The 144,179-nt window shown below is 43.5% G+C and overlaps 1 protein-coding gene across 1 annotated transcript; it reads left to right on the top strand.

Moving 5' to 3' along the window:
* Window positions 1-68,322: 68,322 nt before the first annotated feature.
* LOC126427976 (uncharacterized) lies at window positions 68,323-104,853 on the top strand. Its single transcript, XM_050089862.1, has 5 exons — window positions 68,323-68,437; window positions 77,827-77,953; window positions 92,739-92,894; window positions 97,544-97,695; window positions 104,661-104,853. Exons 1-5 carry the CDS (start codon window positions 68,343-68,345, stop codon window positions 104,851-104,853), a joined length of 723 nt encoding a protein of 240 aa, XP_049945819.1. The 5' UTR covers window positions 68,323-68,342.
* The last annotated feature ends 39,326 nt before the right edge of the window (window positions 104,854-144,179 follow it).

The following is a 144,179-nucleotide window of genomic DNA, read 5'->3' on the forward strand; positions in this document are numbered from 1 at the left end:
CTAAGCAAAGAAGGGAAAGCAGGAACGTGGAGGGACTGTATAGTGGGTGTATAAAAGCGCGATATTCTTGAGCAGAATATTATGGAAATGGAAGAGAATGTAGATGAAGACGAAATAGGAGATATGATACTGACTGAAGAGTTTGATAGAGCACTGTAAGACCAAAGTCGAAGCAGGGCCCTGGGAGTAGGCAACATTCCATTAGAACTACTGACAGCCTCGGGTGAGCCAGTCCTGACAAAACTCCACCATCTGGTGAGCAAGATGTATGAGACAGGCGAAATAACCTCAGACTTCAAGAAGAATGTAATAATTCCAATCCCAAAGAAAGGAGGTATTGACAGATGTGAAAATTACCGAACTATCAGTTTAATAAGCCACGGCTGCAGAATACTAACACGAATTCTTTGCAGACGAATGGAAAAACTGGTAGAAAAAATGGTTCAAATGGCTCTGAGCACTATGGGACTTAACATCTGTGGTCATCAGTCTCCTAGAACTTAGAACTACTTAAACCTAACTAACCTAAGGACATCACACACATCCACGCCCGAGGCCGGATTCGATCCTGCAACCGTAGCAGACCCGCGGTTCCGGAAAACTGGTAGAAACCGACCTCGGGAACATCAGTGTAGATTCAGTAGAAATGTTGGAATATGTGAGGCAATACTGACCCTACGACTTACATTAGAAAATAGATTAAGGAAAGGCAAACCTACGTTTCTAGCATTTGTAGACTTAGAGAAAGTTTTTAACAATGTTGACTGGAATACTCTCTTGCAAATTCTGAGGGTGGCAGGAGTAAAATACAGGGAGCGAAAGGCTATTTACAATTTGTCCAGAAACCAGATGGCAGTTATAAGAGTCGAGGGGCATGAAAGGGAAGCAATGGTTGGGAAAGGATTGCCCAATGTTATTCAACCTGTATATTGAGCAAGCAGTAACAGAAACAAAATTAAAATTCGGAGTACGAATTAAAATCCATGGAGAAGAAATAAAAACTTTGACGTCTGCAGATGACATTGTAATTCTGTCAGAGCCAGAAAAGGACCTGGAAGGGCAGCTGAACAGAATGGACAGTGTCTTGAAAGGAGGATAAAGTAGTAAAAGAGTTTTGCTATTTTGAGAGCAGAATAACTGATGATGGCCGAACTAGAGAGGATATAAAATGTAGACTGGCAATGGCAAAGAGAGCGTGTCTGAAGAACAGAAATTTGTTAATATCGAGTATAGATTTAAGTGTCAGGAAGTCATTTCTGAAAGTATTTGTGTGGAGTGTAGCCATGTATGGAAGTGAAACATGGACGATTAGTAGTTTAGACAAGAAGAGAATAGAAACTTTCGAAATGTGGTGCTACAGAAGAATTCTGAAGAATAGATAGGTAGATCACATAACTAATGAGGAGGTATTGAATAGAATTGGGGAGAAGAGGAGTTTGTGGCATAACTTGACTAGAAGAAGGGATGGGTTGGTAGGACATGTTTTGTGGCATTTAGGGATCACCAATTTATTATTGGAGGGGAGTGTGAAGGGTAAAAATCGTAGAGGGAGACCAAGAGATGAATACACTAAGCAGATTGAGAAGGATGTAGGCTGCTGTAGGTACTGGGAGATGAAGAAGGTTGCACAGGATAGAGTAGCATAGAGAGCAGCATCAAACCAGTCTCTGGACTGAAGACCACAACAATAACAACAATGTGATAGATACAGATAAATTATGTGCCACCTTTTAACGGATTGTTAATCGCGCTCTGGAGAAGTATGTGCCGAGTATATGGTTTAGTAACACAATTCAGAATCAATGCGCAAAAGATAATTGGCTAAAGTTTTTCGGATCTGGGTATCTCTAGAAAGATTGACGTGCGAAGCATATTACACCTACAACCGTCATAACTTAGCAAAAGATATTCCCCAGCAGCCGAGAAAGTTCTGTTCCTAAGTAAAGTCTTGAGCGTGTTGAAGTCTTGTATTCAGTCAAGCATTGACCAGCCTGGTGTGGGAAAAGAAGCCTGAAGTTTCAAATTTTGAGTTAATAAGTTGTTCGTATACGAGGATCGTACGAACATATTGTTGTCTGACCATCACAAGGTCTCCCGTATTGAGGACATAATAATAGGCATCTGTGACACAGAAGAGCAACTGAAATAGTTGGAAGTGGGTTAATCGCCAGGTCCTGATGGAATACCAATTTGGTTTTGCAAAGATTACTGTACGGCATTGGTCCTTACTTAGCTTACATTAATCGCAAAACTCTATTGCCCAATGCAAAGATACAATCGACTGGAAAAAACCTCAGGTGCCCCTGTATATATAGGGGGTAAAAGAACGGAGAGCCGCGCGGAGTGGCCGCGCGGTTTGAGGCGCCATGTCACGGACTGCGAGGTCCCTCCTGGCGGAGATTCGAATCCTCCCTCGGGCATGGGTGAGTGTGTTGTTCTTAGCATAAATTCGTTTAACTAGTGTGAAATTCTAGGGACCGATGACCTAAGCAGTGTGGTCCCTTCGGAATTCACTCACATTTGAACATTTGATAGAACGGACACGCAAAATTAAAGAGCAATACCATTAACAGCGGTTCCCTGCAAAACTTTTGGAAGTTTTCTGATTTCGAACGCAACAAATTCCCTTGAGAAGGAAAAGTATCCGTGGATAGATCAGAATTGTTTTAAAAATTATCTCTACATCTATACTGGAACAGGAAAGGGAGGTAATGACAGTGGCACGTAAAGTGCCCTCCGCCACACACCGTTGGGTGGCTTGCGGAGTATCAATGTAGATGTAGATGTAGGTAGATGTACCTACATCTACATACATACTCCACAATCCACGATATGGTGCGTGGTGGGGGGTACCTCGTACCACACCTAGCATATTCTTTCCGTGTTCCACTCCCAAACAGAACAAGGGAAAAATGACTGCCTATATGCCTTTGCACGAGCCCTAATCTCGCTTATCTTATCTTTGTGGTCTTTCCGCGAAATATAAGGTCGCGGCAGTAAAATTGTACTGCAGTCAGCCTCAAATGCTGGTTATCTAAATTTCCCCAGTAGCGATTCACGAAAAGAACGCCTCCTTTCCTCCAGAGACTCCCACCCGAGTTCCTGAAGCAATTCCGTAACACTCGCGCGAGGATCAAACCTACCAGTATCAAATTTAGCAGCCCGCCTCTGAATTGTTTCTATGTCATTCTTCAATCCGGACTGATACCAAACACTCGAGCAGTACTCAAGAAAACGTCGTATTAGTGTGTTGTAAGCGGTCTCCTTTACAGATGAACCACATCTTCCCAAACTTCTACTAATGAACCGAAGACAACTATCCGCCTTCCCCACAACTGCCATTACATGCTTGTCCCATTTCATATCGCTCCACCATGGGACCCCCAAATATTTAATCGACGTGACTGTGTCAAGCGCTACACTACTAATGGAGTACTCAAACATTACGGGACTCTTTTTCCTATTCATCTGCATTAATTTACATTTATCTACATTCAGAGTTAGCTGCCGTTCTTTACACCAACCACAAACCCTGTCCAAGTCATCTTGTATCCTCCTACAGTCACTCAACGACGACACCTTCCCGTACACCACAGCATCATCAGCAAACAGCCGCACATTGCTATCCACCCTACCCAATAGATCAATTATGTGGATAGAAAACAACAGCGGACCTACCACACTTCCCTGGGGCACTCCAGATGACACCCTCACCTCTGATGAACACTCACCATCGAGGACAACGTACTGGGTTCTATTACTTAAGAAGTCTCGTCAGAAACTCAGCTTTCCCTTTCTCTGCGAACCATGGGTGAAGGGTAACAGACAGATTCCATATCCGTAGACTACCGAAAAGCGTTTGACATTGTCCCCCACTGCAGATTAGTAACAAAGATACAATTCAAACATTCAGAACTGCATCGCAGATATGTGAGGTGTTACTAGACTTCTTAACTGTAGAACCCAATGTATTGTTCTCGACGGCGAATGTTCGACAGGATTATCATCAGGATTGCCCCAAGGACTACTATTATTCTCTATACAGGGTGTTACAAAAAGGCACGGCCAAACTTTCAGGAAACATTCCTCACACACAAAGAAAGAAAATATGTTATGTGGACATGTGTCCGGAAACGCTTACTTTCCATGTTAGAGCTCATTTTATTACTTCTCTTCAAATCACATTAATCATGGAATGGAAACACACAGCAACAGAACGTACCAGCGTGACATCAAACACTTTGTTACAGGAAGTGTTCAAAATGTCCTCCGTTAGCGAGGATACGTGCATCCACCCTCCGTCGCACGGAATCCCTGATGCGCTGATGCAGCCCTGGAGAATGGCGTATTGTATCACAGCCGTCCACAATACGAGCACGAAGAGTCTCTACATTTGGTACCGGAGCTTTCAAATGCCCCCATAAATGAAAGTCAAGAGGGTTGAGGTCAGGAAAGCGCAGAGGCCATGGAATTCGTCCGCCTCTACCAACCCATCGGTCACCGAATCTGTTGTTGAGAAGCGTACGAACACTTCGACTGAAACGTGCAGGAGCTCCATCGTGCATGAACCACATGTTGTGTCGTACTTGCAATGGCACATGTTCTAGCAGCACAGGTAGCGTATCCCGTTTGAAATGATGATAACGTGCTGCATTGAGCGTAGGTAGTAGATCATGGGGCCCAATCAAGACATCACCAACAATGCCTGCCAAAACGTTCACAGAAAATCTGTGTTGATGACGTGATTCCACAGTTGTGTGCGGATTCTCGTCAGCACACACATGATGATTGTGAAAATTTACAATTTCATAACGTTGGAATGAAGCCTCATCCGTAAAGAGAACATTTGCACTGAAATGAGGATTGACACATTGTTGGATGAACCATTCTCAGAAGTGTACCCGTGGAGGCCAATCAGCTGCTGATAGTGCTTGCACACGCTGTACATGGTACGCAAACTACTGGTTCTCCCGTAGCACTCTCCATACAGTGACGTGGCCAACGTTACCTTGTACAGCAGCAACTTCTCTGACGCTGACATTAGGGTTATCGTCTACTGCCTCGTCCATTGCAGGTGTCCTCGTCGTTCTAGGTCTTCCCCGGTCGCGAGTCGTAGGCTGGAATGTTCCGTGCTCCCTAAGACACCGATCAATTGCTTCGAACGTCTTCCTGTCGGGACACCTTCGTTCTGGAAATCTGTCTCGATACAAACGTGCCGCGCCACGGTTATTGCCCCGTGCTAATCCATAGATCAAATGGGCATCTGCCAACTCCGCATTTGTAAACATTGCACTGACTGCAGAACCACGTTCGTGATGAACAGTAACCTGTTGATGCCACTTACTGATGTGCTTGATGCTAGTACTGTAGAGCAATGAGTCGCGTGTCAACACAAGCACCGAAGTCAACATTACCTTCCTTCAATTGGGCCAACTGGCGGTGAATCGAGGAAGTACAATACATACTGACGAAACTAAAATGAGCTCTAACATGGAAATTAAGCGTTTCCGGACACATGTCCACATAACATCGTTTCTTTATTTGTGTGTGAGGAATGTTTCCTGAAAGTTTGGCCATACCTCTTTGTAACACCCTGTATACATAAATGATTTGGTGGACATGGTGGGCAGGGATCTGCGGTTGTTTGCTTGTGGTTCCGTTCTGTACGGAAAGCTGTTGAGGTTGAATGATTGTAGAAAGATACAAGATGGCTTAGATAAAATTTCTAGTTTGTGTGATGAGTGGCAGCTAGCGCTAAATGTAGAAAAATGTAAGTTAATGCAGACGAATAGGAAAAACGACCCCATAAATTTCGAATATAGGATCAGTGTTGTGCTGTATGACACAATCACGTTGGTTACATATGTAGGCGTAGAGTTGCAAAACGATGGGAAATCGAACGAGCATTTGAGGACTGAAGTAGAGAAGAGGAATGGTCGGTCTCGGTTAATTGTGAGAATTTGAAGAAACTGTGGTTCATCTGTAAAGGAGAGCAGGAGACGCTGGTGCGACCCAATCTTGAGTACTGCTAGGTTGTTTGGGAGCGTCACCAGCTCGTATTAAAGGAAGACATCGAAGTGGTTCAGAGGCGGGCTGGTAGGTTTGTTAGTGGCAGGGTCGATGGACGAGCAAGTATTGCGGAGGTGCTTTAGAAACTCAAACGGGAATCCGTGGAGGGAAGAAGACTTTCTTCGCGAGAAGCAATACTGAGAAAAGTTAGAGAACAGGTATTTGAAGCTGATTGCAGAACGTTTCTACTGCCGGCAACGTGCGTTTCACTTAAGGTCCACGGAGATTAGAGATGTTACGACCAACGGCGGCATATACAGGATGAATCACCTAACGTTACCGCTGGATATATTTCGTAAACCACATCAAATACTGACGAATCGATTCCACAGACCGAACGTGAGGAGAGGGGCTAGTGTAATTGGTTAATACAAACCATAAAAAAATGCACGGAAGTATGTTTTTTAACACAAAGCTACGTTTTTTTTAAATGGAACCCCGTTAGTTTTGTTAGCACATCTGAACATATATAAAAATACGTAGTCAGTGCCGTTTGTTGCATTGTAAAGGGTTAATTAAATCCGGAGATATTGTAACCTAAAGTTGACGCTTGAGTACCACTTCTCCGCTGTTCGATCGTGTGTATCGGAGAGCACCGAATCACGTAGAGATCCAAAGGGAACGGTGATGGACCTTAGGTACAGAAGAGACTGGAACAGCACATTACGTCCTCATGCTAACACCTTTTTATTGGACTTTTTCACTGACGCACATGTACATTACCATGAGGGGTGAGGTACACGTACACACGTGGTTTCCGTTTTCAATTACGGAGTGGAATAGAGTGTGTCCCGACATGTCAGGCCAATAGATGTTCAATGTGGTGGCCATCATTTGCTGCACACAATTGAAATCTCTGGCGTAATGAATGTCGTACACGCCGCAGTACATCTGGTGTAATGTCGCCGCAGGCTGCCACAATACGTTGTTTGATATCCTCTGGGGTTGTAGGCACATGACGGTACACATTCTCCTTTAACGTACCCCACAGAAAGAAGTCTAGAGGTGTAAGATCAGGAGAACGGACTGGCCAATTTATGCGTCCTCCACGTCCTATGAAACGCCCGTCGAACGTGTACCTCACCCCTCATGGTAATGTACATGTGCGTCAGTGAAAAAGACCAATAAAAAGGTGTTACCATGTGGACGTAATGTGCTGTTCCAGGCTCTTCTGTACCCAAGGTCCATCACCGTTCCCTTTGGATCCCTACGTAATTCGGTGCTCTCCGATACACACGATCGAACAGCGGAGGAGTGGTACTCAAGCGTCAAATTTAGGTTACAATATCTCCGAATGTAATGAACATTTTACAATGCAAGAAACGGCACTGATTACGTATTTGTTTATATGTTCAGATGTGCTAACAAAACTAACGGGATTCCATTTTAAAAAACGTAGCTTTGTGTTAAAAAACATACTTCCGTGCATTTCTCTATTGTTTGTATTAAACAATTACACTAGCCCCTCTCCTCACGTTCGGCCTGTGGAATCGATTCGTCAGTACTTGATGTGGTTTACGAAATATATCCAGCGGTAACGTTAGGTGACTCACCCTGTAGATAGTCATTTTTTCCCTCGCGCTCTTTGGCAATGGACGGGAAATGAGTAGTAGTGGTACGGGGTAATCCTCGCGACGTACCATGTGGTGGCCTGGGGAGTACTTTTCAACACGAACGCATTTGTGCAAATGACCTTTGATATGCGTGATATCAATTGATCTAAACTGCGTCTGATTATCAGCAAATGAAACTCATAGCGACGGATGGTTATCAATAACGATCAGAATGGCTTTCCCGTGAAACAGTCACACACGATGGCTGTTACGTATCATATGCCATGTGAGAAAAAATGCATTTACTAAATTGATAGCAAATCCTGTTTCTTATTTCCTCAGAGAAGTTCATTTAGGCCCCACAATTTTTTCTTACATGGGGCGGATAGCACGACTTCTCTCTGTCTGCACATCGCAAGAATGTGAATTAATGAGCTGCATAACCTGTAATAAATCACTGTACCACCAAATGCCTTATCTTACTTCACAAATTAAATTTCTGTACCTTTTCCAAAAAGTACGCTTCACTGTGCTCGCAATGGTGCACGGCGTGACAGCGAAGGTTTTACCGAATCTGTCTTTCACTAAATGTTTGAGGTTGTTGTTGTTGCTGTTGTGGTCTTCAGTCCTGAGACTGGTTTGATGCAGCTCTCCATGCTACTCTATCCTGTGCAAGCTTCTTCATCTCCCAGTACCTACTGCAACCTACATCTCTCTGAATCTGCTTAGTGTATCCATCTCTTGATCTCCCTCTATGATTCTTACCCTCCACGTTGCCCTCCAATGCTAAATTTGCGATCCCTTGATGCCTCAGAACATGTCCTACCAACCGGCCCCTTCGTCTTGTCAAGTTGTGCCACAAACTCCTCTTCTCCCCAATTCTATTCAATACCTCCTTACTAATTATGTGATCTACCCATCTAATCTTCAGCATTCTTCTGTAGCACCACACGTGTGAGGATGGGCTTCATGAAATACACTCCTGGAAATGGAAAAAAGAACACATTGACACCGGTGTGTCAGACCCACCATACTTACTCCGGACACTGCGAGAGGGCTGTACAAGCAATGGTCACACGCACGGCACAGCGGACACACCAGGAACCGCGGTGTTGGCCGTCGAATGGCGCTAGCTGCGCAGCATTTGTGCACCGCCGCCGTCAGTGTCAGCCAGTTTGCCGTGGCATACGGAGCTCCATCGCAGTCTTTAACACTGGTAGCATGCCTTGACAGTGTGGACGTGAACCGTATGTGCAGTTGACGGACTTTGAGCGAGGGCGTATAGTGGGCATGCGGGAGGCCGGGTGGACGTACCGCCGAATTGCTCAACACGTGGGGCGTGAGGTCTCCACAGTACATCGATGTTGTCGCCAGTGGTCGGCGGAAGGTGCACGTGCCCGTCGACCTGGGACCGGACCGCAGCGTCGCACGGATGCACGCCAAGACCGTAGGATCCTACGCAGTGCCGTAGGGGACCGCACCGCCACTTCCCAGCAAATTAGGGACACTGTTGCTCCTGGGGTATCGGCGAGGACCATTCGCAACCGTCTCCATGAAGCTGGGCTACGGTCCCGCACACCGTTAGGCCGTCTTCCGCTCACGCCCCAACATCGTGCAGCCCGCCTCCAGTGGTGTCGCGACAGGCGTTAATGGAGGGACGAATGCAGACGTGTCGTCTTCAGCGATGAGAGTCGCTTCTGCCTTGGTGCCAATGATGGTCGTATGCGTGTTTGGCGCCGTGCAGGTGAGCGCCACAATCAGGACTGCATACGACCGAGGCACACAGGGCCAACACCCGGCATCATGGTGTGGGGAACGATCTCCTACACTGGCCGTACACCACTGGTGATCGTCGAGGGGACACTGAATAGTGCACGGTACATCCAAACCGTCATCGAACCCATCGTTCTACCATTCCTTGACCGGCAAGGGAACTTGCTGTTCCAACAGGACAATGCACGTCCGCATGTATCCCGTGCCACCCAACGTGCTCTAGAAGGTGTAAGTCAACTACCCTGGCCAGCAAGATCTCCGGATCTGTCCCCCATTGAACATGTTTGGGACTGGATGAAGCGTCGTCTCACGCGGTCTGCACGTCCAGCACGAACGCTGGTCCAACTGAGGCGCCAGGTGGAAATGGCATGGCAAGCCGTTCCACAGGACTACATCCAGCATCTCTTCGATCGTCTCCATGGGAGAATAGCAGCCTGCATTGCTGCGAAAGGTGGATATACACTGTACTAGTGCCGACATTGTGCATGCTCTGTTGCCTGTGTCTATGTGCCTGTGGTTCTGTCAGTGTGATCATGTGATGTATCTGACCCCAGGAATGTGTCAATAAAGTTTCCCCTTCCTGGGACAATGAATTCACGGTGTTCTTATTTCAATTTCCAGGAGTGTATTTATAAATGGTAGAAGGAAGGAATTCTGCATTTATACTGGATCCTTCAGTGAGATAGTAAACAAACTCGAACTAACACAAAATTTAACTTACTCTCAGCAGTGTCACGTACCGTAAATATTAGTTTTACACGAAATATTTAAATTGTTTACGCCTCCAGCATTAGGTGACAAATCGTAATAATTTGCTACGTTACACACCCAAAGACAACGCAGCTGTAGTCCCTCTCCTCCCCTTCAAGATAACACCAATGGAGTCAAAATTTCAGCTTGATACCTCATACGAAGCTGTTATCGATCATCAGAGTTAGTGCGGTCCTGATTCAAACGCTTTTCGAGTCGCAACTGGACTATCTTGATGCATAGCTTTCAGGACACCTTGAGGGAAAAGTCAGAATTGGGTTCCGAAATGAAAGCTGTTTCGAGGATCCATACTGGTTGTCATGGAGACGATACTCTCTTCGAGAGACCAGTTCTAAGGGACGTATGTGCCTGAATATTAGTGTATTTCCCCATGTTCTCAGACAAGTCCAAAAATTACACATCGGAAATACTACACGGTCCTGTCCCATGGATGTGACCATACCGTATGCTCCACATCTACATGCAAAAATCACCTGCGTGGTCTCAGGCGCCTTGCCACGTCTGTCGGAGGTTCGAGCCCTCGTTAGGGCATGGGTGTGTGTGTGTCGTCCTTAGTGTAAGTTAGTTTAAGTTAGATTCTAGTGTGTAAGACTAGGGACTGATGACCTCAGCAGTTTGGTCCCACGGGAACTTCACACCACCACCTGCAAGCCAGCAGGTAGCACAGCTAGCAGTGGAGGGTATATACGAGGGCTGTCCAGAAAGTAAGTTACGATTGATCGCGAAATGAAAATCACAGTGAAAATCAGAGATGTTTCATTTGTAACAGTTAGCTCCGCCTTTCAGCTACTTCTCTACGTAGTCGCCGTTCTGACTCACACATTCGTCGTAGCGTTGTACCAACTTTCCAGTACCCTCATCATAGAAGGCAGCCGCCAGTGCTTTCCGCCAATTCTCTATGCTGACCTAAAGCTCGTTGTCTGTGCCAAAATGTTGTTGTCTTCACAGCCAGCGGTTCGTTTGAGCAGAGATGAAACTCAGTGGGAGACAATTACGGGGTGTATTGTGGGTAACCAAACATTTCCAATTGAAACGATGCAGGAACATCTTCATTGCCCCTGCAGAATGAGGCTGAGAATTGTCTTGAAGAAGAAATCGCACGACAGTTGTGTAATGTTGGTTGCATAGCTTCAGGGGAATATTCTCACCAGCCCCTCGTACTTGGCGGGAGACACTATTTTCTATAACATCTTTACGCGCTCACTAAGAGCTCAGGAATGAGAAGAGCGACATAATTCTACCGAGAATCAAACTAGAGACACTGTCCAACACTTCTTTGCAAAGCTTTATCGGATTTTCAAACTCGTTTCCATTTCGCGACCGATCGTAACTTACTTTCTGGACAGCCCTCGCAAATCGTGTCGAGGGGTCACGAACAACAGTGCAGTCGTTTTCGTAATGCGGTAACAAAACGATTTATCTGAAGTCCAAAAAGGTGCCGTCATTGGCGTCCACGCCAAAGGTGGAAGCATTTGTGGAACGACTGTATGCAAATTATTTCATGTGCCATCATGGTTCATATATAATGTGTATGGTAAAATGGCGCTATCCAAAACCGAGGCCGAGACAACTGTCATGTACAACGCACCATAGATGATGGTGAACCACAGATCATAGATGACAGGCATGAACGATCGCTACAGAGATGTGTGTGGGCAAACAGACATGTAACTGTTGAACAGTTGACTGCCCAATTGATCCGAGGGCCCACCAGCAGTGTCTCCTCAATGACCGTTTAGCGAACAATGCTCCATCTGGGCCTCTGGAACAGGTGCATGCTTTATGTACCCATCTGTCTGTTGTTCATCAGCGACGAAGGCTGTAATTTGCTCGCCTGTTCTGCAATTTGGGTGTCCACTGAGGACAGGTGGACTTTTTAGGTAAAAATTAAATGAGCAGATGGCATTGCTGGCTGGGAGGCCCCATCCAGGAAAGTACAGCCACTGAGTGCGAGTCTTATTACAGTCGACACCACATTGGGCGACTCAGGTGCCAGTGATGAGGATGAAACGATGATGAGGACAACACAACACCTAGTCCCCAAGCTGAGAAAACCTCCAACCTGACCGGGAATCGAACCTGGGCCCACTGCACGAGAGGAAAGCACATAACCACCCAGCTAAGCAGGTGGACTGACTTTTCAGATGAATCACGTCTTATGCTCCATCGTCCTTCAAATGTCTGACAGCAAACCCTGCAAGAATCATCAGAAGGTTCCAGGCCGGAGGAGGCAGCCTTATGGCCTGGCATTCGCTGAGTGATCTGGTCATTCTGGATGGCACAGTGGATCACACAAGTATGAGTATGCATATATCCTTGGGGAACGTGTCAGTTCTAGTGTCGGAAGGCTCCGAAGTTGGATGCATGCCAGTATACCCATTAGGGGTCTCTGTGCTCCAGCGTGCACATGCTCTGCGACCCTTGTTTTGCAAGTGAGCCACTCTTGGTACCAATTCCACTACCAATTGCATTTCCCGTGATCACGTATTTAGGTGTGCATGCGGTGCTACCCCAGCCTTCTGCCTGCCCACCATGCACATCCTCTACATCAACTTCCTCCATGTTCTTCTTTTCCTCAAATACATCGGCACCCTTCTGCCCTGTACATCGTCTGCCAACTCAATCCCCCCCACCCCCTGGTGTCCTCCTTCCTATCCACTTCCAGCTCATTGTTGTGGCTTTACTGTTGTCCCCCCCTCTATCCATACCACCTCCTTTCTCACCACAACTTCCAGCACCTACCCCTCCCAGATGAAGAGCTTTGCCCTGATATCTACCACTCCTACAACTCTAAGCCCATCTTCGTACTCCTACTCCTCAAGGCTCCCTCCCCCCTCCCCTTCAATTCCTCTGAGCAGGTTTCCTCTTTCCTACATGCTCTCCCATTCCTGTGCCCCCCTTCAGTGTCTCTGCACTCCCTCCTGCCTTGTCTTCCCTTTTCATCTCCCACACCACCCATCCCCTGCCTCGTGGTGCGCCCACTAAACCATTCTCCTTTTCCTCCCACCCCCCCCCCCAGCCTCCCCACTGCTCTCATCTTTTTTCCCTCCTCTCTGGCCTCCCGTCCCTTGGCAGGTCCTATCAGTGGTTTTTATTCTTCCTGTGTGCTCCGTCGTTTACAGTGGTTTTTTAAGTGCTTTGTTCTGTGTGATTTTTATACTGTGGCCGATTTTTGTGTTTGATTCCAGTGTCTCTCTAACTGCTCCCCGAATTACACACTGTGTTATTTTAACTTTATGTCGACTTCTTAACTGTCCCCCAGTAAATGTCCCTGTATTAGTGTATATTTTAACTTATGTTATGTCCATTTACTGTTTTATTATGTCCCCCTTTTTTTTCCCTTTTTACGTGTGAGTTTCCCTTTATATTTATTGTAAAGCCACTCCGCTGAAAAGCCGTGGACTGTGCCGCTGCCAGCCCTCTCCTGCCCATACGGGGCAAGGGCATGAAATTATAATACCCACCCACTGTAGTTCCCATGTGCATCTCGGCTGTACTGCATTCCAGTTCCATGTGTCGACATACACACTGTCATTGTTTGGAGTGTTCCTGAGTTGTTGTTGTCTCATTGTGTTTATCACCTCAGTTCATGCTTGCTTGCCTCGTGTTGTATCCTGGTCAGTAGTAGTGTCTATCGCCCCCCAGTTGTTGGTCTGTCCTGTTTGTTTATTGTTAGCAATACCTCCTGCGGCACCCCCGCTTGGGAGCTTTGCATCTCCATTCTCTGCTACGCACCGCTCGACGGCTTGCTCAGGGCTATAACATTAATCCCTACATGTAGTTTCCTTTTCCTTCGCATGATTACATCTATCTGCAGGACACTGCAAACTGTCGGACAGCTTGCAGTATACATGCGCAGTTGAGTGCACCGTACTCCTCTGCCTGCCAAACTTCCCGTATTGAAATCAAATCTAGAATCTGTGCAACCATTACGTTCAGGCAGTTTGCGCCATGGATCCTCAATGGAGAAACCATGGCACTGGCAACAGCACGGCTCCACATCAATATCAGTTAATTCCAGAACCTCAGTGACTCTCTTCCCCCACATCCTCCAGCGATTCGCAGGTGATTACATTGAGGGGGGAAATAACATTGGGAAGCTGCTTGACACTGATGTTTTGGGATTTTATTGGGTGGGAGAATTGATTACAAATTAATTAAATTTTGACATCATTTCATTCATATTCCGAACAGTTTTCGTGAATGTTTTTGAAAAATTTAAGCCAAAAATAACAAAGATACACTGTGATGTCCACCGAAAGTTGTGAGCATACTTTGCCATTCCGATTTTTATCCAAACTAACGAAGATTTTTATTTTACATTAATAACATATACTACTGACCATTACAATTGCTACACGAAGAAGAAATGCAGATGATAAACGGGTATTCATTCGACAAATCTATTATACTAGGACTGACATATGATTACATTTTCATGCAGTTTGGGTACATAGATCCTGAGAAATCAGTACCCAGAACAACCACCTCTGGCTGTAATAACGGCCTTCATACGCCTGGGCATTCAGTCAAACAGAGCTTGGATGACGTGTACGGGTACAGCTGCCCATGCAGCTTCAACACGATACCACAGTTCATCAAGAGTAGTGACTGGCGTATTGTGACGAGCCAGTTGCTCGGCCACCATTGATCAGACGTTTTCAATTGGTGACAGATCTGGAGAATGTGCTGGCCAGGGCAGCAGTCGAACATTTTCTGTATCCAGAAAGGCCTGTACAGGACCTGCCACATTTGGTCGTGCATTATCCTGCTGAAATGTAGGGTTTCTCAGGGATCGAATGAAGAGTAGAACCACGGGTCGTAACACATCCGAAATGTAACGTCCACTGTTCAAAGTCCCGTCAGTGCGAACAAGAGGTGGCCCAGACGTGTAACCAATGGCACCCCATACCATCACGCCGGGTGATACACCAGTATGGCGATGACGAATACACGCTTCCAATGTGCGTTCACCGCGATGTCGCCAAACACGGATGCGACCATCATGATGCTGTAAACGGAACCTGAATTCACCTGAAAAAATGACGTTTTGCCATTCGTGCACCCACATTCGTCGTTGAGTACACCATCGCAAGCGCTCCTGTCTGTGATGCATCGTCAAGGGTGACCGCAGCCACGGTCTCCAAGCTGATAGTCCACTTTGCTGCAAACGTCGTCGAACTGTTCGTGCAGATGGTTGTTGTCTTGCAAACGTCCCCATCTGTTGACTCAGGGATCGAGACGAGGCTGCACGATCCGTTATAGCCATGCACATAAGATACGTGTCATTACTCCTCCTTACACGAGGCATAACAACAACGTTTCACCAGGCAACGCCGGTCAACTGCTGTTTGTGTATGGGAAATCGATTGGAAACTTTCCTCATGTCAGCACGTTGTGAGTGTCGCCACCGGCGCCAACCCTGTGTGAATACTCTGCAAATCTAATCATTTGCATATCACAGTATCTTCTTCCTGTCGGTTAAATTTCGCGTCTGTAGCACGTCATCTTCGTGGTGTAGCAATTGTAATGTCCAGTAGTGTATTTTCTGAGGTTATGAAACTCAATGCAGGTGAAAATAATGAAAATTAAAAATTCTGCAGACGTTGGAACAATTTATTTCTATTTTCACGATTTTTCCTCTAATTATGCAAAGAAAAATATCCTTAGAATCGTGATACAATCTCACAAGTTCGTTCTTATAATTCGTCATTTTATAAACAATCATACTATCAATTTCCATAATGATCGATTCTATACTTTGTGAGGTAGATTGCACACAAATGTGAAAAAAGTCATTTCGTGATCAACACGTTTGAAAAATAAATTCTCCGAAACTAGCACCATATAGTAATCCTTCTTCTTCCTCATACGCTTTGGTTTGGCTTGCAGCAGTGTTTTCCGAGCTTTCCGACATTCCTTCTATTCCAATGAACGAAGTCGATTCTGCCGGCTTACGCTCTCGTTATCCATTTGTTCGGCATAACTGAAGCTTTACGTGCCTACTACAATTCCTGCCTCGTTCATGGCCGTCACAAGGAATGAATATCCTTCAATGAATAAGCCCGTTGCTAAATACGATGCCAATTCAACAACTTTTGGCCCAGAGTGCAAGTGCTAAGGAGCCAATTGCTAAATAGTGTTGTTAAAACTTTCATACTCATTTTGTGTATGGCCGGCTAAACATCTCTCCAGTCATTCACCCCTTGATAAAGCTTCATATATTGTAAGAATGTGCACTCGGTTCTATGCTCATAAAATCTAAACAAATACGAATTTCGCTCTGAAATTTTGACTGTGTATTCTTGTGTACTTAATATAACGATTTATGCAATAAAAAATCGGATTTTTTTAAGCTCCTAACGTACTTTGCTCTCTTAATGTGACTGGGCAGTTTATATTCAATACAATCGCGTATAAACTTGTTAACTACAGATGCATTCACACTGCTAATGTATCGCAATCTTCTGATGAAACTCCTCTAGATCTGCGTGTGCTTTTGGACCTCATGAAACTCAACAGTTCTCGGACGTCAATTTGCTAACCCAACACATGTAAAATTTTAGATATTGGCTTGTAAAGATCAGGTTTTAGATGAATGAAAAAGGCAGAAAGGAAGTTGTCAAACAGTCGGCTATGGGAGTGTTTATTTTGGAACTGCCATTACAGTCTCAACCTCAGATATCTCGACTCCAGATGAGGAAAACCAATAAAGATTAATGTTAGGAATTTATTTTATTTTACTTTTTAATTTAATGTTAATGAAATTTGACAATATCATATTGTAGCGTGCGATCTATTTTGAAAAACAATTTCCTAATGAGAATTTTCGTAATTGCATTGGATGAATCTACAGCTGTTTACATTCCCATTCCACCAAAAACTATTCTAATTAAGAAAGTAAATTAATTTTATTCTAAACTTTGGGGCGGTTGTCACCCAGAACAGAGACAATCAATATTTGTCGTTTTCCTAGTACTGAAATACAAGGTGATTCACTAAGATCTGCCAATATTTTAATATGTTATTCTAAAAGTAAAACTTAAGCAAAATTAATATAAACATAGGTCCGCAAATGTTTAGTTACAGAGCTACGGCTAATGAAAGATTTTGGCTTAAAATGAGCTAATTCGCCAATATGAAGTCATCTCAAAACTGTACGAAGTTAAAGTAAAGGACGATATCTATTTATTTTGTTGTTATTGATCTGGTGAATCGAATAAAACATGTGCCAGACGTGTATCTGCAGAAGTTTACCAGAAGATCCAGAGAAGCAACAACGTAATTTCGTATTTTTTTTATTTATTAACTACTTGGCCCAATTTGTTTTTTAAATTCCAGGCAATTGCACGATTTTTCAACAGAAGTTGTATAGAATTTACTTTTGAAAGATGATGGTAATAACGTTAACTGAAACTGTTTAAATGTGTCACATAATTTGCTTTTATTAATTTCATAGCATAAGTGAATTCATGTTAAACTGGAGAAAACAAAGTGCAGTGTTAAGGAAGTTGTCGTGCGTACATACAATTTCACAATACATTCACAATAAATATTCAATGCATTTAGATGGACGTGCTTGAACAGATTTTGTTGCTCATTTCAGTTTGACAGAGTTGTTCTAATCTACAAACTACAGTAATTACTATGTGCTTTCACTTAAATACACTGTTGTTATTATGTTCTTTCACTGAACAGTACAGAAAACTAACTCCTTTCAAAGTTAGGAAACGAGTGAAACAACTCACTAACGGTTGCCAACAATGACGTAAACGTTTATAGATTCTTAATGGAAAGTAAACAAATTTGCTTGAATAACAATCTTTGCTTCTCTGGGTTTTCAGGAAAACTACTGCAGCTACACGCCTGGGAAATGTTTTATTAGATTCACCAGAATAATAACAACAAAATAAATGGATGTCTTGCTTTACTTTAACCTTGTAGAGTTTTGCGATGGCTTCATATTAGTGTAGTTGCTATATTATAGGCAAAATCTTTTATTAGCCGTGACTCCGTAACTAAACATTTGCGGACCTATTTTTACATGAACTTTTATATTTGGTTTTACTTGTAGAATAACATATTAAAATATTTACATATATTCGTGAATCACCCTGTACATTTCCGTTTCAGGCGCGTTAAAGTGACGTGTTGAGGCATCCCAAAAGGGACAGCGGAGATATACGAGTTACGCACTTCATGTTTGCATGGTGCAATCGATACTGGAGCGGCCAAGGTCGCTGGGCAAACAGGTGATGTGCTGTCTGTGCCTTGCAGTCCGATTTGTAAACACACTCGAGCAGCCTGTTGATAGTGAGCATTGATTTGTTGACAAAAAACCTCGGGTGAGATGGTAGATAAGAAGGCAATACGCCGCTCAGCTAACAGCTTCCACCTAACGGAGGCTCAGTCTAGGTCTGTCGCAGTTAAGACTGACTGGTTCCTGAAACAGGAATCGTACACAAAGCTGCGACGTGGCGTTTAGCCATAAACGCCGTTATGGGCTCTCTGTCGTGGAGCCTAAAGACAGTTTTCATTCTGACTTTGAACTCAGCCGTGACTGTTTCTTACTTTATTTCCAATCGATTTTCAAGTATTTTACGGTATCATTGTCAGGGATTTAGAAACGGTTATCAGAATGAAATACTCAGGCAAGTACACTGAAGAGCCAAAGAAGCTGGTACAACTGTCTAACATCGTGGAGGGCTGGCAGATGTGCCGCAACACGACGTGGCATGGACTCGACTAATGTCTGGAGTAGTGCTGGAGGCAACTGACACCATGAATCTCGCAGGGCTGTCCATAAATCCGTAAGAGTACGGGGGGGGGGGGGTGAAGATCTCTTTTGAACGGCACCTTCCAATGCATCGCAGACATGCTCAATAATATACATGTTTGCGGAGTTTGTTGGTGGCCCGCGGAAGTCTTGAAACTTCGAAGAGTGTTCCTGGAGCCACTCTGTAGCAATTCTGCATGTGTGGGGTATCGTACTGTCTTTCTGGAATCGCTCAAGTCCGTCGGAATGCACTATGGACAGGTGATATCAGACAGGATGCTTACGTACGTGTCACCTGGCAGAGTCGTATCTAGACCTATTAGAAGGCCCATATCACCAACTGCGCACGCCTCACACCATTACGGAACCTCCACTAGCTTCAACAGTCCCCTGCTGACATGAAGTGTCCATAGATTCATCAGGTTGCCTCCATACCCGAATACGTCCATCAGCCTGATGCAATTTCAAATGAGACTCGTCAGACCAGGTAATATGTTTCCAGTCGTCAACAGTCCAATCTCGGTCTTGACAGGTCCAGGCGAGGTGTAAGTCTTTGTGTCATGCAGTGCTCGGTACACGAGTGGGGCCTTTCGCTCCAAAAGCCGATATTGATAATGCTTCGTTGATGGCTCACACGCTAACACTTGTTGATTGCCCAGCATAGAAATCTGCAACAGTTTGCCGAAGGGGTGCACTTCTGTCGCGTTGCACGATTCTCTTCAGCCGTCGTTGGTCCCATTTTTGCAGGATCATTTTCCGGCCGCAGCGATGTCGGGAATTTGTTGTTTTAGCGGATTCCTGATATTCACGGTACACTCGTGAAATAGTCGTATGGAAAAATCCCGACATCATCGCTCGCGCGCCGACTATAACACCACGTTCAAACCCACTTAAATCTCGATAACTTCCCATTGTAGCAGCAGTAACCGATCTAACAACTGCGCCAGAGACTTGTTGTCTTATAGAGGCGTTGCGTCCGCAGGGCCGTACTCTGCCTGTTTACATATCTCTGCATTTCAGTATTCGTGTTTATACCAGTTTCTTTGGTGCTTCGACGTATTTCTGTGTATTTATTTATAGTCGTACAGGATCTGACACATGTAGAGTAAAACATTTTTGTTCCTTTACGAATGTAAAATAGTTAAACTGTCCAGCGGTACCTTTTCCTGTGTGACGGCCGTCGGCTGTTAGGTTTTCGGCGACCGCTGCTAATCACACCCGTCACAAAGGAAGTAATTAAATGACACTGCTCTCCTCTGCTATCGGTTGTTGAAGTGCAACAGGAAACGTAACAACGATTATCTGCTTTAATTTACTTCTCTGAAGTTAGTACACAAAAGGAATTACACAAAGAGTGATAACACCTCTGCAGAGTGGGAAACACCGGAAGGGACTGTGCAAATGGTGGACAAATTTAAATACCTGGGAGAATTTAGAGCAGGGAGGATTAGGAGCAAGGAGGAAATAACAGAGAGGATAAAGAAGATGAGGTCAGCCTTCTGAATTACGAGAGAGATATACAATAAAAAGAATATATCCACAGAGCCAAAGGTAAGCCACTACGAGGCAACGGTGAGGAATGCAGTATTATATGCTGCTGAGACTATGACGCTGGGAAGAAATGGGGCAAAACAACTAGAGAAAGAAGAGAGAATTATACTGAGAAAAATAATAGGTCCCAAAATGGGTGGATGCGAAGACCTAGGGAAGAACTGTACCGGAACATGAGAACAATATCCGGGGAAATCAGACTCATAAGGGCAAGGTTTGTTGGACATGTAGTTAGGATCAGTATGGACAGAATGACGAAGAGAGTGTCGGAAACAACAGGGAGGACAAGGGGAAAGACAGGAACCAAGTGGGTTGTTGAGCTTCAGAAGGACTGGCTGGAATTGGGGATCAAGGTTGAAGGAAAGCAAAATTGGAGGAAGAAAAATACACCGGCCAATATGCCGGAAATGAATGACATAGAAGAATACAAAATGGTTCAAATGGCTCTGAGCACTATGGGACTTAAATTCTGAGGTCATCAGTCCCCTAGAACTTAGAACTAATTAAACCTAACTAACCTAAGGACATCACAGACATCCATGCCCAAGGCAGAACCTGAGACCGGAGCCGTCGCTCGGTTCCAGACAGTAGCACCTAGAACCGCACGGCCACTCCAGCCGGCAGAAGAATACAGGAAAAGATTAAGAGTGTCATCACTGCAGCCGACAGGAGAAACGGACACTGAAGATCTCGGAAGAAAACCAGGAGAGAAGAAGTGAAAGACTGAAGAGGTTCTTGGAGAAGAAGAGGAAAATGCAGTCCACGAAGTGGCTACCCGTGGTTCTACAGAGGCCATAACAGAAGAAGATGAAGAAGAAGATAACACCAACTAATATCACTCATCTCTCAGAGAACGTAGTGAATCAAATTGTTTTGTGCACTGCGGAATCATGTGGCACATTTTTACACGAGTGGTATGTAAGATGATTCAAAAGATTCTCTAAAGGTAAACACTGCTCACAGCAGCTCATAACACGTCATGTAAACTACAGTATAAATGCAAATGGCAGCTAAATGAGTCCTTCCTGCTATCTGAGCGAGCGATGTGGCGCAGTGCTTAGCACACTCGACTTGCATTCGAGAGGAAGACGGTTCAAACCCGCGTCCGGCCATCCTGATTTAGGTTTCCCGTGATTTCCCTAAATCGCTTCAGTCAAATGGCGGGATGGTTCGTTTGAATGGGCACGGCAGATTTCCTTCCCCACACTTCCTTAATCCGATGTGACCGATGACCTCACTTTTTGGTCCCCTCCCTTAAATCAACCAACCAAACAACCGGCTAACTATGAGGCAGCAGAATGAAATATTCTTCTGTGATTTAATTTGGATTGTCGAGTACAGAACCTCTATTGATTGCAGAATTATGAAACACTTCCAGAACTGGTTTCCCGTGATTCCGTTACGCCTCTCGTTTGCCCAGTTGCAGAACTATGTGGTTTGTTCTATGAGATGTCTCGAAGCTGACCAACCCACCCAACACAATGGATAGATTTCTGAAGACGCATTCGTTACACATTCCATCATTGCTTGAGAGTCGTTCTATGGCAATAGTCAGCAGTTCCTGTCGGGGCAGACAATCAGTTTTATGGAAATCAACATTCAAACTACGCAAACCACTGCAAAGTACATGGCAGAGGGTATGTCCCACTGTACCAACTGCTAGTGTCTTTTCCCGTCCGTATGGACCACTTGCCCGTGAAAGGCAAAGGTCCCACGTTCGAGTCTCGATCCGGCACGCAGTTTTAATCTGCCAGGAAGTTTCATATCAGCGAACACTCCGCTGCAGAGTGAAAATCTCATTGTGTATATATTGTTGTTATTGATCTGGTGTATCTAATAAAACATGTCCCATAATTGTATCTTCAGTAGTTTACCAGAACATCAAGAGAAGCAAAGACGTAATTTCGTAAAATTTTTAATATATTAACTACTTAGCCCAATTTCCTACTTAAGTTCCAGACAATTGCACAAAGTTTTCAACAGAAGTCTTAGAGAATTTAATTTTGGGAAAATTATGGTAATAGTGTTAACTGAAACTGTATGAATGTGTCATATAATCTGCTTTTATTAATACCATAACACACGTGAATTCATGTTAGACCTGAAGAAGCAAAGCTCAGTGTTATGGAAGTTGTACAGTGTACATACAGTTTCACAATATGTTCACGATAAACGTTAAAAAATGTTTTTACGTAGTTCAATTCGTTTAGCTGCACGTGTGTGAATAGATTTTCTTGCTCGTCTCACGTTCACTGGGTTGTTCTTAATTTCCTCTATTGCACTTAAATACACTGTTCTTATTATGTTCTTTCACTGTAGCATACAGAATACTAACTCGTTTCAAGGTTAGGAAACGACTGAAACAACTCACTAACGGTTTCCAACAATGACATAAACGTTTCTACATTCTTAACGGAAAGTAAACGAATTTACTTGTATAATAATCTTTGCTTCTATGGATGTTCTGGAAAACTACTGCATATACGCTTATGAGACATGTTTTATTAGATTCACCAGATGAATAACAACAAAATAAATGGAAATCATGGTTTACTTTAACCTCGTGCAGTTTTGCGATATTAGCCGTAGCTCCGTAACTAAACATTTGCGGACCTTCGCGTATATGAACTTTTTTCTTTAGTTTTACTTGTAGAATAACATATTGAAATATTTGCATATCTTCGTGGATCACCCAGTTTATCACTGTACAACGCACAGTTCAAGAAATACAATGCGATGAACATTGAGATGCGTCGAAAACTTCAGCCTAATGCATGACACATTAACACATTTGTTGTTTAAATCCAAAAAAACTCTTACAGTTGAGTCAATTTCAGAAAATCACTGACACAGGGCATCGCTTTTGACAGCTTTCAACTTCGATGGGCGAACGGCTGTAGACGAAAATAGTAGTCAAGTATAAAGTTATGAACATACCTTGCCGGTCATAATTTTAAAGGTACTTTAATAAATAAATAGAAATGAAATTGGTCGTTATTATATTATAAGTCCAATTATTGTTTTCGTTTCTAATAGAAAATTGGCAAAATGTATACTCGGGCAATGCCCGGTTTGTCGGCTAGCTAATAAAAAAATTAACCAATAATCTCAAAAGAATTGTCGGTGAAGTCTGGGGAAACTGAAAACACTGCCTCAGACTGAAGTCGTGTCTGAGAGTTGCGTCTGTGTGAGTGTGTGTGAGTGCGTATGAGTGGCTATTGTTGACAAATGCCTTAATGGCCGAAAGCTTTAATTGCGAGAGTCGTTATGTTGTGCCACTCAGCATCTCCGCTATATGGTGAGTACCATCTTTACTTATAGAGTATATAGAGGGTCTATACAAGGGCGATGTACTTGAGGACAATATTATGGAAATGGAAGAGGATGTAGATGAAGATGAAATAGGAGATACGATACTGCGTGAAGAGTTTGACAGAGCACTGGAAGACCTGAGTCGAAACAAAGCCCCAGGAGTAGACAACATCCCATTAGAACTACTGACAGCCTTGGGAGAGCCAGTCCTGACAAATTTCTACCATCTGGTTAGCAAGATGTACGAGACAGGCGAAATACCCGCAGACTTCAAGAAGAATATAATAATTCCAATCCCAAAGAAAGCAGGCGTTGACAGATGTGAAAGTTATAGAACTATCAGTTTAATAAGTCACAGCTGCAAAATACTAACGCGAATTCTTTACAGACGAATGGAAAAACTGGTAGAAGCCGACATTGGGGATGATCAGTTTGGATTCCGTAGAAATAGCGGAACACGTGAGGCAATACTGACCCTACGACTTATCTTAGAAGCTAGATTAAGGAAAGGCAAACCTACGTTTCTAACATTTGTAGACTTAGAGAAAGCTTTTGACAATGTTGACTGGAATACTCTCTTTCAAATTCTGAAGGTGGCAGGGATAAAATACAGGGAGCGAAAGGCTATTTACAATTTATACAGAAACCAGATGGCAGTTATAAGAGTCGAGGGACATGAAAGGAAATCAGTGGTTGGGAAGGGAGTGAGACAGGGTTGTAGCCTCTCCCCGATGTTATTCAATCTGTATATTGAGCAAGCAGTGAAGGAAAGAAAAGAAACATTTGGAGTAGGTATTAAAATCCATGGAGAAGAAATAAAAACTTTGAGGTTCGCCGATGACATTGTAATTCTGTCAGAGACAGCAAAGGACTTGCATGAGCAGTTGAACGGAATGGACAGTGTCTTGAAAGGAGGATATAAGATGAACATCAACAAAAGCAAAACGGAATGTAGTCGAATTAAGTCGGATGATGTTGAGGGTATTAGATTAGGAAATGAGACACTTAAAGTAGTAAAGGTGTTTTGCTATTTGGGGAGCAAAATAACTGATGATGGTCGGAGAGGATTTAAAATGTAGACTGGCAATGGCAAGGAAAGCATTTCCGAAGAAGAGAAATTTGTTAACATCGAGTACAGATTTAAATGTTAGGAAGTCGTTTCTGGAAGTATTTGTATGGAGTGTAGCCATGTATGGAAGTGAAACATGGACGATAAATATTTTGGACAAGAAGAGAATAGAATCTTTCGAAATGTGATGCTACAGAAGAATGCTGAAGATTAGATGGGTAGATCACATAACTAATGAGGAAGTGCTCAATAGGATTGGGGAGAAGAGAAGTGTTTGGCACAGCTTGACTAGAAGAAGGGATCGGTTGGTAGGACATGTTCTGAGGCATCAAGGGATCACCAGTTTAGTATTGGAGGGCAATGTGTAGGGGTAAAAATCGGAGGGGGAGACCAAGGGATGAATACACTAAGCAGATTCAGAAGGATTTAGGTTGCAGTAGATACTGGGAGATGAAGAAGCTTGCACAGGATAGAGTAGCATGGAGAGCTGCATCAAACCAGTCTCAGAGCTGAAGACCACAACAACTACAACAACAACTTTATTTCTCATAGTATTGTTACTTTCCATTCCGGATGTTCCATTGTTTAATTGACTGGTTATTGCCTTTACTGCACAAACATACACACATACAGACACACAGAAAACTCAAACACAAACACACACACACACACACACACACACACACACACACACACACACACACACACACATGCACAAATACACACACTACACATGTACACAATGAGGGATACTCCACACTTTTCATACAATATCATCTTTCTGCCTTTATCAGAGCATCTGTGTCCTGTGGAAACCAGTTAAAATTGAAAAATCGCGATCTATTTTCGGAATGTTTCAGTGTTCGACGGACGTTCTGGCGGAAAGGTACCACTTGCGTTCCCATTGCGTATCTGTATGTCTTCGTGGGGTGAAAGTCTAATTTGCTGGCGAGAATTATAATTAACTTCTTCACATTGATATAAACTTTTAATGTAGGCAAACAACGTGCAGGTCTTCAGTTGAAAAGATGAGAGCGCAATATCAGATAGCTGCTGTTGGGAAATCCTGATATCTCAGTGGGAAATTATGGGCGGCCGCATGACATTAACAAACCTCACTGCATTATCTCGCCTCCCGCTTGCTGCGATAGCCTTAATGGCTGTTTGTGTTTAACAGGGCAATTAAAATTGTTTTGTGTAGCATTTGCAGCCAATCATGATTGGTCCGCCCGGTTAGCCGCGCAGTCTAACGCGCTGCTTCCCGAGCGGGAAGACGTGCCGGTCCCCGACACGAATCCGCCCGGCGGATTAGTGTCGAGGTCCGGTGTGCTGGCCAGCCTGTGGATGGTTTTTAAGGCGGTTTATCATCTGCCACGGAGAATGCGGGCAGGTTCCCGTTATTCCACCTCAGTTACATTATGTCGGCGATTGCTGCGCAAACACTGTCTCCACGTATGCGTACGCGACACTTACTCTACCACGCAAACGTCTGGTATGAGACGTTCCTGCGGGGGAAGGAGGGGGTCCACTGTGGGCCGAACCGCACAATAACCCTGGGTTCGGTGTGGGGCGGCAGTGGTGTGGGTGGACTGCTGTGGCCTGTTGTGGGCTTGTGAACCACTGAGGGCTACGGCGGGAACGAAGCCCTCCATCGTTTCTAGGTCCCCTGTTCGATACACAGTACGCGGTACACTATCATGGTTATGTCACATTAATGAAATGTCCAAATTTGAGCTCACACATGGGCAGGACTTAAAGGAATTACAGGCATTGGCTGCAAGTGGGCAGTTCATTGATATCAACGAGGAGTGAAAATTTGTGCTCTACCGGGAATCGAACCCGAGCGTCCTGCTTCCTAGTCAGATGCTCGAACCGCTATGCCGTCCGGACACAGTCGTCATTGCAACTCGACGGACTAACCTAGTGCGTCTCCCATCAGACCCAAATTGTCGACTTATCCACCCACTAATGATGAAGTGCTCCTTGCCCAAAATACTCATTACTCGCGGCATTTTGCCCCAGGATTCCCGTAGGAGTTCGAGCCTGTTGTGCATCTGAACTGAAGAGATGATTGGCCACCTCTCCTGGATTATATACGGGGTGTTCCGTAAGAGTCTGTATAAATTTAACAGGAGATACAGGATGCTCCACTGAAGAATTTCACGTAGGGAACCTGGGGTCGAAGAAGCCAACTTGAGGAGTTAATAGGAATAAAATCACATTACTGTGTACTTATTTATTAACATTAAGCAACTGTAAATATCATTATTGACGCAATAAACGTACCATTTGTACTGTACCTTACAAAACGTGCTGAAACTGACGGCCATCAATCTCAACGCAATCGCGATGTCGGTGAACGCACCCTGACAAATATCTCTGGTGTGCTTCGAATCACATTACAGACAGCTACAATTCTAGCAACTCTGTATCCACTGGGGTCTCATACGCAAGTGACTTAACATATCCCCATAGGAAATAGTCAAGGGATTCAGGGCAGGTGACGTCGCAGGCCATGGAATAGGACCCCTCTTCCAGTCCAGCGACCGGGAAATACTGTACGGATGCTACTCCATCGTATTGTACTGTGCGTCTCTGAATAGCTCTGACTAATAAGTGGACCTGTCGTTCGTTCTTAGAGCGTTCTGTTACGGCACAATTTAAATACAGTACAACAGAGCCACCTTATGGACAAGTAAAGTAAACAAAACCAACATCTTGAGGGTTGAATAACTGTTAGACGGTTTTTGTTCTACTGATTTTTATTTGTAGGAACTAGTTTTCGGGTTATTAGACCATCTTCTGATGACTACTGGCTACTGATTACAAGGAGCTTGTGTTCTTACGAACCAAACATTCTGGACTAACATACAACGCACATTCGACCTTTAGGTGTAGTATTGTCTTTGGAATTGACAAAATTGTTCTTTAATTTAATAAATCACATTTTATGGTTTGTCAGTACCATGTATGACAACAATTAGAATTATTTAGAATACACATTATTACAAAATTACATTTTTTTTGTTTTTTTGTGAACAGTGGCACTGGACATTAATTCTTGGTTGCACAACAGCGATGTTTTCTTTGAGGGTTACATTTTATTATTACAAAAATTGTGCATTAATGTATACCAAATATTACATTGTTACTGGCTATTGTTTACAAGGATCTTGTGTTCTTACGAACCAAACATTCTGGACTAAGATACAAAGCACATTCGATCTTTAGTCGTGGTATTGTCTTTGCAATTGACAAAACTGTTCTTTACTTTAATAAATCACATTTTATGGTTCGTCAGTACCATGTATGACAACAATTAGAATTATTTAGAATACACATTATTACAAAATTACATTTTTTTGTTTTTTTGTGAACAGTGGCACTGGACACTAATTCTTGGTTGTACAACAGCGATGTTTTCTTTGGGGGTTACATCTTATTGTTAGAAAAATTGTGCATTAATATGTACCAAATATTACATTGTTACAGTTGAGTTATAGTTAGGAATGTAAACTCATAAGGGATATTACATCATAATGGGGAGTGAATTTGTTTACTATTGGGACATTTTGTGGTTAGCAGCAGGTTTACTGTATTGTGTAAAGTTTAAGAGTAATGATGTGATCAGTTGCATTTGGTCATTTACAACCAGCTGGGCATTTGGGGCTAAGTGTTTGTCAATTTCAAGTGATTCTAGTCGGCTGAGTTTTCTGTCTTTCTTGGCTATATGTACCAGTTCTGTGTGTGTTAGATATTTGTGGCCTTGTTTGAGCACATGTTCAGCAAAGGTGGAGTCTGATTTATTTAATTTCCAGCTGCGCTCATGTTCCGTCAGCCTTGTAGATATGGCCTGGCTCGTTTGACCAATGTACAGTTGTTTTGTCTTTGCTGTTGAATAGGAGATTAGCTGTCGCTGTCGTGCAACCATGAATTAGTGTCCAGTGCAACTGTTCACAAAAAAAAAAAAAAAAAAAAAAAAAGAAATTGTAATTTTGTAATAATTTGTATTCTAAATTATTCTAATTGTTGTAATAAATGCTACTGACAAACCATAAAATGTGATTTATTGAGTTAAAGAACAGTTTTACAGAACAGATAGTCAAAAAGACCCGTTTGACAATTCCAAAGACAATACCACAACTAAAGATCGTATGTAAGTGTGTTGTATCTTAATCCAGAATGTTTGGTTCGTAAGAACACAAGCCCTTGTAAACAATAGCCAGTTGTTATCTGAAGATGGCCTAATACGCCGAAAACTAGTTCATACAAATAAAAATCAGGAGAACAAAATCCGCCTAAGTGTTATTCAACCTTCAATATAGGATTATTCTATCAAGAAGCGACGGAAGAATCCATAAATGAAGGCAACATCATCACTTCCTACTAATCAGGCTCGTCCTTCTTTCTTGCTGGCAGGAAATAAAGAGTGTACATGTAAATAAACATCAGAGTGTGTGTAAATCTGTACGACTATTAGTTGTAAATAAGCTGGAAAACAGTCATGCTAGACAAAGCGATACAGAAGTTTACTTCCGTATCTCCTTAAGTTGGATTCTCCGATCCTAGTCTCTCTACCTGAAATTGTAAAGTGGAGCATTCCAAATGTCCTGTTACATTTTTGCACCGTCTTACGCAAACGCCCCATATATATATATATATATATATATATATATATATATATATATATATATATATATATATATGTGTATGCTGTCTGTTCTCTCGAACATACATAGCGTCAAGTGTACTTTTGAAAACAGCCAATTATTCAGAGGTAGCTATCACCTTATTATCATGAGAACCAGAAACTACTGTAATTCCTGTGTGAATGTGAATACATGAGGCAAGGATTCGCGAATAAAGGCTTTGCTCATCATTACTAATGACCGATCGTTTTCTTGTCTTGTTCTGAATCAATAGAAATGAATTACTTTGGAAACTGGAGAGTTCTTGACAAATCGTGACGTTCGCTGATGACACCAGCATACTAACAAACGGCCCGGCCGTGTCTATACCAGGCACGTCCTGCAGAATAGTGAAACTGGCTCGCAACTGTCCCACGGGAAACAGAGTATAAGAATGTTATATATCTAAAACCAAATAAAAATGACTTACGTGTACCAAGTTTAGAGGTCAGTGGGTATACACTGGATGAGGTCTTGCGTGTGAACTTCCTGGCCACTCAGAAGACTAATCGAATGAGGTGAATCCGGATTGTGAATTAATAAGCAGAAAGTTCGGTACTGTCTCGTTTCCATTTAGAAATATTTATGACCGTGCTGAGACGCAGACAGGATTTTGCTAGCATATTTTTTTCCAGTTTCAGTATTTTCTTATGCACATACTTCTGGAATAATGCAGCTGAATTTGAAAAGGTGAACGTGGGAACGATATTAATAGTAATAGTAACCTGAGATTTTCGCAGATGCAGTTATATGTAATGAGGTACTGTCTGAAAGAAGCTATGGAAATATCCAGACAGGTAGATAAGATTTAGAAGTGGTGAAAGGTCTGGCAACTTGCTTTAAGTGTTCAGAAATGTAATGTTGTGAACTTCTCGAAAAGAAAAAAACCTAACCTCCTATGACTATAACACAAATAAATCACAGTTGTAATCGGCCAACTCGTGCGTATCCGTGGGTGTAACACTTTGTAGGGGTATCAAATGGAATGAGCAGATATGCCCAGTTGTCGGCAAAGTTCATTAGATGGATACTCGAGAAAAGCTGTCACTCTACAAAGAAGATTGCTTATAAATCGCTCGTGCGACTGATCGTAGAACATCGTCCAAGTGTGTAGGATCAGTACCAAATAGGACTAACGCCCGATAGTGAACGTATACAGAGAAGGGCGGCACGAATGCTAACAGGTTTGACTCACCAGCGGGAGAGTGTCACAGAGATACTGAAGAAAATTGAGTGTCCGGCTCTTGTAGATGGCCGCAAACTATCCCGAGAAATTCTGCTTCGAAAGAACCGAATTTAAATGATGCTCATAGGAATATAGTCAATCCCCTACGTATCGCTCACATCTACATCTACAATTATAATCTGCAAATCACATTTAAGTACCTGGCAGAGGGTTCATCGAACCATCTTCACAATTCTCTATTATTCCAATGTCGTATAGAGCGCGGAAAGAACGAACACCTATATCTTTACGAACGAGTTCTGATTTCCCTTGTTTTATCACGGTTATCGTTTCACCCTATGTAGGTCGGCGTCAATAAAACATTTTCGCATTCGGAAGAGAAAGCTGGTGATTGGAATTTCGTGAGAAGATTCCGCAGCAACTAAAAACGCCTTTGTTTTAATGACGTCCACGCCAAAGCCTGTACCAATTCAGTGACACTCTCTCCTCTATTTCGCGATAATACAAAACGTGCTGCCCTTCTTTGAACATTTTCGATGTTCTCCTTCAATACTATCTTGTAAGGATCCCACAGAGCGCAGCAGTACTCTAAAAGAGGACGGACAAGCGTAGTGTAGGCTGTCTCGCTAGTAGATCTATTACATTTTGTAAGTGTCCCGTCAACAAAAAGCAGTCTTTGGTCAGCCTTCCCCACAACATTTTCAGTGTGTTCCTTACAATTTAAGTTGTTCGTAATTGTAATTCCTAGGTATTTAGTTAATTTATCGCTTTTAGATATTACTGATTTTTCGTGTTACCAAAGTTTAACGAACTCCTTTTAGCACTCATATGGATGGCCTTCTTCATTATTTAAGGTCAATTGCCAATTTTCGCACCACAGAGGTATCTTTTCTAAATCGTTTCGCAATTTGTTTTGATCTTCAGATGATTTACTAGTCGATAAACGACAGCGTCATCTGTAAACGACCTAAGATGGCTGCTCAGATTGTCTCCCAAATCTTTTATACAGACAAGGACCAGCAAAGGGACTATAACACTACATTGGGGACCGCCATTCCGTCAATTACTACGAAATGTGACCTCTCTGAGAGAAAATCACGATCCAATCACATAACTGAGACGATATTCCGTAAGTACGCAGTTTCACTACAAGCCGCTTGTGTGGTACAGTATCAAAAGCCTTCCTGAAATGAAGAGATACTGAATCAATTTGAGATTCCTTGTCAATAGCACTCAGTACTTCATGCGAGTGAAGAGCTATTTGTGTTTCATATGAACGATGTTTTCTAAACCCATGTTGACTGCATGTCCTCTTCAGGCAATTCGTAATGTTCAACAACAATATATGTTCCAAAATCGAGCTGCATATCGAGGTTAATGTTATGAGCCTGTAATTTAGTGGAGTACTCCTACTACCTTCCTTGAATATTGGTGTGGCTTGTCCAACTTTCCAGTCTTTGGGTACGGATCTTTTGTCGAGCGAACGGCTGTATATGATTCTTAAGTATGGAGCTAATGCATCAACATGCTGCAGGAATCGTGAGGGTAAGAGTAGAATAATTACTTCACGCATAGACAATATATACTTTTAGACTTTCGCTTTTTCGGTAATGGGTCTTTTTTTGCTTTATCACACTAGATTATAAACGAGTTCATTCACTCAAAATTATATTTTTATTAAGACCTCTGCATGCACAGTGGAAGTGTCTGTGCTAAATGGGTCCACAAAGTTTTAGCGATAATTCAAGTCAATAATGACAGCCTGACACATAAATGCGTGTACAATCAAAAATGACGTCACACCACGCACAGTCGCTTACACAGCCCAGTACGCCAATGTCACTTGCATTTTGGAGAGGCGTAATTTCTTAGTAAGACCTCGTGAAGTATTTCGAAGGAACCGCAACTCACACGGACAAAAATTTCCCTTATTCTGCAAAACACCAGAAATAGTTAGCACTCCGCCAATTCTCGATCAAGGTAAGTACAGAATCGTCAATAGCATGTGCCAAGATTTTCGTTTAACGTCAACAATAACACGCCTCCACACTATACTACTTTGACTGTGCCGTCGGACGTTAATGATGTACGTGACCATTACTGTCCTATCTTTCTTCGTATTTACTGACAAAGTAACTTCTTGAAGTAGTATTTAATTCAAGACAGATTTCTATTGCACTGTGTATTAGTCCATTCTCTCGGGTTTTCCCACACAGACCTTTGCGATTCTGGCCACACTTATTCTACTACTCCATAATTACACAGCGTAGAAAGATATTGACTATTTCTGGGTCTAATGAAACATTTGAATATAGTGTCATATTTAATCAGAAGCAGAAATTAGAAATAAATAAAGAAATAAAGTAAAGGCTCTAAGCTGAGTAGAATTTGTCCTTACTGTTGAAATTCAAGAAATATTCGAAGTGCAGTACTCATTCAAAGCCAGCACGCTCTCTTTTATTAATATGAACGTAGCTTTTATGTGTATAAGACAAACAATATTTTGCATATATATATTTGGGTAGTTGAAGAAAATCCCTTGTTGAGTATAAACTAGTTGTCTCCTAAGTACTGAAAAAATATTTACGTAAGTGTGTGTCATCCAGCTAACTGCTCGGTATTCCTTGTTCTACGATAGACATTTCTCAAAATGAAAGGTCAGGCCATATTCACATGGTGTCTGTGATCTCTTCTGTTCATAGCTATTCTAAACATCAAGAAATTTCAAACAGATCAAATACTATTTTGCTTTTAACTCAGTATATCGTCTTCTGGAGTATCACAACTTGTGTCTCTAATTCTTGACAGAACTCTTGTCCGTACAAAGCTTGCACTGATACTACAGTTTTTCTTAAGTGATAATTCTTGCAACTATTGTTTACAAACATACAAATATATTGACAAGCAAATGGTTACAGTAGCAGCGTACCTAGCAAATTATTATTTCTCCAGAAAAATAGTCAGAATGTGGGAATTATATACACTTAAACATTTACTGTTAGACCTCCTCTTGTTGTGAGAAGCTAAATACTGGCTTCCTTAACTTATTAGCTTTTCTTCCTTTGCATCGTTAAAGCATTTTTCTTTCCTATTAGACTCTTACCTCCTGTAGACATTACTGGTCAGCCATTTATAAATTGCATTCAAAAGTATACTTGAACACAAGGGTAATATAGGCGAAAATTATATCAGTTACTGTTGAAAGTACTTCTTCATCTACTGATAGGAATATGATCCACTTTATCTTTTCATTATTTGGAAAAGCCATCATGGGGTATTCTCTCAATCTTATAAGGACCAGTATATAAGAGTTGCCACTCACTATTTATCTCGTGCACAAATGATGACTTCGGGAGCGTTCTTAAAAGAATATAATCCCCAATCCGTTATCTTTACACCTGTTGAAGCGTCCTATCGTAATAAAGTTTACGTAATTACGCCTGTTGTGTGAGTTTAACTAACACCTTCCTTACCTTCTCCTACCAGGTACAGTCTTCTCTGTATGACTGGAAGTGGGTTTATCTATGCAATCTTGTCTTTCAGTTTATTTATCAGACTAGCTGGAGTGAATTGTGTGTTATACAGAGAAAGATTGTCTACCACTTTCAGAGAATTCCAAATACTCGACTCATTTTGTCTGATGAACGTGTGCTTAAGCCCTAATGAACGTGCTTAATTCTCTAAAGACACGACCGCATTGATTTCCTTCTGGATGAAAAATTGAAACAACTTTAATGTCTTGTTCACGTAAAAATGTTTTCATACAGTAGTTTGACAAGTAAAGTTACACACATTGTCCAATAACAGAGAGGCAGGTTTCCCAAATATGTGGATGAAATGGTTTACTATTCTCTTGATAATGGGAAATACTGGTGCAGATCTTGTGGCATATAACTTAACATACTTGGTGCATATCGTATAAGGTTACGATATATTTAATTCCCCCTCTGTCAGAAGGGTGACATCCTGCAGTATCCACTCAGGCTGTTTTAAGTGGTTGTGTCGGTATGATGGGATGTGACTCTGCGTGACAGTATTTATTAGTTGGTTTTGATTTTCTCACACTGGCAAGTTAATCCTGCGTACATACATAGATGTGCGATAATGCCCCCCATGCACTATGCTTACACAAGATTAATGCATCTTCATACATGCTAGAAATGCACACACACTATGTGTAAGAATTAGGATTTAGTGTGCAGAATACGACATCATTCCGAAACACATAATGCTGTTTCAGTTCGACTAATGGATTTTCTGGTGTTTTGACCTTCTGCTAAGGAGTGTCTGTGTTCTGTAAAACTGACATGTTCGTGCACATATCTCAAGTAGTACTGGTGATAATTACAATCTGGCATTAACAGCGCTGGACAGTCAATTGTTTGTTAATAAAAAATGTGTGTGTGGAATCTTATGGGACTTAACTGCTAAGGTCATCACTCCCTAAGCTTACACACTACTTAAGCTAAATTATCCTAAGGACAAACACACACACCCATGCCCGAGAGAGGACTCGAACCTTCGCCGGGATCAGCCGCACAGTCCATGACTGCAGCGCCTGAGACCGCTCGGCTAATCCCGCGCGGCAAGTTGTTTGTTCAATTAGTACCATTTATTGTGAGAGGGCCTGTGGTAATCTTGACAGTGCATCTGCTACGGCCGGCCGCTGTGGGCGAGCGGTCCTAGGCGCTTCAGTCCGGAACCGCTCGACTGCTGAGGTCACAGGTTCGAATCCTGCATCAGGCATGGATGTGTGTGATGGCCTCAGGTTTGTTAGGTTTAAGTGGTTCTACGTTTTAGGGGACTGATGACCTCAGAAGTTAAGATCCATAGTGCTCAGAGCCATTTGAACCATCTGCTACAATGTTATGTCTTTTGGATGTGTAACTATACCCGAACTTGTATTTCTAAAGGAAAGAAAAGCAGCGCGCTAGGGGAGGGGGGGGGGGGGAGGGTAGTAACTCGCATGATATATGATGGTGATAACAGAATTCATGTTGTTGCCATAAATATAGCACCTGAATTTTCTGAACGCCCAAACCAGTGCTACTGTTTCTTATTCGGTAGTGGAATTTGAGATTCCGCATGCAGATAACGTGCAACTAGCGCAACTTATCACTCTTTCACTATTAATTTCTTCCTCAAGGATCTGAAATAAACAAGGTCTTAATCCAGAAACTGATACGTTAGTAACTAACAGAAGGGTCAGGTATTATGCCAGCAGAGGTAATAATGTGGCGAAGGAACTTAACCTGCCGGCCGCGGTGGTCTCGTGGTTCTAGGCGCTCAGTCCGGAACCGCGCGACTGCTGCGGTCGCAGGTTCGAATCCTGCCTCGGGCATGGATGTGTGTGGTGTCCTTAGGTTAGTTAGGTTTAAGTAGCTCTAAATTCTAGGGGACTGATGACCACAGATGTTAAGTCCCATAGTGCTCAGAGCCACTTGAACCATTTTTTTGAACTTAACCTGCTCCCTAACAAACATGTACTTTTGCAAATTAGGTGTCATTCCGGCTTCTGATAATTTGTGTAGTACCCTTCCCAGCAATCTTACATGTTCTTCCAATTAGCGAGTAGCTGTTAGCATATCATAAACTTACAGAGTAACTTGGCCCAGCAGTTCAGTTGCTAAGACAGTATGTAACGTGGTTATAAATATTATTGAACTCACATTTAAGGAAAATGGCAGTCCACACGGAACTGGTAGCATCTTCTACCGTAAATAAAGGCAGTGTATACTATGTGCTCGAAACAATCTGGACACCTGGCTGAAAATGACTTACAAGTTCCTGGCAGCCTCCATTGGTAATGCTGGAATTCTATACGGTGTCGGGCCACCCTTATCCTCGATGACAGCTTCCGTTCTGGCAGCCATACATTCATTTAGGTTCTTGGGGAATGGCAGCCCATTCTTCATGGAGTGCTCCACTGAGGAGAGGTATCGATGTTGGTTAATGAGGCCTGGCACGAAATCGGCGTTCCAAAACATTACAGAGGTGTTCTACACTACTCAGGTCAGGATTCTGTGAAGGTCACTCCATTACAGGGATGTTATTGTCGTGTAACTACTCCGCCACAGGCGGTGCATTATGAACAGGTGCTCGATCGTGCTTAAAGATGCAGCCACCATTCCCGAATTGCTCTTTAATAGTGGGAAGCAAGTAGGTGCTTAAGACATCAATGTAGGCCTTTGCTGTGATAGTGCCACGCAAAACAACAAGGGTGCCAGCCCCCTGCATGAAAAACACGACCACACGATAACACCACCGCCTTCGAATTTTGCTTTTGGCACTACACACTCTGGCAGATGACGTTAACCGGGCATTCGCCATACCCACACCCTGCCATCGGATCGCCACATTGTGTGCCGTGATTCGTCACTCCACACAACGTTTTTCCACTGTTCAATCGTCCAATGTGTACGCTCCTTACACCAAGGGAGGCGTCGTCAGGCATTTACTGGCGTGATGTGTGGCTTATGAGCAGCCGCTCGACCATGAAATCCAAGTTTTCTCACCTCCCGCCTAACTGTCAAGTACTTGCAGTGGATCCTGATGCATGATTGGAATTCCTGTGTGATGGTCTGGATAGATGTCTGCCTGTTACACATTAAGACCCTCTTCCGTCTCTGTCAGTCAACATACAAGGTCGGCCTGTACACTTTTGTGATGTACGTGTCCCTTAACGTTTCCACTTCACTATCACATCGGAAGCAGTCGGCCTACGTGTGCTTAAGAGTGTTGAAACGTCGCGTACAGACATATGACACAAGTGACACCCAATCACCTGACCACGTTCGAAGTCCGTGAGTTCTGCAGAGCGTCCCATTTCGCTCTCTCACAGTTTCTAATGACTACTGAGGTCTCTGGTAGGGAGTATCTGGCAGTAGGTGGCAGCACAATGCACCTAATATGAAAAACGTTTGTATTTGGGGGTGTCCAGATACTTTCGATCACATAGTGTATGTCGCAGACTCATTGGTGAGACTTACCTTCCAGTTCGAAACTTTGTAAATCATTGCTAGTAAGAAACTTAACCCCAACAAATATCTCTAATGGTCCATCCAAATTCTCTAGTCGAGTTCATGCAGGGATGATAAACTTTTTAATTGCCCCTGTACCGAAAATCAAGCAAACGCTGTGGCCAGGTTTCGTAGCAGCTCAATGTGGACGACAATAGAAGGTATTATAGAAGGTTCTGTCACATTGGATTCAAGAATAAATATTATATTACTATTAACTGCTGCTGTCTTAGACAACGTGATGCGTTTCCACCAATAGGAAAAGCTTTCGGCCATGTGAGTTATGTCCGATGGACACTATTTTTAAGGTGTTCTTAAAATGTTCCAACAAATATACAGTTTTTTGTAAAACAAATCTGGTTACTTTTGGGTCGCCCCTCGTATTCTTTTCTGAGCTAAATTAGTCTCAAAACAAAACAATACTTTGACAGAAATGGAAGGTTTTACACCGTCAAGTACGAGTCCGACATTTATCAGATGTTACTGAGATGGACATCCCATGACAGGTATTAACTGATTAGATTTTCATTCTGTTCAGAACTGTTGTCCATCATCAACCTAAGATGTGGTTACCACATTCATGAATACACACTGATATTCCTTGGGTAGTGAGAATCATTTCGAGGAACTTCTCGCCATTCCAGGAACACTTGCTTTGTCGTTTAATATACAAGGGTCACTCCAAAGGACTGCACAATATTTTTTAAAGAAGTCCAACTTCTGCTACATACTTTTCCTGTTTACAGATGTCAAAAAGATATTCTTCCCACTCCAATTCGAATCTAATTTAACCTGTTTCCGCAAGTCGCACTAAGGTATCCCTCCATCAGAGTTGGCTGCAGGAGATGAAGTTCATCTGACGCAACGTTTTTCGTTACAGAGCTACTCTGTTGTTAGAACAAGACTATGACAAAGATTTACAACAGATTCAAGAATGAGTATGGGGATAATGCTATTTACCACAGATTGGTTTGTAAGTCATTGGCCAAACAACTGGGGACATCACTACTCAGAACCACCTATGCCATGGCAGACTGAGTGCTCCTGACAATGTAGAGAATGTGCAGTATGATTTTGGCTGACAATACATGACCAACTGAACGAGCCGCCCATCATTGAGAAAACTGATTTGGGAAAACATTTGCACCAAACAGTTTCTGATACATCCAACCTACAGTCCTGGTCTGGCACTGAATGATCCCCACCTCTTGGGTTAACTGACGGGGTCCCTACGTGTAATGGGTTTTGAAGGCGATGGCTGACTCCCTTATGAAGGCTGGTAGTAATTTCTATATCGCAGATAGAAAAAACTCACTTCGATGACTGGGTAAAGTAGTTGAAAGAGACATGTCCACCCACGAAAGGAAAAAAATATCCAGGTTGCAATGACTGAACAAGTTTATTTATCAAAGATTAATAGCATGTCTACTCCGATGTGGACTTAAACAAAACATAAAATAACTCACTTCTTGAAATAAAACAATAATACATGTCATGACTGAAGGTTGGTTAGATTGTCACTCAGTCTAAGTTCATTAAACACACATTTCATAAAAGTCAAAATCTTGTAGGATGATGAGGGTTGAAGTACAAATTGAGTGAACAAACTTTAAGTTCCCCAAAATTTTGGAAGTAAGACTGGAAAATTTACAAGGCTACAGACCTGTCAAGATGACAGACTCCATGTGTTCTTCAGTGAAGAGGCCATGTCCACAGCCAGCAACTTCGGGGCTGAGGAAAGGCAGATGTCAAATTCAATAACTTCATGGAGGCAACTCTCGAGTGAGAATCGTGGGTGATGGAATCCACGCCTGGTCCAGGAGACTCACTCAGAGTAATATGGTCTGGTCTGGCACGAGTGCTGCCCTAAATACCACTCAGTACCTGGTTACAGTTCGACTTATTTTCGATGATGTGTTTTGTGGAACATAATAGGCCCTTGCTGCCTGCAACCTCTAGCAGTGCTTGGATTGTCTCATGGTAGACAGTTGGATCATGGCCATCTGTCTTTCTGGAAATTGTTCTCTGTATGTTAGGAATCATCGGAGCACCCACGTTATGTTGGTTGCTGACACTGCAAGTGTTAAACCTTTGCAGCAGCAAATAGGGGTGGAGATTATGTGGGGATATAACGTTTGGTCTCCTCAGAATGTGTCAACATACAGTCAAATGTGGAAAGCATAGAAAGTAAATTGGATGTTTACGCAATATCGTACATCTATTTTCCGTAATCCTTGTAGGTTGGTAGCTGGGCTGTTGGGGTATGTCTCTCCACAGCACCCGTGAAATCTCCTACAGATGACAGATCAGCGAACTGGGTGCACCAATGAAATATCCTTAAATTCTTGAAGCCATTTCTGGTGTGAACTGCAGTGGGGGCTCTTCACTATGCCGTTGGAGTTTTTCGTTTGATACAATAGGCATGCAGGGTCCATCAAAATGGTTTCCCATTACTGGGACATATTTGCAAACATTCAGTCTCCTTTCAGCGACTGCCATATCGGTCTTACTCTCATATAAAATAGTTTACCACACCATAATCCCAGAGAGTGGAGATATATATGTCCAGTAACCCACTATTTCTGTGAGCCTTCACCAGGCTATGTACAGACACTTTGGCGTGTCTCTGATCATCACACTCAATGTTCCAGTTGATTCTGGCTCCACATGATGCAAGTGTCTGTTGTCTGTCATATGACAGCAGTGGTAAACGGTGAATGGCAACACGAGACCACAAGCCAGCTTCCATTAATACACTGGCTGGAAACAAAACAGCGAGCCACTCGGAAGACAAGATTGGAGATAGATGTAAGTTTGGACAGGTGCTAACCATCGTCAGGTATGCAAATGATAAGTCTTGCAATTTCTTTTGACAGGTAGATAGAGTGGATTAGTGTTTTCCTCATTTAGTGTTGTTACCAGGCCCTGTTGGGTACATAAAGGACGCGGACAGCCTCAGACACAGTGGTTACTTTGATGGACATGTAGATGATGAGCGAACAGTGTGGAGGACAGGAACATGCTGTGCACTCGAGCGAGGCAGCGTTATCAACACTTGACAACTGGAAGGTAACCTCATTTTGGGTCTCCACCTGTCTGCCTGGCTGGGTAGTGCAATGTCCAGATCTGAGGGGAATTCAGATGTGAGAGTGGGCTGATGTTGGACTGCCTGGGAACGCTAACGCATGAATTACTGTCATCCATGTTCCAGTAGGTTATGCCATGAGTACCACAACTGAGGATTGCCATATTCTACACCAATAGACAAACGGTCAAACAACTCCTATTGGTGAGTTTTATCACAATAAGAAAATTACAGATACTTAACTTTAGCAGTTACACAGTTGTGTCGCAAGCAAAGGTTTACATACGAAATAATGAGTCTTTGCAGCGACTGCTGATCTCTAAGCTACAAATTTTTTTCCTGAATTGCTGTTGAAGTGCCTAACGTTGACACTGCTATCCAAGTGGCTATTGTTGAAGCTGCTATCGAAATGGACCGCCACCAGTTGGGCGCGACGCTTAAGTCCTCTTGACCTAGCGGTCGCTGTTGTTGCGTTGTCGTCCTGGAAGGAGGTCGGTCTGCGTTACCTGACATCGTATACAGGGTGTTACAAAAAGGTACGGCCAAACTTTCAGGAAACATTCCTCACAAACAAACAAAGAAAATATGTTATGTGGACATGTGTCCGGAAACGCTTACTTTCCATGTTAGAGCTCATTTTATTACTTCTCTTCAAATCACATTAATTATGGAATGGAAACATACAGCAACTGAACGTACCAGCGTGACTTCAAACACTTTGTTACACGAAATGTTCAAAATGTCCTCCGTTAGCGAGGATACATGCATCCACCCTCCGTCGCATGGAATCCCTGATGCGCTGATGCAGCCCTGGAGAATGGCGTATTGTATCACAGCCGTCCACAATACGAGCACGAAGAGTCTCTACATTTGGTACCGGGGTTGCGTAGACAAGAGCTTTCAAATGCCCCCAGAAATGAAAGTCAAGAGGGTTGAGGTCAGGAGAGCGTGGAGGCCATGGAATTGGTCTGCCTCTACCAATCCATCGGTCACCGAATCTGTTGTTGAGAAGCGTACGAACACTTCGACTGAAATGTGCAGGAGTTCCATCGTGCATGAACCACATGTTGTGTCGTACTTGTGAAGGCACATGCTCTAGCAGCACAGGTAGAGTATCCCGTATGAAATCATGATAACGTGCTCCATTGAGCGTAGGTGGAAGAACATGGGGCCCAATCAAGACATCACCAACAATGCCTGCACAAACGTTCACAGAAAATCTGTGTTGATGACGTGATTGCACAATTCCGTGCGGATTCTCGTCAGCCCACACATGTTTATTGTGAAAATTTACAATTTGATAATGTTGGAATGAAGCCTCATCCGTAAAGAGAACATTTGCACCGAAATAAGGATTGACACATTGTTGGATGAACCATTCACAGAAGTGTACCCGTGGAGGCCAATCAGCTGCTGATAGTGCCGCACATGGTACGGAAACAACTGGTTCTCCCGTAGCACTCTCCATACAGTGACGTGGTCAACGTTACCTTGTACAGCAGCAACTTCTCTGACGCTGACATTAGAGTCATCGTCAACTGCACGAAGAATTGCCTCGTCCATTGCAGGTGTCCTCGTCGTTCTAGGTCTTCCCCAGTCGCGAGTCATAAGCTGGAATGTTCCGTGCTCCCTAAGACGCCGATCAATTGCTTCGAACGTCTTCCTGTCGGGACACCTTCGTTCTGTCTCGATACAAACGTACCGCGCCACGGCTATTGCCCCGTGCTAATCCGTACATCAAATGGGCATCTGCCAACTCCGCATTTGTAAACATTGCACTGACCGCAAAACCACGTTCGTGATGAACACTAACCTGTTGATGCTACGTACTGATGTGCTTGATGCTAGTACTGTAGAGCAATGAGTCGCATGTCAACACAAGCACCGAAGTCAACATTACCTTCCTTCAATTGGGCCAACTGGCGGTGAATCGAGGAAGTACAGTACATACTGACGAAACTAAAATGATCACTAACATGGAAATTAAGCGTTTCCGGACACATGTCCACATAACATCTTTTCTTTATTATTGTGTGAGGGATGTTTCCTGAAAGTTTGGCCATACCTTTTTGTAACACCCTGTATAGTGCCAACACGGAAGTATGGAAGAGGTGACGCTATGGGCGGGGGTGTTTTAGCGATTACTGTGTGGTCCCCTTAATCTCAATAAAAGCTAAGCGTGGCAGGAGATGATCACATTTCACAGTATTGTGTGGCGCATTCAGCAGAGGAACAGCCCAGAGACACTCATTATTTGTATCAGCGTAACAATGCACACCGTTATGAGGCATTATCTATGAGACGATGATTTGTCGACAACAACAATCCTGAATTGGATTGGTGTGCTCAGGATCTCGACCTTAACCCATTTTAACATATTTGGGATGTGTCTGAATGTCGACTTGGTTCCAGATACCTTCGTCCCATATAACTACCTTCCATGGTTGCAGGTCCTGATGACGAATAGGCGGCATTCCCCAACAGACATTCATACACCTCAGTGACGAGTCCACCAAGAAACCTGTTACGAGGCATTACCTGTGAGACAATGGTTTGTCGACAACAACAATCCCAAAATGGACTGGTGTGCCCAGGATCTCGACTTGAAACCATTGTCACATCTTTGGGGCGTGTCTGAATGTCGAGATGGTTCCAGATTCCTACTTCCAAAATAACAACATTCCTTGGTTTCAGGTCCTGACGACGAACAGACAGCATTCCTCCACATACATCCATACACCTGAATGATGAGTCCACTGCAGAATTCAAGCACCCTGTGAGACAATGGTTTGTTGACAACAACAATACTGAAATGGACTGGTGTGCCCAGAATCTCGACCGGAGCCCATTGTAACATATTTGGGATGTCTGAATGCCGACTTGGTTCAAGATCTCTGCTTCGAATGTAACTACCTTCCTTGGTTTCAGGTCCTGACGGCGAATAGGTGGCATTCTTCCACAGACATTCATACATCTCAGTGATGATTCCACCGCTGCATTCTAGCCATCATGAAGACGGACAGTGGATACCTCATATTCGTGTCCACTGACAGGTGTACAGACACTTTTGATCACATAGTGTATCCTTCCTTTTTATTTATTTACATGTTCAGTTCCATAGCACCAAACAGAGGAGCAAATCACCAGATTCATGAAACGTTTCAGTACATGAAATTACAACAAAAAAGTAATAGCCAATAAAAAATAAAATGTGTATGAACTCAAAAAAGTCATAACGTAAGTGTAAGTAAACGTGTGGATTACTACTAAGTGTTTAGAATTCTTGTTGTAGATTACTGGAAATGGGTGCAGCAGGATACTGGACAGCTCTCTGCACAAGAGTTAAGGAATTCCGATCCAAATGCAGATTGCATTTCTGCCGAATATTAGTTGCGTGAAAGCTGCTAACTCTTGGGAATATGGGAATAAGCTGATATTGTTAACAAGAAACGACAGTAAAGAATATATATATATATATATATATATATATATATATATATATATATATATAAAGTCCAGTGTCAAAATACCGTGGCTAGTGTATAGGGGTCGACAAGAGGCTCGCGAACTCACATCACGTAGTGACCGAACTGCCCGTTTCTTAGCCAAAAACATTCTTTTAGAATGGGGAGAGTTACCCCAAAATAAAATACCATACGACATAAGCAAATGAAAAAGTGGACTAATTTTCGTGTCGAACGACCATTTACTTCAGATACCATTCGAGTAGTAAAAATGGGAGCATTAAGTCTCGAACAAGTTCCTGAACGTGGGATTTCCATGACAGTTTACTATCTATCTGAATACTGAGAAAGTTTAATTGTTCAGTTTCACTAATCATATGCCCATTCTGTGAAATTAGAACGTCGGGTAATGTTGAATTGTGTTACAGACTGTAATAACTGAGTCTGACTGTGATTTAGCGTTAATTTATTTTCCACAAGCCATGAACTTAAGTCATGAACTGCACTATTTGAAACGGAGCCAATGTTGCACTCAACATCATTTACTACCAACGTAGAATCATCACCAAACAGAAATATTTTAGGATTATCCGTAATACTAGAGGATATACCATGTATGTATATAAGGAACAGGAGTGGTCCTAGCAGTGATTCCTGTGGCACCCCCCCCCTCCCCCCATTTGACTGTACCCCACTCCGACCCCACACCATAACCATTCTCAACACTGTAAATAACAACCTCTTGCTGTCTGTTATTAAAGTAACAGGTTAACCAATTGTGAGTAACTCCCCACATTCCATAGTGGTCCTACTTCTGGAGCAATATTTCGTGATCAACACAATCAAACGCCATAGTAAAATTAAAAAAAAAAAATATGTGTAGCGTTCGAAACCCTTTATTTAATCCATCCAGTTACTTGAAGAGAAAAGAGAATATAGTATTTTCAGTTGTTAAACCACTTCTAAAGCCAAATTGTACATGTGATGACAAATTATGTGATATAAAATGATCAATTATACTTGCGTACACAGCCTTTTCAGTAACTTTAGGAAATAGTCTCAAACTGTCTACATTATCCCTTTTCTCCCTTTTTATAAGTGGCTTTACTACTGAGTACTTTAATCATTCAGAAAACTGACTATTCTTAAAGGAAAAATAACAAATATGGCTAAGTAGAGAGCTAACATGTGCAGCACAGTACCTTAATATTCTGCTACGCACTGCATAATATACATGAGTGTCCTTAGTCTTCAATGATTTAATTATTGACTCAATATCCCCCTTGTCATCATCACAGAGGAGTATTTCAGACATCTGTCTCGGAAAGGCATTTGCCAACAGAGGTATATGATTCCCTGTAGAGACTAATTTTTTATTTAATCTGTTAGAAATGATGTAACATTATTGTGCCTTCCAAAAAACTTTTCGTTACACTTACTCATAAAACTGCATCAATATTTGCAGGTTATTTATGTTCTCCTTTAAGAGGTCATGCTTATGTCTCTCAACCTGAGCCTTTAATCACATTGTGAATAAAAGTGGACCTAATATCGAACCATGTGGAACAGGAATAGTGTTCTGCGCAATTATCTTTTTGATTCACTTTCATTGGCCATAATCACTTTGTGGAAACAAATAACGCTTTTCACAAACAAAACCTCGTCCAAGCAGGTGTCTGTTGTTATGATCTGTGTAATCTGATATACCACCTCATATCTCAGTTTCCTTCCATCGATGAGTAAGAAATTGAATCTTAGTTCATGACCTTTCACGTGTGCAGATATCTCTTACATTATCGCACATGTGTTTGTGGGTGCCATAAACTCTCAAAGACTAGGAAAGTTACACCTGGTATTTCACAGATTGGTAAAGAATACTGACACACGTGTTGCATTAGCCCACCTGTCCTGTACATTGTCTTGATTCTAACGTATTTACATAAAGTCAGTGGCGACGTAAAACAAAGAAAGTAGAAGCTACAATCTAGATTCGTTTTGAAACTTCCTGGCAGATGAAAACTGTGTGCCAGACCGAGACTAGAACTCGGGACCTCTGCCTTTCGCGGAAAAGTGCTTTACCAACTGAGCTACACAAGCACCTCGTCTCCTACCTTCCAAATTGCACAGAAGGTCTTCTGCGAACCTAACAGAACTAGCACTCCTGGAAGAAAGGATATAGCGGAGACATGGCTTAGCCGAACCTATGGGATGTTTCAAGAACGAGATTAGGTTCGTAGAATAGCTTCTGTGAAGTCTGGAAGGTAGGAGACAAGGTGCTGTAAGGAGAGGTCGTGAGTTTTGTCTGGCGTGCTCATTTGGTAGAGCAATTGCTCGCGAAAGCAAAAGCCCCGAGTCCGAGTCTTAATCTAGCACACAGTTTTAATCTACCAGGAAGTTTTATATCACTGCACACTCCGCTGCAGAGTGAAAATATCATTCCAAATGCGTTTTGCTTTTTTTTTTTTTTTTTTTTTTTTTGATAATCTACAGTAGCCATAGCACGTAATTTCAAATTTTTCTGGAAGTGCTGGAGTCTGTGAACAAAGAATACTTCACTACTTTTGCTATCGATTGAGTAATTCTGGAATGTTGATATCGCAAGTCCTTAGATGTCCTACAAGCTTTGATTGAGACTACAATGTAGGGCATCAGAAATGGTTTCCATCTGTATTCTGCATCGAGGTGGTAGGACTAGATGTCCTACGATATGATGGCGTCAGTCTAAATAACAGCAGTGCGGTTTGTAGTGTACCTGGATGTGTATTGCTGGTGAAAAGTCCACAGTGATTCGTTGATAAGTCAGGTAGCTAAGTTGAAGCCCGATTAAGCAAGGAAGTATAGACAAATGGTTCAAATGGCTCTGAGCACTATGGGACTTAACTGCTGAAGTCATCAGTGCCCTAGAACTTAGAACTACCTAAACCTAACTAACCTAAGGACATCACACGCATCCATGCCCGAGTAGACAAATGGTTGCTATGTGGGAAGACAGGTAGTCATCCAGTTTGGCTACTCCACTGGAGGATCCAGTCACCTCCAATGTAGTCACAATTCATTGGCAAAATTGACTGAGGACGTATTGTCTTTCTTCGACGATCTGGAAGGAGCGGCAAAGATCAGGTTTTCGACGGATGACCACCTGTTGCGAATAGCTAAACGTTTATTCAATATAATGAAGAGTTGACGAACGCACTAACATGTGAGCGATTAATACAAGGTCTTCAGCAATGCGCGAGGATTTTCCGGCAGCAACTGAGTACAATTTCACAAAAGCACAATGAGACAGTGAAACTTTGAATTGAGAGGATACAGAAAGTAGATGTACATATTTGCGAGTTAACAGGAAGTGTTGAAGTCAATAGGACACGACAAACTGGCCTCATTTTATAGACAGTGTCAATATAGTGACAGGTATTACTGGTTATGGTGTCAAATCCGTTAAGATGGCTGGGAGATTATTCACCACTGAAAGGGCAGATATCCAATTGTTCCAAAATGAAAGACGTAGTGGATTTATGGGAAAAGTTTAAACTGTTTGTACATCGCGCTCTGGAGGCGTATGTGCAAAGTAAGCGGCATCTCAAATACAAAAAATGAAGCTCTCCGTTATGTTTGTCTTCTGTACCATGGGCCATCCTAGTTTCACTCCTAAACCTCATGGCACTGCAGTTCGTGACCTGTTGCCGACAGTCGTCTTCGCATATTTCGGAATATTTCCATTCTGGAGACATCTTCGACTGAACTGTATCTTCTTACATGTTGTTGTTGTTGTTGTGGTCTTCAGTCCTGAGACTGGTTTGATGCAGCTCTCCATGCCACTCTATCCTGTGCAAGCTTCTTCATCTCCCAGTACCTACTGCAACCTACATTCTTCTGAATCTGTTTAGTGTATTCATCTCTCGGTCTCCCTCTATGATTTTTACCCTCCACGCTGCCCTCCAACACTAAATTGGTGATCCCTTGATGCCTCAGAACATGTCCTACCAACCGATCCCTTCTTCTAGTCAAGTTGTGCCACAAACTTCTCTTCGCCCCAAACCTATTCAATACCTCCTCATTAGTTACGTGATCTACCCACCTTATCTACAGCATTCTTCTGTAGCACCACATTTCGAAAGCTTCTATTATCTTCTTGTCCAAACTAGTTATCGTCCATGTTTCACTTCCATACATGGCTACACTCCATACAAATACTCTCAGAAACGACTTCTGACACTTAAATCTATACTCGATGTTAACAAATTTCTCTTCTTCAGAAACGATTTCCTTGCCATTGCCAGTCTACATTTTATATCCTCTCTACTTCGACCATCATCAGTTATTTTACTCCCTAAATAGCAAAACTCCTTTACTACTTTAAGTGTCTCATTTCCTAATCTAATTCCCTCAGCATCACCCGACTTAATTCGACTACATTCCATTATCCTCGTTTTGCTTTTGTTGATGTGCATCTTATATCCTCCTTTCAAGACACTGTCCATTCCGTTCAACTGCTCATCCAAGTCCTTTGCTGTCTCTGACAGAATTACAATGTCATCGGCGAACCTCAAAGTTTTTACTTCTTCTCCATGAATTTTAATACCTACTCCGAATTTTTCTTTTGTTTCCTTTACTGCTTGCTTAATATACAGATTGAATAACATCGGGGAGAGGCTACAACCCTGTCTCACTCCTTTCCCAACCACTGCTTCCCTTTCATGCCCCTCGACTCTTATAACTGCCATCTGATTTCTGTACAAATTGTAAATAGCCTTTCGCTCCCTGTATTTTATACCTGCCACCTTCAGAATTTGAAAGAGAGTATTTCAGTTAACATTGTCAAAAGCTTTCTCTAAGTCTACAAATGCTAGAAACGTAGGTTTGCCTTTTCTTAATCTTTCTTCTAAGATAAGTCGTAAGGATAGTATTGCCTCACGTGTTCCAACATTTCTACGGAATCCAAACTGATCTTCCCCGAGGTCCGCTTCCACCAGTTTTTCCATTCGTTTGTAAAGAATTCGCGTTAGCATTTTGCAGCTGTACATACGTTTGCAAATTTCAGCCTTCTCTCCACATAGGCATACAGATCCCATTAAATCTGACGTGGCTCGTATTTACGAACCTCCGGCGTGCTGCAATGGCTGTGGGCCAGCAACTTCTGATAATCCGTACAACTAAAAACCAACCAGAGTTGCCAATTTCACTTTTTGTATTCACTCGACGACTAGTTTCTGTCCCGTACCCATCTTCAAATTATCCTACAGGGCAGAAAACCAAATTTACACTCATGTAAAATAGAGGTACTATCAATTTCACTTTTTTTAAGCACGTGCCAAAAATACTGAATATATTGTTTCAAGACTTATGTAACAGAGCCAAATATGGCATTTCCGAAAATGCAAAAACCACGTCAAAATTGTGGAAACGAACGGTTAGAACGCATGTGCATAACTGGCAGTCTACTCCTTCCACTGTCATAAGAAATCCTAGGGAAGGGGCCGTCCTATCAGGATATAGGAAACCTCCTGCACTTATTAAAACCTTCTGTAACCATCGTTTTAAAGAACGTGTGGGTCCTTCTCATAGCCTTTGGAAAGCATCTAAAAACTGAGGCTCATAGGGTTGGCACTATCCTGGGTGACTCACAAAGATATGCAAATATTTTAATATGTTATTGTACAAGTAAAACTAAAGAAAAAAGTTCATATAAACATAGGTCCGCATTTGTTTAGCTACGGAGTTACGCCTAATAAAAGATTTTTCCTGAAATTTAGCAACTTCGCTAATATGAAGCCTTCGCAAAACAGTACGATGTTAAAGTAAAGCTACGACTTCCATTTATTTTGTTGTTATTGGTCTGATGAGTCTAATAAAGCATATCCCAGATGTGTATCTGCAGTAGTTTTCCAGAACATCCAGAGAAGTAGGCGAAATTAAGAACACCCATGTGAAACTGAAACGAGCAAGAAAATCTGTTCATACACGCGCAGCTAAATGCAATGAACTCGGTGGAGGCACTGTAGAACATTTATTGTGAATGTATTGTGAAATTGTATGTACACTGTACAACTTCCTTAACACTGAACTTCGTTTTTTTTTCGGTTTAACATGAATACAGGTGTGCTATGGTATTGATAAAAGTACTGGGTGATCAAAAAGTCAGTATCAGTTTGAAAACTAAATAAACCACGGAATAATGTAGACAGAGAGGTAAAAATCGACACACATGCTTGGAATGACATGGGGTTTTATTAGAACAAAAAAAAAGTATTGCTAAACGCGTGAAAGATCTCTTACGCGGGCAGGTTTGGCTATGATCGTGTGCTCAGCCGCCACTTTCGTCATGCTTGGCCTCCCACGTCCAGAGACCTCAGTCCGTGCGATTATTGGCTTTGGGATTACCCGAAGTCGCAAGTGTATCGTGATCGACCGACATCTCTAGCGATGCCGAAAGACAACATCCGACGCCAATGCCTCACCATAACTCCGGACATGCTTTACAGTGCTGTTCACAACATTATTCCTCGACTACAGCTACTGTTGAGGAATGATGGTGGACATATTGAGCATTTCCTGAAAGAACATCATCTTTGCTTTGTCTCACTTTGTTATGCTAATTATTGCTATTCTGATCAGATGAAGCGCCATCTGTCGGGCATTTTTTGAACGTTTGTATTTTTTTGGTTCTAATAAAACCCCATGTCATTACAAGCACGTGACTCAATTTGTACCTCTCTATCTACATTATTCCGTGATTTATTCAGTTTTCAAATTTATACTGACTTTTTGACCACCCGGTATGTTATCTGACGCTTTGATACAGTTTCAGTTAACGTTATTACCATAATTTTTCCAAAAGTAAATTCTCTACAACTTCTGTTGAAAAGTTTGTGCAGTTGTCTGGAATTTAAAAAACAAATTGGGCCAAGTAGTTAATAAATCAAAAGTTTTACGAAGTTACTTCTTTCCTTCCCTCGATGTTCTGGAAAATTGATGCAGGAACACGCCTGGAACATGTTTCATTAGATACACCAGATCAATAACAACGAAATAAAAGGATATCATGCTTTGCTTGAACCTCGTACAGTTTTGCGATGGCTTCCTATTAGCAAAGTTGCTACATTTCAGGCAGTATCTTTTATTATTGTAAACATCTGTGGACCTCTGTTTATTTGAACTTTTTTGTTTAGTTTTACTTGTAGAATAAAATGTTAAAATATTTCGATATCTTTGTAAATCACGCTGTAGATAACACACTGAAGTTTTTGCATCAGGCATCGAAAGGTAGGCAGTTGGAAATTTTGGAGGAATTTAGGATTTTTAAGAGCAAAATAAAGGAGCCGGATAAAGTGTTGAACGAACAATTCGATTTTCGGTTTAGTCGGTTCTTTGCTCTGTCCCAAAGTAATGTATAGTTTATACTCACTCCCCCTACCGGTTAAAAGCGCTGCAGTCTGGAATCGAGCGACCGCTACGGTCGCAGGTTCGAATCCTGCCTCGGGCATGGATGTTTGTGATGTCCTTAGGTTAGTTAGGTTTAAGAAGTTCTAAGTTCTAGGGGACTAATGACATCAGAAGTTGAGTCCCATAGTGCTCAGAGCCATTTGAACTTCCCCTACCAGCAACCCTGTTATTACTTCCGTCATCCCCTCGACCACAACCTTCCGTATACCCGCTCTCCGCTCGCCCGTTCCCTCCCCACCCATTTTCGCTCCCCTTCTTTGACCCTCTCATTTTATAATATTCTCGTAGTGACATTTTGCTGTCCGCAACTCACCGTGGCTTAACAATAAAATTCGGAAATATGGTGAGGAAGCTGAGAATGTGCCACTCATAGTTCAACAAACGACTCGAAAATGTCGACAGGTAATAGGTAGCAGAAATTCATACGTCCGTGACCAGATCTATGAGTGAAGCATACAACTAGTAAATGATAACCAAGAAAACTCTGGTCCTACGTAACATCGCTTCTATCCAGTCACTCGTTGAACAAACTAGTGTGGCAATAAAGATACCAAAAGGAAACGCTTACGTTTAAATTTCACGTTTAGGAGATCAATCACGCAGGCGGATCGTACAAACGTACCGTCGCTTCACTGGCGTTCCAACTCACGCATGGAGCAGTGCAAATAGTCTCCCCTGGAACAGAGAAGCAACCGAAAGAGTTGAGCCGGCCGTGGTGGCCGAGCGGTTCTAGGCGCTTCAGTCCGCAACAGCGAGACCGCTACGGTCGCAGGTTCGAATCCTACCTCGGTCATGGATGTGATGTCCTTAGGTTAGTTAGGCTTAAGTAGTTCTAAGTTCTAGGAGACTGATGACCTCCGATGTTAAGTCCCATAGTCCTCAGAGCCATTTGAACCATTTGAAAGAGTTGAAAACAAGTAAGTTGTGCGTCCAAATGGAATGCCAGTTCGGTTTGGCCCCTTACTTAGCTTGCATTTACAGCGAATCTCTCTCCCAGGGCAAAGTCCAAAGCGACTATAAAAGAAGCGCAGCAGACTTCCGTATAAAAGAACGGAGAAGAAAGGACCGACGTAATTGCAGTCTGATACCCTGAACATCAGTTTGCTGCATATTTTTTCAACACAATCTGAGTTCAAATATAACAAATTTTCTCGAGACAGAACAACACAAATCAGGACAGACTCAGAAGGCATCGCTCTTAGTACTCATAACTTGCACTGTTTTCCCATGACATTCTGTGAAACGTACCACAGCACAACAAGCAGAATCCGTATTCATAAATTTCCTGAAAGTGTTTGATACGGTGCCACAATGTAAACTGTTGACGAATGTCCGATCACACGAAATAAATTTCCATATAGACGGTGTTACCGTAAGAGCGTGCAGAAATTTAACAGGACATAGAGGATGCTCCACCGAACAATTTGAGGCAGGGAATCTGGGGTCGGAGAAGCCAGCTTAAGGAGATAAAAGCAGTAAAATCACATTGTAGTGTACTTTTTTATCTACATCAGTGAACTGCGAACCTTGCAGAACTAACACTTCTGGGAGAAAGGATATTGCGGAGGCATGGGTTAGCCACAGCCTGGGGATGTTTCCAGAATGAGAATTTAACTCTGCAGCGGAGTGCGCGCTGATATGAAACTTCCTGGCTGATTAAAACTGTGTGCCGGACCGAGATTCGAACTCGGGACCTTTGACTTTCGCGGGCAAGTGCTCTAGCAACTGAGCTACCCAAGCACGACTCACGCCCCGTCCTCACAGATTTACTTCCGCCAGTACCTCGTCTCCTACCTTCCAAACTTCACAGAAGCTCTCCTGCGAACCTTGTAGAACTATCACTCCTGAAAGGAACGATATGGGGAGACATGGCTTAGCCACAGCCTGGGGGATGTTTCCAGAATGAGAAATTAACTCTGCAGCGGAGTGTGCGCTGATATGAAACTTCCTGGCAGATTAAAACTGTGTGCCGGACCGAGACTCGAGCTCGGGACCTTTCAGCGCACACTCCGCTGCAGAGTGAAAATCTCATTCTGGAAACATCCCCCAGGCTGCGGCTAAGCCATGTCTCCGCAATATCCTTTCTTTCAGGAGTGCTAGTTCTGCAAGGTTCGCAGGAGAGCTTCTGTAAAGTTTGGAAGGTAGGAGACGAGGTACTGGCAGAAGTGAAGCTGTGAGGACGGGGCGTGAGTCGTGCTTGGGGAGCTCAGTTGGTAGAGCACTTGCCCGCGGAAGGCAAAGGTCCCGAGTTCGAGTCTCGGTCTGGCACACAGTTTTAATCTGCCAGGAAGTTTCATCATTGGTGTGTTTCGAAGCACATCAGAGGCAGTCATAATTCTGGCAACTAATTCTATCTCCGTATCCACTGGGGTCTCATACACGAATAACTTTAAATATTCCCATAGGCAATAATCGGAGTGATTCAGGTCAGGTGACCTCGCAGGCCACGGAATAGGATCTCACCTTCCAATCTAGCGACCAGGGAATACAGCGCTGAGGTGGTAGTGGACTTCCTCGTTGAAGTGAGCCGGCCCACCGTCATGTTATATCCATATCCTCTCACGAACAGCCAAGGATACTTTCGCCAACAACTCACGTAGAACACTTAGCACGAACTTCAAGTATCGTAGGCCATTCAGATGGCTAGGTGGAAGATATGGCCCAATGAGATTGTCACCTACAATGCCTCACAGCAAAACATACTTAACCCTAGGACGCCCAAGCCTTTTTTTCTAACTTGGCTCCCTAAGGGGGGGGGGGGGGGGGGGGAGGGGGGTTGGTTCGGCGAGCCCACAGGTATTAAATAAGTTTTCTGACGAACAATTACAACTTTCAAAATGGTTTATGTATTTTAACTAAGGCATCGGTTTATAAATGTTGTTAATTGTTATAAATATTGGATTGAGTGGAAAAAATTTGACATATTACAACAGAGAATACAGATGTGTTCATAAACAATAGACTACTCTGAGTCAACTTCAAGGCAAGAGGCACATTTCACAATTTTTTATGAATGTGTGGTACACACATGTTTATGACACTGTCCACAATACTTTTTTGGTTTACTTAGATTGTTGTACTTCTGCTTCTTTGTTTTAGCTTTTATTACACAAATATGGCACCGACCTTTCCCTGCAGGAGGCTGACGTACTTCTGTTGTCACTTCTTTCTTCTACTTGCAATTTCACTAGCTCCATCCCAGCTTGCAGAAGATAAAGTTTCCGTTTGTTGTGTTTCTTGTCATTCGATCTTGGATGTTGCTGGATGAATATGGTGGTTGCATAGATAGCACAAATGTCGATGAGAGAGTAAAATACAGATAGAGGCCATCTCTTTGTTCCCCTCTTGCAGGTGTACATACGCACCATTTGATCAATGGTAGCAATTCCACCTTTAGCGGAATTATAATATGCATTTATCTCTGTTTTATTCTTCTCTCCTCCAACAGTGCCTTTATCTTGGTGCATTGTTGACAAAATCAGTAAGTTTTTACTTGGTTTCGTTTTTGCTGTGTAGGACACCAAAGCTACTGGAGGCCTACGTGTTTGGAACTGCACTAACTCACTGCAAGTTTACAAGATAAATAACAGCTCATTGACATCAACAATCACTTCCTCTGCAAGTAAAGCGATTGTTGTGAATATCAAGAATACCAACCAACAAGAAACTAACTTGCATTGTTGTAGAGATGAGAAATACGAAATCCTACTAAGGGAAATTTTCTACAGCATGGAAGCCTATGGGGGGGTTGTTGGACCCATAATAAGTTTATTTATTTTTTCTTTCAAAGCAGGAATTTTCTATAAAATATATTGACACTAACGTTTCATAAAATAGCCAACAAACAATAACTCAAACGGAATATGTGGTATGAAAGTTACTTGGGCAAAATCAGGGGACATAAAAAAATTGTGGGTTCAACGAACCCCCTCCCCCCCCCCCCCCTTAGGCGTCCTAGGGTTAATGGTGTGACTCTACTACAGCGTGACGGCTTTCTTCATCTCAGCCATGGCTGTCCCTGCTGTTCCAAATACCACCACGATCAAATGAGACCTTGTCAGTAAACAGCTCGATCTGGAGGAAATCCCGTCGATTAAGAAATCAATCAATTGGAACAGCCACTGACACAATGCGACCCACGGTGCAAGCACTGCATGGACTCTTTGTGAGTGACACGGGTGTAATTGTTGTTCGTGGAGTACTCTCCACACGCTAGTATGTGCAGCGACTAATTCACGCTCTGTGCGATGGTTCAAATGGTTCTGAACACTATGGGACTCAACTGCTGAGGTCATTAGTCCCCTAGAACGTAGAACTAGTTAAACCTAACTAACCTAAGGACATCACAAACATCCATGCCCGAGGCAGGATTCGAACCTGCGACCGTAGCGGTCTTGCGGTTCCAGACTGTAGCGCCTTTAACCGCTCGGCCACTCCGGCCGGCTCGCTCTGTACGACGAGTACTTGTAGTGGGATCTGCTGGAACACGTACCAGCATCTCCTCTTCAAAATCGGCCGTGCGAGTGGTCCTCATGTTGCCAAGTCCCACGTCTCTTCTTTCCAGTGAACCAGTCTCCCGCATTCGTCAAAAATGGTTGAAATGGCTCTGAGCACTATGGGACTTAACATCTATGGTCATCAGTCCCCTAGAACTTAGAACTACTTAAACCTAACTAACCTAAGGACATCACACAACACCCAGTCATCAAGAGGCAGAGAAAATCCCTGACCCCGCCGAGAATCGAACCCGGGAACCCGGGCGCGGGAAGCGAGACTGCTACCGCACGACCACGAGCTGCGGACCCCCCATTCGATGATCGGTAGAAATAAACACTCGTAGTGACGAATGAGGCCTGTCAGGAAATCTTTCCCTTTACCGACCTTTCAGCTGCAAGAGCATTGCAACGCACTTTCCCACATACATCGTGCATGTCAGTGAGTTCTGCGAAACTTTATAGGTACTGGTCCATCCTACTCCATCCTACGTCTCTGAATAGCACTGAGGGATGAACGGATCTGTCGTTGATTCACAGCACGATATCTGATGGGGCAATGTAAAATACGGTACAACAGAGCAGTCATAGCGACAAGTAAAGTAAACAAAACCTACCTCATCTACGCGCGGTGTATCTACGCGGTCTCAAGCGTTTGTCGGGGTTCGCGCTGCTCCCAGAGTCGGAGGTTCAAGACCACCCACAGCCTTTTGCGTGTGTGTGTGTGTGTGTGTGTTGTTCTTAGCGTAAGTTAGTTTATGTTAAATTACGTAGTTTGAAAGCCTAGGAACCGATGACCTCAGCAGTTTGGACGCTTAAGTACACAACTTGCCATTAAAATTGCTACACCACGAAGATGACGTGCTACAGACGCGAAATTTAACCGACAGGAAGAAGATGCTGTGATATGCAAATGATCAGCTTTTCAGAACATTCACACAAGGTTGCGCCGGTGGCGGCACCTACAACGTGCTGACATGAGGAAAGTTTCCAACCGATTTCTCATACACAAACAGCAGTTGACCGGCGTTGCCTGCTGAAACGTTGTTGGGATGCCTCGTGTAAGGAGGAGAAATGCGTACCATCACGTTTCCGACTTTGATAAAGGTCGTATTGTAGCTTATCGCGATTGCGGTTTATCGTATCGCGACATTGCTGCTCACGTTGGTCGAGATCAAATGACTGTTAGCAAAATATGAAATCGGTGGGTTCTGGATGGTAATACGGAACGCCGTGCTGGATCCCAACGGCCTCGTATCACTAGCTGTCGACATGAAAGGCATCTTGTCCGCTTGGCTGTAACGGATCGTGCACACACGTCTCGATCCCTGAGTCAACAGATGGGGACGTTTGCAACAAGACAGCAGCCATCTGCACGAACAGTTCGACGACGTTTGCAGCAGCATGCACTATCAGCTCGGAGACCATGGCTGCGGTTACCCTTGACGCTGCATCACAGACAGGAGCGCCTACGATGGTGTACTCGACGACGAACCTTGGTGCACGAATGGCAAAACCTCATTTTTTCGGATGATGGTCACATCCGTGTTTGGCGACATCGCGGTGAGCGCACATTGGAAGCGTGTATTCGTCATCGCCATACTGGGTATCATCCGGCGTGATGGTATGGGGTGTCATTGGTTACACGTCCCGGTCACCTCTTGTTCGCATTGACGGCACTTTGAAAAGTGGACGTTACATTTCAGATGTGTCACGCCCCGTGGCCCTACCCTTCATTCGATCCTGCGAAACCCCACATCATATCAAGATAATACACGACCCCATGTTGCAGGTCCTGTACGGGCTTTTCTTGGTACAGAAAATGTTCGACTGCTGCCCTGGCGAGCACATTCTCCAGATCTCTCACCAACTGAAAACTTCTGGTCAATGGTGGCCGAGCAACTGGCTCGTCACAATACGCCAGTCACTACTCTTGATGAACTGCGGTATCGTGTTGAAGCTGCATGGGCAGCTGTACCTGTACACGCCATCGAAGCTCTGTTAAACTCAATGCCCAGGCGTATCAAGGCCGTTATTACGGGTACTGATTTCTCAGGATCTATGCACCCAAACAGCGTGAACATGTAATCACATGTGTGTTCTAGTATAATATAGTAGTCCAATGAATGCCCGTTTTTCATCTGCATTTCTTCTTGGTGTGGCAATTTTAATGGCCAGTAGTGTACTTACCACAAATTACCAAAATTTTCTATCTCATCACTTCCTAGTAATCATGCTCCTCCTCGTTATTTCCTTGCAGGAAATAATGAATGTACATGTAAATAAACAGAAGAGTGCGTGCGAACTTGTACGCATGTTAGTTGTAAATAAGCTGGAATACTAAGCGGTAGACATGTTTACTTCCCTGTCTACTTAACCTGACTTCCCCTACCCCAGGTTCCCCACCGCAAATTGTTCTGTGGAGCATCCTCTATGTCCTGTTAAATTGTTGCACACTGTTACGGAAACACCATGTATATGAATGGCTCGAATGCTTCTTAGATAACTGAGACCAGTAATCGAAGGAGAATGTTCATCAGAAACAATGTTATCACATGAAGCACCACATGCAAATACGATAGGAACGATCTTGTTCTTACAGTCACTGTCCATTCACATTATGTGATCTCCACCTATGTTCGATGTCAACTTCCAACATCGAGTCACAGACGGTGTGTGGCATCACAGGCAGTGGAGAATATACACTGAAGAGCAAGAGGAACTGGTAGATCTACCTAATATATAGGCCCCCCGCGAGCACTCAGAAGAGCTGCTACACTACGTGGCATGGACTCGACTAATATCTCAAGTAGTGCTGGAGGGACCTGACACCATCTATCCTGCAGGGCTGTCCATAAATCCGTAAGAGTATGAGGTGGTGGAGATCTCTTCCAAACAGCACGTTGCATGGCATCTCAGGTATGCTCAGTAATGTTCATGTCTGGGGAGTTTAGTGCCCAGCGGAAATGTTTCATCTAAGAAAAGCGTCCCTGGAGACATTATGTAGCAATGAAACTTCCGGGCAGATTAAAACTGTGTGCCGGACCGAGACTCGAACACAGGACCTTTGCCTTTCGCGGGCAAGTGCTCTACCAACTGAGCTACCCAAGCACGACTCACGCCCCGTACTCACAGCTTTACTTCTGCCAGTACCTCGTCTCCTACCTTCCAAACTTTACAGAAGCTCATCTGCGAAACTTATAGAACTAGCACTCCTGAAAGAAAGGATAATGCGGAGACATGGGATAGCCACAGGCTGGGGGAGTCTCGGTCGGGCACACAGTTTTAATCTGACAGGAAGTTTCATATCAGCGCACACTCTGCTGCAGAGTGAAAATCTCATTATGTAGCAATGCTGGACGTCTGTGGGGTGTCGCATTGTCGTGCTGGAATTGCCCAAGTGCGTCGGAATGCACAATGGACACGAATGATTGCTGGTCACCATATACGATGCTTACGTACGTGTCACCTGTCAGGGTCGTATGTAAATGTATTAGGCGTCCCATATCGCTCCAGCTGCACACACCCCACACCATTAGAGAGGCTCCACCAGTTTGAACAGTCCCCTGCTGACGTGCTGGGTGCGTGGATTCATGAGGTTGTCTCCATACCCACACACGCCCATCAACCTCATACAATTTGAAACGAGGCTCGTCCGACCAGGCAACGTGTTTACAGCCATCAACAGTCCAATGCTGGCGTTGAGAGACCCAGACGAGGCGTAAGCAGTCATCAAGGTTACAGAAGTGGGTCTTCGGCTCACAAGCCCATATCGATGACATTTCGTCGAAGGGTTCGCACGCTGCTGACACTGTTGATTCCCAAGCATTGAAATATGCAGCAACATGTGGAGGGGTTGCACTTCTGTCACGTTGAACGATTCTCTTCAGTCGCCACTGGTCCCATTCTTGTACGATCTTTTTCCGGCCGCAGCGATGTTGGAGATTTGATATTTTGCGGGATTCCCAATATTCACGATGCACTGGTGAAATGGTGACACAGGAAATGGTCGTACGGGAAAAATCGCCAATTTATCGCTATCTCGGAGATGCTCTATCCCATGGCTCGTGCGCCGACTATAACACCACGTTCAAACTCACTTAGATCCTGACAACCTACCATTGTAGCAGCAGCCGGATGAGATCGGAAGTTCACTGAGGTTTTTTGCGAATGATGCTGTGGTATATCGAGAGGATGAAACAATGGAAAATTGTACTGAAATGCAGGCGGATCTGCAGCGAATTGACGCATGGTGCAGGGAATGGCAATTGAATTTCAATTTAGACAAGTGTAATGTGCTGCGACACATAGAAAGATAGATCCCTTATCATTTAGCTACAAAATAGCAGGTCAGCAACTGGAAGCCGCTAATTTCCATAAATTATCTGGGAGTAGGCATTACGAGTGATTTAAAATGGAATGATCATATGAAGTTGATCGTTGGTAAAGCAGATACCAGACTGAGATTCATTGGAAGAATCCTAAGGAAATGCAATCCGAAAACAAAGGAAGTAGGTTACAGTACGCTTGTTCGCCCACTGCTCGAATACTGCTCAGCAGTGTGGGATCCGTACCAGATAGGGTTGATAGAAGAGATAGAGAAGATCCAACGGAAAGCAGCGCGCTTCGTTACAGGATCATTTAGTAATCGCGAAAGCGTTACGGAGGTGATAGATAAACTCCAGTGAATACTCTGCAGGAGAGACGCTCAGTAGCTCGGTACGGGCTTTTGTTGAAGTTTCGAGAACTTCCTTCACCGAAGAGTCAAGCAGTATATTGCTCCCTGCAACGTATATCTCGCGAAGAGACCATGAGGATAATATCAGAGAGATTGGAGCCCACACAGAGGCATACCGACAATCCTTCTTTCCACGAACAGCTGGCCGAAGTGGCCATGCGGTTCTAGGCGCTGCAGTCTGGAACCGCGAGACCGCTACGGTCGCATGTTCATGTCCTTAGGTTCAAAAATGGTTCAAATGGCTCTGAGCACTATGGGACTTAACATCTATGGTCATCAGTCCCCTAGAACTTAGAACTACTTAAACCTAACTAACCTAAGGGCATCACACAACACCCAGTCATCACGAGGGAGAGAAAAGATGTCCTTAGGTTAGTTAGGTTTAACTAGTTCTAAGTTCTAGGGGACTAATGACCTCCGAAGTTGAGTCCCATAGTGCTCAGAGCCATGTAAACCATTTTTTTTTTCACGAACAATACGAGACTGGAATAGAAGGGAGAACCGATAGAGGTACTCAAGGTACCCTCCTCCACACACCGTCAGGTGGCTTGCGGAGTACGGATGTAGATGTAGATGTAGTAACAGATCTAACAGCAGCGCCAGACACTTGCTGTCTTATGTAGGCGTTGGCGAGCGCTGCGCTGTATTCTGTCTGTTTACATATCTCTGTATTTTAACACACATGCCCCTACCAGTTTCTTTGGCACTTCAGTGTGTAACACGTGCCGGGGGGACGCAAGAAACACCGCAGTGTGACGTCGAGAGGGGACGACATCAATCGCTTTCGGGCCAGGGGTGCCAACATTTCTCAAACAGCAAAGTTAGTAAACAGTTCGCGTGCCATCATGGTAAAAGTATAATGTGCCAAAATAGCGCTCTGTCAACCAGCCGCCGACGCAACTCTGGTACATCACGGGCGATAGATGACAGGTGTGAACAACGGCTGCGGAGATGCCTAAGGGCGAAAAGACCTGCGACTGACCTGCTGAACGCGCAAATGAACCGAGGGGCTACCAGCAGTGTCTCCTCAACGACAAAAAGTGGAAATGCTGTGTGAAAACATGGCGGTGGTCGTAAATGGACCACCACATCGCAGGAGGATCGATACTTAGACGTAATGACGGAAAGGAACAGACATCTCATCCCTAGAGAGATACCTGCAGATTTTGCAACGAGACTCTGCCACAGCCATTTCGCGACGATTAAATGAGGCCGGTTCGTATCCTCGGAAGCCTGATAGATGGAACCCACCTCAGTCTCGCCATCACCAAGATAGAGTTCGTGTTGTCTCGTCACTTTGGGAGGCACAGTGGATCAGGACAAGTATGGATCTATCCTTAGCGACCGTGTCCACCTCTACGTGCAGTTTGTTTCCTATGGAAATCTGCATTTGTCGTTCCACCACCGTCAGAAACACGTTCAGCTGGTTGTGCCGTAATGAAAGTAAATGAGTTCGTACTTTGTGTTAGCATTGGCGAAAACAATATTATGGCTCAAAGAAAATTACAGTGAAAGTGCTTTTAACGGAAAAAATGTTAAAATGTGTGTGAATTCCTAGACTTACACACTACTTAAACGAGCACACACACCCATTCCCGAGGAAGGACTCGAATCTTCGGGGGGAGGGGACTCGCAATCAGTGACATGGCGCCTCTAACCGAGCGGCCTTTAACTGAAAAACTGAGATCGTGCATCAGGTGGAAGCATGACTGAAAGGTGTTTTCCGTCGGCTGCTTCCAGGCAGTTAGGGCAATTCCATTTCTTTTCGAACTCCTTTGCCATACTTTTCCATTCTTACATTCTTACTCTGTAGGTGTGAGCTACGACAAACACAACACAGAGTTGTTGTGTCAACGGAAGTGTCCGATTCCACCCTTCTGCTTTGACCCCATGCCGTAATGGTGCTGTAGTGTGTGACGTCATTACGGCGCTGAGTTTATGAGTTGGTTGTGTTTGTAGATGTCGTTTTGTTGTGTGTGTGTGTGTGTGTGTGTGTGTGTGTGTGTGTGTGTGTGTGTGTGTGTGTGTGTGTTATGTTGGTGGTAAGTAATTGTCTTTTTGTGTCTATTTTTCTCGAGTTGTTCAAAAATGGTTCAAATGGCTCTGAGCACTATGGGACTTAACTTCGGAGGTCATCAGTCCCCTAGAACTTAGAACTACTTAAACCTAACTAACCTAAGGACATGACACACATCCCTACGCGAGGCAGGATTCGAACCTGCGACCGTAGCTGTCGCGCGGTTCCAGACTGTAGCCCCTAGAACCGCTAGGCCACCACGCCGGCCTTTCTCGAGTTGTAATGTTTTGTGTATTTATTGTGTATTGAATGTTTTAATTTACGTAGGGATCTTTGATTATTTGAGGTGTTGTGGTTTCGGTTTTGTTTTTCGTAGTTGTAGGTGTTGTATTTTTCGTATCGATAGTTATGGTTGACCTATAGAGTTCAAGGGAAATGACCGATTCCTATTTTAGGAGTTTTATATGTAGGTGTCGGTGTTTTGGTATCGTCAGTTGTCGTCAATGCAAATATCTGAGTCCAATTGTCGTAGTTTTCGTTGTAGACATCGCTGTTTTGGTATCGTCAGCTGCGGTTGAGCTATATAGGTCAAGGGAAGTGTCCGATTCCTGTAGATTTTTTTTTGTAATTATTGTTGGTTCGTCGGTCTGTGTATTTTAGCTCGTGGTGTGTTTTTTTACTGTTATATTTAGCTTGTCCCCTCCCTAAAACCCACAATTTCCCACCGTTGTCTCGTTAGTTTGATCGTGTTTTTGCAGAGAGACGTTATTGTCTTATTTACATGTATTTTTGTCTTTGTTGTCGTGTGTATGTGGAGAAATCTTAGGCGCCATATTGGAGACGCTTAGAATAGCCGTTTCTACCATATTGATGACGTCATCGGTTAAAGCAGTTGGGTGAAATCGGACACCTCCGTAAACGCCAGCTGTTGTTACACGTTTCAGGAAACGCAAGGCACTCCTCAGTAGTGCACAAAATTTGAGGAGGGGAGAGTATCGAACACAGTGCTGCCAAAGCAGAGTTACTAAACACACCCTTCCGAAATGCCTTCACAGAGGAAGACGCAGTAAACATTCCAGAATTCGAATCAAGAACAGCTGCCAACATGAGTAACGTAGTAGTAAGTATCCTCGGAAGCCCGCCCGGTTAGCCGTTCGGTCTAACGCATTGCTTTCCAGGCGGGAAGGAGCGCCTGGTCCCCAGCACCAATCCGTCCAGCGGACTTGTGTCGAGGTCCGGTGAGCCGGCCAGTCTGTGGATGGTTTTTAGGCAGTTTTCCATCTGCCATGGCGAATGCCGGCTGGTTCCCCTTATTCCGTCTCAGCTACACTAGGTCGGCGATTGCTGCGCAAACAAGTTCTCCACGTACGCGTACACCACCATTACTCTACCACACAAACATAGAGGTTACACTCGTCTGGTGTGAGACGTTCCGTGGGGGGTCCACCGGGGGCCGAGCCGCACAGTAACCCTGAGTTCGGTGTGGGGCGGCAGAAGGGTGAAGTGGACTGCGGTAGTCGTCGTGGGGTTGTGGACCACTGCGGCTGCGGCTGGGACGGAGTCTCTCCGTCGTTTCTAGGCCCCCGGTTAACATACAATACAATACAGTACAAGTATCGTCGGACTAGCGAAGCAACTGAAATCACTTAATAAAAGCAAGTCTTCAGTTCCGGACTGTATACCAATTAGGTTCCTTTTAAAGTATGCTGAAGCAATAGCTCCACACTTAACAATCATATATAACCGTTCGCTCGACGAATGATCCGTACCCAAAGACTGGAAAGTTGCACAGGTCACACCAATAGTGAAAAAAACGTAGAAGGAGTAATGCACTAAATTACAGGCCCATATCATTAACTTCGATGTGCAGCGAGATTTTGGAACATATATTGTGTTCGAACATTATGAATTACCTCGAAGAAAACGGTCTATGGACACACAGTCAACATGGATTTAGAAAACATCGTTTTCACCATATAAAATAAGGGAAATTAGAGCTAGCACGGAAATATTCTGCACGCTATACGAGATTGGAGCAATAGAAAATTGTGAAGGTGGTTTGATGAACCCTCTGCGAGGCACTTACATGTGATTTGCAGAGTATCCATGTGGATGTAGATGTATATGGTGAAGAAGTAGAAGAAGTAGTTAGGGCTATTCCAAGCTGGAAACGTAGCAGAGTGTTTGGCAAGAGCAAAAGTGTGAATGCTGCAGGCGGTCACAGAAAGTTAGGACAAGGTACAGAACCGTGATTCTGTCGTTGCGTTTGGGGAAGATTCTGGTCGAAAAGCAACAACTATGTACCAAAACGCAGCCATTTCATACTGAAAACTCGTCAGAGAACTGCTATTTCATGGAGAGGCTGGGAATTTTTAACAGAATTCCAAACTTAGCAGAAACAATCTCCAAATCAATAGTGAGACGCTGGTTATATCAAGTGCATACGTTAAGAACTTCGTGTATATTGTCGGCCCATCTAAATTATATTTTGCTTTTCAAATTTTATACTTCAACAATAAAAATTGAATGAGTAGAATTTTTTGGCAGTAACACTTCAGAGTTCAATGAAAAACTGCATATTTTTCTGGACTGATTTCCCCCAAGGAGTAAAGGGATACCAAAGTCAAAAATTTGAGGACTTAATAATATCTCCTAGCTGCTAAAAATATTTTACGTGCTGTGATGTGCTCGTGAGTTGCTATTGATTTTCTCATATTTGTGTCTCTTTATTGTATACCTGGTTCAACAATATCCTGTGTGGGGCCCCTTGGATGTCGGGGTGTGGCAGTGTGTGATATGAGGGGGGGGGGGGGGATGGGGGGATTCCCCTCCCCCCCCTCTGCATCAGACCATCCCCTCCTCTGGTTTTAGTTTATGCATCACAACCTGGGATGTTTATTTCCCTCGCACTGGAGTGAAACTTTACATATAATTTAAATTTGTGGAGCCGAACACTGAGAGTTTTTAATACAGTCTTACTATTAATACTATTAATATGTTTGCTTATTAATTTTGAAAAAGTGTTATGTAGTAGTTAAGCATTTCAAAACATTTCGAACTAAATCACCGTTCTCATGTTGTCATTGTTGCTTTCGTCTAAGGTACGTCATCCATTTACTTGCGAGCTTGTGAGGGAAGTAGTGTGGTAGTCATACCGCACCAGTTGTACCGCAGAGTTGGGTGAGCTGGGGGCTGAAAGTCCCACCCCGGGCCCTGACACAGGGTGGTGAACGGCCCGGTACCTGTGCGAACATTTACCGTTAGGCCACCTTTTGGCAACGGTATGGCGCGGAACAAAGCAAAATTTCTGATTTCCTTAAGAGATACCTGATACGTGTACAAACTCTGACAGTCAGGATATTAACAGTGGTGCTAAAAGAGTTAAAATAAACAAAAGTATAAAGTAACCAGCGCATGCAACATACGCCGCAAGATGATGGCGTTGTAGCGTGCTACAAGATGACGCACGCCACATCTCCGTAGCATGCCACAATGTTTACAAGACGTCCCCCAGCGTAAACGAGGCTTTAGAGCCAGGTCTGTATTGCATGGTGGATGTGATGTGTTGCGTACGAAACTAAAACCTGCAATCAGATCCAAACGTCGTGGAAAACTGTGAAGAGGTGTCATCCTGCAGCAAGATAACGCTCGCCCACATTCTGCCAAACGGACAGCCGACGCAATAAAGGAGTTGAGATTCGAGGTGCTGGAACATCCACCATACACTCCAGACCTGGCTCCAAGCGATTTTCACAAGTTTGGACCCTTAACAGAAGCACTAAAGGGAAGAAGACTTGAAAGTGATGAAAACGTCACTGCTGCGGTGCAAAATTGGTTACAGATGCAACCGAAAAACGTATTTTCTGATGAAATAAAAAAAACTCGTAAAACGTCGGGAAACCTGCACTGAAGTGCAGGGAGGTTACGTAGAAAAGTAACGCATGTTTCAGTTTTCTATTATCGGAGTAGATATTAAAATCCATGGAGAAGAAATAGAAACTTTAAGGTTTGCCAGTGACATTGTAATGCTGTCAGAGACAGCAGAGGACTTGGAAGAGCTGTTGAACGGAATGGACAGTGTCTTGAAACGAGGATATAAGATGAACATCAACAAAAGCAAAACGAGGATAATGGAATGTAGTCGAACTAAGTCGGGTGATGCTGAGGGAATTAGATTGGGAAATTAGACACTTAAAGTAGTAAAGGAGTTTTACTATTTGGTCGAAGTAGAGAGGATATAAAATGTAGACTGGCAATGGCAAGAAAAGCGTTTCTGAAGAAGAGAAATTTGTTAACATCAAGTATAGATTTAAGTGTCAGGAAGTCGTTTCTGAAAGTATTTGTATGGAGTGTAGCCATGTATGGAAGTGAAACATGGACTATAAATAGTTTGGACAAGAAGAGAATAGAAGCTTTCGAAATGTGGTGCTACAGAAGAATGCTGAAGATTAGATGGGTATATCACATAACTAATGAGAATGTACTAAATAGGATTGGGGAGAAGAGGAGTTTGTGGCACAACTTGACTAGAAGAAGGGATCGGTTGGTAGGACATGTTCTGAGGCATCAATGGATCACCAATTTAGTATTGGAGGGCAGCGTGGAGGGTAAAAATCGCAGAGGGAGACCAAGAGATGAATACACTAAGCAGATTCAGAGGGATGTAGGTTGCAGTAAGTACTGGGAGATGAAGAAGCTTGCACAGGATGGAGTAGCATGGACAGCTGCATCAAACCAGTCTCAGGACTGAAGACCACAACAACAACAACATTATCAGAATAAGTACAGCTTCTCACAAATGTGCCTGTATGTGGATGATTTTGTAAATAAGCTTTACCTATGATGTACTTTCAAAGATATAACAAGGGATGGCTTTTATGATAGTGCATACGCGTGAATAGTGAGTTTCGGCATTAACATCTGTTTATAAATAACTGTTTAACCATGGGTAACGCCACGGTCCAAACTGGTAACATATATAATTATACTAACCCCGTAAGACATCCCCCCCCCCCTCCCACTGGGAAAAGCACAAATCACACACTGGGTGTTGGGAGGCAAAGTCCTTGGATACCGAGCTTATCACGAGTGGTCAGTCGCGCCTATCAACATCTGCTCGCACACCATGTGATGGTGACGACCGATCCACTTGAGCTATCGCCTGACGGAAGGCCCTCGAGAGCCTCTCCAGAGATTAGCAGCACGTCCGGCGCCACAGGTGGTGCGATCTGCCGTCCAGATAGTCGACCCCCACCTGGGGCTCCCCCGTATATAACCAGACGCACCTGCGCGCCGCGGGTGTTGGACTACCTGAAGGGACCCGCGCAGAGCTCCAATGGCGTCGTCGAGGCTGCTCGTGGTCGTGGTCGTGCTGGCCGCCATTGGCGCGACCACCTGCTATCCGCAGAGTCGGAAGATACACTTGCCAAGGTACGGACATTAGCTCTATATCGGTAGATCTCTTCCTTACCACTGAGCTCTGTCTGCTACCGTTTATTGTGGTGGCAAAATGGAATCCATATCGGAATGGTATCGCAAGGTACAGACAGTATTATCGAGCTCTGGTATCTGCACAGTGGGAAGATGTACAGGGTAATTATAATTAAAGCTTCCAAATAATTGCAAAAGAGCACAGGTTGTTCCAGCTTTCAAGAAGGGTCGTCGAGCAGATGCGCAGAACTACAGGCCTATATCTCTGACATCGATCTGTTGTAGAATATTAGAACATGTATTTTGCGCTCGTATTATGTCATTTCTGGAGACCCAAAATCTACTCTGTAGGAATCAACATGGATTCCGGAAACAGCGATCGTGTGAAACCCAGCTCGGTTTATTTGTTCATGAGACCCAGAGAGCCGACCAGAGTGGCCGAGCGGTTCTAGGCGCTGCAGTCTGGAACCGCGTGACCGCTACGGTCGCAGGTTCGAATCCTGTCTCGGGCATGGATGTGTGTGATGTCCTTATCTTAGTTAGGCTTCAGTAGTTCTAAGTTCCAGGGGACTGATGACCACAGAAGTTAAGTCCCATAGTGCTCAGAGCCATTTGAACCATTTTGAGACCCAGAGATACAGCCTCTGAGGTAGATGCCATTTTCCTTGAGTTCCGGAAGGCGTTCGATGCAGTTCCGTACTGTCGCCTGATAAACAAAGTAAGAGACTATGGAATATCAGACCAGCTGTGTGGCTGGATTGAAGAGTTTTTAAAGAACAGAACACAGTATGTTGTCGTTCGACCTATACTTGAGTATTGTTCATCAGTGTGGGATGTGTACCAGACTGGGTTGACAGAGGAGACAAAGAAGATCCAAAGAAGAGCGGCGCGTTTCGTCACAGGGTTATTTGGTAAGCGTGAAAGCGTTACGGATATGTTTAACAAACTCAAGTGACAGACTCTGCAAGAGAGGCGTTCTGCATCGCCGTGTAGCTTGCTGTCCATGTTTCGAGAGGATGCGTTTCTGGATGAGGTATCGAATATATTGCTTCCCCCTACTTATACCTCCCGAGGAGATCACGAATGTAGAATTAGAGAGATTCGAGCGCGCACGGAGACTTTCCAGCAGTCATTCTTCCCGCGAACCATGCGCGAATAGAACAGGAAAGGGAGGTAATGACAGTGGCACGTAAAGTGCCCTCCGCCACACACCGTTGGGTGGCATGCGGAGTATAAGTGTAGATGTAGAAAATTAAATGACGTCAACTTTCAACGGAATATTGTCGGAGAAGGGGTAAAACATATGGAAAGAGAAAAATAAATACGAGTAGTTAAAAAATGTAGCAACGGTAAGCATAATAATATAATAGTGGTCGACTACAAATGACAAACGTATCATACAACAACGCCCAAGGTGTATGTTTGACATCAAACAAACTGAACTACTCATTGTGCATGGGTGTACAGGTGTGGTACTGTTAGTTACGTAAGCTCATCAACCACGGCAAGATCATATCACAACGGATGGGAAAAAGCGGTTTTTAATTGTCGTGAGGCGAAAAACCGCATAAAAAGCATCAATCAAAATTAAATCGGATTATTAATTTCGGTGGGATTCGCGCTAAATACGTTCACTATGCTGTCCACACTTTTCTGCAACAAGTTGAAATAGAGAAACAGCATGTTTCATAACTGGTCAAAGTGTTTCCAGGGTCACGTTGAGAGTGTGTTGCGCACTGCGTGATTTCAATGCAGCTAAGTTAGCAATTGGAATGCTGAACGCAACATCTTCCATACAGCCCCACAGCCAGAAGTTGGGTCGGGTTGATTTGGGCGGGAGGAGACCAAACTGCGAGGTCATCGTCTCATCAGATTAGGTAGGGATGGGGAAGGACGTCGGCTGTGTCCTTTCAAAGGAACCATCCCGGCACTTGCCTGGAGCGACTGGGGCAAGCAGGCGGTTGTGGCCGAGCGGTTCTAGGCGCTTCGGTCCGGAACCGCGCTGCTGCAGGTTCGAATCCTGCCTCGGGCATGGATGTGTGTGATGTCCTTAGGTTAGTTAGGTTTAAATAGTTCTAAGTTCTAGGGGACTGATGATCATAAATTATTAATACTGTTAACATAATACGAGGGTTGTCCAGAAAGTACGAGAGTGAGTCAAATGAAAACCTTAAATATTTTTTTAAATATTATTTATTGTGCAGAAGTGGTACAAAGCTGTATCATTTTTTAATATACTTTCCCCCATGCTCAATGCAAGTCCTCCAGCGCTTACAAAGTGCATAAATTCCCGCAGAAATAAATTCTTTTGGTAGTCTGCGCAACCACTCATGCACCGCGTGGCGTACCTCTTCATCAGAACGGAACGTCTTTTCTCCCATTGCGCCTTTGAGTGGTCCAAACATATGGAAATCACTTGGGGCAAGGTCTGGGTTGCTCGCTCTCTTCGGTTCCGGTTGGTGGAGGTGAACCCAGGTTTCGTCCCCAGTAACGATTCTTGCAAGGAGGCCATCACGTTATCGTTCAAAGTGCCGAAGAAGTTCTTCACAAGCATCAACACGTCGTTCTCTCATTTCAGGAGTCAGCTGCCGTGGCACCCATCTTGCAGATACTTTGTGAAATTGGTGCACATCATGTACAATGTAGTGTGCTGACCCGTGAATAATCTGTAAACATGCCGCAATGTCATTCAGTGTCGCTGGGTGGTTTACCTTCACTATGGCTTCAACTGCTGCAATGTTCTGTGGAGTCACAACTCGTTGTGCCTGACCTGGACGAGGAGCATCTTCCACTGAAGTCACACCATTTGTGAACTTCCTACTCCATTCGTAGAGTTGCTGCTGTGACAAACATGCATCACCCTACTGAACCTTCATTCGTCGATGAATTTCAATAGGTTTCACGCCTTCACTACGCAATAACAGAACGCTGTTCTTCCCTGGTGCAAGTCGCAAGTGGGGCGGCCATCTTTATACTGACACTGCGATGGTATGTGTGCATCTGCACTATGCTACAGGCCATTTTGCACGATGTTTGTCACACGATTACCAACTTACAGGATAACGGCGCGAAATTTCGATTTGTTATTAGAAATGTAAGGTTTTCATTTGAGTCACCCTTGTGAGATCCGACCGGTCGCGAAATGGACACCACTGGTGAAATCCGGTAAAGATTGGCACAGATGTGTTGGGCAGTGTCTCTAGCATGCCAGGCTATCGTGTCGCGTCGCTGATTTCAGTTTTGAGTGAACAGTCAGCACGTAAAGATGTACAGGGAATAGCATCTCCCGCCAAGTATGAAGGCCTGTTTATAGATTTCGCCTGTGTCATGCAGCCCACATAACACAACTCTCGAGCAGTTCCTTCTTTAAGCCAATTCTCGGCCGCACACTGCAGGGGCAATGAAGACGCTCCTGCAGCGTTTCCGATGAGAAGTGTTTGACCACCCACAGTACAGTCCGTAATTGGTTCCCCCTGAGTCTCGTCTCTGCTCACAAGAACCACTCGCTGTGAAGACAAAATTTGTCCACAGACAACGAGCTGCAGACCACTGCAGATAACTGGCCGAAAGCACAGGCGGCTCCTTTCTATGACGAGGATATTGGAAAGTTGATACAACACTACGACAACACTCTAAGTTGAAGCGGCGAATATTTAGAGGAGTAGGTACAAGGTGTACCTAACTGCTGCAAATGAAACGTTTCTCGTTTTCACTGTGGTTTACATGTCGCGACCGATTGGAACTTACTTTCTCGACAACCCTCGTCTTATCGTATACAGTAAACTAGAGATATGCAGCCACAGTTTGAGAAAGGGTAAAAATAAGTTTGCTATATGATAAGGGAAGAGGAGGGGATTAATTTTACGGTGCTATTTTGGTGACCGTGTTAGAAAATTGATGCGCTAAACTTCGAAGTTCTCGTTTTTTTTAATACATTCTGTACAGTCGAAGGTCCTACTTCTTTCTCCAACCTCAGACACGCTAATACACACCTCGTTGTTCCTTGAACCCACTGTAAACTGCACATTATCGGAAGACGGTTAGCTCCTCTGCGTATGGGAATATCCAGGCCAGTGGCCTTTTCAGATACCGTTGTTCGTTTGCATTATTCCGGCTGCGTACTACGGCAGAGACGAAAATGTTAAACATGTCGTACTGGCCTTTCATACTTTCTACATCCACACCTACATGCATACTCCGCAAGCCACGTACGGTGCATGGCGGAGGGTACCCGGTACCAAAACTAGACATTTCCTTTCCTATTACACACTGAGTTAGAGCGACAGAAAAACGACCTTCTATATGCCTCTGTATGACCCCTAATTACTCATTTGTTATCTTCGTAGTCCCCACGCGAAATGTACGTAGCCGGCAGTAGAATCGCACTGTAGTCAGCTTCAAATGCCGGTTCTCTAAATTTTCTCTGCATTGTTCTTCGAAATCAATTGTCTTCTTCAGTCCTAGGATTCCCACACGAGCGCCAGAAGCATATCCATGATACTTGCATGCTGATCGAACCTACCGGTAACAAATCTAGCAGCTCGCGGCTGAACTGCTTCGATGTCTTCCTTCAATCCGACCTGGTGCCGATCCCAAATACTCGAGCAGGGAACAAATATAATCTTACTTGTTTAAAAATGGTAGTTTTCAAACAATGATCGAACGGTTATTGCTGAACAGTATTATGATGAATGACTCAGATTTTTAAAAGGTTTTGACGAGATACGCCGTGTGCAGTGCTTTCCGGTTAAAACTACCAACCACCCAGAATTTTATCTGTGAAGGCGAATAGCTTCCGATTCTAATTGAAGAAAAGTGTGATCGTAATTTGAATGGCGATTAACATTCTATGTGTTGTTAGCTGCCCGAACATTATCTTTGATTCAGAGATGTTGTTGTTGTTGTGGTCTTCAGTCCTGAGACTGGTTTGATGCAGCTCTCCATGCTACTCTATTCTGTGCAAGCTTCTTCATCTCCCAGTACCTACTGCAGTCTACATCCTTCTGAATCTGCTTAGTGCATTCATCTCTTGGTCTCCCTCTACGATTTTTGCCCTCCACGCTGCCCTCCAATACTAAATTTGTGATCCCTTGATGCCTCAGAACGTGTCCTATCAACCGATCCCTTCTTCTAGTCAAGTTTTACCACAAACTGCTCTTCTCCCCTATCCTATTCAATACTTCCTCATTAGTTATCTGATCTACCCATCTAATCTTCGGCATTCTTCCGTAGCACCACATTTCTAAAGCTTCTATTCTCTTCATGTCCAAACTGTTTATCGTCCATGTTTCACTTCCATACATGGCTACACTCCATACTAATACTTTCAGAAACGACTTCCTGACACTTCAATCTATACTCGATGTCAACAAATTTCTCTTCTTCAGAAACGCTTTCCTTGCCATTGCGAGTCTACATTTTATATCCTGTCTACTTCGACCATAATCAGTTATTTTGCTCCCCAAATAGCAAAACTCCTTTAGTACTTCAAGTGTCTCATTTCCTAATCTAATTCCCTCAGCATCACACGACTTAATTTGACTACATTCCATTATCCTCGTTTTGCTTTTGTTGATGTTCATCTTATATCCTCCCTTCAAGGCACTGTCCATTCCGTTCAACTGCTCCTCCAAGTCCTTTTCTGTCTCTGACAGAAATACAATGTCATCGGCCAACGTTAAAGTTTTTATTTCTTCTCCATGAATTTTAATACCTATTCCGAATTTTGCTTTTGTTTCCTTTACTGCTTGCTCAATATACAGATTGAATAACATCGGGGAGAGGCTACAACCCTGTCTCACTCCTTTCCCAACCACTGCTTCCCTTTCATGCCCCTCGACTCTTATAACTGCCATCTGGTTTCTGTACAAATTGTAAATAGCCTTTCGCTCCCTGTATTTTACCCCTGCCACCTTCAGAATTTGAAAGAGAGTATTCCAGTTAACGTTGTCAAAAGCTTTCTCTAAGTCTACAAATGCTAGAAACGTAGGTTTGCCTTTTCTTAATCTTTCTTCTAAGATAAGTCGTAAGGTTAGTACTGCCTCACGTGTTCCAACATTTCTACGGAATCCAAACTGATCTTCCCCGAGGTCCGCTTCTACCAGTTTTTCCATTCGTCTGTAAAGAATTCGTGTTAGTATTTTGCAGCCGTGACTTATTAAACTGATAGTTCGGTAATTTTCACATCTGTCAACACCTGCTTTCTTTGGGATTGGAATTATTATATTCTTCTTGAAGTCTGAGGGTATTTCGCCTGGCTCATACATTTTGATCACCACATGGTAGAGTTTTGTTAGGACTGGCTCTCCCAAGGCCATCAGTAGTTCTAATGGAATGTTGTCTACTCCTGGGGCCTTGTTTCGACTCAGGTCCTTCAGTGCTCTGTCAAACTCTTCACGCAGTATTGTATCTCCCATTTCATCTTCATCTACATTCTCTTCCTTTTCTATAACATTGCCTTGTATAGTCCCTCTAAATACTCCTTCCACCTTTCTGCTTTCCCTTCTTTGCTTAGAACTGGGTTTCCGTCTGAGCTATTAATATTCAAACCAGTGGTTCTCTTTTCTCCAAAGGATTCAGAGATATCACAGCGTAATCAGCTGATTTGCCAAAATAGTAATAATATTAATATTTCACTAAAAGAATAGTAAACACTTTAGTTTATACAGGGTGTATCAAAATGAATCATCCGATTTGGCACGCCTATATTTCTGAAAATAATAGACATATAAAATGAATATTGTTTTTGGAGAACTGGAAACTCAAAAAGCTTTTTTTCATACCTTTTCATAGGTGTTCAATATGCCCTCCTTGAGATGCTCGGCATATGTCAAAGCGGTACTCATATTGTTCCCACACGGCATCGGACATGTCATGAATTACAGCTTCCACAGCTGCTGTTATGCGATGTCTCAGTTCATTCATTGTCTTTGGTAATGGAGTCATATGAACAGAGACTCTTATAAACCCCCACAAGAAATAATGACATACAATCAGGTCCAGTGACCTTGGGGGACAGTAACGTAAGGCTGAATCATTTGGTCCAGTGCGACCGATCTATCGTTCAGTAATCCTTTGATTTAAAAATTTCCGCACTTCCAGATGCCAGTGTGGCGCTGTCCCACCCTGTTGGTAAGTGAAGTAGTTCGAATCAGTCTCCAACTGTCGGACAAGAACGTTCTCAAGCATATCGAGATATGTGCTCCCTGTGGCAGTGTCCTCAGCAAAGAAAAATGGACCGTACACCTTTTACCGTGAAACTGCACAAAACACATTAAATTTAGGAGAGTCCCACTCATGTTATATAACTTCATGTGGTTGTTCCGTTCCCCATATCTTCACATTATGACTGTTCACCTTTCCATTTTAATAGAATGTTGCCTCGGCACTAAACACTAAGCGTGGAGAAAAACGGATATCCTCCATCTTGCCGAGAACGATATTAGAGAACTTCGCACGTTGTTGTTTGTCACCTTCACGACGAGCTTGCAGCAGCTGAATTTGGTACGGTTTCACGTGTAAACGTCGACGCAGCACACGACAGACGAATATCGGGGGCATGCTAAGCTGTCGAGCTGCACGGCGAACGGATTTCTGCGGACTCCTTGTGAAACTATGGCGGATGCTTTCGGCGTCTGTGTCAGACACTCGGGGACGGCCAGGCGATTTGCCGTTACTCAACCAACCTGTTTCTCGGAATTGTTCTTGCCATTCTAACGCTCTGTGCTGTAGGAGAATCGCCAAACCACACCTAGTACGAAAGTCACGCCGAACAGCTGTTACTGAGCGGCACTGCACAAAAAGTAGAAACAAAACGCTTTCTCTTGTCCCGACACCATTTTACTAGAACTGAAGTGGGCCCTACCTACCCGGAACCGTGAAAAACTCGAGAGTCTGCGTTTTCCAACAGTACATCGTTTACGCACATATCTCAAATAACACAATACTTACGATTTGTTTAAAAATAAGACGATTATTTTTGATACGTACTGAATTTTAAGATTTCTTTTGCATCTGACTACAATACCTAAACGATGTTGTTTCACCTGTTTCTCATTTAAACCTTTACCACATTGCAACAAATATTTTGATATTAAAATCGTATTGGCGATAAGCACTATATCTTTTTCCCCTGTACAAAAATTGAGCACGGTACACTGGGACTGTTTTACTTATTTTCTGTTTTATTTACCAGCATTAGTACACTGGCTGCCGAAGTGTTGACTGACAGAAATATCTGAAAATAGCATTGATTCTTTAGCATTTTGAACCTACGCCTCCTACTAATAAGCAAATAATATATAAAACTAAATTTGGAAATATTTCGTTATGTTTCTGACACTGGCAAGCGCAAAAAAGGTTACTTCTTTCCTTTGCGTGCGTTGTATTGTATCATGCGTTAGTGACTCCCACTATCACTTTACCCAATACTTTCGAAATTATACTCAAACAGCCATTTCAACGTCTGTGACTCTAAGCACGCTCTTCCTACTCTACTGCGTATTAACACAAGGGTCCAGAATATTATACGACACCGTGCTCGAAATGCTGTCTCAAAACAATCTTACATAGATCCTTAAAACTTACATAATAGAAATTATTTGACTTCTTAAGCTAGTTATGATAATAACCGTTTGTTGTTGTTGCGGCCAGCATGCCATTGACGTCAGAGAATGTCTATAGTTCACGCACTAGTTAGTAAAAGAATATGGTGTTGCTACATCAGTCCCAGCCAGACTCATATAGACTATGTGATCAAAAGTATCTGGACACGTGGCTGAAAATGACTTTCAAGCTCGTGGCGCCCTCCATCGGTAATGCTGGAATTCAGTATGGTGTTGGTCCACCCTTAGCCCTTATGATAGCTTCCACTCTCGCAGGCATACGTTCAGCCAGGTGCTGGAAGGTTTCTTGGGGAATGGCAGCCCTTACACGGAGTGCTGCGTTGAGGAGAGGTATCGATGTCAATAGGTGAGGCCTGGCACTAAGTCGGCGTATCAAAGCATCCCACAGGTGTTCTATAGGATTCAGGTCAGGACTCTGTGCAGGCCAGTCCATTACAGACGTATGACGCAAGTGACACCCGATCACCTGACCACGTTCGAAGTCCGTGAATACCGCGGAGCGCACCATTCTGCTCTCTCACGATGTGTAATGACTACTGAGGTCGCTGATTTGCAGTACCAGCAGCAGGTGGCAGCACAATGCACCTAATGTGAAAAACTTATGTTTTTGGTGGGAGTCTCCGGACACTTTTGATCGCACAGTGTATACCTGAGTTGTAAAATCCGTCCCCGAAATAGCAGACACTTAATCAGTTATTATTTGATGTGTGCTCAAATGATCTTACTCAGTTCTGTGTAAGACTTCATTGCCGTTGTGCTTTGCAGGATGAAAAGGACGCAAGCGAACATCAACGACTACTTCGACGAGATCACCCCCCAGATCAAGAACTTCTTCATCACGGCGGGACTCGACCCTCTGCAGTTGCCAGACCTCGTCCAGAACTTCAGCGTGGTGAGTCGTCATTGTGAGATGGTAGCCCCAGCATTATGAGAAGTACACAGCAGGAGTCTATGTTTGGCCGCTTGTAGCTGAATCTGTTGTGTATACCAGGCATCTGAGACAAGACCTCGGCAGCTGTAGCTACATCTGGTCTTAGGACTCTGAGGTTGTGTGCTTGTAGTTACATCTAATTGTGTACCAAGACTCCGAGATTGGGCATCAGTAGCTACATCTACGACTGCACCAGGACTGTGGCCTTACATTTCGTAGCTAGATCTGTATGTATATCAGGCCTCTGGACTGGAGCCGGCCGAAGTGGCAGTGCGGTTAAAGGCACTGCAGTCTGGAACAGCAAGACCGCTACGGTCGCAGGTTCGAACCCTGCCTCGGGCATGGATGTTTGTGATGTCCTTAGGTTAGTTAGGTTTAACTAGTTCTAAGTTCTAGGGGACTAATGACCTCAGCAGTTGAGTCCCATAGTGCTCAGAGCCATTTTGTACCTCTGTACTGGGCATCTGTAGCTAGTTTTGATTTATTTATTTTTATTTGCACGTCAAAGTTCGGTAGGACCAAATCGAGGAGCAAATCTCCAGATTCATGGAACGTGTCAGTGCACGAAATTACAACATAAAAGTAATAACAGATAAAAATAAAATGTTTACAAACCCAAAAGAAAGTCAAGCCATAAGTTTAAGTAAAAGCAATCAACAATATAACGTGGGAATCAGCTTAATTCTCAAGGAACTCCTCAACAGAATGGAAGGAGTGACCCATGAGGAAACCTTTCAGTTTCGATTTGAAAGCACGTTGATTACTGGAAACATTTTTAAGTTGTTGTGGCAGCTTTTTGAAAATGGATGCAGCACCATACTGCACACTTTTCTGCACAAGATTTCAGGAGGTGCGATCCAAATGCAGGTTGGATTTGTGCCTAGTATTAACTGAGTGAAAGGTGCTACTTCTTAGGAATAATCTGATACTGTTAGCAAGAAACGACAATAAAGAATACATATACACTCCTGGAAATGGAAAAAAGAACACATTGACACCGGTGTGTCAGACCCACCATACTTGCTGCGGACACTGCGAGAGGGCTGTACAAGCAATGATCACACGCACGGCACAGCGGACACACCAGGAACCGCGGTGTTGGCCGTCGAATGGCGCTAGCTGCGCAGCATTTGTGCACCGCCGCCGTCAGTGTCAGCCAGTTTGCCGTGGCATACGGAGCTCCATCGCAGTCTTTAACACTGGTAGCATGCCGCGACAGCGTGGACGTGAACCGTATGTGCAGTTGACGGACTTTGAGCGAGGGCGTATAGTGGGCATGCGGGAGGCCGGGTGGACGTACCGCCGAATTGCTCAACACGTGGGGCGTGAGGTCTCCACAGTACATCGATGTTGTCGTCAGTGGTCGGCGGAAGGTGCACGTGCCCGTCGACCTGGGACCGGACCGCAGCGACGCACGGATGCACGCCAAGACCGTAGGATCCTACGCAGTGCCGTAGGGGACCGCACCGCCACTTCCCAGCAAATTAGGGACACTGTTGCTCCTGGGGTATCGGCGAGGACAATTCGCAACCGTCTCCATGAAGCTGGGCTACGGTCCCGCACACCGTTAGGCCCTCTTCCGCTCACGCCCCAACATCGTGCAGCCCGCCTCCAGTGGTGTCGCGACAGGCGTGAATGGAGGGACGAATGGAGACGTGTCGTCTTCAGCGATGAGAGTCGCTTCTGCCTTGGTGCCAATGATGGTCGTATGCGTGTTTGGCGCCATGCAGGTGAGCGTCACAATCAGGACTGCATACGACCGAGGCACACAGGGCCAACACCCGGCATCATGGTGTGGGGAGCGATCTCCTACACTGGCCGTACACCACTGGTGATCGTCGAGGGGACACTGAATAGTGCACGGTACATCCAAACCGTCATCGAACCCATCGTTCTACCATTCCTAGACCGGAAGGGAACTTGCTGTTCCAACAGGACAATGCACGTCCGCATGTATCCCGTGCCACCCAACGTGCTCTAGAAGGTGTAAGTCAACTACCCTGGCCAGCAAGATCTCCGGATCTGTTCCCCCATTGAGCATGTTTGGGACTGGATGAAGCGTCGTCTCACGCGGTCTGCACGTCCAGCACGAACGCTGGTCCAACTGAGGCGCCAGGTGGAAATGGCATGGCAAGCCGTTCCACAGGACTACATCCAGCAACTCTACGATCGTCTCCATGGGAGAATAGCAGCCTGCATTGCTGCGAAAGGTGGATATACACTGTACTAGTGCCGACATTGTGCATGCTCTGTTGCCTGTGTCTATATGCCTGTGGTTCTGTCAGTGTGATCATGTGATGTATCTGACCCCAGGAATGTGTCAATAAAGTTTCCCCTTCCTGGGACAATGAATTCACGGTGTTCTTATTTCAATTTCCAGGAGTGTATATTGAGAGACTAATGTCAAAATAGACAGACTAGTGAACAAGGGTCGATAAGTGGTTCGCGAACCTACACCCTGTATTCCCTGAGAGTAAAATATCCTTTTGGATCGGAATGAGTTACCCCAAAATATAATACTATACGACTTAAGCGAATGAAAATAAGTAGACTAATTTTCGTGTAGAACGATCATTTACTTCAGATATCACTCTAATAGTAAAAATGGCAGCATTAAGTCTTTGAACAAGATCCCGAATGTGGGCTTTCCACAGCAGTTTACTATCTATCTGAACACCTAGAAATTTTAACCGTTCAGTTTCACTAATCATATGCCTAGTCTGTGAAATTAAAACATCGGGATTTGTTGAATGGTGTGTTAGAAGTTGTAAAAACTTTGTCTTACTGTGATTTAGCGTTAGCTTATTTTCTACAAGCCATGAACTTATGTCATGAACTGCTCTGTTTGAAACAGAGCCAACGTTGCACACAACATTCTTTATTACCAAGCTAGTGTCATCAGAGAACAGAAATATTTTAGAGTTACCTGTAACACTACAGGGCATATCACTTATATAGGTAAGGAACAGGAGTGGCCCCAACACTGATCCTTGGGGCATCCCACATTTGCCTGCACCCCACTCATATCCCACATCACAGCCATTCTCAATACTGTCAATAATGACCTTTTGTGTCTCTTCATAAAGTAAGAGGTGAACCAATTGTGAGCTACTCAGCATATTCTGTAATTGTTCTACTTCTGGATCAATATTTTGTGATCAACACAATCAAACGCCTTACTTAAACCAAAAAATATGCCGAGCGGTCTGAACCTCTTGTTTAACACATCCAGTACCTTACAGAGAAAAGAGAATGTAGCTTTGTCAGTTGTTAAACGATTTCTAAAGCCCAACTGTACATTTCATGGCAAATTATGTGATATAAAATAATAAATTATCCTTACACACACAGCCTTTTCAATAACTATAGCAAATACTGATGGTATAGAAATAGGTCTAAAATTATCTACATTATCCCTTTCTCCCTTTTTGAAAAGCGGCTTTACTACCGAGTACTTTAATCGTTGAGGAAACTGACCATTTCTAAAGGAAAACTTACAAATATGATTAAGTACAGAGCTAACATGTGCAGTACAGTACTTTCATATTCTGCTAGGCAGTCCATCATATCCATGAGGGTCCTTAGTCTTCAGTGATTTAATTACTAAGTCGTTCTCACCTCTTGTCTGTATCACAGATGAGTGTATCAGACAACAGTCTCGGAAAGGCATTTGCCAAGAGAATTGTATGATTTTTATTTGACTCACCATCAATGCTAAGAAAGTTATTGTTAAATGTTGTACATATATCTGATTTATCAGTAACAGAAACATTTTTACTACGAACTGACTACTTCTATACTAGTGTTCTGAGACTAGGCATTAGTAGCTATATCTAAATATGTACCAGATGTTTGTAGCTGTGTCTGTATCTTTATATGGACTCTGAGACAAGAAGCTTGTAGCTAAATTTAAATATATCTCAGCGCACCCAGACTTGACGTTTGTAGCTACGCCTACATCAATACCTAGGGTCTGAGATTGGACATTGGTAGCTGCAACTATTTGCCCATATCTATATACTAGAGATCCATAACTCATCTACATCAATACCAAGGCTCTGGACTGGGCGTTTGTAATTGGATGTACACCTATACAAGGCCTATATATTAACGAACACCAGGTTTCTAAGATTAGGCTTTCCCAACAGCCACGAATAATGAAGTTCCAGAAATCACATACACCTAGTTTCATTTCATTGCTCCACTTTGTATCTCCAACCATTCCACAGTGGGGGGAATGGGTGCATGGCTTCTCAAAGTGGGAGTTGGTCTTAATGAGCTGAAGGTACAATCTGTCATCTCATTCAAATAGCTGGTGGTAACTATTTGTAGCTACACAAAGCGAAACAGTCACATAGCCTCAGCTGTACCTAAAGCATATTACAGACTTCGACTCATTACATGGAAGCAGGGAACTATAGTTTGTTTGTAAATAAATAACCGGCTTGGAATACTCTTCAAGTGTATGGGTGAATATTATGATATGACTTAACATAATTAAAAGTTACTGTATTGTTGGCCTAATAGTAATTAGAAGATTTCTAGGATATTAATTTTAATAGTATTTGTGAAGATAATTTCCAATAGAGTAGGACGGATGTTACATTAGAAGACGTCCTGGCAGGCTGCTGAATGCACCTGATCCAAGTATGTAACATATTTGTCCTTTGATTTTAAGCCCTTAAAAAACTTATGTAGGTTGGTTATAGTCCTAGTATTAGATTGACGTTCTGCACTTTTTATTTTTTTGGAGTCGGTAACTGTTGGCCACGCTTAACATCATTAGTATCTTGTGAAACAATTTTTTTATGAGGTTGTTGATGTTGTTGTTGTTGTTTTTGTTGTTTTCGCTGTTGTGCTCTTTAGTCCGAAGACAGATTTGATGCAGCTCTCCATGTTACTCTATGCTCTGCGAGTCTCTTTATCTCCGTCTAACTACTACATCCTTCTGAATCTGCTTACTGTATTCGTCTCTTTCTCTCCCTTAATTATTTTACCCCCCATCCCCAGTGCCCCACTCCCGCGCCCCACATAAAATCCTCCGGTACTAAATTGGTGATCCCTCGATGTCTCAGAATGTATCCTACCAACTGATCCCTTGTTTTAGACAATTCGTGCGACACGTTTCTTGACTCGTCAATTCTCTTCAGTACCTCCTCATCAGTTACTTGATCTACCCATCTAATCTTCATCATTCTTCTGTAGGACTATATTACAAGAGCTTCAGTTCTCTTCTTGTCTAAACTGTTTATCGACCACGTTTGGCTTCCATACAGGGCTGCACTCCACTCGATTACCTTCAGAAAAGACTTCCTTACACTTAAGTCTGTATTCAATCTTAACAAATTCTTCTTCATCAGAAACACTTTTCTTGACATTGTCAACCTATATTTTAGATACTCTCTACTTTGAAGCGGCATCCTCAAGATATTCTGAATCTAATATTACGTGCATTTCTTAAATATGCTTCTGCTCTGGGAATACTGTTTCTTTTAATTATGTTTCCCCAAATCATTATCATGTAACTCATTAGAAAATGGAAGTATGCGAATTAACCTAGTTTCTTCAATTTTAAACAATCTACAGTGACGATCATGTGAACTGCAAACACAACTCAACTAAGCCGCTTCATTAATTCTAATGTGCGTTTTCTCCAAATATAGCTGTCATCTCTCGATAGGCGAAATAGTTAAACAAAATCCATCTCTTGTACTTCGTTATTGAGTTGACTGTTTTGTATGTCCTTGACTTCTGTCTGAAATGTGTGTATTGGGACTTATAAAGGATTAACGATAATCCATTTACCTTGAATCGTGCGTCAATTTTCAAGAATCCCATTTGGTCCATTTCTGTAAGCTGCTTTTTATTGGTACACTAGTATCATCTACAATATTAACAAATTTTGCAAATCCTCACATTGTATGCACAAAATCACACTATAAAAAAAATGATACGCTGTGGTATACCAGTGGTGCTTTGATTGGGAGTGGCTATTGTTCTTTGATCGACCCGTGTATCTGATGCTCTCTACTTTCTGTAATGCAGATAAGATAAAACGGCATTAACCTTGCAAAGTCCTTCGACTGATACATTATTAGTGGTTATCAAGTTGAGAGCCAGATGATTAACAGGCTCCGCCCCGTTAATCATATTTTCGTCTAACAGTTTCCCTTGTGGCCCAAACAAATACGATTATGGTGGGTATCACAGGACAAAGTGCTACACTAAAACTCTGGGAGATGTGGACTGAAAAAGTGTTGTACGTCAGATTTCGCTGTTTTGAGTTCATTCTTCGTATCGCAGTTCAATATCGCTAATCGGTTTAAACCACGGAGAGTCGACTGGGGAAACACAGTTCGTTCTGGCGTACAAGTTAGCACATTAATAGAAATGGTAATTAATGTATTTGTTTGGATTAACTGCCACAAAAGTCTGTCCTTGAAATAATTTGGTCGTGGTCGTAAGCTACGTCGTAAGTGTTCAAACTCATATAAATGTTCAAGCTCATCAGCCACGTCAAAATCAAAGGATATCAGACGAAGAATATCCTGTTTTCCAGAAGTGCTTGTCCTGCGAGTTTCGCAGGAAAGTTACTATGAAGTCTGAAAGATACGAGACGAGGTATTGGCGGAAGTAAAGCTGTGAGGAGTGGTCGTGAATCGTGCTTGGGTAGCTCAGTTTTTAGAGCACTTGGCTGCGAAAGCAAAAAGGTCGCGAGTTCGAGTCTCGGTCCAGCACACAGTTTTAATCTGCCATGAAGTTTCATTGGTAACTTGCTTCAAATGCTCAGAAACGAAAAATTCTGTACTTCGCAGAACGAAAATGTTTTAGTATGCTGTGACGACAATATCAACGAGAAAATATTGGAATCGTTCAACTCTCAGGTATGGAATGGAAGAGTCACATGGGTCAAGTCGTTCGCAAAGCGGGTGGAAAATTTCAGTTTATTGCTAGAATACAAGGAAAACCCAATCAGTCTTCAAAGGAATCTGCTTACAGAGCACTCTTGTGAACCTTCCTAGAATACTGGTCAAGTTTGTGGCACTCTTACCAATCAGGACTAAAGGAGATGCAGTTATCATATGGTATTATTGTCCAGGATACCCGTCTGGGGTAGTTGGCCATGTAGAGGTCTGTTTAATAGAACTTCGACGACTTGTGAATCGATGATGACTAAATGATAATCAGGACAACAGAACACCCACTTCTTGGAGACGAAATTGGACAAACGGCTCTGCAGTCTAGAAGCCACAATGCTCACAACCAGAATATGAGCTGCAGGCACCAAAAGAGATATTGCACGTGTATGTTACGGAAAAAGCCCGAAATTGGCCAAAGCGGGAACTGGCCGGCAAAGTCACGAAGTGGCCAATGTCGCTTCAAATTGTTGAATCGGCCGGCCAGTTCGCCAAGTGTCTGGGACCCCCAAACTCCGAAGAAAGAAGCAAAGCAGATTTGATCGAGCAATTTCAAATTCTGTATCTTTTCTTCAGTTCGGGATCTCGCCGGCTAGTGGCGTAGACAGATCGGCCAGAATTAGAAGATAAATAAAGAGTGGACGAAAATGTATAATTTCAAGCTGCGTGCAGTCTATTTACTTTATGAATCTCACTTATAAAAAATTTAAACTTTTCACTTTCACTTTATAAATATTCCTTTGGCAGAACAGGTATTTACTTATTACAAGTAAAGCTTTTATGACATTTTCAGTTCCGCAGTATTTTCTTATTTCTGCATTTGCAGCGATTTAGGAGAGCAGCTGGGCATCGACTGCATAATAGGCCACTGGTCAGTGACTGTGAAGACGAAATGGTTCGTGGTGACTATTCTTCTTCGCTCACGGATTCGAGCGCGGGCAGTTTCTCGTGCAGAATAGACAACTCGTTTCTGGAATACAGTTGCTGCTTGAGAACACCATGTTCTCTTTCCAGCCTGTAGAAAGCGCCAACGACTTCCATAACGACTGCAAGAACGTTTCTGGGATCTCCGCACCCTGCGTCAATGTCTGATGTACGAATGCGGACATAGTCTCCAACTTTTTGCAAATCTACATCTACATCCATAATCCGCAAGCCACCTGACGGTGTGTGGCGGAGGCTACCTTGAGTACCTCTATCGGTTCTCCGTTCTATTCCAGTCCCGTATTGTTCATGGAAAGAAGGATTGTCGGTATGCTTCTGTGTGGGCTCTAATCTCTCTGATTTTATCCTCATGGTCTCTTCGCGAGATATACGTAGGAGGGAGCAATACACTGCTTGACTCTTCGGTGAAGGTAAGTTCTCGAAACTTCAACAAAAGCCCGTACCGAGCTACTGACCGTCTCTCCTGCAGAGTCTTCCACTGGAGATTATCTATCATCTCCGTAACGCTTTCGCGATTACTAAATGATCCTGTAACGAATCGCGCTGCTCTCCGTTGGATCTTCTCTATCTATTCTATCAACCCTACCTGGTACGGATCCCACACTGCTGAGCAGTATTCAAGCAGTGGGCGAACAAGCGTACTGTAACCTACTTCCTTTGTTTTCGGATTGCATTTCCTAAGGATTCTTCCAATGAATCTCAGTCTGGCATCTGCTTTACCGACGATCAACTTTATATGATCATTCCATTTTAAATCACTCCTAATGCGTACTCCCAGATAATTTATGGAATTAACTGCTTCCAGTTGCTGACCTGCTATTTTGTAGCTAAATGATAAGGGATCTATCTTTCTATGTATTCGCAGCACATTACACTTGTCTACATTGAGATTCAATTGCCATTCCCTGCACCATGCGTCAATTCGCTGCAGATCCTCCTGCATTTCAGTACAATTTTCCATTGTTACAACCTCTCGATACACCACAGCATCATCTGCATAAAGCCTCAGTGAACTTCCGATGTCATCCACAAGGTCATTTATGGATATTGTGAATAGCAACGGTCCTATGACACTCCCCTGCGGCACAACTGAAATCACTCTTACTTCGGAAGATTTCTCTCCATTGAGAATGACATGCTGCGTTCTGTTATCTAGGAACTTCAATCCAATCACACAATTGGTCTGATAGTCCATACGCTCTTACTTTGTTCATTAAACGACTGTGGGGAACTGTATCGAACGCCTTGCGGAAGTCGAGAAACACGGCATCTACCTGTGAAACCGTGTCTATGGTCCTCTGAGTCTCGTGGACGAATACCGCGAGCTAGGTTTCACACGGCTGTCTTTTTCGAAACCCATGTAGATTCCTACAGAGTAGATTTCTAGTCTCCAGAAAAGTCATTATACTCGAACATAATACGTGTTCCAAAATTCTACAACTGATCGACGTTAGAGATATAGGTCTATAGTTCTGCACATCTGTTCGACGTCCCTTCTTGAAAACGGGGATGACCTGTGCCCTTTTCCAATCCTTTGGAACGCTACGCTCTTTTAGAGTCCTACAGTACACCGCTGCAAGAAGGGGGGCAAGTTCCTTCGCGTACTCTGTGTAAAATCGAACTGGTATCCCATCAGGTCCAGGGGCCTTTCGTCTTTTGAGCGATTTTAGTTGTTTCTCTATCCCTCTGTCGTCTATTTCGATATCTACCATGTTGTCCTCTGTGCGACAATCTAGAGAAGGAACTACAGTGCAGTCTTCCTCTGTGAAACAGCTTTGGAAAAAGACATTTAGTATTTCGGCCTTTAGTCTGTCATCCTCTGTTTCAGTACCGTTTTGGTCACAGAGTGTCTGAACATTTTGTTTTGATCCACCTACCGCGTTGACATAAGACCAAAATCTCTTAGGATTTTCTGACAAGTCAGTACATAGAACTTTACTTTCGAATTCATTGAACGCCTCTCGCATAGCCCTCCTCACACTACATTTCGCTTCGCGTAATTTTTGTTTGTCTGCAAGGCTTTGGCTATGTTTATGTTTGCTGTGAAGTTCCGTTTGCTTCCGCAGCAGTTTTCTAACTCGGTTGTTGTACCACGGTGGCTCTTTTCCATCTCTTACGATCTTGCTTGGCACCTACTCATCTAATGCATTTTGTACGATGGTTTTGATCTTTGTCCACTGATCCTCAGCACTATCTGTACTTGAGACAAAACTTTTGTGTTGAGCCGTCAGCTACTCTGTAATCTGCTTTTTGTCACTTTTGCTAAACAGAAAAATCTTCCTAACTTTCTTAATATTTCTATGGAGATTTTTGACATGAATTTTTAAGCACCTTTGCAATTTTTGCTTGCAAATTGTCGTGAACTCCTGCCCTCTTCCTCCTAATTTTCTCGCTAGTTATTGCATAGTTTCCAAATAATTTTCCACCCATATCGTTCCTCTGCTTCATTATTTCCTCCACAAATTGCATGCACATTTTTGCTACAGTATATACAACAATGAGCTGCACTACACTGCTCTTCACAAACCACAGATAACAGTTTAACCTTGTTATTGTCAGCAGGTCTAAGCAAAGAACGAAAGGCAGAAAGGTGGAAAGAGTATATAGAGGGTTTATACAAGGGCGATGAGCTTGAGGGCAATATTATTAGAATGGAAGAGGATGGAAGATACGACACGGTGTGAAGGATTTGACAAAGTACTGAAAGACCTAAGTCGAAACAAGGATCTAGGAATAGACAACATTCCACTAGAGCTAATGATATCCTTGGGAGAGCCAGCCGTGGCAAAACTCTACCATCTCGTGAGCAAGATGTGTGAGACGGGTGACATACCCTCAGACATCAAGAAAAATGTATTAATTCCAATCACATAGAAAGAAAGTGATGACAGGTGTTAAAATTAGCGAATTAATAAGTCATGCCTGCAAAGTAATAACACGAGTTCTATATGTACGAATGGAAAAACTAGTAGAAGCCGACCCCCCGGAAGATCAATTTAGATTTCGTAGAAATAGTGGAACATGTGAGGCAATACTAAACCTACGACTTATATCAGAAGTTAGATTAAGGAAAGTTTCTAGGATTTGTAGACTTAGAGAAAGTTTCTGACAATGTCGACTGGAATACTCTCTTTCAAACTCTGAAGGTGGCAGGGGTCAAAAATTAGGAGGCGAAAGGCTATTTACTATTTGAACAGAAACCAGATAGCAGTTGCAAGGGCCGAGGTGCGTGGAAGAGAAGCTGTGGTTGAGTAGGGAGTGAGACAGGGTTGTAGCCTATCCCTGATGTTATTCAATCTGTATATTGAGCAGGCAGTAGAGGAAAGAAAGCAAATATTTGGAGTAGGAATTAAAATCCATGGAGAAGAAATAAAAACTTTGAGGTTCGCCGATGACATTGTAATTCTGTCAGAGATGGCAAAGGACGTGGAAGGGCAGTTGAACGGAATGGAGAGTGTCTTGAAAGGAGGATATAATATGAACGTCAACAAAAGCAAAACGAAGATAATGGAATGTAGTCGAATTAAATCAGGTGATGGTGACGGAATTAGATTAGGAAATGAGACGCTTGAAGTAGTAAAGGAGTTTTGCTATTTGGGGTGCGAAATAACTGATGATGGTAGAAGTAGAGAGGATATAAAATGTAGACTGGCAATGGCATGGAAAGCGTTTCTGAAGAAGACAAATTTGTTAACATCGAGTATAGGTTTAAGTGTCACAAAGTCGTTTCTGAAAGTATTTGTATGGAGTGTAGCCATGTATGGAAATGAAACGTGGACGCTAAATAGTTAAGACAAGAAGAGAATAGAAGCTTTCGAAATGTGATACTACAGAAGAATGCTGAAGATAAACTGGTAGATCACGTAACTAATGAGGAGATACTAAATAGAAGTGGGGAGAAGAGGAATAAGTGGCACAACTTGACTAGAAGAAGGGAGCGGTTGGTCGGACACGTTCTGAGGCACCAAGGGATCACCCTTTAGTATTGGAGGGATGTGCGGAGGGTAAAAATCGTAGAGCGTGACTAAGGCATGAGTACACTAAACATATTCAGAAGGCTGTAAATTGAAATGTCTACTTGGAGATGAAGAACCTTGCATAGGATGGAGGAGCATGGAGAGCTGCATCAGACCAATCTCTGGACTGAAGACCACAACAAGAAAATTGTTAGGTAACTGGTGTCGACTTTCCGATGGTTCGACCTCCACGGTGGCTGTTGAATTTGTCAGGAAGAAAAACAAAGAACTGAGGCAGGACCTTCTCCGAAAAACAGCGGCTACTATGTGCATGGTACAGTTAACAACACTAAGGGTGAGAGGCGTGCTACCTACTGTACATTGTTGCCTCCCCACAGTAGGCAGTGGCACTTAAACAGGGATTTCCCGACGTATGTGTAATCACGTCGCGGTTCGGTCAGGAAAATTAGTGAAATGGCTGGCCAAAGTCAGATGTACACCGATTCTTTCAAGTAATCGGTCTTTGGCCAGTCCTCTATGCCAAAATGCGAAATTGCCGGCCAATTCGCTTTCTGGTCAACTGAACGGTCTTCGTACTTTGGCCGTAACAAATACAAAGGAGAGTGTGCGCATGATCACGTATCTGCTTGGTGTCTGGGAAAGAGTCACAGAGGGGTTGAGAAAATTTAACTGGCAGATGTTTCAAGACATTCAAAAACTATACTGTGGAAGCTTACTTACGAAGTTCTGAGAACCATGAATTTAACAGTGATTTATAGTCTATGGATGTAGATGTATATCGGGATGATGTGCCAGGGACTGAACTGAAGTGCCCATTTGGCTTGGACTCTCTTTCCAGAGGAACCTGCTGGGCATCTTGTGGTACGCTAAGGTAGGGCTTAGACCTGACTGCAGCACTGGATGTAGATGTACACTACTGGCCATTAAAATTGATACACTACGAAGATTACGTGCTACAGACGCAAAATTTAACCTACAGGAAGGAGTGCTGTGATATGCAAATAAATAACTTTTCAGAGCATTCCCACAAGGTTGGTGCCGGTGGCGACACCTACAACGTGCTAACACGAGGAAAGTTTCCATCCGATTTCTCATACACAAACAACAGCTGACCGGTGTTGCCTGGTGAAACGTGGTTGTGATGCCTCGTGTAAGGAGGAGAAATGCGTACCATCACGTTTCCGACTTTGTTTCCGGATTGTATCCTATCGCGATTGCGGTTGATCGTATCGCGACATTGCTGCTCGCATTGGTCGAGATCCAATGACTGTTAGCAGAATATGGAATCTGTGGGTTCAGGACGGTAATACGGAACGCCGTGCTGGATCCCAACGGCCTCGTATTACAAGCAGTCGAGATGACAGGCATCCGCATGGTTGTAACGGATCGTGCAGCCACGTCTCGATCCCTGAGTCAGCAGATGGGGACGTTTGAAAGACAACAACGATCTGCACGAACATTTCGACGACTTTTGCAGCAGCATGCGCTATCAGCTCGGATATTATGGCTGCGGCTGCCCTTGATGCTGCATCACAGGCAGGAGCGCCTGCGATGGTGTACTCAACGACGAACCTGGGTGCACGAATTGCAAAACGTCATTTTTTCGGATGAATCCATGTCCTGTTTACACCATCATGATGGTAGCATCCGTGCTTGGCGACATCGCGGTGAACGCGCATTGGAAGCGTGTATTTGTCATCGCCATACTGGCATATCACCCGGCGTGATGGTGTGGGGTGCCATTGGTTACACGTCTCGGTCTCTTCATGTTCGCATTGACGGCACGTTGAACAGTAGACGTTATATCTCAGATGTGTTATGGCCCGTGGCCCTACCCTTCAGATGACTGGGTGTTGTGTGATGTCCTTAGGTTAGATAGGTTTAAGTAATTCTAAGTTCTAGGGGACTGATGACCATAGATGTTAAGTCCCATAGTGCTCAGAGCCAGAAAAAGCCAGCCTACCCTTCATTCTATCCCTGTGAAACCCTACATTTGAGCAGGATAATGCACGACCGCGTGTTGCAGGTCCTGTGCGGGCCTTTCTGGATACAGAAAATGTTCAACTGCTGCCCTTGCCAGCACATTCTCCAGTTCTCTCACCAAATGAAAACGTCTGGTCAATGGTGGCCGAGAAACTGGCTCGTCAGAATACACCAGTCACTACTCTTGATGAACTATGGTATCGTGTTGAAGCTGCATGGGTAGCTGTACCTGTACACGCCATCCAAGGTCTGTTTGACTCAATGCCTAGGCGTGACAAGGCCGTTATTGTGGCCAGAGGTGGTTGTTCTGGGTACTGATTTCTGAGGTGATTCCTGATATGCACCCAAATTGCGTGAAAATGTAATCACATGTTAGTTCTAGTATAATACATTAATCCAGTGACTACACGTTTATCATCTGCATTTCTTCTTGGTGTAGTAATTTTAATGGCCAGTAGTGTAGATGTCGATAATGTGGTGAGGAGTGAATTGGAGTGGCCATTTGGATTGTTCTTTCCAGATGGTCTACTGGAAATCATATAGCATGGCGAGCTAGGGATCAAGTTAGCTGGCTCATCAGATGTAGATGTAGATGATGTGGTGAGTCCTGAAGTGAAGTGGACGTTTGGGTTGGGCTTTCTTCCTGACAGTCCTGCTGAGTATCTTGGGACAGGACGATCTGGGGCTGAAGACCCCCTCGTTCAGTGGGTCTGGATGTAGATGAAGAGGAGGTGCTGAGGGATAAATTGGAGTGACCATTCAGCTTCGATTCTTTATTTTCCAGACAGACATGCTGGGTGTTGAATATAGTGGCGACCTGGGGCTCAAGACCAGCTGGTTCACATGATCTGGTTGTAGATGTAGATGAGGTGGTGAGGAGTGAACTGGATTGACCATTCAGCTTGGATTCTTAATTTTTTTCAGACGGACCTGCTGGGTATCGAATGGACTGGAGAACTGGGGCTCAAGACTGGCTGGCTGACTGACCTGTCGCTCTTCCAGAGGAGTGGAGATGCTTACGTCAGCTACGACGACCTGGAGCTCAACATCAGCATCAGCCTGGCGTTCCCAGACGTGGCGGTGAGTACCACACGAAGACACACAGCAGAAGCTAACTTATCTGTATCTTCTCCATGTGACCAGTAGTATTATACTGAATAAAATCTATCCAGTTGTCAAGCCTCATCATTTCGAGTAAGAGACTTGAGCTTTCAGCACCTGCCTCTGCAATCGTTATCAGCACCAAAAAATAGCCGACTGTTGCGCCTGTCAGAGCTTTCTGCTTAAATTTGCTCGATAGCATTGTGTTGAAAACCTTCAGGAAGGGCTGTGCTCTGAGTAAGTGTGTCCTTCCACAGGACCGAGTGATGTCAGCCAATGCAAGGAGCCGGCGCTTATCATGATGATGGCTGGGGTAGCTTTCGAAGGCTCAAATGATTAATTAAAAATAATAAATCCTGAAAACTGTGAAGGTATTATTGTGGTGTACTATCACTACAGACTCAGAGGATACACGTTTGTATTATTTAGAGCTGACATTCCCGTTCTTTCACTTCTTCAGGATCAGCTATTATTTTTAAATGCGAACTTTTAGGTTATCCTTTACCGTGATTGTTATCGACATTAAATGAAACAACAAGTTTATTGTTACCAGTCACTGTTTATTTATCTCTACGACGCGTTTCAAAGGTTTAAACCTCTACCATCATGGTGATTTACATTTGTTAATATGACATTTGTGTGTTTGGTCACAGGTTCTTTTCACTGTCGTAACACATCACATGTATACTGCCATATTTTGACAACTGAGGTAAGCAAATATTTACAAAGCATGACAGTGTGTATCTTGTGTGTTACGACAGTGAAAGGAACCTGTGGCCACTGAACACAGTGCTACAAGTTCCTCCAAAATATCGTAACACAACACACACACAAATGTAATATTAACAAATGTAAATCGATCTGGTGATGGAGGTTTAACCTTTGAAACGCGTCATGGAGATAAATAAACAGTGACTGATAGCAGCAAACTTGTTCTTTCATTTAATCAGCTATTATTTATTTTTACTATTATTTGATTTTAATCGACAAAGTGACAAGTTATAACAACATTTAAAACCCTCATGTAAGCCGAATATAAATTGTACATCAGAAGGTTAGTTTGAACTTCGCTTTTTTACTGCACATGCTTCTAATAGTGTTTGTTCCCAGAAGTGAGAGATACGGTAAGCTACATGATTACGACAGTGTTCCACAGTGATGAGTCTTATAGTGACTGTGTATCATTTTCTCAGCTCACTGGGCACGTTTTGACTGCCGTGGCAATTTACTGTTTGGAGTGTACGCTCAGTTGTCACATCTCACAACGTATTTCATGGTTGGAATTACAGAAGATGGTTTATGGGCTAATGTGTCTTCATTTTCAACGTTTTCTTATTAATTCTAATTATCTTGACCTTTCAACGAGCCACCGATTCCACCTGTCTGCTTCAACCCATGACGTAATAGTGTTTTGGTGTGTGACGTCACTATGGCACGGAATTTTTGAGTTGCTTGTGTTTGTAGATGTCGTATTGTTGTATTTGATCGTGCCCTCTGGTGGTGGACGTAGGCTTGTTGAGTTAACCGTGTGTTGTTGGGTTCATTTGAGTTTTGGTTGTCAGCGCCGTGGTTTTGAATTTAGGCAGTTGGTGTGGTAACCTGGGTCGTGGAAAGTGTTTTCAGTGAGTTATTGAGCTTTTTTTGTGTAAGTGTTTGGAGCTTTTCTTGGAGCTGATTAGTTTGGTGTTTAATGTGTGGAAGGAAGTCTAATATTTAATTTTATTTTTTATTGGGTATGGATATGACAATGAAGTGTTTCATTACGTTCTGAGATGGATGATGATATGATATCTGAAATACAGTTTCTGCAGGTGTTCGGTCTTACTGCTTAATATATTAGGTTTCACGTTTGTGGCAACAACATGAAGTTGACGAGATTTCAGGCGCCTCGGACCAGGGACATGTATATATGGCTTCGTCGGTGCGTGTGTGCGTATGTGTGTGTGGGGTGTTCAACCTATGTGGTACTGCCGGAGGCTTCTGTTGGTAAGCAATTTTTGTTTTAGTGTTATTCTACAGTAATTGCGACGTTTTGTGTGATCTATATTAATGGTAGGTAGCTTGTGTTTTAATTGATGTAGTTAATAGGGGGTATTTGGATTTCTGAGTTGTTGGGGTTCTGGTTCCACTTTCCGGGGTTGCAGTGGCTGGTTTTTTGGTATAGATAGCTGCATTTGAGCTGTAGGTCAATGGATATGTCCGATTCCATTTTTATTGGTTACAGATGTTTTTTGGCATCGATTGCTGCTGTTGAGTTCAAGTTCCTGTTGTTTTGTTGGTGTAGCGAAAAGTTGTAATTTCAATTTTTTTTATGTTATTTGTTTTGGGATGGTGGGGTGTTTTTTACTGTTGTATGTTAAGCTTGTTCCTGCCCTTAATTCCCAATTTTTCGCTGTTGTCATGTTAGTTTCATTTTATTTTTCGATTGAGACGTTACGGTGTCACTTTTATTTTTGTTAGCGTCTGTTGGCGTGTGTATGTAGTAACGTCATAGTCGTTATGTTGTTTACGCTGGAAGTAGCCGTTTCCGTCATATAGATGACGTGATGGATCAAAGCAGACGGGCAGAATCGGACACTTCAGTAATGCCCTGATTGCCCTTATTCATAATCGTTCCACTGTACGTTTTGGTGATGTGGAGATGCTTGTTCAAAAACTGCAACCGCTTCAGTTGTATTGCGATTAAAAAAAGTATGTATATACGGACACACAGAGGGGAACCAAAACATTGCTGCCAAGTGATTAACAGCAAGCTGATCCATCTCTGGAAATCAACATAGCAGGGGTTATACGTGGTATGGATTTGGACACGTCCTTGGTGAGGTTTCCAGGCGGTTGTGGCACCAAATGTCTCTGCACAGGTCAGAAAATCGCTGTACATTCAGGGCTGGTAGTTTTCTGGCACCAAGTAGCACCCCAGTTATCTTTCAACAGATAGAAAACTGACGTTTCCGCCATAGTGATAACGTCGTTGGTCAAAGCAGATAGGTAGATTCGGACGCTTCTGTATTGCCCTGATTGCCCTCATTCATAATTGTCCTACTGTATGTGAATTTGGTGGTTAAGATATCATCGTGAATTCACTGTCTTGCTCCTCAAACCACTATAGCCCGATGCTGGCGTTGTGGCATAGTGTATTACCCTGCTGGAAGATTCCATAGCTACTGAGGAAGGCATCGGGTATACGAGGGTGCAAGAGGTCGACAATAATGTTGACATAATACAAAGCTGCCATGGTCCCATGCTGCCATGGTTTGCGGGCGCCGAATAGCACGCAAGGTGTCTTCCATCAGATTGAGAACTAGCCGTTTCCGCCATATTGATAACGTCATGGGTAAAAGCAGAGAAGTGGATTCGGACGCTTCTGCAATGCACTGATCGCCCTTATTCATAAATGTTCAACTGTAAGTGAATTTCATGGTTAAGACATCATCTTAAATTCACTATTTTGCTCCTCAAACAACTATAGCCCGATGCTGGCGTTGTGGCATAGAGAGTTATCATGCTGGAAGATTCCATCGGTACTGAGGAAGGCAGCAGGTATACGGGTGTGCAGGAGGTCGACAGTAATGTTGACATAGTCCAAAGCTGCCATGGTCCCATGCTGCCATGGTTTGCGGGCGCCGAATAGCACCCAAGGTGTCTTCCATCAGATTGAGAACTAGCTGTTTCCGCCATAGTGATAACGTCATGGGTCAAAGCAGACAGGTGGAATCGGACGCTTCGGTAATGCACTGATCGCCCTTGTCCATAAATGTTCCACCGTAAGTGAATTTCATGGCAAAGACATCATCTTGAATTCACCATCCTGCTCCTCAAATCACTATAGACCAATGCTGGCGTTGTGACATAGTGTATTAACCTGCTGGAAGATTCCATTGCTATTGAAGAAGGCATCAGGCATATGAGGGTACTGGAGGACGACAGTAATGTTGACATAGTCCAAAGCTGCCATGGTCCCATGCTACCACACTGCCATTGTTTGTGGGCGCTAAATAGCACCCTAGTTGTCTTCCATGAGATTGAGAACGAGCCGTTTTCGCCATATTGATAACGTCATGGGTCAAAGCAGACAAGTGGAATCGGACGCTTCTGTAATGCACTCTTCGCCCTTATTCATAAATGTTCCACTGCACGTGAATTTGGTGGCTAGGACATTGGCGCTGAATGGCACCCCAGTTGTCTTCCATCAGATTGAGAACTAGCCGTTTCCGTCATATTGATAACGTCATGGGTCAAAGCAGACAATTGGAATCGCACGCTTCAGTAATCCACTGATCACCCTTATCAATAAATGTTCCACTGTACGTGAATTTCACAGCTAGGACTTCATCTTGAATTCACCATTTTGCTCCTCAAACCACTATAGCCCGATGCTGGCGTTGTGGCACAGAGAGTTATCATGCTGGAAGATTCCATCGCTACTGGGGAAGACATCAAACACATAACGATGCAGGAGGTCGTAGTAACGTTAATATAGTCCAAAGCTGCAATGGCCCCATGCAAGCCCAGGTGAATGTTTCCTTACGTTGCCAGTATTCCATTCCAAACTGGTGTTTCTACTGTTTGTACCGACTCCAATGAGATGCTGACACCTGTAGTGATGCTCTCGTCGATCGTGTGCGCAGATATCGTACGACTACGTGGCGCAGATCATGGGCATCGGTCCAGAGGGCGCGGTGCACGGCAAGGTGGAGAACCTGATCGTGCACATCGATGCGGGCGCCAAGCTGTCCGACCTCAAGCTGGCGCTCTACGACTTCCAGTACCTCGATTACGGGTGAGTACTCCGTCTACCTCTCCACACTTTGCCTGCAGTCGCTCCGCTACAAACTGTCGACTTCGGTCCCCATTTGCGTTCTCTTAGGTATGCCCTAGTAGCAGAATCTGCATGTCTTCTTGTTGTGTCCATAGTTCCGCGTAGTCAGCGCGTACACAACTTTACCAATAGAGCGCGTCCCGCTAAGCAGAACAGCGCCGGCACAGCACTCGTCTGTCTCCGCACTACGAGATGGCGCTGCCTTAGAGACGGACCAAATTCTGCTTCCGCCGATCCGCGTATTAATATGTAACACAGCCAATGAGATTGCTGCTAATGTAGAACCTTTTCTCCTCACGGATCACACTCGTGCAGTGATACCTGCACATGCGAGGTATTATAACGAGTGTACAGATCTCCAATTAGTCAGTCTGCATTAGTCTGTAGTCAAGTTTCAGACTGCGCCTAATAAGATTACCATATTCCTGTACATAGCCCTGAAGATAAATGTACAGACACTTTGTCAAGTATCAGAGCTATGTGAGAATAAGATTAACATACCAAGACCAAAGGAACTTCAGATTGTCAATTGTAAACAGCATCCAGAATCAAGTTAAGTAATTTCTATGCCTTTTATTGTTTTAATAAATGTGTGTGAAAATTAATCAAGTTCTGTTTAAAGTTGATCACCGTCAATCTGCTACTCTAAGCGTGCAAGTGGCATTTCTATCGTCTGACCTAACGGCAGAAGATAAACACGCCACGGTAAGACCACGGGACATATTGCTGACACTCGCCTACTTCACTACAGCGACAAGTCAAATAATCTGATGGTGTGTGTACCGAAGGTCTTACAGCACGCACACCACACTTCTCCTCCGAAATTCCCTACACTTCTCGTGAAACGAACTGCTATTGCCTATTTTGTTATGGAGACTCGATTTTAATCTTTCATTAGAAGCAAACCAAGAGCTCTTCCACGAAACGAGTTATACCAATATTTTCCTTGTTTTTATTTTTCTGCGTTAGGCTATAGGCAGCAGCTTGGTTTTAAAGTTGAACATACATACTGAAGTGCCAAAGAAACTGGTATAGGCATTCGTACTCAAGTACAGAGGTATGTAAACAGGCAGAATACGGCGCTGCGGTCGGCAACGTCTGTACAGGGTGGTCCATTCATAGTGACCGGGCCATATATTTCACGAAATAAGCATCAAACGAAAAAACTACAAAGAACGAAACTCGTCTAGCTTGAAGGGGAAACCAGATGGCGCTATGGTTGGCCCGCTAGATGGCGGTGCCATAGGTCAAACGGATATCGACAGCATTTTTTAAAATAGGAACCCCCACTTTGTATTACATATTCGTGTAGTACGTAAAGAAATATGAATGTTTTAGATGAATAACTTTTTTCACTTTGTGGTAGATGGCGCTGTAATAGTCACAAACGTATAAGTACGTGGTATCACGTAACATTCCGCCAGTGCGAACGGTATTTTCTTCGTGATACATTACCCGTGTTCAAGTGGACCGTTTACCAATTGCAGAAAAGGTCGATATCATGTTGATGTATGGCTATTGTGATGAAAATGGCCAACGGGCGTGTGCTATGTATGCTGCTCGGTATCCTGGACGACATCATCCAAGTGTCTGGAATGTTCGCCGGATAGTTACTTTATTTAAGGAAACATGAAGTGTTCAGCGACATGTGAAACGTCAACCACGACCTGCAACAAATTATGATGCCCAAGTAGGTGTTTTAGCTGCTGTTGCGGCTAATCCGCACATCAGTAGCAGACAAACTGCGCGAGAATCGGGAATCTCAAAAACGTCGGTGTTGAGAATGCTACATCAACATAGATTGCACCCGTACTATATTTCTATGCAACAGAAATTGCATGGCGACGACTTTGAACGTCGTTCACAGTTCTTCCACTGGACACAAGAGAAATTACGGGACGAAGACATATATTCTGCACGCGTTCTATTTAGCGACGAAGCGTCATTCACCAACAGCGGTAACGTAAACCAGCATAGTATGCACTATTGGGCAACGGAAAATCCACGATGGCTGCGACAAGTGGAACATCAGCGACGTTGGCGGGTTAATGTATGGTGGGGCATTATGGGAGGAAGTCTTTTTTTATCTATGGCAATCTAAATGGTGCAATGTATTCTGATTTCCTATGTAATGTTCTACCGATGTTACTACAAGATGTTTCACTGCATGACAGAATGGCGATGTACTTCCAACATGATGCATGTCCGGCACATAACTCGCGTGCGGTTGAAGCGGTGTTGAATAGCATATTTCCTGACAGGTGGATTGGTTGTCGAAGCACCATACCGCGGCCCGCACGTTCACCGGATCTGTCGTCCCCGGATTTCTTTCTGTGGGGAAAGTTGAAGGATATTTGCTATCGTGATCCATCGACAACGCCTGACAACATGCATCAGCGGATTGTCAATGCATGTGCGAACATTACGGAAGGCGAACTACTCGCTGTTGAGAGGAATGTCGTTACACGTATTGCCAAATGCATTGAGATTGACGGACATCGTTTTGAGCATTTATTACATTAATGTGGCATTTACAGGTAATCACGCTGTAACAGCATGCGTTCTCAGAAATGATAAGTTGACAAAGGTACATGTATCACACTGGAACAACCGAAATAAAATGTGCAAACGTACCTATGTTCTGTATTTTAATTTAAAAAACCTACCTGTTACCAACTGTTCGTCTAAAATTATGAGCTATATGTCTGTTACTATTACAGCGCCATCTATCACAAAGCGAATAAGTGGTCCGACTAAAACATTCGTATTTCTTTACGTACTACACGAATATGTAAAAAAAAATGGGGGTTCCTATTTAAAAGGAACCGCAGTTGACATCCGTTTGACCTATGGCAGCGCCATCTAGCGGGCCAACCATAGCGCCATCTGGTTTCCCCCTTCAAGCTAGACAAGCTTCGTGCTTTGTGGTTTTTTAGTTTGACGCTTATTTCGTGAGATACTGGGCCCGGTCACGATCAATGGACCACCCTGTATAACAGAACGCATCCGTTTGTTTTCAAGGTCTCCTTTATGTTTCTAAGGAGCTACAATCAATGTGACCGAACAGTGTGATACAGATGATATAGAGGGTGATATTTAAGACTTGTTCAGAGAGTGCTGGGCCCGCGATTAACCTCCCAGGCTGTAACTGGCAACGTCGCACCTGATTCCACATCTACATGCAAATCACCATGTGGTGCGTGGCAGAGGGTACGCCAGACTGTATCAGTTATTTGGGTTTGTTCGTGTTCCATTCAGAGATGGAGCACCCTCCGTTACTCCACATTGCAGCACGCACAGAACCAGTCGGAAATATCTATCTTTAAAAAATCCGTACCAAACTATGCGGTCACAGTGGTTGTAGGTTCTTACGACCACAAAAGAGACCTTCGAAATAAATCCGCGCTTTCTGTTATGTGTTTCGGGTGGACTGAGAAAAGGTTACTTCAAGAAAATCATAACAACTTTTCTGCACGTGACTGAAAAATTCTGTAAGTTGAGATTTAAACTACCAAATTGTGTGCCTAAAACACATTACAGGCTTATTAACAAATACATTTCAAGCTATGTAATGCTGAAGTGAGCAGTTCGTAGCGAAGACGCCGAAAACCGGACGGTCCTTACTACAGTTTAAAATATAAAACACATTCGTGGAGGTAAATTCCTTCTACGTAACTAATTGAAGGCAGTTTGTTCATAGCCATACGCCTTTATGTTCTTTTATTAGCGAATTATCTTCACTTGCCTACAGTCTATGTTTCTCTTTATACACACAAAAAACGTATTACGTGTAAATATAATATGCTGCTGTGTTTCGTTAGAATCAACTTTTATAGCAGAATTTGTGCTACAAAAGAAAAAGCAAGAGAAAAACACGACAAAATGTACCATTTGTGATACAAAAACTTATTGCAACCCAAAAAAAAATGAGAAAAACACGACAAAATGTAATGTAGCAGCATATTACACTCCTGGAAATTGAAATAAGAACACCGTGAATTCATTGTCCCAGGAAGGGGAAACTTTATTGACACATTCCTGAGGTCAGATACATCACATGATCACACTGACAGAACCACAGGCACATAGACACAGGCAACAGAGCATGCACAATGTCGGCACTAGTACAGTGTATATCCACCTTTCGCAGCAATGTAGGCTGCTATTCTCTCATGGAGACGATCGTAGAGATGCTGGATGTAGTCCTGTGGAACGGCTTGCCATGCCATTTCCACCTGGCGCCTCAGTTGGACCAGCGTTCGTGCTGGACGTGCAGACCGCGTGAGACGACGCTTCATCCAGTCCCAAACATGCTCAATGGGGGACAGATCCGGAGATCTTGCTGGCCAGGGTAGTTGACTTACACCTTCTAGAGCACGTTGGGTGGCACGGGATACATGCGGACGTGCATTGTCCTGTTGGAACAGCAAGTTCCCTTGCCGGTCTAGGAATGGTAGAACGATGGGTTCGATGACGGTTTGGATGTACCGTGCACTATTCAGTGTCCCCTCGACGATCACCAGTGGTGTACGGCCAGTGTAGGAGATCGCTCCCCACACCATGATGCCGGGTGTTGGCCCTGTGTGCCTCGGTCGTATGCAGTCCTGATTGTGGCGCTCACCTGCACGGCGCCAAACACGCATACGACCATCATTGGCACCAAGGCAGAAGCGACTCTCATCGCTGAAGACGACACGTCTCCATTCGTCCCTCCATTCACGCCTGTCGCGACACCACTGGAGGCGGGCTGCACGATGTTGGGGCGTGAGCGGAAGACGGCCTAACGGTGTGCGGGACCGTAGCCCAGCTTCATGGAGACGGTTGCGAATGGTCCTCGCCGATACCCCAGGAGCAACAGTGTCCCTAATTTGCTGGGAAGTGGCGGTGCGGTCCCCTACGGCACTGCGTAGGATCCTACGGTCTTGGCGTGCATCCGTGTGTCGCTGCGGTCCGGTCCCAGGTCGACGGGCACGTACACCTTCCGCCGACCACTGGCGACAACATCGATGTACTGTGGAGACCTCACGCCCCACGTGTTAAGCAATTCGGCGGTACGTCCACCCGGCCTCCCGCATGCCCACTATACGCCCTCGCTCAAAGTCCGTCAGCTGCACATACGGTTCACGTCCACGCTGTCGCGGCATGCTACCAGTGTTAAAGACTGCGATGGAGCTCCGTATGCCACGGCAAACTGGCTGACACTGACGGCGGCGGTGCACAAATGCTGCGTAGCTAGCGCCATTCGACGGCCAACACCGCGGTTCCTGGTGTGTCCGCTGTGCCGTGCGTGTGATCATTGCTTGTACAGCCCTCTCGCAGTGTTCGGAGCAAGTATGGTGGGTCTGACACACCGGTGTCAATGTGTTCTTTTTTCCATTTCCAGAAGTGTATATCAACCACGTAAGACGTTTATTATTTTTGTAAAAAGAAACGTATATTACAGGCCACTGAACATGCTTAACAAATACACTAGTGGTCATTAAAATTGCTACAGCAAGAAGAAAAGCAGATGATAAACGGGTATTCACTGTACAAATATATTATACTAGAACTGACATGTTATTACATTTTCACGCAATTTGGGTGCATATATCCTCAGAAATCAGTACCCAGAACAACCACCTCTGGTCGTAATAACGGCCTTGATACGCCTGGGCATTGAGTCAAAAAGAGCTTGGATGGCGTGTACAGGTACAGGTACCCATTCAGCTTCAACACGATACCACAGTTCATCAAGAGTAGTGACTGGCATATTGTGACGAGCCAGTTGCTCGGCCACCATTGACCAGACGTTTTCAGTTGGTCAGAGATCTGGTGAATGCGCTGGCCAGGGCACCAGTCGAACATTTTCTGTATCTAGAAAGCCCGTACAGGTCCTGCAACATGCGGTCGTGCATTATCCTGCTGAAATGTAGGGTTTCACAAGGATCGAATGAAGGGCAGAGCCACGGGATGTAACACATCTGAAATGTAACGTCCACTGTTCAAAGTGCCGTCAGTGCGAACAAGAGGTGACCGAGACGTGTAACCGATGGCACCCCATACCATCACGCCGGGTGATACGCCAGTATGGCGAAGACGAATAGGCCTACTCGCTTCCAATGTGCATTCACCGTGATGCCGCCAAACACGGATGCTACCATCATGATGCTGTAAACAGAACCCGGATTCATCCGGAAAAATGAAGTTTTGCCAGTTTTGCCATTCGTGCACCTAGGATCGTCGTGAAGTACACCATCGCAGGCGCTCCTGTCTGTGATGCAGCGTCTAGGGTAGCCGCAGCCATGGTCTCCGAGCTGATAGTCCACGCTGCTGCAAACGTCGTCGAATTGTTCGTGCGGATGGTTGTTGTCTTTCAGACGTCCTCATCTGTTCACTCAGTGATCGAGACGTGGCTGCACGATCCGTTACAGCCATGCGGATAAGATGCCTGTCATCTCGACTGCTAGTGATACGAGGCCGTTGGGATCGAGCACGGCGTTCCGCATTACCCTACTGAACCCACCGATTCCATATTCTGCTAACAGTCATTGGATCTCGACCAACGCGAGCAGCAATGTCGCGATACGATAAACTGCAATCGCGATAGGCTACAATCCGACCTTTATCAAAGTCGTAAACGTGATGGTACGCGTTTCTCCTCCTTACACGAGGCATCACAACAACGTTTCACCAGGCAACGCCGATCAACTGCTGTTTGTGTATGAGAAATCGGTTGGAAACTTTCCTCATGTCATGCTTGACTGCTCTGAAAAGCTAATCATTTGCATATCACAGCATCTTATTCCTGTCGGTATAATTTCGCGTCTGTAGCACTAATGGCCAGTAGTGGAATTTGTTTGTTGGATCTGCTACCGTACATTGGATATTTCTGGAGTCGCGTCCTTTGCAGTAATCTTAGTTGTTGCCATTTCCGTTCCTTACAGGAAAGTAACTTTCCAACTCGAGGGCAACATCCTGGACTTCATCGGGAATGCGATCCTGGATGTGGTGACGACGCTATTCCGCGGGCCCATCATGGAATTCGTGGAGACCGCCCTGCGCCAAGTCATCACCGACCTGCTGGAGAGTATCGACCTGAGCGAGATCATCGGCGGCAGTGTCAGGTGTGGGCTCTGAATCCTCCACATCTGAGGATGCGATTGCCCGAGTGGGTAATCCTGTCTGTACGTACCTATCACGATACAGGTGCACAACTTGTCAGCTCTGATGGTGCAAATAAACTGATCTTTATAACGATTACCAGTTGTATTCATTCTCTCAACAAATATTTTATCACCTCTGACCTTGTCTCCACCAGTGCCTGATCGGACATTATTTGAGTCCTCTACATCTGGGGACATAACTATTCAAGTGGCTTGTTCTGTCTGTACACATCTACATTGACCATGGGTGCCCTACTTGTCAGATCTGATGGTATAAATAAACTAACCTTCATACCGATTAACAGTTGTATTCACATTATCAACAAATATTTCCCCTGATACTCACCAGACAGTCTCTAAGCCCTCCACATCTGGGAATACCACTAATCAAGTAGCTGCTTCTGACTGTACACATCTACAATGACATGGGTTCCCTACTTGTCAGATTTGATGGTCTAAATAAACTAACCTTTATACCGATTAACAGTTGTATTCACTTTATTGACAAATACTTTAATCACCTCTGACGTTGTCTCCCCTGATATTTGACCAGACAGTCTCTAAGTCCTCCACATCTGGGAATACCACTAATCAAGTAGCTGGTTCTGCCTATAAACATCTACAATGTCATGTGTTCCCTACTTGTCAGATCTGATGGTATAAATAAACTAACTTTTACACCGATTACCAGTTGTATTCACTTTATCAACAAATATTTTAATCACTTCTAACATTTTATACCCTGATACTTGACCAGGCAGTCTCTAAGCCCTCCACATCTGTAGCCACAACTATTCAAGTAGCTGGTTCTGCCTATAAACATCTACAATGACATGGGTTCCCTACTTGTTAGATCTGATGGTATAAATAAACTAACCTTCATACCGATTAACAGTTGTATTCACATTACCAACAAATATTTTAATCATCACTGACCTTGTTTCCCCTGATACTCACCAGACAGTCTCTAAGCCCTCCACATCTGGGAACACCACAATTCAAGTGGCTGGTTCTGTCTGCACACATCAAACAAGACACAGGTGCACTTCTTGTCAGCTCTGATGCTACAAATAAACTGGCCTATATATGGATTACAGAGCACTGAAAGATCTGAGTCGAAACAAGGCTCCAGGAGTAGACAACATTCCATTAGAACAACTGACAGCCTTGGGAGAGCCAGTCCTGACAAAACTCTACCACCTGGTGAACAAGATGTATGAGACAGTCGGAATACCCTCAGACTTCAAGAAGACTATAATAATTCCAATTCCAAAGAAACCAGGTAATGACAGATGTGAAAATTACCGAACTATCAGTTTAATAAGTCACACCTGCAAAATACTGACGTGAATTCTTTGCAGACGAATGGAAAAACTGGTAGAAGCCGACTTCGGGGAAGATCAGTTTGGATTCCGTAGAAATATTGGAACAAATGAGGCAATACTGACCCTACGACTTATCTTACAAGAAAGATTAAGGAAAGGCAAACCTACGTTTCTAGGATTTGTAGACTTAGAGAAGCTTTTGACAATCTTGACTGGAATACTCTCTTTCAAATTCTAATGTTGGCCAGGGTAAAACACAGGGAAAGAAAGGCTATTTACAATTTGTAAAGAAACCAGATGGCAGTTATAAGAGTCGAGGGGCGTGAACGGGAAGCAGTGGTTGGGAAGGGAGTGAGACAGGGTTGTAGCCTATCGCCGATGTTATTGAATCTGTATATTGAGCAAGCAGTAAAGGAAACAAAAGAATAATGCGGAGTAGGTATTAAAATCCACGGAGAAAAAATAAAAACTTTGAGGTTCGCCGATGACATTGTAATTCTGTCAGAGACACCAAAGGACTTGAAAGAGCAGTTGAACCAAATGGACAGTGTCTTGAAAAGAGGATATAAGATGAACATCAACAAAAGCAAAACGAGGATAATGGAATGTACTCGAATTAACTCGGGTGATGCTCTGGGAATTAGATTAGGGAATGAGAGTAAAGGAGTTTTCTGCTATTTGGGGAGCAAATTAACTGATGATGGTCGAATTAGAGAGGATATAAAATGTAGACTGGCAATGGCAAGGAAAGCATTTCTGAAGAAGAGAAATTTGTTAACATCGAGTATAGATTTAAGTGTCAGGTAGTCGTTTCTGAAAGTATTTGTATGGAGTGTAGGTATGTATGGAAGTGAAACATTGACGATAAATAGTTTGGACAAGAAGAGAATAGAAGCTTTTGAAATGTGTTGCTACAGAAGAATGCCGAAGAGTACATGGGTAGATCACATAACTAATGAGGAAGTATTGAATAGGATCGGGGAGAAGAGAATTTTGTGGCACAACTTGACTAGAAGAAGGGATCGGTTGGTAGGACATGTTCTGAGGCATCAAGGGATCACCAATTTAGTATTGGAGGGCAGCGTGGAGGGTAAAAATCGTAGAGGGAGACCAAGAGATGAATACACTAAGCAGATTCAGAAGGATATAGGCTGCAGTAGGTACTGGGAGATGAAGAAGCTTGCACAGGATAGAGTAGCATGGAGAGCTGCATCAAACGAGTCTCAGGACTGAAGACCACAACAACAACAACAAAAACAAGTGTAGGGGCTGACGACCTCAGTCACATAGTGTTCAGAGCCACTTTTCATGTCGGACATACTTTTGGTCGCAGTAGTGAAACAACTCGGAGTTGCATGGACTCAACAAGTCGTTGGAAATTCTCTGCAAAATATTGAGCATTACTTACTGAGCGCCTCTTGTACTTAAAGTAGAGGGCTGCATCGTGAGAAAGCGGACTGCAGCGCCAATACCGCATAACTCCGAAACTACAGCGTCCGTGATGTTACTGTGTATGGCGTAACGCACCGATAAGAACGGAAGCCTTGTAAGGAGTGTGTCAGAACTCTCCATTACACTGAAAACAACATAGTCAACTTAACGCTATACTTTGTATTGTGCAAAATTGGAAATAAATAAGAACTCTGATATCGATAGTATCAATACGAGGGCGAAACATGGGAGCGCTTTTCTAAGCATTGTTGTGAGACGAGGTCTGTCTGCGAAAGTGAAAGTAGTAGTGTTGGTCGCGAGCTCGGAGACAGAAGATGTGTCACGCTGCCCTCACGTCGGTGATGGCAGATCTTACCACAGTTACGGCGTGATTTCATTTAAGTAGCCAGGGGAGATTTAGATAGCTTAACTTCGCTTGAAGATGGAATTAAAGGTAAAATTCGCAAGCATAGCGCAAAAGCAATTGCAGGGTTAGGCTCATGGTTGTTAGTCCAAGTTTGCAATATTCCCATGTTTTGCTTGTCGGTTAAAGAAGCCTCCTTATCCTCCAAATAATAATAATTATCATCGACATCTAATTAACAAATAAATGCTAGGTTGTTAAATGTTAATAATTGGAAATGAAATAATTTGTTAATCTGGCACTCAGCCATTATTGATACCTATGTCATTGTAGTTGTCATTGCCTATTATTGGACACGATGATTCCGAATTTTTAAATAGACTTAATTTATGAAATCCCTTGTCACAGGTTATTTAGTAGTTAACGAGACCCAAGCAAACTTCTTTTTATTAAATTCATTCTTAGTAAGAATAAGCTTTAGCCGCTGCTGCTGCGTGCTGCTGTGAATTGCCGTAAACCACATGGGAAAGTCCGGCCGGGGTGGCCGAGCGGTTCTAGGCGCTACAGTCTGGAACCGCGCGACTTCTACGGTCGCAGGTTCGAATCCTGCCTCGGGCATGGATGTGCGTGATGTCCTTAGGTTAGTTAGGTTTAAGTAGTTCTAAGTTGTAGGGAACTGATGACCTCAGAAGGTAAGTCCCATAGTGCTCAGAGCCATTTGAACCATTTGAACCACATGGGAAAAGGCAGTCATCTAAAGGGGTGAGTGCAAAACTTTGGGCCAAAACAGAGACACTGACACACCACAACATGTCATGTACTCTAATCCAAGAAATTCCGTTGTACAAGTCAGATTATGTATCACTTGCAAATTCTTCTCCGTAAACGCAGTCAGAAAGCTCAGGTACGCGTTGTTAGAGGTTTATTTGTCCCTCTAGCTTTTCATATTCAAATACGCAGTCAGATAGCTTACCCAAATCTTAGTTCTAAGTTGTTCATGTAACGATCTGTTGAGTGCTTAGAGGGCAGTGAAACTGACACCCATACGACGCACACATAGTGTTACGCAGGTTAGATTCCGTTTGCTGATAGCTCAGGTTGCTCATCAAGTACATTTTCACAGACGAGCATATGCTTTATTTGTTGTAGGAACGACACATATTAGTTGCATATACGTTACAGTTGCCTCTATATCCATCCATAGCTCCCTAAGTGTTGCCAGTGCAGGATTTTGTGCGCAAACTGGGCTCCCGATTACGTTGAATGAATGTTCGATGGGTCTCAAATCATTAACTAAGGTAGAATATTCAAAATTTCTAGGTGTATGCATTGATGAGGGGTTGAGCTGGAAAAAACACACTGAAGATCTGCTGAAACGTTTGAGTTCAGCTACTTTTGCTATTAGCGTCATTGCAAATTTCGGCGATATACATCTCGGTAAATTAGCTTACCACGCCTATTTTCATTCTGTGCTTTCGTATGGCATCATATTCTGGGGTAACTCATCATTGAGTAAAGAGTGTTCATTGCACAAAAGCATGTAATGAAAATAATTGCTGAAGCTCATCCAACATCATCCTGCAGACACCTATTTAAAGAGCTATAGATCTTCACTATAGCCTCACATTATATATATATATATATATATATATATATATATATATATATATATATATATATATATACACTCCTGGAAATGTAAAAAAGAACACATTGACACCGGTGTGTCAGACCCACCATACTTGCTCCGGACACTGCGAGAGGGCTGTACAAGCAATGATCACACGCACGGCACAGCGGACACACCAGGAACCGCGGTGTTGGCCGTCGAATGGCGCTAGCTGCGCAGCATTTGTGCACCGCCGCCGTTAGTGTCAGCCAGTTTGCCGTGGCATACGGAGCTCCATCGCAGTCTTTAACACTGGTAGCATGCCGCGACAGCGTGGACGTGAACCGTATGTGCAGTTGACGGACTTTGAGCGAGGGCGTATAGTGGGCATGCGGGAGGCCGGGTGGACGTACCGCCGAATTGCTCAACACGTGGGGCGTGAGGTCTCCACAGTACATCGATGTTGTCGCCAGTGGTTGGCGGAAGGTGCACGTGCCCGTCGACCTGGGACCGGACCGCAGCGACGCACGGATGCACGCCAAGACCGTAGGATCCTACACAGTGCCGTAGGGGACCGCACCGCCACTTCCCAGCAAATTAGGGACACTGTTGCTCCGGGGGTATCGGCGAGGACCATTCGCAACCGTCTCCATGAAGCTGGGCTACGGTCCCGCACACCGTTAGGCCGTCTTCCGCTCACGCCCCAACATCGTGCAGCCCGCCTCCAGTGGTGTCGCGACAGGCGTGAATGGACGAATGGAGACGTGTCGTCTTCAGCGATGAGAGTCGCTTCTGCCTTGGTGCCAATGATGGTCGTATGCATGTTTGGCGCCGTGCAGGTGGGCGCCACAATCAGGACTGCATACGACCGGGGAACACAGGGCCAACACCCGGCATCATGGTGTGGGGAGCGATCTCCTACACTGGCCGTACACCACTGGTGATCGTCGAGGGGACACTGAATAGTGCACGGTACATCCAAACCGTCATCGAACCCATCGTTCTACCATTCCTAGACCGGCAAGGGAACTTGCTGTTCCAACAGGACAATGCACGTCCGCATGTATCCCGTGCCACCCAACGTGCTCTAGAAGGTGTAAGTCAACTACCCTGGCCAGCAAGATCTCCAGATCTGTCCCCCATTGAGCATGTTTGGGACTGGATGAAGCGTCGTCTCACGGGGTCTGCACGTCCAGCACGAACGCTGGTCCAACTGAGGCGCCAGGTGGAAATGGCATGGCAAGCCGTTCCACAGGACTACATCCAGCATCTCTACGATCGTCTCCATGGGAGAATAGCACCCTGCATTGCTGCGAAAGGTGGATATACACTGTACTAGTGCCGACATTGTGCATGCTCTGTTGCCTGTGTCTATGTGCCTGTCGCTTACCATTATGTTAACGTGGCAGGCAAACTGGTATTTTCCACGAAGCATCGCCCTGACTTCCATTGTGTAAAATTAGAACTTTTCCTCGTTTATTACACATTTTGGTGACGAAAATCGTGATATATATATACGTGTTTATTGCACATTTTGGTGACGGAAATCGTGATATATACATATATATATATATATCACGATATGTGTAATAAACCAGGAAAAAGTTATATATATATATATATATATATATATATATATATATGTATATATAAGTTAATACTTATGAAATTTGTTACTAACAATCCGAACGAATTCAAAAGTAATAGGAGTGTACATGGCTACAGCACTAGGAGAAAGGATGATCTTCACTAGTCCAGGTGAAATCTACCTTTGGCACAGAAGGGGGTAAATTATGCTGCCACAAAAGTCTTTGTTCACTTACCTAATAGCATCAAAAGTCTGACAGATAGCCATATAGCATTCAAAAGGAAATTAAAAGAATTACTTAATGGCAACTCCTTCTACTTATTAGGTGAAGTTTTGGATATAGCAACTAGGTAATTTCCCCAACCCCCACAAAAAAAAAAAGAAAAATTAAAAATATTGAGTGGCATGTAATATTTTGTGTAATGTAATACCTTGTACAGACACCTTTTATAAACCTGACACGTTCCACATCATTACGAAGTGTCGTATTCATGATCTATGGAACAAGTGCTAATCTAATCTCTAATCTAATCTAATCTAGTTACTGGAATTGTCCAGACTGTATTTCGAACCAGTCGCGAACATTTGTGTCCCAGTGGTGCACTGTCGGTCATAAAAGTTCCATCATCGGGAACATGAAGTCCATGAATAGCTCCAAATGGTTTCCAAGTGCCCGAACATAGCCGTATCCACTCAAAGATCGGTTCACTTGGACGAAAGGATGCCCTCCATTAGATGTAAATACAGCCCGTACCATTAATGAGCCACTATCAGCATGTAGTGTACTCTTGACAACGTGGGTCCATAGTTTCGTGGGGGACTCCGCCGCACTCGAACCGTATCATCAGCTCCTACCAACTTAAATCTGGACTCATCTGACCAGACCGCGGTTTTCCAGATGTGAAAATTACCGAACTATCAGTTTAATAAGTCACGGTTGCAAAATACTAACGCGAATTCTTTACAGACCAATGGAAAAACTGGTAGAAGCCGACCTTGGGGAAGATCAGTCTGGATTCCGTAGAAATATGGGAACACGTGAGGCAATACTGACCCTACGACTTATTTTAGAAGCTAGATTAAGAAAAGGCAAACCTACGTTTCTAGCATTAGTAGATGTAGAGAAAGCTTTTGACAATGTTGACTGGAATACTCTCTTTCAAATTCTGAAGGTGGCAGGGATAAAATACAGGGAGCGAAAGGCTATTTACAATTTGTACAGAGACCAGATGCCAGTTGTAAGAGTCGAGGGGTATGAAAGGGAAGCAGTGGTTGGGAAGGGAGTGAGACACGGTTGTAGCCTCTCCCCGATGATGTTCAATCTGTATATTGAGCAAGCAGTAAAGGAAACAGAAGAAAAATTCGGAGTAGGTATTAAAATCTATGGAGAAGAAATAAAAACTTTGAGGTTCGCCGATGACATTGTAATTCTGCCAGAGACAGCAAAGGACTTGGAAGAGCAGTTGAACGGAATGGACAGTGTCTTGAAAGGAGGATATAAGATGAACATCAAGAAAAGCAAAACGAGGATAATGGAATGTAGTCGAATTAAGTCGGATGATGCTGAGGGAATTAGATTAGAAAATGAGACAAAGTAGTAAAGGAGTTTTGCTATTTGGGGAGCAAAATAACTGATGATGGTCGAAGTAGAGAGGATATAAAATGTAGACTGGGAATGGCAAGGAAAGCGTTTCTGAAGTTGAGAAATTTGTTAATATCGAGTATAGATTTAAGTGTCAGGAAGTCGTTTCTGAATGTATTTGTATGGAGTGTAGCCACGTATGGTAGCGAAACATGGACGATAACAAGTTTGGACAAGAAGAGAATAGAAGCTTTCGAAATGTGGTGCTACAGAAGAATGCTGAAGATTAGATGTGTAGATCACATAACTAATGAGGAGGTACTGAATAGAATTGGGGAGAAGAGAAGTTTGTGGCACAACTTGACTAGAGGAAGGGATCGGTTGGTAGGACATGTTCTGAGACATCAAGGGATCACCAATTTGGTACTGGAGGGCAGCGAGGAGGGTAAAAATCTTAGAGGGAGACCAAGAGATGAATACACTGAGCAGATACAGAAGGATGTAGGTTGCAGTAGGTACTGGGAGATGAAGAAGCTTGCACAGAACAGAATAGCGTGGAGAGCTGCATCAAACCAGTCTCAGGACTGAAGACCACAACAACAACAACAGGGTCCAACTGATGTGATCATGAAATCTGGAGAGGCGCTACAGGTGATGTTGTACTGTTAGCAAAGGCACTCGCGTCGGTCGTCTGCTGCCACAGCCTATTAACGTCATATTTCACCTTACTGTCCTAACGGATAAGTACATCGTACATCCCACTTTGATTGCTGCGGTTATTTCATCCACGATTGCTTGTCTGTTAGCACTGACAACTCTACGTGAACGCCACGGTCTCGGTGATTAAGTAAAGGCCGTCGGCCACTGCGTTGTCCGTGATGAGAGAGTATGCTTGAAACTGAGTACTCTTGGCACAGTCTTGACATTGTGGTTCTCGGGATATCGAATTCACTAACGATTTCCGAAATGGAATTTCCCATGTGTCCATTTCTAACTACCATTCCTCACGCAAAGGCTATTAATTGCCGTCGGGCGATTACAGTCACGTCGGAAATCTTTTCAGATGTACCTTGTAATGGTTCTTTATTTACGTGACCATTACGGCACTCCAACCCCAGTTCTCGATACCAGTAATATCATACTACTTTTCTGCGGGAAGAGTGCAAGGGATAAGTCCCTGCAGTCGCGCCATTCATCTGTGTCCTCGGTGGCTCAGATGGATAGAGCGTCTGCCATGTAAGCAGGAGATCCCGGGTTCGAATCCCGGTCGCGGCACACATTTTCAGCTGTCCACATCGAGGTGTATCAACAACACCTGTCGGCAGCTGAGATTGTCAGTTAGTCATCATTTATTCCAGGGAAAAGCTGCACGGTCAACAACAGTAATCTGTTCTTTCGAGAACAGTTACTGTATTCATATATATATATATATATATATATATATATATATATATATATATATATATATAGTTAAAAGGCTACCCAGCCATTGACCTTCGTATGTGCGAATGCGCACAGGTTGCCCAAACTCTTACGGGAATCGCCAAAGCGTGCGCGTAAATGAGTGAACGCGCAAATGTCTACAAGGTACATTACATATGTAGAATTGTGGACAGTTGGGAATGTGAGTCTCACGGGAAGCGTGCAAGGGATAAGTCCCTGCTGTCGCGCAATTCATCTGTGTCCTCGGTGGCTCAGATGGATAGAGCGTCTGCCATGTAAGCAGGAGATCCCTGGTTCGAGTCCCGGTCGGGGTACACGTTTTCAGCTGTCCACTTCGAGGTATATCAACAACACCTGTCGGCAGCTGAGGGTTTCAGTTAGTCATCATTTGTAAAAGACATATTTTTGTGACAATATTCACATTTGGTTTTATTAATGTATAGGTACTCCGATGTATCGATATATTACAGTGATATGGTTCCTGTGTGTATTCATTTCTGTGAGACTGTCATAATCTTCGACTTACTTGTAACCGTTCTGGCGCGAATGTGCACAGAGCAGTCTTTGTTTCACTTTGCAGAAGTTAAGTCGTGATTTCGCTTTGTAAAAGAACAGTCAAGTCTTGCATTTGGTTAAAGTGGAAATTAAATATATGAAGATTGATACAAATATGTTTTCTTGATGATGTGACAATTAAGAAGAAGTATATGTGAATTTACAAGAAGTTTAATAAAAATGTGGATCGTGAACAGCAAGTCAAAAATTATTTCTACCATACCATTGTTCTGATCTGGGATTGCTTGATCATTAAGAATTTCCTGAAAAACGCATTTGTTAGGTGTTCAAGTATTGCTAAAATACAGAGCTGGATCTTCTAGCAGTCAAAGTGGAATCGCCCTGGAATCAACAAGATGAGCCATAGCAACTTCGATGAAATCTACGTGGGAATCAATTCAAGATAAGTGCCAAAATTAATGACTTCCTTACAGTGACTTCATTATTTCCATTCTGACGATACCATCCATACTCAATAACTTTGTTGTTGCCCGATAGAGCTCACATATGCTGCGTGAGCAACGTTATTAATCTGATTTGTAACCTACTTTGCAAGTGGTGGTATTGTTAGAACCTCCAGAGTACAAATGACAGTTCCACCAATGCACTGCCCTATTATGCCTTGCGTATGCGATACTACTGCCATCTGCGTGTGCACGGACCGCTACCTTACGATTTTCGTCACCAAAATGTTTAATAAACCAGGAAAAAGTTCTGATTTCACTCAGTGGAAGTCAGGACGATGTTTCGTGGTAAATCCCAGAATCTGCCTGCCATGTTGACATAATGCTAATCGACAGCTAAAACGGTTGACGCTAAGAGGGGCTAGCGTACTTTTCCGAGATTATAGCCACATTTGACGAGTTACAAGATAATGAATACGTTCGTAGTAACTCTGATACGTCCGACCAGGTTCTTGAGTAACTTCCAAATTACTCAGACAACAAAGAGTTATGGAAACTTTCAAATCGTTTTTACGTACTATAAGTCACATGCTCGTACATACCATTACGTTTCTGAAATTCTTGAAATGTGGGGATATTATTGAATGGCTCCTGTTGAAGGCTTGGAGGTGTCAATGTGCCTATTTCTTCATTTATATTTGTACAAGTAATAATTTATACACACATCAAAAAAAGTTTTGCAACACCCCAGTTCCCAGAACTCCTGAAGATAGGCGTTGACTGTGGATATTGTATCACAGACACAGTCTGTTCTGAGATGTTACTAAACCTGCCCAAAGATGTAAACAACCGTGCATGAGCAGCGCCTATTAGACGGAGGGGGTCCGACAGCCGATCAGTTCCAGTCATTCCACCAGGAAGGAAGTTCACGGCACGTGTTGTCTGTAGTTCAACCATGCCTAGACAGTCAATACCGCGATTGATCGCGTCGGCATTGTTACTTTGTGCCAGAAAGGACTCTCAATACGCGAAGTGTCCAGGTATCTCGTAGTGAACCAAAGCGATATTGTTCGGACAAGGAGGAGATACAGAGAGACAAGAACTGTCGACCACATGCCTCGCTCAAAAAAATGGCTCTGAGCACTATGGGACTTAACATCTGAGGTCATCAGTCCCCTAGAACTTAGAACTACTTAAACCTAACTAACCTAAGGACATCACACACATCCATGCCCGAGGCAGGATTAGAACCTGCGACAGTGGCGGTCGCGCGGTTCCAGGCTGAAGCGCCTAGAACCGCTCGGCCACACCGGCCGGCGATGACTCGCTCACGTCACCCAAGGGCTACTACTGCAGTGGATGACTGACACCAACGGATTATGGCTCGGAGGAAGCCTGACGGCAACGCCACGATGTTGAATAATGCTTTTCGTGCAGCAACAAGACATCGTGTTACGATCCTAGCTGTGTGCAATGTGTTGCATGATGGGCAACTTTACTCCTGACGTCCATGGCGATGTCCATCTTTGCAAACACGACAACATGCAGCGTGGTACAGATGGGTCAAACAACATGTGGAATCGACTGCTCAGGATTGGCATCAAGTCCTCTTCACCGATGAGTGTCGCATTTACCTTCAACAAGACAATCGTCGGAGACGTGTTTGGAGGCAACCCGGTCAGGCTGAACGCCTTAGACACACTGTCCAGCGAGTGCAGCAAGGTGGAGGTTCCCTGCTGTTTTGGGGTGGCATTATGTGGGGCCGACGTACGCCGCTGGTGGTCACGAAAGGCACCGTAACGGCCTTACGATACGTGAACCCCATCCTCCGACCGATAGCGAAACCATATCGGCAGCATATTGGCGAGGCATTCGTCTTCAAGGACGACAATTCGCGCCCCAATCGTGCACATCATGTGAACGATTTCCTTCAGGATAACGACATCGCTCGAGAAGCCATCATGTTCTCAAGACATAAACCCTATCGACAATGCCTGTGACAGATTGAAAAACCGGCCGGAGTGGCCGTGCGGTTCTAGGCGCTTCAGTATGGAACCGCGCGACCGCAACGGTCGCAAGTTCGAATCCTGCCTAGGGCATGGATGTGTGTGATGTCCTTAGGTTAGTTAGGTTTCAGTAGTTCTAAGTTCTAGGGGACTGATGAGCTCAGATGTTAAGTCCCATAGTGCTCAGAGCCATTTGAACCATTTGAACGCATTGAAAAGGGCTGTTTATGGACGACGTGACCCTCCAACCACTATTAGGGATCTACGTCGAATCGTTAAGGAGTGGGACATTCTGGACCAACAGTGCCTTGAATAACTTGTGGATAGTATACCACGACGAATACAGGTATGCATCAAAGCAAGATGACGAGCTACTGAGTACTAGGGGTGCCGGTGTGTACAGCAATCTGGACCACCACCTCTGAAGGTCTCGCTGTATGGTGGTACAACATGGAATATGTGGTTTTCATGAGCAATAAAGAAGGCGGAAATGATGTTTACGTTGGTCTCTATTCCAATTTTCTGTATATGTTTCGGAACTCTCGAAACCGAGGTGATGCAAAACTTTTTTTGATGTGCCTAGTAATAATCTCCGAAGGAACGGAAATTACCTTTAATATCGAGCTATCTGTCATTGTGTCAGATATCTGTCACGAAGAAGCAGAGGAACAGACGGAAAAGGTTGAGATGTACTTAAAAAAGGAAATTTAAGCACAAAAGGTATAATACTGACGAAGTATACACTGATCAGCAAGAACAATGTTGTTGTTGTTGTGGTCTTCAGTCCTGATACTGGTTTGATGCAGCTCTCCACGCTACTCTATCCTGTGCAAGCTTCTTCAACTCCCAGTACCTACCGCAACCTACATCCTTCTGAATCTGCTTAGTGTATTCATCTCTTGGTCTCACTCTACGATTTTTACCCTCCACGCTGCCCTCCAATATTAAATTGGTGATCCCTTGATGCCTCAGAACATGCGCTACCAACCCATCCCTTCTTCTAGTCAAGTTGTGCCACGAGCTTCTCTTCTCCCCGAACCTATTCAATACTCCCTCATTAGTTATGTGATCTACCCATCTAATCTTCAGCATCCTTCTGTAGCACCACATTTAGAAAGCTTCTATTCTCTTCTTGTTCAAACTATTTATCGCCCATGTTTCACTTCCATACAGGGCTACACACCATACATATACTTTCAGAAATGACTTCCTGCCACTTAAATCTATACTCAATGTTAACAAATTTCTCTTCTTCAGAAACGCTTTCCTTGCCATTGTCAGTCTACATTTTATATACTATCTACTTCGACCATCATCAGTTATTTTGCTCCCCAAATAGAAAAACTCCTTTACTACTTTAAGTGTCTCATTTCCTAATCTAATTCCCTCAGCATCACCCGACTTAATTCGACTACATTCCATCATCCTCGTTTTGCTTTTGTTGATGTTCATCTTATAATCCTCCCTTCAAGACACTGTCCATTCCGTTCAACTGCTCTTCCAAGTCCTTTGCTGTCTCTGACAGTATTACAATGTCATCGGCAAACCTCAAAGTTTTTATTTCTTCTCCATGGATTTTAATACCTACTCCGAACATTTCTTTTGTTTCCTTCACTGCTTGCTCAATATACAGATTGAATAGCATTGGGGCGAGGCTACAGCCCTGTCTCACACCCTTCCCAACCACTGCTTCCCTTTTATGCCCCTCGAATCTTATAACTGCCATCTGGTTTCTGTACAAATTGTAAATAGCCTTTCGCTCCCTGTATTTTACCCCTGCCACCTTCAGAATTTGGAAGAGAGTGTTCCAGTCAACATTGTCAAAAGCTTTCTCTAAGTCTACTAATGCTACAAACGTAGGTTTGCCCTTCCTTAATCTAGCTTCTAAGATGAGTCGTAGGGTCAGTGTTGCCTCACGTGTTCCAACATGTCTACGGAATCCAAACTGATCTTCTCCGAGGTCGGCTTCTACCAGTTTTTCCATTCGTCTGTAAAGAATTCGCGTTAGTATTTTGCAGCTGTGACTTATTAAACTGATAGTTCGGTAATTTTCACATCTGTCAACACCCGCTTTTTTTGGGATTGTAATTATTATATTCTTCTTGAAGTCTGAGGGTATTTCGCCTGTTTCGTACATCTTGCTCACCAGAAGGTAGAATTTTGTCAGGACTGGCTCTCCCAAGGCCGTCAGTAGTTCCAATTGAATGTAGTATACTCCGGGGGCCTTATCATAATCTGTCTAGTACTGATAAAAAGCCGTCCAGGAGATAGCAGCGCCACCTGGCGAGGAATGACTGCTGAATGTGCTATCAGTGAGCGTGGTGTCCGTGTGTAGAATAGAGAAGACGGGGGGTCAGGCTGAGTTTGACCGAGGGCGGATTGTGATGGCCCGGAGGCTCGGCAAAAGCATTTCGGAATCTGCACGACTTGGTTGTTCGAGGAGTGCTGTGGTGAAACCACGGTGGAACACGTCCAGACGTCGTGGGGTCGGACGGCCACATCTAATTACAGACGCTGGGCAGACTGGTAAAACGAAACAGGCAGCGAGCTGAGGTGGAACTAATGTCAGACTTTAATGCTGGGCAGAGTTCAAGTGAGTCTGAATACTAATAACGATGGGCCCTCGCAGGCGACGACCCGTGCATTTGCCGATGTTAAGGGGAGCCGGAGGTGGTCAAATCCAAAAAATTACGATTTTTTTTTTTTGCTTCCGAAAATTAATTGGAACATTCCTCTTTAATGTCAACTTTGAATTATTGTTCTACTCGCAGTAGAGGTGGAGTTATTACCATTTTCCCCCACACCTGCAGAGGAAATGGGCGGCCGCTGAATGCATCTAACACCCTCTCGTGACTTCCTGGCGAACTGCTTGGGATTTTCTCGGCCTGTTACGCATACAGCGCCTTATGTTACGCATGCAGCGAGTGTGCAAGGGTTGGCTACATTGTTTTCTGGGACAAATGAAGCGCTAAGAGCGCGGAACATCGTCTCTTTGCCGTTTACCGTTTCGAATTAGTTCAGTGTTGCGCCTGTTGTTGGTAGTATTATACTTCTTGTGTAAAGCGTTGTTCTGGTTACGATGCCACGTTTTAGTAACCGTGTATATAAGAAGAGGAAGAACGTAGGTGAAAGAAAATTAACACTAATACCATGTTGCGATACTACAATTACTGAAACAGTGCGTTCTTCTGCTAAGCAATACATGGCCGGCCATAGCCCTGTGACATCTTCTAGCAAGAAGCTGACTGGTGGAAGTGACAGATTTCGTGAATATGTTAGTGACAGTGATGATATTTTTCATGACTTAGCACAGCCAGAATTGATACACAAATGTCTACACGGAAAGACGCAGAATCCTAATGAGAGCGTAAACAATTTTATTTGGAAAGTCATTCCTAAAAGGGTGTTTGTAAGCATAAAAACACTGCAATTTGGCATTTATGATGCAATAGCAACCTACAACCAAGGGAACAGTGTGAAGTGTGAAGCTCTGAAGGCATTAGGATTTACAGCTGGGGTGAACACTGTACGAACACTAAGAAATATTGACGGAGAAAGGATAAGAGGAGCAGAAAGAAGAGAAAGGCATATGAAGTATGATGGAACAACAGGCCAGAAAAGAAGACAGAAGAGGGAAGCTTTTGGAGGATAAAGAAGAAGACCCTGATAATCCATCCTATAGTACTGGAATGTATTGAGAAAGTTTGATAGCCATTTCCCGTAAATTAGAATTTTTCGAATACAAGGAACATTTTCTCAAAATCCACTCAAGCTAGAGAGATGAAATTTTTATACAGCACTCCTATTGGTCAAACTTACATTGTAACACAGCCATTTGGCAATATGTTCAGTAGTTTCATTTCAGTTTAATTATAAAGCAATTATTTGTAAAAAAATTTGGGTCATTAATAAAAAAAATAATTGGAAGGAAACTAGAAAGGATACTCCAAAATCCCTCTGTCATAACTGCAATAATAAACCACTCTATATGTAAAAAAAAATTCAAATTTTTCTGTTTGGTAGTTTATTCATAAATGTTCCTCAAACTTAGTGATTTTAATATGGGCAGCATAGGCACCTCCGGCTCCCCTTAACACCGCAATATTTGAATATAATACGAGGGCTGTCCAGAAAGTAAGTTACGATCGGTCGCGAAACGGAAACCACAGTGAAAACCAGAAACATTTTATTTGCAACAGTTAGGTACACCTTCCACCTACTTCTCTACATAGTCGCCGCTCTAACGTCGAGTTTTCTCGTGGTGTTGTATCAACTTTCCAATATCCTCGTCATAGAAAGCAGCCGCCTGTACTTTCGGCCAGGTCTGCAGCTCGTTGTCTGTCGAAAAATTTTGTCTTCATGGCCAGCGGTTTTTGTGAGCAGAAATGAGACTCAGGGGGAGCCAATTACGGACTGTATTGTGGGTTATCAAACACTTCTCATCGGAAACGCTGCAGGGGCGTCTTCATTGCCCCTGCGGTGTGCGGCCGAGAATTGGCATGAAGGAGGAACTGCTCGACAGTTGTGTTATGTGGGCTGCATGAAACAGGCGAAATTTCTAACCGGGCGCCCATACTTGGCGGGAGACGCTATTCTCTACACATCTTTACGTGCTCACTGTTCACTCAAAACTGAGAAGAGCGACGCGACACGATCTGTGGGCATACTAGAGACACTGACCAACACATCTGTGCGAAGCTTTACCGGATTTTCCCAGTGGTTTCCATTTCGCGACCGATAGTAACTTACTTTCTGGAGAGCCCTCGTACTTACTACCCTGATCATTTGTCAGGAGTTTGTCAAAATAGGTGAATACATTACAGTAAGCTGCAACTTATAATATTTACAGAATTAAGACACTGTCAGAATGAAACACTGTTATGCACTCTCAATAAATTTATCATATACAGAATACCTAATCTTGAGTGTTGTGATCAAGAGCTGTCAAAACTGAAATCTAACACACATTTTTACTTAAGCTTATGTAACAGTTCCTGTTAAGATACTCATCTATACAGTAGAAGGAGTTGACTATCAAAAGGTCTTTCAAACTCTCATTAAACAGTGCTTTATCTAATACCAAGTTTTTTAATGGTTGCTGGCAGTTTATTGTGAGTTCCTGAATATTGGATCCCTTTTTGGACCAAGGTAAGGGATATTAGGTCTTTATGTAGATTGCTCTTATTCCTAGTATTGATACTATATATTGAGCTATTGGTTGCTAATAGACTTATAGTACTTGCAACAATTTTCATTCAAGAATAAATATACTGAGAATCAGTTGTTGGAATGCCAGGTTCCTCGAACAGGTGTCTACATGACGTTCTTGAATTTACAGCGCAAATGAGTCTTATTACACGCTCTTGCACGCTAAAAGCTTTTGCTCGTTTCGATGAGTTACCCCAGAATATGATCCCTATGACATAACAGAATGAAAGTACGTAAGGTATGCAAGGTTTTTTTTTATATTTATATCTCCTGCATCTGACATCACTCTCACTGCAAATACAAACTTGTTTCAACGCTTGGGCAATTCTGTGGAATACCGTTACTGATAGAGGTCTGCGCGGATGCGGATATCCGCGGATATATCCGCGGTATTTGTTACTCGGCGGATAAAATCGCGACCGGCGCGGATATCCGCGGGTCATCTGCGAACAATGAGCAAGGCATCTGCCCAGTGCGTATGTTGCAATGTTTGTTGAAAACTTCAAGTCTGTTGACATTCTTGGAATCTTGCAGGGCCCAGGTAGAGCGGATGTCTGTTGTCCTCAGCCCCTGGCTACGACCGACGTAGCTGTACCCAAGAGAGCTGCGCCTAACCCGTTTCCGCGACCGTGTCTTTTGTGTGGCCTGTGAAGTGCTCTCTGGGTGGCAAACCTGCCCACTGTCTACCAGACAGGTGCCCGTTGCAATTTTCCGCTGACTGCAGTTAGCGCTTTGTAGTGACAGAGTGACAACGTGCATCGTAGCAAATATCAGTAAGAGTTCTTTCATCAAATGAACACCATGCGGATGGATACAATTTCGTGTAAGGTGATTTTACATTAGCGAAGGAAAACAGATTGAATTCGCCAATTTGGAAAAAATTCGGATATGTATTTGATGCCAACGAAAAGAGAAGACATAGTGGCTTGTTTTGCATGTAAAAAAGTATATTCCTACACTTGACACAAAAGTGGAACTTCAAATTTGCTAACACATTCGTGTGAGGCTGGACAAAGTAGCATAATTACTTATTTAAATACGAAGAGAGACGTGAAATTACCTGAAGTTCCGCCAAATTTGAAGACAGCCGCGACAGAAATACTTATTAATATTGTCAGCAAAGACATTTTACCATTAGAAGTTGCGTGTGGATCTGGGTTTCTCGAGACGTCATGGCTTCAAAATTTGACACATCCAAGCAGTGAGTACAAAAAAACTGTCGGTAAATGATGCAATGTGCTAGTAACAGTTTAAAACCATCGTCATTTCCAGCTGCCTTGGCACAAGAGCAGCGGAATATAATTGTTTTTATACTCGTATTTTCATCATTTAATACTATTACATTGAATTTTATTTTTTTAAATAGCGTTTCCAATCTCACGAGATCCGAGCCGCTACTGTGTGTGCTTAGGAGCGCCAATGCTTTCCTCTTTGGAATGGTCTGCTTTAGAGTAGGTATAGAGCATTTCCTGTGATTTAAGAAGTCAAAAGTAGTTAAGTTGTCGCAGAAATGGCACCCTAAAAATAACTATGGCATTACATACCATAATTCTAAGTACTTCTGTCTATTACTATTAATTACTCATTCAAAACTTAAATATATGCGGATGCGGATAAGGAACTTGCGGATGCGGATTAATTGCTGCGGATGCGGATGCGTTTGCGGATTAGGACCTCGCGGATGCGGTGCGGATGCGGTGCGGATGCGGATTGCCCTTTTCTTATCCGCGCAGACCTCTAGTTACTGACGTATGTGTAAAAATTTACGCAGTGACGGTACGCAAGTACATAGTGAATATGTTTCTATTATTGTGCTGAACGTCGAATCCGGAAGTACGCGTCATATTTTATAATGATATTTGAGAGGAGTCTCGTTACATTCACAAGGAAGTAGAGTTTTTAGTGACTCATCTGGTTCACCTAGTACTGGATGTGCGATTTTGCCACTTGGGGAAGACGAGCAAACCGTTTCTTTCTTCCATTTTAATGCATTTATTATATTACCTACATCTTTGATCAATCCACCTAAGATGACTAACTCGTGATAAAAGTAGGAAAATAATACACTACGTGACAAAAGTATCCGGACACCCCCCAAAACATACATTTTTCATATTAAGTGCGTTGTGCTGCCACCTACTGCCAGGTACTCCATATCAGCGACCACAGTAGTCATTAAACATCGTGAGAGAGCAGAATGGGACGGACTTCGAACGTGGTCAGGTGATTGGGTGTCACTTGTGTCACACGTCTTACGCGAGATTTCCACACGCCTAAAGGTCCACTGTTTCCGATGTCATAGTGAAGTGGAAACGTGAAGGGGCACGTACAGCACAAAAGCATACAGACGGAACTCGTCTGTTGACTGACAGAGACCGCCGACAGTTGAAGAGGATCATAGTGTTAATAGGCAGACATGTATCCAGACCATCCACACAGGAATTCCAAACTGTATCAAGATCCACTGCAAGTACTATGACAGTTAGGCGGGAAGTGAGAACACTTGGATTTCACGGCCGAGTGTGGTCATAAGCCACACACCGTGCCGGTAAATGCCAAACGACGCCCTGCTTGGTGTGAGGAGTGTAAACAATGGACGATTGAACAGTGGACAAACGTGTGGAGTGGCGAATCACGGTGCACAATGTAACGATCCGATGGCAGGGTGTGGGTATGGCGAATGCCCGGTGAACGTCATCTGCCAGCGTGTGTAATGCCAACAGTAAAATTCGGAGGCTGTGGTGTTATGGTGTGGTCGTGATTTTTATGGAGTGTGCTTGCACCCCTTGGTGTTTTGCGTGGAACTATCACAGCACAAGCCTACACTGATGTTTTAAGCACCTTTTTGATTCCTGCTGTTTATGAGCAATTCAAGGATGGCGATTGCATCTTTCAGCACGATCGAGCACCTATTGTAGTAACCGATGGGCATAGTGTGGCAAATTTATTTAACAAGTACTTTATATCCGTTACTGATAGAATGGGATTGTCAGGATCAGTAAATAATGCCCTTGAGTATCTGAAACTAGCCTTTACAAATAGCTTCAGCTACATGAATATGTCACTCACTTTACCAAAAGAAATAACTTCCATAATAAAATCTTGGAAAACAAAGCATTACGATGAAATATCAACAAAGTTAATTAAGGCATGTTCTTGTGAGTTTAGTACAATTCTAAATTACTTGTGTAACCAGCCAATTATAACTAAGACTTTTCCTGACTGGATAAAATATGCAGATGTTAAGCCTCTATTCAAGAAAGGGAATAAAGACATACCATCAAACTACAGACCGATTTCACTTTTGCCAGCATTCTCAAAAATTTTAGAAAAAGTAATGTACAGGCAGCTTCTCAACCATCTGACCACAAATAACATATTATCAAGAACACAGTTTAGATTTCTGAAGGGTTCTGATATCGAGAAGGCTATTTACACCTACAGTGAAAATGTACTTAATTCATTACTTATCAAATTACAAGCAAGCAGATATTTTCTGTGATTTGTCAAAGGCATTTGATAGTGTGAACCACAACATCCTTTTAAATAAATTAGAATTCTATGGTGTCATGGGCAGTGCTGCAAAATGGTTCAAGTCATACCTAGCTAACAGGAAAATAAGGGTGTCAGTACAAGGGACTAGAGAATTAAGTCATCAGTCATCATCAGAATGGGAAGAAATTACATATTGTGTCCCACAAGGATCCATCTTAGGGCCATTGCTTTTTCTTGTGTAGATTAATGATCTCTCATCAGTTACACTTCCAGAAGCAGAGTTCGTTTTGTTTGCAGATGACACACGTATTGCAATAAATAGTGCCTTGCCACGGTTCGCGCGGCTGCCCCCTTCGGAGGTTCGAGTCCTCCCTGGGGCATCGGTGTGTGTGTGTTGTCCTTAGAGTAAGTTAGTTGAAGTTAGATTAAGTAGTGCGTAAGCCCAGGGACTGATGACCTGAGCAGTTCGGTCCCATAGGACCAAATCCACAATAATATTGGATACACACTGTCGCAGAATAATTTATAGACACCCAGGAGTGGCTGACAATGGCGGCAGCGTTGTCTGCATGCCACTCAGATATACCATATTTGAAAATACTAGTAATACTCGAAAAGACAGAACTTTCTACAGTAGCCTATGGTCTTCCTCATTGTTCAAGCTGTCTTCACAGTAAATCATCGGAATTGGTTCAGCGGTGCAGTAGTGAAAATTGTAACAGAGTAACTGTCGTATTTATATTATTAGTATGGCTACGGGTGGTCTTTCAGATTACTACGGCACAGTGGACAAAGAAAGGTACTTAACTCCCGGCACTGTAAGACTGCAATAATTGGCACACACACACACACACACACACACACACACACAGACACACACGCGACAGACACAGAAATTTCGCCCACACACACACACACACACACACACACACACACACGACAGACAGAAATTTCGCCGGCCGGAGTGGCCAAGCGGTTCTAGGCGCTACAGTCCGGAATCGCGCGACCGCTACGGTCGCGGGTTCGAATCCTGCCTCGGGCATGGATGTGTGTGATGTCCTTAGGTTAGTTAGGTTTAATTAGTTCTAAGTTCTAGGCGACTGATGACCTCAGAAGTTAAGTCGCATAGTGCTCAGAGCCATTTGAACCATTTTTTTGTGATTTCCTGTCAGAGAGGTCACAGCTCGTAGTAATTGATGGAAAGTCATCGAGTAAAACAGAAGTGATTCTTGGCGTTCCTCAAGGCAGTGTTATAGGCCCTTTGCTGTACCTTATCTATACAAACGACTTGGGAGACAATGAGCAGTCGTCTTCGGTTGTTTGCAGATGATGCTGTCGTTTATCGACTAATAAAGTGATCAGAAGATCAAAACAAACTGCAAAACGATTTAGAAGAAATATCGGAATGGTGTGAAAAGTGGCAGTTGACCCTAAAGAACGGAAAGTGTAAGGTGATACACATGAGCGCTAAAAGGAACTCGTTAAACTTCGGTTACACGATAAATGAGTCTAATCTAAAAGCCGTAAATTCAACTAAATATGTGGGTATTACAATTACGAACAACTGGAATTGGAAGGAAGACACAGAAAATGTTGTGGGGATGGCTAACCAAAGACTGCGTTTTATTGGCAGGACACTTAGAAAATGTAACAGACCTACTAAGGAGATTGCCTACACTACGCTTGTCCGTCCTCTTTTAGAATACTGCGGCGCGGTGTGGGATCCCTACCAGATTGGACTGACGGAGTACATCGAGAAAGTTCAAAGAAGGGCAGCACGTTTTGTATTAACGCGAAATATGGCAGAGAGTGTCACAGAAATGATACAGGATTTGGGCTGGACGTCATTAAAACAAAGGCGTTTTTCGTTGCGACGGAATCTTCTCACGAAATTCCAATCACCAACTTCCTCCTCCAAATGCGAAAATATTTTTTTGACACCGGCCTACATAGGGAGGAACGATCACCAAGATAAAATAAGGGAAATCAGAGCTCGTACGGAAAGATATAGGTGTCCGTTCTTTCCGCGCGCTATACGAGATTGAATAATGGAGAATTTTGAGGGTGGTTCGTCTCTGCCACGCACTTAAATGTGATTTGCACAGTATCCATGTAGACATAGACGTAGAACACATACAAAACGTTGTGGGGAAGGCAAACCAAAGTCTTCCTTTTGTTGGCGTTACGCCTCAGATCACGTAGTTTCTTACTGATCTGGGGTTACAGTTAGAAAATGCAGTACATTTAAAGAGACTGCCTAGACTAGGCCTGTCTACATCTACATCTACATTTATACTCCGCAAGCCACCCAACGGTGTGTGGCGGAGGGCACTTTACGTGCCACTGTCATTACCTCCCTTTCCTGTTCCAGTCGCGTATGGTTCGCGGGAAGAACGACTGTCTGAAAGCCTCCGTGCGCGCTCTGATCTCTCTAATTTTACATTCGTGATCTCCTCGGGAGGTATAAGTAGGGGGAAGCAATATATTCGATACCTCATCCAGAAACGCACCCTCTCGAAACCTGGCGAGCAATCTACACCGCGATGCAGAGCGCCTCTCTTGCAGAGTCTGTCACTTGAGTTTATTAAACATCTCCGTAACGCTATCACGGTTACCAAATAAACCCTGTGACGAAACGCGCCGCTCTTCTTTGCATCTTCTCTATCTCCTCCGTCAAACCGATCTGGTACGGATGCCACACTGATGAGCAATACTCAAGTATAGGTCGAACGAGTGTTTTGTAAGCCACCTCCTTTGTTGATGGACTACATTTTCTAAGCACTCTCCCAATGAATCTCAACCTGGTACCCGCCTTACCAACAATTAATTTTATATGATCATTCCACTTCAAATCGTTCCGCACGCATACTCCCAGATATTTTACAGAAGTAACTGCTACCAGTGTTTGTTCCGCTATCATATAATCATACAATAAAGGATCCTTCTTTCTATGTATTCGCAATACATTACATTTGTCTATGTTAAGGGTCAGTTGCCACTCCCTGCACCAAGTGCCTATCCGCTGCAGATCTTCCTGCATTTCGCAACAATTTTCTAATGCTGCAACTTCTCTGTATACTACAGCATCATCCGCGAAAAGCCGCATGGAACTTCCGACACTATCTACTACGTCACAATAACTTCTATTAAATGGCGAGCAGTTTATTGCACATGTGCATACGAACAAATGATTAGAAATTCAGGGACATTGTATGATTTATGCTTCACAAACTGAGCAAATCAATAGCTCTTTCGTCCACCTCTGAGCTTCGAGTAAGCCGTTATTGTGTCCGTCCTGTTTCGGAGTACAGCTGCGGGGCGTGGGATCCTTAGCAGATAGGATTAGCGGAGTACAGCGAGAAAGTTCAAGAGAAAGCAGCACGTTTTGTATAATCGAGTAAGAGGGGAGAGAGTGTCACGGGCATGACACAGTATTTTGGGTGGACACTATTATAACAAAAGCGTTTTTCGGTGCGCCGGGGTCTTCTGGCGAAATTTCAGTCACCAACTCTGTACTCGGAATGCGAATATATTTTGTTGACTCCGACCTGCATAGCGAGAAATGATCGTCATAATAAAATAAGGGAAATCAGAGCGCGTACGGAGAGATATCAGCGTGCTTTTGTTCCGAGCACTGTTCGACATTGGAACAGTAGAGAATTATTGTGAAAGTGGTTCGATTAACCCTCTAACAAACACTTAGGTGTGATTTGCGGAGCATCCATGTAGGTGTAGAAAACGTTACAGCATTGAGAAGCGCAAAAATCTAACTTCTATTAAATGGCGAGCAGTTTATTGCACATGTGCTCACGAATAAATGATTAGAAATTCAGAGACATTGTATGATTTATGCTTCACAAAATGAGCAAATCAATAGCGCTTTCGTCCACCTCTGGGCTTCGAGTAAGCCGTTATTGTGCTTCAGATTGGAAGAGTTACTGGATGACCTGCCTTTTCTGGAGACTAGACATCTACTCTGTACGAATCAGCATGGGTTTCGAAAAAGACGGTCGTGTGAAACACAGCTCGCGCTATTCGTCCACGAGACTCAGAAGGCCATAGACACGGGTTCACAGGTAGATGATGTGTTTCTTGAGTTCCACAAGGCGTTCGATACAGTTTCCCACAGTCGTTTAATGAACAAAGTAAGAGCATATGGACTATCAGGCCAATTGTGTGATTGGATTGAAGAGTTCGTAGATAACGGAACGCAACATGTCATTCTCAATGGAGAGAAGTCTTCCGAAGTAAGAGTGATTTCAGGCGTGCCGCAGGGGAGTGTCGTAGGACCGTTGCTATTCACAATATACATTAATGACCTTGTGGATGTCATCGGAAGTTCACAGAGACTTTTTGCAGATGATGCTGTGGTATATCGAGATGTTGTAAGAATGGAAAATTGTACTGAAATGCAGGAGGATCTGCGGCGAATTGACGCATGGTGCAGGGAATGGCAATTCAATCTCAATGTAGACAAGTGTAATGTGCTGCGAATACATAGAAAGATAGATCCCTTATCATTTAACTACAAAATAGCAGGTCAGCAACTGGAAGCAGTTAATTCCATAAATTATCTGGGAGTACGCATTAGGAGTGATTTAAAATGGAATGATCATTTAAAGTTGATCATCGGTAAAGCGGATGCCAGACTGAGATTCATTGGAAGAATCCTAAGGAAATGCAATGCGAAAGTAAAGGAAGTAGGTTACAGTACGCTTGTTCGCCCACTGCTAGAATACTACTCAGCAGTGTGGGATCCGTACCAGATAGGGTTGATAGAAGAGATAGAGAAGATCCAACGGAGAGCAGCGCGCTTCGGTACAGGATCATTTAGTAATAGCGAAAGCGTTACGGAGATGATAGATAAACTCCAGTGGAAGACTCTACAGGACAGACGCTCAGTAGCTCGGTACGGGCTTTTGTTGAAGTTACGAGAACATGCTTTCACGGAGGAGTCAAGCAGTATATTGCTCCCTCCTACGTATATCTCGCTAGGAGACCATGAGGATAAAATCCGAGAGATTAGAGCCCACACAGAGGCATACCGACAATCCTTCTTTCCACAAACAATACGAGACTGGAATAGAAGGGAGAACCGATAGAGGTACTCAAGGTACCCTCCGCCACAAACCGTCAGGTGGCTTGCGGAGTATGTATGTAGATGTAGATGTAGATGACCTCCTGTGCCATATATTGTCGACTCCAGTTGTTGCGGTATCTCGTCACTGCCTATTACGCTCTAAACGTTCCCGGTTGGCGAGAGGGCAGGCCCCATTGCTGTCTAAGACAGGGTTTGTTCAAATGGTTCAAATGGCTCTGAGCACTATGGGACTTAACATCCGTGGTCATCAGTACCCTAGAACTTAGAACTACTTAAACCTAACTAACCTAAGGACATCTCACACATCCATGCCCGAGGCAGGATTCGAACCTGCGACCGTAGCGGTCGCGCGGTTCCAAATTTCAGCGCCTAGAACCGCTCGGCCACTCCGGCCGGCTAGGGTTTGTCGAGTCCGAATATAGGTGGTAGAAACTCTCGTCGTGTGCGGGCAGACATTATTTTGCTGAAATGTAAACCCATGATGGCTTGCCATGAAGGGCAACAAAACGGGACGCAGAATATGGTCGAAGTACCGCTGTGCGGTAAGTGTGCCGCAGATGGCGACCAAACGGGTCCTGCTATGAAATGGGCCATCACTCTTGGTTGTCGTGTCGTCATGCGGGCGACAGCCAGGTCGTTATCCAACCGCTCTCTGGGGCGTCTCCAGTGACTCTTTGCTGGTCATCGGTACTCATTTCGAAGCGGGACTGATCACTGAAGACAATTCTATACCAGTACATCAGATTGAAAAGGGACTGTCCGATTTGCCATGTCCATTTACAAGACGTTTTGGCCATAAAGGTGAATGATGGTGTGAATCTGGTAAATGTACTCAACCTCTGTAGTATAGATAGAGCGATATGCTTTTTAAGACTGCTACTGAGATCACAGATGCTGGTCTGGAGATGAGAGTGCAATGGGACACCCTTTTCTAACATAACATTTTTTTTAATAGAAGTAGCCGATACCAGGATTAATCCCGAATCTGGTATAGATGAACATTCTAGGCTGTTTCACTGATTTTCATTTGATTCTGTATAGGATTTATTATATTTCAGACTGAAATGTATAAAAAGAAATTAACTTGTTAGTACTCTGTACGTATAATTAAATTTACACTTCTTTTAAAAAGATACACTACTGACCATTGAAACTGCTACACCACGAAGATAACTTGCTACATACGGGAAATTTAACCGGCAGGAAGAAGATGCTGTGATATGCAAAGCATTAGATTTTCAGAGCATTCACACAAGGTTGCGCCGGTGGCGACACCTACAACGTGTTGACATAAGGAAAGTTTCCAACCGATTTCTCATACACAAACAGCAGTTGACCGGCGTTGCCTGGTGAAACGTTGTTGTGATGCCTCGTGTAAGGAGGAGAAATGCGTACCATCACGTTTCCGACTTTGATAAAGATCGCATTGTAGCCTATCGGGATTGCGGTTTATCGTATCGCGACATTACTGCTCGCGTTGTACGAGATCTAATGACTACTAGCAGAATGTGGAATCTGTGAGTTCAGGAGGGTAATACGGAACGCCGTGCTGGATCGCAACGGCCTCGTATCACTAGCAGTCGAGATGACAGGCATCTTATCCGCATGGCTGTAGCGGATCGTGCAGCCACGTCTCGATCCCTGAGTCAACGGATGGGGACGTTTGCAAGACAACAAACATCTGCACGAACAGTTCGACGACGTTTGCAGCAGGACGGACTATCAGCTCGGAGACCATGGCTGCGGTTACCATTGACTCTGCATCGCAAAACAGGAGCGGCTACGATGGTGTACTCAACGACGAACCTGGGTCCACGAATGGCAAAACGTCATTTTTTCGCATGAATCAAGGTTATTTTTACAGCATCATCATGGTCGCATCCGTGTTTGGCGTCATCGCGGTGAACAAACACTGGAAGGGTGTATTCGTCATCGTCATACTGGTGTATCACCCGGCGTGATGGTATGGGGTGCCATTGGTTACACGTCTCGGTCACCTGTTGTTCGCTTTGACGGCACTTTGAACACTGGACGTTACATTTCAGATGTGTTACGACCCGTGTCTCTACCCTTCATTCGATCCCTCCGAAACCCTACATTTCAGCAGGATAATACACGACCGCATGTTCCAGGTCCTGTACGGGCCTTTCTTGATACAGAAGATGTTCGACTGCTGCCCTCACTAGCACATTCTCCAGATCTCTCACCAATTGAAAACGTCTGGTCAATGGTGGCCGAGCAACTGGCTCGTCAAAATACGCCAGTCACTACTCTTGACGAACTGTGGTATTGTGTTGAAGCTGCATGGGGAGCTGAATCTGTACACGTCATCCAAGCTCTGTTTGACTCAATGCCCAGGCGTATCAAGCCCGTTATTACGGAGAGAGGTGGTTGTTCTGGGTTCTGATTTCTCAGGATCTATGCACCCAAACTGTGTGAAAATGTAATCACATATCAGTTCTAGTATAGTATATTTGTCCAATGAACACTCGTTTATCATCTGTATTTCTTCTTGGTGTAGCAATTTTAATGGCCAGCAGTGTTCGAAGATAGTAACTTTTCTCGAAAGAACAGATACCATTGATGACCGTGCAGCTCTTCTACAATAAATGATAATTAATTGTAACCCTCAGCTTCCGATATGTGTTGTTGATGTACCTCGATGGTGACAGCTGACAATCTGAGTACCGATTGGTACTCAAACCCGGGACTTCCTGCTTACATGACAGATGCTCTATCCATCTGAGCCACCAAGGACACACATGAATAGCGCGACTGCTGGGGCTTACCCCTTGCACGCTACCCTGTCGGCAGCTGAGGGTTTCAATTAATTATCATTTATTGTAGGGAAGCTGCACGGTCATCAATGGTATCCGGTCTTTCGAGAACAGTTACTATCTTCATATATATTTAAATGGCTATCCGGCAATTGACCTTCGTCTGTGCGAATGCGCACAGGTTGTCCGAAGTCTTAAGGGAATCGTCACCTTAATGTGCGCGAGTAATGAGTGGATGGGCAAATACAGGGTGGCGCGCGAAATGTGTTACCAATTCTTTCACAATTTACGACGCACATTAAATATCCCGCTGGGCTCTCTACAGCAGTACCAGCAGAGCTTGGAAAAACAAATGCGTTACGAAATGACGTGTAGTTCACGATACTGCCGCTAGGTGACTAGTAAGCACTAAGCAGCAATGGCTGCCAATGGCAGACTGACGACACAGCAACGATCGGCAATTGTGTTACTTTTTCATGAAACGAAAAGCCTTGTTGTGACTCAGAGGCGTTTGCGACAACAGTTTAACACACGATGGGTCCCTTGCAAGAAGACCATCCACAGGTTGTACGATAAATTTGTGCAGGAAGGAACAGTACTGGAAGCGAAGCGACCTCGGCCTAAGCCTGTTTTTTCGCCAGAGAATATTGAAGCGACACCAATTAGGAACATTACGTATGTAGATTGTTGACAGTTGGTAATGTGGATCTAAGAGGAAGCGTGCAAGGGATAAATCCGTGCAGTCGCGCTATCCTCTGTGTCTTCGGTTTGCCGGCACGGTAGCTCAGCGTGTTCGGTCAGAGGGTAACGTGGCCTCTGTAATAAAAAAACTGAGTTAACAGATCAACAACGAACTTAAATGGATGTCTTACGACGTCCGCTCCGAGCAGATACAACGAACTAAAGCGAACAAAATGAAACGAAAAAAAAAAAAAAATCGTGGGCCAAAAAAAAAAAAGAAAAAGAAAGTGGATGGAGCGCCTGCCATGCAAGCAGGAGGTCCCGGGTTCGAGTCCCGATCGGGGCACACCTTTTCAGCTGTCCCCATCGAGGTAAATCAACAAGACCTGTCGGCAGCTGACAGTTTCAATTAATGTTCATTTCTTTTAAAAATATTCGAAATTACGAAATTTCCGGTAAAAATAAAATTCATATTACTAATTGCCCTATCTAACATGTACAGGGTTATTACAAATGATTGAAGCGATTTCTGAGCTCTACAGTAACTTAATTATTTGAGATATTTTCACAATGCTTTGCACACACATACAAAAACTCAAAAAGTATTTTTAGGCATTCACAAATGTTCGATATGTGCCCCTTTAGTGATTCGGCAGACATCAAGCCGATAATCAAGTTCCTCCCACACTCGGCGCAACACGTCCCCATCAATGAGTTCGAAAGCATCGTTGATGCGAGCTCACAGTTCTGGCACGTTTCTTGGTAGAGGAGGCTTAAACACTGAATCTTTCACATAACCCCACAGAAAGAAATCGCATGGGGTTAAGTCGGGAGAGCGTTGAGGCCATGACATGAATTGCTGATCATGATCTCCACCACGACCGATCCATCGGTTTTCTAATGTCCTGTTTAAGAAATGCCGAACATCATGATGGAAGTGCGGTGGAGCACCATCCTATGGTACGTTTAGTTCCCTGCTTACTTTATTCGTCGACTTCCGCGGGCTACGCGTGAAACTTGCCCGCACGCCTTCAACCCTTTCTTCGCTCACTGCAGGCCGACCCGTTGATTTCCCCTTACAGAGGCATCCAGAACCATTAAACTGCGCGTACCATCGCCGAATGGAGTTAGCAGTTGGTGGATCTTTGCTGAACTTCGTCCTGAAGTGTCGTTGCACTGTTATGACTGACTGATGTGAGTGCATTTCAAGCACGACATACGCTTTCTCGGCTCCTGTCGACATTTTGTCTCACTGCGCTCTCTAGCGCTCTGGCGTCAGAAACCTGAAGTGCGGCTTCAGCCGAACAAAAGTTTATGAGTTTTTCTACGTATCTGCAGTGTGTCGTGACCATATGTCAATGAATAGAGCTACAGTGAATTTATGAAATCGCTTCAATCATTTGTAATAGCCCTGTATTATTAAAATTATTTATTTCTTTATTAAATTTTTATTTAATTTAATTTTATAACACTAATAATTAAATTTATGTCTGCCAGGTGCAAGTCCTTCTACTTCACGCCACTTCGGCGACTTGCGTAACAATGGGGATGAAAGGATGATGATAAGGAGAACACAACAAATTCCGTCGCGCTGACCACTCAGCTAGCAGGGGCGGACTTTCGCTCTGTAAACCCTTTACAATAATGTGAGCGCCTCAGAGTGTAGGCAGTAGCGGGCATGCCTCTGATGTAAACGCGCCTGTTTTTTTTAATTTTGTCTAGATGAATGAAATTAATGATTCCTTTTTAAACTAGAGATTGTAAAGTCTATGTGATATAGGAGAATGGGATAAACAATAAAAGAGAATCGTAGCAACAGGTAATACTGCATCTGTTATTTCGTCATCTGGAAACAAGTAAGACAAAATTTCAGCATCAAGAATGTACCCCTAGACGCAAGAATTGGATCCAACAACAAGAAGAGAATATGAAGATGAGTAAAAAGTTTTACTTTTGTACATCCTACGCCTCTTGAAGCTTTTGAAAATAATGAAGAGACTAAGAGAAATTTAATGATGATGTGTGCGAGGGTAAGATTACAGCAGGCAGTGAGTTTTGGACAGTGTGGCCATGTACTCGGTTTGAAAAGGACGGAAGCTTCGCTGACCTGCAGTGGGGGCAGCATTATTTAAAAAGGGTTTTGTATTAATGTACGCTGAGGTAAAATGTCTTTGTAATTGAGATCGCCGATCGTGGTATGAAGTGAAGAACCGTGGACACGCCAGCACCAGTCATAGGGGACCTAAAAATCGGAGGATCGCTTTAACGTAAGCCGAAACCAGCAATAATAAACAAATGTCATTGCGATCTTGACTGTTGTTCTAGTCAAAGTCAGCACCAGATCGCTGCCCTCCATAGACAATGTTGTCTAAATTTATGAACTATTTAGAGTAATTACTGTCGTTCAGTAAAAGGATTGCATCTCTTCATATCATTGTGTATTTCTTTCAGTTACCTCCTGTACTATACAGCAGCAGTTGTTTATATGTGTGGCCCGCGTTTCATTGAGCGATATTACTGGGCAGTGATACATAACGGGAAGCTAGCTTTCGTCGATAAATATTGCAAATGGTTCAAATGGCTCCGAGCACTATGGGACTTAACTGCTGAGGTCATCAGACCCCTAGAACTTAGATCTACTTAAACGTAACTAACCTAAGGACATCACATACATCCATGCCCGAAGCAGGATTCGAACCTGCGACCGTAGCGGTTTCCCGGCTCCTGACTGTAGCGCCTAGAACCGCTCGGCCACTCCGGCCGGCTCAATATTGCACACCACTATCTCTTTGTAATAATTTATGTCCACATCATTGTGCTTCTGTTTGTGAATGTAATGCAGTATACTGTCTTTTATACCTGAAACCATTTGAGAATGACCTAATCGTGTATCAATAAAATAAAAAGTGTTTAATAGTGTAGAGGTGGGAAAAATGCCACCACCTGCCAACAGATTTCTTGCAGTGGTGCCAACTCGAAAGAATAAACCGTATTAACGGTTAGTTTCTTGATCTTTGCCCTTTGCTTCTTATGTGTATGCGTATTTGCGTTCAGATGTAACAAAACAAGTCAATTAAAGAGTTCCATTGCAGATAAGATTACCATCATCTCGATAATGAACCGAATGCCATCTGGATGATTAGTACCGGAAAAGATGTATGTCGTCGCAAACATTCTAATGTATGTGATAGAAGTTTTGTTGGTAAACTGTTAAGTCCCATAGTGCTCAGAGCCATTTTGTTGGTAGACTTTTACTCTTTCATGAGAAAAATACGAGAGACGAACTCCACATTTCTCTAAACTAGTGACAATAACGAAGAAAGGAATTACTTTATCTACACTTCTACAATTTCAACATGCTAAATCAATTTTTCGGTCATAAAGCAAATACCAGCCAGAAAGACTAGCTCCACACGTTCCACGAAACGGGACAAAAATAGTAAAACGCCAGCAGAAACGGTGAGGTAGTTTTTCCCTTCACCAATTGACTACTGCAGGTTTGGCGATCTCGTGGAACCCTATAGCGATCTAGAGAGATTCTATTGAAATCCTGTGCGGCAGCGACCGTGTAGTAGACTGGTGGTTTGGAGCAGGTGGAACTGACACTCGATGTGCATGTGAAATTCGCTTATAGGAAGATCAACGGCTTCTGAAAGGTTCCAGCGAACAGCTTGAGAGAAATATTTACATAGCAACCGTTCGCCGACTGGAACAACTGTTTATTGGGTGAGAATTCTGAAGATTACGACTTTTTGGTAACTCACTAGTACAGGGTGTATCAAAAAGAATCATCTGAATTTTAAAAAAATACCTGTTATGTTATATGAGAATTTTTTATTTAGCGTATGGCTATTACAGACATATCATAATATATATATATATATATATATATATATATATATATATATATACATACAGGGTGAGGCAGTTAAGGGGCTCCGGAACGCCCTATACTTGCAATGTTAAAATAACGCTTATAAATTACATCTTTCCTCACAAAGTATTTGAGGTAGGAAGTTGAACTTTTTACAGATTATTTATTGGAATATGGGCTAAAACTTAACACAGGGATTTTACAAAATTTTAGTTCAGTTATTAAAGATGATTTATTGTCAATTGTAATGAAAATTCACAACATTATTTTGCAATTTTTTATTTATATATTCAAAAATATACAGTTTCTTGGAAAAAGGCCTTGTTAATTTATGCAGAAGGTACTGTGTAACATTTACTGAAAGTTTGAAACAAATATGTTTGGAAGATCCTTAGAAAACTTGTAATTAGTATGAGAAAATAAAAGTTTTGGGAATCGAGCGACAAAGATTGGATTAACTTTTTAGTGCATTCCAGGTCCATAGGATGGATTACCTTCATCCTCTGCAAACTCCTCCTCGAGCTTCCTCTTGTTCCTCCTCCTGTTTACTCTTGCTTGTATTTCTAGACTCTTTACAGCCCTGTCTGCAGCCCGAAGGCGTTCCTTGTCTGAAGCAAGCATCGCTCGTTGTTGTGTTCGTAGATTTTGCTACCATTTTCTTCAGTTGCAGTCACTGCAACACTGTTCCAAAAGGTGGTCATGTATGAACACTTATCCCATTTCAGTTGTATTTCACTAGCAAGTCCTACGTGCTTTATTATGGAGAGTTCCAGACCAACTTCACTACAATGAATACATCTTACACGGTTTGAAAAAATTCCTTTGAGAACCGACATATCAAATATTTCATTCACATCCGATTCGCCCATAAAACATTCATAGTTTTCACTCATTGAACCAAGCTTCTTCTGTGAAGTATTTTCTTTCCCACTTTGACTGCTATGGGCAGGTGTACTTGAGAGGTTAGGTTCACTCACTTGGTTATCGTCTTTATTGTTTACAGTAATAACACATACCTTTGGCTTTCCAACATTTCTCCTTTTGTTAAAAGCCTTCAGAGGATTTCTAATAACTTTACTTTTACTCATTATTATACTTCAACAAAACAAAGACTCAAGAAACGGAATTAATTACGAATATTTTCGAGATAACGACAGAGTAAATAAACATGAAACAATCGACAATCACACCAGCGATATATATTGAACCATCACAGGTTAGCCACAACACATACTTTATCTCACATCACTAAAATGTACCTGATGAACACGGACGTTAAGAATAACACCATTTGACAGCAGTTTAACAGCGCCACAGTGGGTCACGCCCATGTAGAACACATTTAAAAAAAAATTTAAAAATAGTTGTAGTCTTCGGAATTGAATAAATTATATGTCAATTAAAAGGTAATAGTCTGCAGATTCAGAAAACGCAAAAAAGTAAAAATTCAACTTTTCATGATTTTGAGCCTTTCCGGAGCCCCTTAAGTCATAACACCCCGTGTAACGGCCCAACCGTAATAAATACAAAGATGGCGTTTGCACAGTGAACTGCAGGGACAGGGGTTACTTGAATACATCATAATTCATGTTTGTGCTATCTTTTATTACAGAGATATAAGGCCGTCTTTGTTTTTTTTTAATGGAACCCTACGTTAAATTTTAGTGTAACATGGTGGGCTTAAAAAGACGGCTTCAAATATGTGTATATGATAATATTTAGGCGAATAGTTTTTGAGACACAGATATGTTTCCGTATCGTATTCGTTCTTCACAGCGGCGTTGTCCAATGCGACCCTTCCTGTTGACCACTGAGGAACTTAACAGGGAAGGCGTTCTTTTCCTGCTTCTCGATAATGCCGCAAGGTGACGCACGAGGTAGCTGCAGAGAAGGGTATAAATGTGCTGCTGGGGTTATGAAACTTCGCATTTCCGTCACAGTTTCTTGGGGTAGGCATGTACACCAAAGAAGAAAAGTTAGATATGGTTCTAGCGTATGGTGAAAGCAGACGAAATGCTGTTTGAGCAATAAAGCGACAGGGAGAGCTGTATCGTGATCGTGAGCGTCCTACGCGCCAGCTTCTTGTACGTATTTGCAAGAAACTACTTGAATCGGGATCATGGAACGCCAGACAGAAGACAAGGCAGAAAACTACAACTGGCGAGGTGCGTGAAGAGGGCGTTCTAGCGTTGGCCCATAACGACCCTACTACTTCGTCGCGATGTATCGGCTCGGAATGTGGTAAAAGTGAGAGAGGTGTTCTACGCATATTGCACCGGCGTAGATTTCACCCGTTTCACCTCTAATTGATTCCGTACAAATGTTGGACCACGTGAGGCAATACTAACCTTACGACTTATCTTAGAAGAAATATTAAGAAAAGGCAAACCTACGTTTCTAGCATTTGTAGACTTAGAGAAAGCTTTTGACAATGTTGACTGGAATACTCTCTTTCACATTCTAAAGGTGGCAGGGGTAAAATACAGGGAGCGAAAGGCTATTTACAATTTGTACAGAAACCAGATGGCAGTTATAAGAGTCGAGGGACATGAAAGGGAAGCAGTGGTTGGGAAGGGAGTGAGACAGGGTTGTAGCCTCTCCCCGATGTTATTCAATCTGTGTATTGAGCGAGCAGTAAAGGAAACAAAAGAAAAATTCGGAGTAGGTATTAAAATTCATGGAGAAGAAGTAAAAACTTTGAGGTTCGCCGATGACATTGTAATTCTGTCAGAAACAGCAAAGGACTTGGAAGAGCAGTTGAACGGAATGGACAGTGTCTTGAAAGGAGGGTATAAGATGAACATCAACAAAAGCAAAACGAGGATAATGGAATGTAGTCAAATTAAATCGGGTGATGCTGAGGGAATTAGATTAGGAAATGAGACACTTAAAGTAGTAAAGGAGTTTTGCCATTTAGGGAGTAAAATAACTGATGAGGGTCGAAGTAGAGAGGATATAAAATGTAGACTGGCAATGGCAAGGAAATAGTTTCTGAACAAGAGAAATTTGTTAACATCGAGTATAGATTTAAGTGTCAGGAAGTCATTTCTGGAAGTATTTGTATGGAGTGTAGCCATGTATGGAAGTGAAACATGGACGATAAGCAGTTTGGACAAGAAGAGAATAGAAGCTTTTGAAATGTGGTGCTACAGAAGAATGCTGAAGATAAGGTGGGTAGATCACGTAACTAATGAGGAGGTATTGAATAGGATTGGGGAGAAGAGAAGTTTGTGGCACAACTTGACTAGAAGAAGGGATCGGTTGGTAGGACATGTTTTGAGGCATCGAGGGATCACTAATTTAGTACTGGAGGGCAGCGTGGAGGGTAAAAATCGTAGAGGGAGACCAAGAGATGAATACACTAAGCAGATTCAGAAGGATGTAGGTTGCAGTAGGTACTGGGAGATGAAGAAGCTTGCACAGGATAGAGTAGCATGGAGAGCTGCATCAAACCAGTCTCAGGACTGAAGACCCCAACAACAACACCTCTCATTACATCAAGCACTCTCCGGTGTGGATTTCGAACGGCGCCAGGAATTTTGCCGCTTTGCTCTGCAGCGCCTACAAGATGATCCAACGTTTTTTCAACGGGTGCTTTTTACTGATGAAGCGACTTTTCACCAACCACGTTAATGTGAATTTTCATGATATGCATTACTGGTCAATAGAGAACCCTCATTGGCTTCGGCAGGTACAGCATCAGCAACCGTGGAGTGTTAACGTGTGTGGTGCGGCATCGTCGGAAATGTCATTGTGGGGCCGTACATCATTGTGGGTATACTGAATGGCAATAACTATGCACAGTTCTTGCGATACGTTCTGCCTATTTTGCTGTAAGAGGTACCACTAACTACGCGTCAGTGCGTGTGGTTCCAACATGACGGCTGTCCTGCTCACTCTTCCCGTGTGGCTACAGAGCTGTTAAATGAAAATTTCTCGGATTGTTGGATAGGACGACGTGCTGAAGTGAAGTGGCCAGCCCGGTCTCCTGATTTGACCCCTATTGATTTTTTTCTGTGGGGAGCAATCAAACATAAAGTGTATGCTCAAATACCAACTACGCCAGACGATATGAAGCAACTTATCATCGAAGAGTGTGATCATATCTGATGTGACACCCTCTCAAATCATTAGAACATTGCAGCTGAGGGGAAGCATTCTGAGCACATGTTTCAGTAAAGTTTTGTATCATGTACAGTATGTATTTTGCATCTTTGTGTGTATTTGGTTCGTATTGTGATCAATAGTAAATATTTTCAAATAAAAAACAAATACGTACGAAATAATTGTGACCAATAAGGCTCTGAGCACTATGGGACTGAACATCTGAAGTCATCAGTCCCCTAGACTCAGAACTACTTAAACCTAACTAACCTAAGGGCGTCACACACATCCATGCCCGAGGCAGGATTCGAACCTGCGACTGTAGCGGTCGCGCGGTTCCAGACTGAAGCGCCTACAACCGCTCGGCCACTCTGTCCGGCGTGACCAATAAGGGCCTCCTCATTTACATTTGTATTTCTGTTACTTAAAATGTATTAACATCTTGTAGTATTTTAATACTGCATGTTGTCTACTACTTTGGTATCACAGTTCTCAAATAATTGAATAATATTTGCGCCACATCATCAGTTAATTTTTGCGCAGAATATCGCAGTATGTATTACTACTGTCGGGTAAATGGGCTTGTTTGTGTAAGGACGGGCTCGTGACGTTTACCAAGTACTCTACACAACAGGAAAGGTCGCATTGACGAACGCCACTTCGAAGGACGAACACGATAGTGTGTCTCAAAATCTATTCAAATGGTTCAAATGGCTCTGAGCACTATGGGACTTAACATCTATGGTCATCAGTCCCCTAGAACTTAGAACTACTTACACCTCAAAAACTATTCTCCTAAATATTGCACAAGGAGTCCGCAGAAAGCCGTTCGTTGTGCAGCTCGACAGCTCAACATGCCCCCGATGTCCGTCTGGCGTGTGTTGCGTCGACGTTTACACACGAAACCACACAAAATTCAGCTACTGCAAGGTCTTCGTGAAGATGACAAACAACAACGTGTGGAGTTCTGTAATTTCGTTCTCAGCAACATGACAATTTTCTTCCGGGCTTAATACAGGGTGATTCAAAAAGAATACCACAACTTTAGGAATTTAAAACTCTGCGACGACAAAAGGCAGAGCTAAGCACTATCTGTCGACGAATTAAGGGAGCTATAAAGTTTCATTTAGTTGTACATTTGTTCGCTTGAGGCGCTGTTGACTAGGCGTCAGCGTCAGTTGATGCTAAGATGGCGACCGCTCAACAGAAAGCTTTTTGTGTTATTGAGTACGGCAGAAGTGAATCGACGACAGTTGTTCAGCGTGCATTTCGAACGAAGTATGGTGTTAAACCTCCTGATAGGTGGTGTATTAAACATTGGTATAAACAGTTTACAGAGAATGGGTGTTTGTGCAAAGGGAAAAGTTCTGGACGGCCGAGAACGAGTGATGAAAATGTAGCACGCATCCAGCAAGCATTTGTTCGCAGCCCAGGAAAATCGACTCGCAGAGCTAGCAGAGAGCTGCAAATTCCACAATCAACTGTATGGAGAGTCCTACGAAAAAGGTTAGTTATGAAACCTTATCGTCTGAAATTGGTTCAAGCACTGTCTGCAGCTAGCCCAGGCAGCCCATGACAGAGCACTTCATCACTGGCCTCCAAGAAGCCCCGATCTTACCCCCTGCGATTTTTTCTTATGGGGGTGTGTTAAGGATATGGTGTTTCGGCCACCTCTCCCAGCCACCATTGATGATTTGAAACGAGAAATAACAGCAGCTATCCAAACTGTTACGCCTGATATGCTACAGAGAGT

Source organism: Schistocerca serialis, chromosome 12, assembly GCF_023864345.2.
Source record: "Schistocerca serialis cubense isolate TAMUIC-IGC-003099 chromosome 12, iqSchSeri2.2, whole genome shotgun sequence".
In the NCBI taxonomy this organism is placed as follows: Eukaryota; Metazoa; Arthropoda; class Insecta; order Orthoptera; family Acrididae; genus Schistocerca; species Schistocerca serialis.

Bases quoted from the DNA above. Each gene is read 5' to 3' on its own strand.
- LOC126427976 (XM_050089862.1), top strand. From the start codon at position 68,343: ATGGCGTCGTCGAGGCTGCTCGTGGTCGTGGTCGTGCTGGCCGCCATT. The intron at 68,438-77,826 runs GTACGGACATTA...TGTGCTTTGCAG, and splicing joins CGGAAGATACACTTGCCAAG to GATGAAAAGGACGCAAGCGA. The intron at 97,696-104,660 runs GTGAGTACTCCG...CGTTCCTTACAG, and splicing joins TTCCAGTACCTCGATTACGG to GAAAGTAACTTTCCAACTCG.